The 144,179-nt window shown below is 33.8% G+C and overlaps 1 protein-coding gene across 1 annotated transcript; it reads right to left on the reverse strand.

Moving 5' to 3' along the window:
- Positions 1-21,284: 21,284 nt before the first annotated feature.
- LOC108908975 (leucine-rich repeat-containing protein 24-like) lies at positions 21,285-95,901 on the reverse strand. Its single transcript, XM_023454895.1, has 5 exons — positions 95,869-95,901; positions 37,913-39,283; positions 34,083-34,399; positions 28,166-28,394; positions 21,285-21,840 (listed from the first exon to the last, which is right to left on the reverse strand). The coding sequence occupies exons 2-5, from the start codon at positions 39,230-39,232 to the stop codon at positions 21,547-21,549; spliced, it is 2,160 nt and encodes a 719-aa protein (XP_023310663.1). The 5' UTR covers positions 39,233-39,283; positions 95,869-95,901; the 3' UTR covers positions 21,285-21,546.
- Positions 95,902-144,179: the final 48,278 nt, after the last annotated feature.

Consider the following 144,179-nt stretch of genomic DNA (forward strand, 5'->3'; position numbering starts at 1 on the left):
AACGAATTTGTTCCTATTCCCAAATCCGTAAACGCTCTGTATAAAACACATACTTTTTCCTCTTAAGGAGGTATATCGGGTTTACTCAAATGCACAGATGTACTTGAAATGTATATGGCGTATTAGCCAGTGCTCCCTCTGTGCGTCATATTTAAATTTTTTTTAATCTAGATTTTGAGATATTGTTGTTCAAAGTTGTTCATTTTGACATAGGTTTATATGGCGAAGATGGACGGTGCGGCTCTTTTTTTGCCCATAACTGAGAAAAAATGTAGAAATTGTGAAACTAAACTTTTCCATAGATTTCTTATTTTTGATGTAAAACTAATGTAAGTTTTGAACATAGTACAGCTGTATTAATTAGAAACAGAAACCAATAATTGCATTTCTGTCTAACTTGAGGATTAATGTGGCAACGTCGCAATCAGCTGACAGCAAGGAGGGAATACATTTTTCCTAAATCCCATGTACATTGTTATCAACAATAAACTATCCACAACACATGATTTTTTGTAATGTTTTTAAAATACTAGATTAATTAAAAAAGACTAGGAAGCTGTGATATATTTATTGGAATAAAAAATACAGTTGATAAATCCTTTTAATATATTTAATGGTTTATAAAAACATCGTAATCTATGCCCAGCAATATTTAGGGTTACATAAAGTTTTCTTTACTTGATTAATATAATTAGTAATACTTGAGATAAAAGCATTTGTACGGAATAACAAAGGAACATAAATATTTCTCAGCAAACTTTATATCTAAAAAATTAGTTATAGTTGCAAAATTTTGTAACATTACTCAAATAGAGATTAAAAACACGAACAGTGAGTAATAATGTAATTTCTATCACAGAACCTTCAAAATTGCATCCAACATTTTCTTTGACTTGGACGAGAGATGGGCGCGAGTGTCATTTCATTTCTTTAGAACTAAATTAACATAATTCTCGTTGTTTTACCAGTTCACATCATTTACGGATTTTAAATAAAGGATACAAATCTTCGCGAGGATAATACGATATATTTGCTATATATAATAATTATACTGTACATAGTTTACACACAATACATTTTTGAACGCGTACGCATCTTTACCCGAATTTGACGCGCAATATCTCCGATGTCCGAGGTCTGTAGGTTCGCAGTGTGTACAACTGCTAGTCAATTATTAGCGCTGTTGCCACATCTACATATCTGTATGCGTTAATTAAATATAATTTAAAACTACTTAAATATGATATTTTTATGTTGTTAATTAGTCAATATGTATGATATGTGCATATGAGTAGATTTGTTTGCTATATAGATAATGTTTATCGTAAATAATTTCAATAGAATTTAATTTTATCAAATTGGCAGCGGGTTTTAGTTCCATAAGAAAAGACCCCGATATAATTAGTTAATTGACTGACATGATAATCTTTTTACACAAAACCAAATTAAATAGTGGATCTTCTTATACGGTTCATGGAACTTGTCAGTTTCAATGCTAGACTTAACCTCTTACTACACTTAATTATAAGTAATTACTTTTGGTTAGTTTTACCTACAAAATTGCCTGAACGGTCGAAAAGGGCTTTAAATCCTCCGCTCCAACTAGCGTTACGGCAATAGTTGAATTTTTATATGGACCGTAAAACGTCCCGCTCGTTACTGTTTTACAACTATCACATTATCGCAGGAAGTCCCAGCGGCCAATTTAATGAGATACGGCTGGCTCCAGGAATTAGCGTCGCCATCGCGGAATTTAAATTCGGTCGCAAACCCTCGCCCATCATCCGGCACATCATACTGGCTGTAATTTATCTCTGTTCATCCATCAAATTACACTGCTGACGGTACTGATATAACGCGTTTAAGGTTTAATGAAAACGCTTAGCTAGGATGCCGGTGACCTTAGTAAATATGCACTACGAACCGTATGATGTTTGTGTTTAATAAACGTACCGCTTAATAAGTTTTTGGTGGGTAAATGTTTTTGGGAGCGATGGACATGTTCAGGTTAAATAGGGTCGCGTTGGCGGCCGGAATTGATATCGTACGTTTAAAACCTAAAATTAACTAAAAAAATGTTCTTTAAAAAAATTGTTTTATGCAGTAGAAGCAACAAATTAGATCTTGAATAGGACTTGCAAAAAATTGTAAAATATTTGTGGTCAAGGTGGACGTTCGATCGCCAGTCTAACGGCATCGCGTTGAAATCTGGGCGATCTTCGGTGCGTTGTCTACTCTCAGGAATCTAGCGCTGCCCTCAATCGTCGCGATCTGCCTCGGGAACATGAGATAAAATTTAATTTAAAAAGTAGGTATAGAACAATAATTCGCTGTTTACTGCTTTTTCTATCAGAAAAAAAGTAAGTTTTATCCATTGCGTTAAATTATATTTATAATAGTCCAGGAACCAAAGGTTTCCCCTCCGAATTCTTTCGGATAGAACCGACTGATGTGAAGCTTGGACTGTAGGTAAAAAATAGCTCATGGAACAAAAGCTATATAATGCCGATGAGCGCTTTTGCCCAAGGGGTGGAAGCCACCCCTTCTAGGGGGTGAAAATTAAAATATTGAAAATAACCCCAGGAATCGATAAAGCAATCAATTTTAAGCAAAAAGTATCGTATGAACATTTTTCGATAAGTCGATGTTTTCTGAGTGATTGGTGACATTTTTTATTAAAAAAAGACGTAGTTTTTCTTGAATAACTCGGAAATTAGACATTCTATGAAATAAAAACATCGCGAAGAAAATGAAAACGATTGAGTTTTTTTTTTTCATTTATGTAGGTGCAATAGGTGCTGAGATACGGCTGGTTGAAGATAATTTCATGACCGCCAGAAACTAAATTGGAAGCATTTAACGTAAAATAACTTTAAAAAATTCTATTTTCTATTCAAGTAAAATACACAGAACATTATTTATAGTACTTTAAAAAATCTGTTAAATCAACTTGACTCTAAATTATTAGCATAAAAATTAACAGAGTTATGATCAAACTGAAATTGTTAATTCGCTTTTTCGGAAAAAAGCAGTACAAAAACTGATGAATTTTTCAGGAGATTTGAAATTGAAGGTGTAATCCTTCTACAATTTACATTTTTTATGTGCTTATAACGACCGTTCAAATAAAAACGTGGTCGAAGTTGGCTCTGACACATTGGACGTAGGGAGTAGCTTATAGCAACCAACTTAACCTCATTTCTCAACGAGCTGTATAGCAGCTGTCAGTTTCAATAACGTTAATGACTATATAACTTTATTTTAAAGAATAATCGTGATAACAATAACAAACAATTAAAGGAGCTGCGGAAAGTGTCCCCCTCCTTGTTATAACAATAAATTAAAGCAGCTGCTGAAAGTGTCCCCCTCCTTGTTCCAAGCACTTTTCACACCTGTTCCTCAAAGAATTAAAGACATTTTCTAAGATGCTCGGGGTATTGTTAATTTCACGAATCTTGTCTATAAGTCGAGCCTGCAGATGGTTTAAATCAGGAATAGGCAGTTCAAAAATAGTGTTTTTAAGGTAAGGCCACAAAAAGAAATCACACGGCGTAATATCACATGACCTCGGTGGAAATTCATGTTCAGCATTGAGACTTATTAGTCGATTTTGGAAAACTTCCCTCAACATATTCATCGTCTCGCCTGCCGTATGTGCCCTTGCGCCATCTTGTTGAAAGTAAAAGTTTGTAATTTCGTTTTCTTCCAGCTGGTTAACAAAAGGAGCGATAATTTCTTCTCTATACCTTTGTGCAGTAAGAGTACCATTAAAAAAAATAGGTCCATAAATCCTCCTTCGATTGAGAGCACACTAAACTCCAATTTTTTGAGCGTGTAGAGGGCCCTCGACAAAAAAGTTATCTGTTTTTTTTCAAATATGTATTTCGAAAACTAATCATGTTAGCCTTGATTTTTTAGAGGCATAATGTTAGTCCCCTGATTACGCAACTTTGACCCTATTTAAGCTACTTCGTACCTCTTACAGTTTCCGAGATCCCTGTAGTGAGAAGCTAATTTGTAACAGCCTGTACATACATTTGAAAATTTGCAATTATGACTTTCTGCATAAAAAAACATAGAGAAATAATTATTTTAATAAATTAAAGTAAATCGCGCAAAAAAGTTATTACGAAAAAAAATTTATTTTGCATTGTTTATTGGATTATTGTCAAGTAATTTTTTTCAAATATCCCTCTTTAGAGGTAGCCATTTAATTGATCCTGTTTGTACTATCAACTCATTTCGAACTGTTAAAAACTATTTTTTCTTTTAATATTTTGTTATTGGGGGTAGTTTTTTAAGGATTGAAAAATTTTTTGCATAGGGGGTGGTTTTCATCCCCTAAAAATAAGAAGCGCATATCAAGCATATATAACTTTTCATCTGCAGGGTGAAATAAGCTTAATTCCAAATTTTCATAAAAATCGGATCTGTCCGAAAGAATTCGAAGGTTTTACTATTATTACTTTTACTATTTTTTTCTTCGTTCCCTGGACTATAACTTGAACAGCTACTGATAGACTTATAAATACAGTAAAAATAATTCAATTCCTTCATAATCCCCTCAAATACCACAATTTATTCCTTGCGATAATGAAATTCGAACCGCCCGACGAATTATTTATGCGAAATAAGTCGAACTCGTACATCGCAAAGCGCGGAATCTTTAACATACGTTGTATTAAAAGCTTGGCTAAACAGCAAGACAAATAGAGGGGATCCCACACATCCGGAAGTCAAATGGTGGTCATATTTAACTTTCTTACGGGAAGGGATAAAGAGATTTCCTGGAAATTAATTGTTGACTGGTTCCTCTGATTATCTCCTGCTTTGTTTTTTTACTCGTTTGTTTTTTACTCGCTTGTTTTTTACGTAATTCATTGGAAGTTGGAACTAGTTAATTGGTAACTGAAAAATCCCAGCGATATCACTGCCATCTAAGTAATGTTTGGTCGATGTGAATTCTAACCTGGATCGCTACTAATACATACAGCAGTAAAACAGTCTTATCTGGTCAATGTGGTCAAATTATTGTTATGATATTATAAGCCGATAACGGTACATAACTAAATAATATAACGAAATTTTTAAAATTGTGACATTCACATTAGAAAAATAGAGGACTCTGACAGCAGAGATGTGCGATACTTTATATAACGAGCGTTCAAATAAAAACGTGGTCAAGTTTGTTCTGAAAATTTGGACGTAGGGCGTAGCGTATAGCAAATGAACTTAAACGTCATCTGTCAAAGCGCTATATCGCCGCTATCAATTTGAATATTTTCGTTTTAAATAGTGTTTAAAATGGTGTTTTCTCAAGAACAAAAAGTGTTTATCATAGAGTCCTACTTTAGAAATGGACGCAAGGTTGATGGAATATGGAAGTATTCTATTGAGGAATGTTTCATAGAATTTCAAAATCAATTTCCCGGCGTTGTTGAGTACAAAATTTTTCAAAGTGCAGTTCAGCGTTGTGTTAATGTTTTTCGTGAAACGGGCAGTGTAACAAGAAAAGAAGGAAGCGGCCGACCTAAAAAGCGGAGTGAAGAATTAAAAGAAAATGTCCAACAAATAATGGAAAATGCGCCAAGAACTTCTGTACGTGTTTTATCACAAATGGTGGGAGTATCAGTCGGTACCTGCCACACAGTGTTAAAAAAAGATTTGCGTTTATTCTCCTATCGTTTAACTTGTCAGCAAGAACTTCATGAAGTTGATTGTCCGCGACGGGCTGTATTTTGTGAATGGTTTTTAAACAACTACGGTGAACTTACTAATATCACCTTTTTTTCTGATGAAGCCTGGTTTCATTTAAGTGGTTACGTAAACTCATAGAATATGAGAATGTGGTCTTCTGAAAAACCAGATAACTTTTTTGACGAGGGCCCTCTACACGCTCAAAAAATTGGAGTTTGGTGTGCCCTCAATCGAAGGAGGATTTATGGACCTATTTTTTTTAATGGTACTCTTACTGCGCAAAGGTATAGAGAAGAAATTATCGCTCCTTTTGTTAACCAGCTGGAAGAAAACGAAATTACAAACTTTTACTTTCAACAAGATGGCGCAAGGGCACATACGGCAGGCGAGACGATGAATATGTTGAGGGAAGATTTCCAAAATCGACTAATAAGTCTCAATGCTGAACATGAATTTCCACCATTACGCCGTGTGATTTCTTTTTGTGGCCTTACCTTAAAAACACTATTTTTGAACTGCCTATTCCTGATTTAAACCATCTGCAGGCTCGACTTATAGACAAGATTCGTGAAATTAATAATACCCCGAGCATCTTAGAAAATGTCTTTAATTCTTTGAGGAACAGGTGTGAAAAGTGCTTGGAACAAGGAGGGGGACACTTTCAGCAGCTGCTTTAATTTATTGTTATAACAAGGAGGGGGACACTTTGCGCAGCTCCTTTAATTGTTTGTTATTGTTATCACGATTATTCTTTAAAATAAAGTTATATAGTCATTAACGTTATTGAAACTGACAGCTGCTATACAGCTCGTTGAGAAATGAGGTTAAGTTGGTCGCTATAAGCTACTCCCTACGTCCAACGTGTCAGAGCCAACTTCGACCACGTTTTTATTTGAACGCTCGTTATATGAGAAAATGAAGGATTCAAATTAATAGAATAAGTTTTAGTACATAAAAAAGGCAAAATGATAATATCAATCTGTCAAAACAAACTAAACAATGCAAAATTTTGAATTAAATAGGCTGAAGAAAGCAATAATACATATAGTCTAGAAGCCAGATAGGGTTCCGTGGCCAATGAGAGTGCCACGGCTGCAAACAACTTATTCTTAAGTATTTTGACCTCCTGAATCCAAAAAACTTGGTCACAAAACCTGAAAGTGGTCAGTTTAATTATTATTATCAAATTAAGGTGAGACATACAAAAAATGTAGTAGAGGTTGTATGATACTATTTACAATTTAATTAAAAATACAATCTAGACAAAAAAACACACACACATCCAAAATTTATATTTTGATATTATAGTATATATTCATAAAAACTGTTTGTCAATTTCTGATAATACATTGAATCTTTCTTTATTATCGTTATGTTTACGGAATAGTCAGTTCCTGCGCGATGTCGCACAAATAAAACATCCGCGCCCCATTTATCCCAGATTGATATTTAAATAAAAAATCAGAAGACGGGAGGAGAAACGGCGGAGAAAGTGTCCCGCGTGCCCGGCCGGATTGAAATCCGGAGACGTAGACAAAAAACCATTAAAACCTTTTCCAATCGTTATGTAGATTGCAGCAGTCGACAAAGGAGATGTCGGATAGTGTTTATTCTTGTTTACTCGTTCCCCACAGTCGGCGGTGGACGAGTTCGTTGCTGTGGTTTCTTGGATCTGTTTTATCCCCAGGAAAAGGGCGGCCGTTTGCCACCCAGCGCGGGGCGTGAGACATTGGGGCCTGTGAAATAGTTGACCAGTCGACGGAGGCAGGAGAGCAATTTGGGTCCTGACCCTCGAGTCAGCGGCATGAGCTTAGGATGGGCGATAGGATCGCTGCCCGCATGTTATATTAAACGGGGTTCTTAATTCCATTAGGTAATGAACACCGTTTTGGCAGCGAATACGTTGTGCGGTACGGAACAATGACGCGTCGGATTTTCCCCTGAAATTTTTATATAATTAACTCACCGAAAAAAAAGTATGTGAAATATTTGCTGTAATCTATAATTTTTTCCAGAATTTATATTATTTGTAAATATATATAATTTAATTCAAATCTTTTATAGTTTTGACATTTATTATCTCGGACTTTAGCTACAATATCTCTTACAGTTCATCATAAACTGCAAACATATTAGTTCCAAAGCTACCAGTTCCTTATTTAAAATTTAGTATTAATGTCGGAATTATTCGAGACAAATGTAGCGTATTATAATCAAACTTGTGTTTCCTTGAAAGAAAATTGTAGGTCACAGAATGGTGTAGGTGGGAAGTAGCATGATAGATGGAGCCAGCACTTACGTTCTGTGTATACACATCTCCTTGTGGGTAACGACACTAAAGCAGCTGGATCGTTCTAACAGCCTAATGATGAGGACCAACAATAAGTCCCAAACCGACCTATGTCTGGTTGGTTAAACTTACGAACGATCCTAGCTGTTGTACTAGGTGTCGGTGAGTTTGAAACAAAATATTATCAATTTTTAAAAATATTATAATTGTCCTAATAAAGTAATTAAGAAAAATATGTACGTGTTAAACTAAGTTATTTTTTTTTTTCATCTACTAGTACCTTTTTTAGAATATATGCGCAAGCCACTGGGTCTCACACGTATTGATCTTAAACATAAAAAGGAATTATGAAGGAGAAAATCTCACGAAAATATAAATGTCGACCGCCTTGTTAAGACGTGACATACTAGATGCGTGTGTGTGTGTGTTCATAATACTGGCTATAACATACTTTAATTTTGTTTTTATACTTTCAACAAAATACGAAAGTATCTCGTTAAATTGTCAGACTAAAACAGAATATACTGACAATGTTAATTTTAGCAAAAGCTCATTGTTACTGTGAAAATTGTGCATTTTCTAGAATACATATTTCGGCAATGAATATTTTGTGAAGACAATGAAACTAAAGCGGAATTTTACACAAATCATCGTACTAATTATACAGGGCGTTTACAAACTTGGACAGGAAATTCAAAAAAGAAATGAATCGAATTTTTTGAAATAGATACATTTTATATCTAGATACTTGTCACAACAATATGAAGAAACATTTTTGAAACCACTGACTTCATCGATAGCTCGGTTGGCTAACTAACAGTTTTCATAAGCCACTCGGTATGTTACTACAATCTTTGTTGTTTGACAGTTAAAAGTGAAAATCCTAAAAAAATTATGACTTAATTTGATTACTAGTAGTTTTGTTTCAAACTTAAACCGTAAAACTAAAGCACTTTTTGTTTGCTATGAGAAAAATATCGAGCAAAAAAGTCGACTGGCGCGCTATCTACGACCACATATATTCATTTCTTTATGAAGATGACGATTCCAGAGATTGTCAATAAGTTTTAACAATTTTCTCAAGTCAAGTCCTCTTTTTCTAAACAACTTTTATTAGCAGTACTTTATAGAGACAAGTGATGTATGTATGCATTAAATATTTTGTTTTCCACGGCAACTTTGATAAAATCAGTGACGGACTCTATGAAACCAGTATTTTTCTCTATATTTATCATTTTATATCTTTTAAACAGGAAGAGATATAGAAAAACTTTTTTAATAAAAGATGTTAGAAGTAATGTTTGTGAAATTGAGAAAAAAATTATCCTGTACTTAAAATAGAATAATATATTTTTTCATTAGCTGTCATTTTCTAAATAAAGCTGAAAGAAACTAGATTGTAGGTAAATATTTTATAAATAAAATACTTTCAGTACTTTTAATATGATATAAATCCTAACTTAATGTAAAAATTCACCATCTGGCTTATTTTTTCTAAGGTTTTGAAGGTAAATATAACTTTCGTAGAAAAATTCTTAAAAATATATATTGTTATGATTTGCTTAATTATAATTTTTTTATAATTTAATTTTTATTTTTTTTATTGAATTTATTGTATTTCAATTGAATTTTAATTTTGTTGTTGTTATTTTTAATTTTATTTTGCCTGGTCGCCAACAAGAACTTAGTTACGAATTTGTATGGTGAGATTCTTAAATTGGCCAATTTTTTAAAAGTATGAAACTCACGTAAAGCATTTATTTATTGCTGGTTTCGGTGAGGCCTTCCAGGTGACGTAATCTTCGTGATGGTCGATGCTGGATTTCGGTGATCTAGGTCGTCAAACTGGTCCCATGTGCTTGATTTTCCAATGGTAAATAGGGTTTGCACTTCAACTGCCGTTGTATTTTCCCACTACACTTCACTAATTTTTATTTGATAATTAATACTTTGCACTTTTGGTTAAATAACATTGGGAACAGATGTTATTATTATATAAGCTTCCAGTAGGTATTTGGTTAGTTGAGAAAAATTTTAACTGATGGAAAATGACACTTTTTGACAGATGGCAGATTACTTCTGAATGTCGTTTGACGTTTCAAAACTGGTAACTAAGTTCACCATTTATTTCATATGTTAAAAATTTCATGTAAGTTTAATGCAGCGCATTTTTATTATACCTTGAAAAAACTAATATGTCTCACCCCTTTCTGAATATGACTCGGTATTATTTTATTAGCGTTATGCGACTGGGGAATGTAATAAAAAGTAATGCCGAAATAATAGTGATAAATTTTAATCCACCGTCTCGGAGTGGAAGAATAAAGCCCTACTATAAAATCTTGGTACGAAAGGAGGCACCATATTTCAAACATCACATTTTTATAGAGTTTAAGGTGTTATTCAATGATATTTTAGCCAAGCGGAATGTAAAGGAATCTCTGAATAATATATGGCCCGCATCATGCATGGGTAGCACATACGAGAAAAAGGGATATAAATTCTCAGATTGTCAAGAAAAATTTTCAACTCAGCAGTAAAATGTTTCCCCTCTATATCTGAATATAAAATAAATCTCTATTACGGCAAAAATACCATTTGTTTTATACGGTGACAAATGCCGTTCCTAAATGTTCGAAGATTCGCGGCCAATAAAAGTCTTTCATAGCACCAAGGCTTCCTCTCCGGTAAGTTATTCCGAATTCCGCTCTAAATGTTTTCTTTTAAATCGAACTTTTGTTTTCCGAATGTTATTAAAAGTACAGAGAATATATTCAGCTAAGGGGGAACTCAAATAACACGGATTATCCCGGCTCCTGCCACCACATTTGGTATGTATTAACAGAAAAAAGAAAAAAATTCAAATATTCTTTTCGAAAACAGAATAATATATTTTACCTGCTAAGTGGATTTTACCGCAGAAGTGGAAGTTGCATAGGAAAAAAAGCGATTTTGAGTTATAAATGCATATTTTATGAAGAAATAAATAGAAATATTTGATTTTATTAATTATTACGAATGAATAATAATATCTCTACTCCTCATTCTAACTACGAGAATTAGCCAAAGTCGAAGACTTGTGCGGGAGAGGAACCGGCATATTATTATTAGGCAGGCCGCATTTGCGCCCAGGAACGACTTATGTTGGTAGGCCTTAACCACCATGCAGTGCAGGAATGAGGGAAACCTGGAAAACCTCATTAATTAGCGGTGTGGTCAAATGTCAACCAGTGTCAATCTCTCACATTGACCTAAGCCAACATTCTTCCACCCTACCATGCCTCCACAGAAGGTGCCAATCCTCCGTACAAGCATAGCTAATCTTCGGTCTATCGGCCGCGGAAATCGAACCCGGGCAGAATTTGCACACGATTTAAGTACTGACGCCTTAAACCGTGCGGCTATCGACCGATAAATATTTATAGTAATTGTACACTTATTACATTTAGTAACATTTATAAAATCTGGATAATTATTCCCCTCGCGTTTACTAATAATTGTCACATTTTTCTCGAAATGATTTGACCGCTCCATTTCAGTCTCCGGTGGCTCAATATTATCTGACTGATCCATTAAAACAGCATGATGCAGCGTACTACTAGAACCTGGAGTTAAAGTGTAATTGTAAAGAATCCTGTTGGCTATTTCATTTTTATTACTGAAACTGCCAGCAACATAACTTTCTGCAGTTGTGCCTGATTTCCACCCACCATGTCCCTTGATTGCTAATATCAACTCCTATATTAGCTAGTAACGTTGCCGATGTTCTTCGGAATGAATATGTTTCAGGATGTTCTAGTTTCAAATACTGTGCAATTTTATTAGGAATCATAGAAAGGGTATTCTTGCCGACTGGTTAGTTGTAACATCTACTTGCTTGATAGCGCGTAAAAAAGCGTGAAATTTCAGTTTTAATTTCCAATCTAATCTTGATATGTTTCTTGAGAATTTCTAGGTGAGCAACATAACCCAGACAAGAAGTAATTGTAAACGTACGTGACATACCATTTTTAGAATTTGGAATTTTAACTATCATCGAAATTTTTGAAATTGACGTTGTCCAAAGTAAGTTCTTTGAAATTTCTATATGCTCGTCTGAAGTGCACTTTCGACTTCTCAGGCAAATAAAATTCGCAGGCAGCATTTGCATTTGAAAATCACTAATTTAGAAATAATAATTCAAAACCAGCAAAATTGTAACTTTTATGTAGCTTTGCTTATAATCACCTTAGAAACGACAAAATCCAAACAACCAAGACGATTTTGCAAGATTTCGAATAAGATGAATTGATTAAGAAATGTCAAAAAATAAAACCTAATCTTTGTTTCATGAACCATGAAGAACTGTGGGTGCAGATAAAATGTTATACACCACGCAGCAGTTAAGTATAATTTACCAGTATCGGGCTCTATTACTAGCCCTCGCTCCCTCGCTCCGCTCGGGCGCAAAATCGTCCTCAACTGGTAAATAATACTTTACCTCCTTTATGGTGTAAATAACTTGTAGCATAGGATTCGGATTTAGCGGGTCAAAATACTTGGCAATACGTAGGTATTCAGTGGCTGTTAAATCACACTTGGATCATAGAAGCTAATTTATTAATTTTGTGGAGTTTTAAGCTTTTTTAAGGTTAAGAAAAATTTGTGACCTTATGGGTCAAATCTGACTTCGGTATTGTGTTCAGTGGTATAAGATGCGTGGAAATATAAAGATCTGACCACCAGTTTCCGTCGTGGTGAATCATAATTAGATTTTAAATGCTGATTTCTCGATTTTGTCGGTTTTTAAATCAATTTTTCAGGTTAGAAAATTCTGGTGGTTTGCTTGGGCAATCCTGACATCTGATTCGAATACATCGGCTCCAAAATACACGGGAATAATGTATTCTAGTCATCTGCACAATACTTTTTTTTTATAGAACTGTGTTATTAAACTTAAAGGCATGGTTCAAATTCTGGGACACACAGTATAACCTTTCTAATTTCAGATTTTTATCGCTACCGATAGTAATAAAGCAAACGGAAACATTTTCTACAGCATATTGCATGTACGGCAGAGAAAGGCAATTTAAATTATTCCTCTGGGTAGTTTTTTTGTCCTATTCGGGCAGCTGTAGACTTCCGCTGTTGACTCGGTTGTTAAGCTGCATTGCACCACGAATTCGACGGGTTTAATCCAATAGCAATAAAGCCGCATCCAGGACTTAATGACGCCGGTTGCCGATGGAGGATTGCGCCCTTTTTTCTTGGGAACTTCGTCGTGTAGGTTGATAAATTCATCCCCAGGGCGTACTCACCATAACATAATAACGTAAAACAAGTAAACCAACAACAGGCATGCCCCGGATTTATGTTACGAATTATATTTGTCTCAAGATTACATTACCATTATCTCCGAACCCGCAGGAAGAGGAATGGCTGGATGAGAAAATGGAGTACACGTATAAGGACCTACTTGTTTAAATTATTCCAGCTTGAGTGTTTCCTGTGTATGGCTCGCCCCATTCCCGCTACACTCGTGGTGTCTGATGTGTGGAGTACTACGTGGCGTCATTTTTAACTCTCCATACATGCCATACATAATTTGCGGAGGTATGAAAATAAATAGATACTTGAGTAACTCCGGCCGCGTTGCTTCAAGAAATTCTAGATTTTCATAAAAATTTGGAATTAGGTTCTATTTACCCTCTACTTCAAAGTTGACTTTGTACCGGGTGTTGCTTTTACCTTGGGGGAGGATGTCACCCCTTCTCGGGGGTGAAAAATGTTTCATTGAAAATAACTCTGGGAATGGATATATAGACTAATTCTAAGCAACTTTTGTTCTATAAAGTTTTTTCTGAAAGTCAATACTTTTCGACTTATTCGTGAGTGAGTGTAATTTTTGTAACCAAAAAAAAACACCTTTTCAGACGGTTTTTCGCAAATAACTCAAAAAGTAAGTATTTTATCAAACAAATCACTATTATAAAAAATGTAGCTTATGAAAAAACAAAAAAAATGGTGTGTTTATGGTGTCTCTAGACCCAATACAAACGGAGTAAGAGCTTGTGGAAGGTTAGTTTTTATTCGTCAAACGCCAAAATTAAAAGTTTGAACGTGAAATAACCAAGAACCAATGCATTTTTCAGGGGATACTCATAGAAACTTTTTTAAAGTGCTTAAAAAACCTTTATTTTTATTATTTTATAAAAGTCCCTAGCATCAAACCTAAACGAGTTATGATGAAAATAATGTTGGTCCGTATTTTTTTCGGCGACAAGAAACGTGAAAATCACCCCCTAATTACCACCCCAATTGAAAATAATCGTTACCACTTTACCACTTGCTATATTTATGTACTTCTACTCTAGAAGTTTGACCGGTTTAAAGTGCTTAGTTTTGAAAAAAGTTGAGCTTGAAGTGAAAAGAGAATTTTTGTATTTTTGAAAAAAAAATTTTTCTGTAGGATAAAAATTAAGTAAAATGTCCGTTTAAAGTTTGCATATGTTCGTAAGTAGCAATTTGTTCAAGCCCTTTCAGCTCAAACCGTTACAAAAATAAGGGCTGAAAGAAAAGTTTATTATTATTTTTGATTATTTATATATCTACTATTTGCAATAAAAAAATTCTTATAAACAAAAAAATTAAAATCCGTATAAAAATAGAATTCTTATTTTCCCTATTTTGATTGCAAATTTTAATCAGTAGGGTTTTTTTAAGTTTTGATAAAATAAATATATTACATTTTAAATAATAAAAAGATTGTATTAAATGTATTTTAAACTAAAAAATTTTTTTAACTATAATTGTTCGATTTTTTTTGCAAGGGGTGGTTTTTATAAGGGTTGAAACTTATAAATAAATAATAAAAAATTAAAACAGTAAAGAAAACTTAATTTAATATCACTACCTATATGATAAAATTATTCCAAGTTGCTGAATAATATGTTTCAACATTATTTTTCAGAATTTTTTTACAAGACTTAAAACGTAAAACATTTATTTCGCAATAAACGAGATTGGCGATCTACAAATATTTTCCGTATAAAATATACAGCTCCGACAAGCAGCGCTTGCGGCTAAATTTATCGACAACGTCATTAAATAATGCAACGACTGAATTCTTACTGAATCAATACACATATATTCCCCATAAAATGCAGTCTAGTAAAGGATAAGGATACCGATAAAGTCATTACGAAATAATGCGGCTTGTGAACAGCATACTTTATCGATTTAAATATATACTTTTTGACTGCGGCTTTTGTTAGGGATTTCTTTCTTGTAAGCCAAATGCGCGTTTTATTCTCTACAACTAGACGATTCCCTCTTTTAACGAGATATTTGCGGGAAATATCTTTTACGTTAGTGAAATAGACTAGCCGACATTTTATTGCCAATTTAAATCACATTGTAATTTGGTTTTAGAGGTCTGGGATGCCTCAATACTTTGTTTTAGCAATTTGTATCATTTTAAACTTACTTTTGAAATGAATGTAATAAAACATTTATCTTTATCCACAGTGTTATGATGATTACAAGTACGGAGAGTATGTAGCTGAGATTGTGAATAAATTACGTAGAATTCCTGCGCTACTTTTGTGACACTTAAGACTTACCTTGGGACAATAACAAAACTGACCTTGAATTTTACTTTTAATTTGCATTTTTTACAAAATTATCTTTGAAGAATGTTTTTCACTAAATAAAAATATGAAAAATATCGCTGGACTTTTTCTCTCTTTTTTGTAGATTATGGGTAAAGCTTTTCATTATATTCTTATATTTATTATTGCATAAGAGGCTAAAGAAAAAGCTTGATTAACTATTTTTATTGCCATCAAGGGCGAATCATTTAAGATTTTAATAATTTGTTTCTATTACCCTCCCCAAAAACGTCCCACCCTCCAGCTGAGAACAATTAATTTTCGTGAAAGGGTCCCCATGTAAAAATAGATCAAGCCGATGACTGGATGGCTGTAATCACCTTCATTATACAGGAGAATTATTGAGCGAATTTGCTTATACGTTGGCTTCTCGCTATCTTCTGTCGAGAGCCCTCGGGAACCAATGAACGGCAAGACTGCTGGGACATGGTATCCCACCAGTAATTAAGGGATTAATTAAGGATAGGTATGGTTTGAGTCAGTTCTGTGTCAGCGACGTGTACTTTTAGTTGATGAGACCACAAAGTTGCTACTGAAATAGTGTATCGCTGTTTTCGTGATACTGAGGTTATTCGAATGTACGTTGGCGATTCTAAACCCAACCATTTTTGAGAAAATGATATCAAAATGTAATGTAAAATGTTGATTTATAAAATTCAACCTTGACATAATTTTCTGCACAGAATCCCATAAGGTGCAATATTTACAACTTCCTTGAATTTGTTTAATTTTAGGTTTAATACAAAAACTAGTTTTATTAATTAACAAAATTCGATAAAGCCGATACGGCAAATGTGGTATGTTGCTAGCAGAGTGATCAGGTATTATTTTGACTTTCATGCTTGTCGATTGTCGGAAATGTTTCTGCGTTTCATCATTTTCTCTTTTATTTTTTTTTAATAGCATATGTGAGTATCGCGATATAATATTATTAATTTATGGGAATGCTTGCTGCTATCGGTTTCCCCAATAGCAGCTGCCTAATAGAAGGACATACATTGATGATTCTTAACGTCTTCTTGATACTGGTAGTGTTGTTCCTGGTCCTGGAAATTATAGCTCAAACTGGCGGGTGGAAAAATATATATTCGATATTGTCGGTAATGGTCCAAGTCAGAGTGACTCACTGCTCCATCTACAGGACAGGACGAAAACGGCTGTTATATCTATCTACAGCGGTTTCAAGAATTGTAGCTGTAGGTTTCAACGAATGTGAGGAAAATGAATTCAAAGGTGTGGTGCATGTATTGAAATTGATGGTAGATATTTTGAACACATGTCATTTATTTTGTATTAAAAATCATTGTATTTTACTTTTCCATTAGTATCTTCATTATTACATGAATATTCGCGAGGTGAGTCTTAGATCAATTTTTTACAATTTTGTTTTATGTTTCAAAGTAATTACAAGTTAAACTTTTAAACAGTACCTTCGTACCAAGAAGTTAATTATATTTACTATTCATCTATTTATAAAAATAAAGCTGACTCTTTGGATTTTTTATCATTCGCTATAAAAAACCTAGCGCACGCTAATCAGCTGTCCTAAAATTATGTCAAATTATTGAACTTGCACTGTTGCCAAGTTGTGACAAAATTCCCTAATATCGATGCATTTTTAAAACTGTGAATATTACGCCCACGTAATATATAATTTCTTTATTTATTTTTCCTTAACCTTATGCTGATAAAAAAACATTATCAGGATAATTTCATTTTAAATTCTGAAATTACAGTAATAAATCCCAATTTGAAACCGCAGTGGTATTTACTCTATAAATTTTTATCTCAAAAGCTTAGTTTTGCAATTTTTTTAAATATTTTATCGCAACTTCTTTCAATTTCGATTTTTTTTTAATTTTGTACCCTTACAACTACACGTATCAAAAAAGTCGTTTGAAATTATGTAACTCAGTTAATATTGACTTTTCGATAAAGTTTCGATTGCTCATAATTACCGCACATCCTGTACAAAACACCTATTTACTTTTCCCTATTAATTAATTTCCCTTAAACGCAGTAAGCAGGGATTTCACTGTCCAAAAATATGTGGAACCTACAGACGAAGGAAGGTCTACGGCCAAGCTGTTAATAAAAACTAATGTCTAATACGGTTCGGTAAACAGAGATGCCCTTCACCCATTCCTCATCCGATGGAGTGCTGTCGAGGCCACGCCAAACTTGGTTGATTAGTGAAATACGTCTGGAAGTGAAATTAAGCCCGCGTTAAGTGTCACCTGACAAACCTAATAGAAATTTCGGGACCCGTTACTGCAGTTATAGTATTAACTCGACTGGATGGATCTCCCATTTCAAACGTCCCTAAATAAAAGTCCTGCTGTCGCAGTGTTGTACAGCGCGTTATAGGTCCATGGTTTTAAAAATTGTAATTAAACATTACGGACCCTTAAAATTATTCCATATAAGGTGTTAGTGAACTGATGTCAAAAATTTAAAGGGGTGGAAAAGGAGGAAAAACTGACTTAACTGATGTCACAAACTTGTATAAGAAGTTTAAGGTCGTAGAGAAAAAAACTAATTAAATATGTGTTTAAAACTGTTTTGGGACTGCTGAAATACATGTGTTTTATCGCGGCGAGTACTTACAAAAAATTCTGTAACACTTTTAACGAATTTGTAGGTTTCTTATGAAGTCGGACTACCGTCTTCGAAAGTCAGTTTGTAACGCATTGTTGTAGTGATTGCTGTGCTGTTTTTCGAGAGTATATTTAATAGTCATATTTCCAAGTTTCGCGAATATTATAATATGCTCATAATTTATGGCGAAGCAAACGAAGATGCCCACAGAGCTTGTCAAGTGTACCGTGCAAGATATCCTGAACGACGTGCCCCCGCACCAGAAATATCGCACAGCAAGTAAATATTTCGCATCCTGTTGTGGGAGACATTACGAGAAGTTCAATTCCAACAACAACTTATTTCGATTATCATCATACTCACTTTTCTACTTCTAACATTTTTTGCCGAGCAAAACTGTCCGAGTCTTCTCCTTGAACTGACACACCTTGGTGGGTTATTTAAAACTTCTGAATGTACAGGTGACTTTCTTTTTCTTTTCCTAGCAAAAAACTAGAAAAGTCGTCATAAATTTCTAATAGCTGGAATCCTCCGCCGTTCTCCTTTTTAACTTTGCCAGCACATGTCAGCTACAGGAGGATAAAGTTTTATAATTAAAAGTTAAAAACAAAACGGAGTCTGGCTGCAAAGCGAAAAAAAAGTCGCGGCTGTACGTCTGACTGGAAAACTTTAAAATGCCACCTCGACGGCGACATTATAAATTCGGTTACACTGTAAAAGTGTGTAAAATTGTTGCAAACAGTACTTAGTGACTTATTAGATAATATATAACCATTTGTAATTAAGTTATCAATTGCCGACTTTATAAACAGTGATTTATAAATTAAGAGAAGAGTTATTTGCTTCGCTACTGGTGATTCATGAGCTTACAGTGACTAATACGTCAAATGACTTCTAAGTGACTAGTAGCTGGTTCAGTTAAGAGGGCATAGCAAATAGGCAACCAGCAATACATTTTTATAGATTTTATTACACAGTTTGTCTAAATATGAATCAATGCACAAATAACAGACTTTCCTCCATTCTAACGCAGATTTTCTATAAAATGGAGTTAGTTTGATGCTCAAATTACATTTTAATGTAAAGAAATTTGTAATTTACGACGCCAAAAGCGGCAAATTACAAATTTCTTTACACCAAAATGTTATTTAAGTTTCAAACCAAGTCCATTTTATGGAAAATCCACGTTAAGATGGGGGAAAGTTTGTTAATAGTGCATTAATTCATATTTAAACAAACTGTGTAATAAAATCTATAAAAATGTATTGCTGGTTGCCTATTTGCTATAGAGCCCTCTTAAGTCAACAGTGACTTATAAGCTAGTGTCATCGTTTAGAGTAAATCATCCACAATGTTAGTGACCCATTTTAGTTTCTAGTGATATATATTTTTAAGATATACAGGGTGTTTCTGATATAAGTCCTTGAAAAGGGCGATAGAAGGTAAGAAAATGAGCAACCTTTATTAAGCAACCGATGGTCTAAATGTTTCTGTTTTCGAAAAAATTTTAATTAAGAAAATTAACCATAAATGTAATCCGACCCTGTGCATCTTGTGCATGTGCACGGCCAGAATGCTTTGGTCTTGCTACATGCGTGAAGCGTTTCTCTAATTGGCTGGTGTTCCACGTGAGTTCCACAATCAAGCAAATCTTGCATGTTCAGGGTGATCAGAAAATCGGTGAACATAAAAATCGTTCAAGAATAAACTGCCTTTTTGTTAACAATACAGAAATACCTTATTAAGAAAAGTTGCTTAGAACTGAAATTTATATTATAGTTTCAATTTGTGTATTAATCGGCCTACTTTGATAGAAACGGACATTAAAACATTTTTGTTGTTCATTTTACGAGAAAAAGGCATTCTTGGTAAATATTTTTGCTTTTTTTAAAATGCGGTTGGCAAGGAGAACTTTTATCTTGCATGTACAGAGAATAAACTGCTTTTTGCTTGCTCATCATTCAAATATAATTGGCATCAAGAACATTATTCGGTAATTTTTATTTATTGCCGTTGTTTTACTGTACATAAACCTGATTTTTTTCTTTTTTCTTTGGCAACTTCGTAGTAGTAATTTTTCTATCTCTACAAAATATTTTCCTTGGTGTTCATTTTATTTGGATGTCAATAATAATACAGGGTGTTCCGAAATTAATGCAACAAAATTTGGTCACAGATTTATTATTTTTGCCAAGTGGCCCCCTCTTTCGGAGTTACTGTCCCCTGAAATCCGCCCCTGATAATATTTTTTTTATATCTCAGAACCCTGTTGCACGAAAATCACTAAATTTGGTACATAGAAGTTTTATGACATGTGGAATCTGATGGTGCTACGCTTTTTCGCGGGGAACCCCCTTAAGACAATTTTTCGTGGGACCCCTTGTCTTTGGAGCCAAAAAAATTTGGTCGCATATATAAATTTTTAAAAAATTATTAGTCCGCTAGAAAGTCAATAAATCTAGAAACTTTTTTGCCTCTTCATGCTTTTTTCGTAAAACGCAATGTTTTCGAGAAAAATGTCAAAATGTGATCGAATGCATATTCCATTTTTCTCAAAAACATTGCGTTTTACTAAAAAAATATCGAGAGACAAAAAAGTTTCTAGATTCAATGGCATTCTAGGTAACTAATAATTATTAAGAAATTCAAATTTGCGACCAAATTTTTTTGCATCAAAGACAAGGGGGTCCGCGAAAAAGTGTCTTAAGGGGATTCTTCGCCAAAAAGCGTAGCACTATCAGATTCCACATGTCATAAAACCCCTGTGTACCAATTTTAGCGATTGCACAACAGGGTTCTGGGATATAAAAAAGACTATTCTTAGGGGCAGATTTCAGGGATTTGTAACTCCGAAAGAGGGGGCCACTTGGCAAAAATAAAAAATATGGGTCCCCTAAATTCGTCTCAAGAATCTATGACCAAATTTTGTTGCATTAATTTCCGGACACCCTATATAACCTGCTGTTAATGTTGTGGAATGAAAAGAATGCGGTTAAAAATTTTATTAAAAATCTATTAACATTTACACATGGGTATTGAACTACCAACAGTCTAACGATTCCCTAGTGATAAATATACTCAAAGTGGGTTGTACAAAGATAACAAATACGCCTACACGATCCGCTACCGCCTCTACGCCGTACGCACACAACGTTCCTATACCGAACCACCTAACACTGAACTCGGATATAAAACTTAACTCCCAAATATACGTAAAACTAATTTACCCTGTTGTTTGAAATGTAAGAAATCACGTTAGGATGAGGAAAGTTGAAAGATGGCAGCGCGCGAATTCGATCTCATCACTCCGAACTACACCACGGACGGCTCCCCCTCGTAGCCCTCATCGGGGCTCTCAGTCAACATCTCATTAGCGGCGTCGTCCTCCACATGCACCCCGGACTCACTCTTATCGGCCGTTAGAGTTTCGGGGTTCTCGGTATCACTTTCCGTGTCTGTCTGCGCACCTACACACCTTTTAGTTACACATTTCGGCTGGGCGTAGTTGACGCCTGGAGGCAGGCCTGAGTTTATTATGTGCAGATTTGCGGGTACGCACGTGGGCCACTGCACGGAGCAGCAAGGCAGCGATGCCGGGGCCGCGGGCTCTGGGAACTTCTCTACGGTTGGGGGGTGTTGCTCGGCGCCGCTCGGCAGCCTGGCGGGGTATCTGAAACAAGGCGGAAAGGGTTTTGTTTGAATGCTGAAACTGGCTTGATTAAAATCGAAATTGGAAACATCGGTAAAAAAATTAAATAATGTATCTGCATTCGATTAGGTCCATGCTAAGCTTTGAGTCATTGCAATAGACTCTTTTAGGGTGACGTCACATACAGGGTGTCTCACGGTGACGGTCCATTAGAATTATTTCAGAGACTACTTCGATTTGAATTTTGAAACTTTCAAAATCAATTTAGCGTAAATGTTTTTTGTCTAATTAAAGATAACCAAATTTCTTACCATATCTACGAAGAAAATTTAAATGACGACATATATCTCAATATTTTGAAAACGGGTGTGGCAGATTTTCTAAATGATGTAGCTTTAGAGCAACTAAGGAAGTGTTGGTATCAATTAGATGGGGCTCCACCTCACTGTCACAATCAAATCGATCAACAGCTCACTGAAATGTTTCAAGATAGATGGATGAGACGCCTAGAACCGTGGAATTGGCCAGTGAGGTCTCCCGACCTCAATCCATTAGATTTTTATGTTTGGGGAGTAATAAAATGTCTATTCTACACCCGTTGCTTCAAAATAGGATTTGATTGCTCGAATAGAAGAGCGTTCAATGAATTGCCTGCAGCTGAAATAGCCAAAGCGGTGACTGATGGTGTTATCTCTAGAATCCACTTCAGAGCACTTCAATTTTTACTCCTAAAATTTCGCTAGAAACGACCTTTTACAAAAACAACAAGACGTAAATAAAAATAAAAAGCAAGTAATGATAATTCAAGTAAAATTGAACTCTCAAATCAAACACTTGTTTTAGGCTAGACACGACAAGCTGCTGCTCACTAATTTTTTGAAGTAAAATCGACAGATGGTATTACTTTAGCTCTTTTGATCTTATACGACAAAGCTTAGTGAAACTTTTCCTTTACGAGATTATTTCATTTCTTACTTGGCCGAGTAAATGCACCCTCAATCAGAAAAATTATCGGAACAAAGTAAATTATATCCGCTGTCTTAAATCGAGTCCGGATTTTTGCTTCTTTTCCACTAATTCACAAAGTTCCCTTTAAAATATTCAGATAATTAATAGCGACTACATTGCAACCCATTAAGAAATGTTTATTGTATTGTTATTGCAAAAATAAAGTTCGATTCGTTTCTATAACCTCTGAAAGTGCAAGGAAATATGGAGACATAAAATATACCAATTTATATACGGCAATAATGTATTTATAACTTGGCGACCTTTGAACCTTAAGTGTATATTGCTGATCAATTATGCACTGCCGCGAAATCGGCCTCATACAATTTCAATTTAATTCATGAATATCTGAATATGGTACTCCGTAGTTCATATTTCCTTGGGGAACAGTTTAAAGACTTACTTAACCTCATTCTCAAATTAACTGTTTTCGGTAAAATACTTAAGAGGGCTCTATAGCAACCAGCAATACATTTTTATAGATTTTATTTCACAGTTTGTCTAAATATGAATTAATGCACAAATAATAGACTTTCCTCCATTTTAACGCAGATGTTCTATAGAATGGAGTTAGTTTGAAACTCAAATTACTTTTTGTTGTAAAGAAATTTGTAATTTGCCGCTTTTGGTGTCGTATATTACAAATTTCTTTACACCAAAACCTAACTTGAGTTTCAAACTAAGTGCATTTCATGGAAAATCTGCGTTGAAATGGGGGAAAGTTTGTTATTTGTGCATTAATTCATATTTAGACAAACTGTGTAATAAAATCTATAAAAATTGCTATTGAGCCCTTTTAACAACGCACTTGTCAGTTGTTTTTTTTAATAAATTCTGAACACCATTTTGAAAAAGGTTATTCAATTTTTTATATGCCTCTTCAGATGAAGGACAATTTTTATCTGTGATTACTATTACCTAGTGCCAGCAGTTATTTTGAGTATAAGAAATGGATAATAAGAACTTTAAAATATGGATATTTTAGGCGAAACTTCACGTGGGATAGTGAAAATGAACATAACGGATACGCTCATTTTTCAGAGCCCATTTTTTGCTACCCGGACATAGTTTGAGCGATTGATATATTATGCTGCCCTGGCCAAAGGCAAACAAACATAAATAATGCATTTAATCACATCCTTCCCCTGACTACTAGATAGTGTAATATTATTTTCACATTACTTCATTATTCAGAATCCGTAGCTACGAATAACTGCCCCTACAATTGATTTATTACCGCAACCCGACCAGCAATTTTGACTTATAAATATCATTTTGTTGCCTACAACATGCCTATATTCCTGGTATCGAATAATGTTATTTGACTGTTGTTAGACTAGTTGAGAATCATTGTATAAATATTTAATATTGTTTAATTCCTTTAGTGTACTGGAAAGAACACAGAATATAAATATTCTACCCACATTTCGCCCCAAACATTTTTAAATCGGTAACGCGAAAATTGCACGGCCTGCTGAACAGATCATGGAAATCAGATCCGGGTTTGGGATTCCTGTAGTGTATTATTCAAAGCGTTTTTAAAAGACGAACAAGTGTGATGGAAGCCTCATTAACTGGGCCCCTAAAAGATCAGCTTTGAAAACCTGAATATTTCATGATGAGGATCAAACCATCCGCAGAACATGACGAACGTGTCGGATCAGTTACAAAAATGTCCCTACTCAGAATATCAGCGTAAGACTAAATTTTGATACGCCGAACCGGATTAGACTCCCTGTTCTCCCCTTAAACTTTAACGAAGCTCAAGTGCAGTAATTTACGAAGGAAATAAAAACAACGCGCCTCCTCTCAAAAGTGGCTCACCAGTGCTAAGCGGTATGAAAAGCCGTCTTCTAAATGCGAAAAGCTAAACTTCTTTATATATCTCCACCTTTGTCGCCGAGTTCAGATTCCAAGTACGAATTAAGCTAATTAGAAACATAATGAATGGAAATGTTCTCGAGATGGAACAAAAATGTCGGAGTGAATCAGCAGATGAGAACGGCATTATTGCGTAATGTTCGATATTAACTGCTCAGAAATCTTAATGTCTCAGTAATTTGTAAAGGTATAGTTTGGTTATTGTTTCGTATACTACAAAGATATTGCGACAAATGTAATTACTTAATTTAATTCAGTAAGTGAATTAAAGCTCCTTCCAACTACAAGAATAAAATTGGGAAATATAATAATAACGTTTTACTAAAACTTTGAAGTCAATAAGTTCTTATTCATAAATACGTAGAATATAAATAAATAGGCTATTGATTATAGGATTTTAAAAGGAACTATGTCCTTCAAGATATTTTATTATATGAATCGTTCTAATGGTGGTTTTAGATGAAAATTAGAGGGTGGGAATTGGACATAGGGGTGAAAAATGCACCCCTTTTAGTTTTTTAATTGTAGCTCGAAAACGAAGCAAAATTTCGCCATAGTTCATAGGAAAAATTTTGTAGAAAATTGAATTTCACATCGAAATATGCAAAATTATGTAAAAAATCTAAAAAAGCAAAAAATAAGATTTTTTGATTTTTTTACTTTTTTGTAACTTTTTTGACTAATTTATGTTAAAAACGACGAAAATCTACAAACTATTTAAGTTTGACCGGTTATAATTCGGTAAATATTAGTCCAAAAACTTTTGAAAACGCATCATATTGAAGGAAATCTAGTTTTTTTCTACAGCAAATTTCTTTGTCTACTTCTACTAAAAAAAAAGTTAGTCAAAAACGTAAAAAAATTAAAATAATTTTTTTTTACTTTTTTAAAATTGTTTATTAACAATTTTTTGCATAAAATTTTTCTTTTACATTTTTTAAATAAGCCTTTTCAATGGGAAATTCAATTCTATACAAAATTTTTCCAATCAACTATACCGAAATTTTGCTTTGCTTTCGTGCTATATTTAAAAAACTGCAATGTGTATTTTCACCCCTGTCAATTTCAACTTTTTTTTCTAATATAATAGCATCCCGCGGTTTTTTTCATTTTTAATGACCCTTCGAACAAGTCATGTGATGAAAATCCTTGAAAGAATCCTTCCTTTTTTTTTGCAAAAAATGAGAATTAAAACGTATAACGAAAATCGAAAAATTGGCTATGGCAATGCCTACACCTATCTTTACTCAAAAAAAAAAAACTAGAGGCAAAAAAGTAAAAACTTTTGTTAAGAATTTATTATTCTTTCGTTACATAATATCATTATCTGTTTGCTATTGTTTTGTTTTTATTTTCAAGATTGTTATTGACTCACTCATTTGCGTGGGTTTAAGTAGGTTCTTTTATAAACGCATTTTCTTTTGGTAATTAAATGTCCTTTCGTTAGCGTCGTGTTCCTCAATTCATTATCATTATTTATTTTTTTTTTTTCACTAATTTGCGAATAACTTGATAACAAAAAAAAGATATCGAACCCTTTTTGACGTCAAAATGTAGCTATTTTTATGCTCTTCAAACTAACCCATAAAAAGATTTATCCTGCTATTTCATTTTTTTAAGAAAACGTGAAACTACCTAAACTTGGATAAATAGTGCCAATAAATAAACACTCATTAGAAATTTCAAACTTATACCATCATCTATAGAAAACTATAGTGTTGCATTTAAAATTTTTGAGAAAAATCCATAAAACGGCATTCTTTTGTACGTCTGTAGTGACCCAAAAAAAACGAATATTTTTGTTCGTGTCTTTCGTGAAAATATGTTAGTTTATCATTTTTTTTAGAGATCGCTCAAGATTTTTAAAAATTTCCAAAATCGTCAAAAATTGATTTTTTTTTTATTTTTTTCTCGTTATTTTATCATTTTCTAGGTTGAAAAAAATCTCGATTTTGAAAACTTCAAATCGATATTTTAATTTCTAAAATTCACTCATAATTATTTTAACTTTCAAAGTAGTATACCTATGTTTTCGAGCGACCTCTAAAAAATAAATATCAATGAACTAATATATTTTTTTTATTGAATTTGATGAACAAAAGAATAGAAATAAATCACGACACTTAAATTTTAAAAAATTAAAAAATTATAAATATTTGATTCAGTGCGGTAGTAAATTTTGTCTCAATAAATTTTTTAAGTGCCTCGTGATTTAATCCTATTCTTTTGTTCATCAAATTCAATAAACAAAATTATTGGTTCGTTGATATTTATTTTTAGAGGTCGCTCGAAAACATTTTAGGTACACTACTTTTAAAGTTAAAATAATTATGAGTGACCTATAGAAATTAAAATATCGATTTGAAATTTTCAGAATCGAGATTTTTTTCTAAAAAATTATAAAATAACGAGAAAAAAAAATAAAATTTTGACGATTTTGGAAATTTTTTAAACCTTGAGCGCCCTCTATAAATTTTTTTTTGAGCTGATTTTTTGAGAGGGCTCAAAACATGATACCACACATTCACAAGAGACGAAAAAAAAATATTCGTTTTTTTTTGGGCCACCCTATAGATGATTTGTTATTTCAAAAGAATGCCGTTTTATGGATTTTTCTCAAAAATTTTAAATGCAATACTGTAGTATAGATGAATATAGTATAAGTTTGAAATTTCTAATGGAAGTGTTGTTTATTTATTGGTGCTATTCATCCAAGATTAGGTTGTTTCACGTTTTCTTAAAAAAATGAAATAGCAGTATAAAACTTTTTATGGGTTAGTTTGAAGAGCATAAAAATAGCTACATTTTGACGCCAAAAAGGGGTCGATATCTTTTTTTGTTATCAAGTTATTCGCAAATAAGTGAGAAAAAAATATTCGTTTTTTTTGGGCCACCCTATATTATAAGGGTGTCCATGTTGAGGTAAATGACATTATGCATTCACCACCAGATAAAGCATGAAAAGACCTTTCCAACGAGGTATAACACTATGGGCTTTTGATGAGCCAATCATTAAAAAAATGCATTTTTCTGATTATACATTAGGGGCTTCCCCCACCCTTTCTGTCGGGAGATAGAACAAAATGTCAATAATAAAAGTTATGCGCAATGAATCCAGCTATCCATATTTGTACTATTTAATATACCTGAATAGGAAGCATTTAGGTATGAGAAAAATTCAACTCTATGTTTTGGTATGTAGATTGCGCCCTCTAGCGGCCGAGCTATCAACTTGAAAACTATTTCCAGTGATTTCTCTTGGTAGATTTATTAAACAAAATTTTTTTTTCTCTAACATCGTACCTCGCCGACCTTAGTGCGACACCCTGTATAGTTCATAGATTTATAAATATGCTTAATTATTTTCTACTAATATTAATAAATGAACAAGACATACCCGTCCGCAGTGTATCGGACATCCGTCTGGTAGTCGTACGGCGAGTCGACGCTCCTGGAGAGGAACTCTGCCTCTCTGGAATATCGCTTTAATGGATTTGCAGCGGAGTGCCGTTTCATTCGATTTGTAGGCAGCGTCCTGTAATAGCTGTCGCTGCATTGTGTCCGACAGGGTATTTTAGGTAGTCCGTAATCTATGGGGTAGCCATCGGGGTCGACGATGCATCTGGAAAAAGAAATGTGGTCGTGAGATTATATATAACGGGGCTGTAAATTTTAGAATGTGGGCAAGATAAACTCTAAGAGTAATGGGTTGGCCAAATGCTATTTAAAATGTGCCGAGTCCGCTTCGTCTATTTCAAGGATGGATTTAATTAGTTTCGGAGTTGGCCCGGGGCTGATAGCGATTTCTTTTTGTCGCTATTTAACGTTGGAATAGGTGTTGCAACTCCAATTACTCATCCCATAATTAATAGAAACTAAAACTAATTTTCTAAACCGGACATTTTCGATCGATTGTGATACAGCAAACTGTAACAAAAGCCGGGACGAGTAGTAATTTATTTATTAGTTCTCGGAACGGATGGGCCAAAAAGTAAAATAATTCAGTCAACACTAATTATCGAAAGTTGAGGGCTTTCAAGTAAGTAGCGTCGTCCTTCGGAGACATTTAGCAATTTTTTTAACAAGTTCACTTAAACTACAACATCTAGTATAAAGAGAAAAATCGATATTTCAAATAACGCGCGAAATGCATTCCAAAGAACGTAGGAATTTCAAGAATAAGTTGTTAGAATGTTGTGAGGAAAAGAAAGTAAATTAGCTGGTTTTTAGACGGATTTTCCAAGCTATTAAGAATATAGTAAATGAGATGGCTAATCCGTCCCGTATTGCTATGCGGAGTCACAAGAGGAAGGTATAGGGTTGTTTGTAAGTCCAGTCAATTAGGTAATTATTAACATAGCATAGTTATGCCAAAGCGTCCCGACATTCAGGGTTCCCGCCGGTAAGATAAGAACAGAAATGTTCTATTCTGGACCCAAGAAATGGGCGTGTCGAGGCGAAGTGTCGAATTCAGGAGAGATCTCGAAAGAAAGGAGTTCTTCCCTAGGTTCCACATTGAGCAGTCGACTTAGTTTTACAGTCTCGAGCTAATTAATTAAATTTAATAATGGATAAAGTTTTTTTCCAAATTTTGCTATGAATCTCGCATTCCCTGAATCTCGGTACGCTGTCGCGTGTAAAGAAAGTAATTAATAATGTTTTTCGAGCCGTTGTGTCGTTATTTTGTTTGTTTGTTTTGTGTATTGTTATTAAAATCCTTTCTGGAAGTTTTGGTGTTTCCTTTTGTTTCTTTCAACTTTAGTGTCACTGGACTACATTCTACGTAAGCAATGGATGGTAAGTGCTTAAAATTAATTCTCTGAACATACAACATTTCTAAGTTCCCACGTATTAATTAAGGTATAGTGATAATTATAAACTCCCTTTCGAGAATTAAATAGTAAACTCTTGTGAAATCCAGACTCGTTATGATACTGTCATAACGATATATAGATATATAAAGAAATAACTCCTCAGGTTACAAAACCTTCCAAAATCTATACGTTTTATTCCTACAACTTTGACATTTGTAAAATTAAAAACACTGTGCTTGTAACAACTAATGGAAGTGCAGATAAATTATTAACATAACAGTTCTTTTTCATGATCAATTTGCCAAAACTTTGACCAAAATTTGAATTCTGCTGTTCAAATAAAAAAAAATCCTAGAAAGTACGTCTAGAAACGTCTGTTTTTCAAGATAAAATCCACAATAATTAAATATAAAACATTTGCATCTAAACAACATATAAATATAAATCTCCTTCAGGTTTATTAGTCAAAATAATACATTTGTTTCTTGATTTATATCGCAGTGTAACTGCATAAACTGCTTTTGTGAATAGATTTTGTTGGGCTGGTGTTCTGTCAGTGTACGAGACATATTAAAAATCGAATACATATAGCCCAGTCGGGTTGTCAATTAACCGGGAAAAAATTAGGGACCATAATTTTGTTGTTCTAACCTTTAAGGGGGTCAATAGTAGTGTAAATTCAGAATCGCGATTGAATTCCACCCCTGCGTCAGCCGCCATCTTGAATTTAAGGAAAAATTGTTTTAATAATCATTTAATTTTAATTTCAATAATTATACTTTGGTTACTATTTTCCCCCTTAACTTGAAAAATATCGATCGCATGATAAAATTTGTAATAAAAGAAGTTGTAGGAAATCGCATTTTCAACAACTTAAGTTCTTACCATTTTTGTTGTAAAGTTGAAAATGGTCGAGATATTGAGCAAAAACAATTCCTTTGAAACCAACTCCCGCAAGGTCCTACGCTCGCGTCTTTAGCACAAGCGTATGACCTTAAATATTGGTATAGCGAAAAAATTAAAGAGATCAAAATTGTAGAAAATATAATTCTTTCCAACTTTGTTTATGTACATTTATATCGTATAGTCAATAACAAACGAGATAATTCAATAATTATACTTTGTCACTATTTTCCCCCTTAACTTGAAAAATATCGATCTCACGATAAAATTTGTAATAAAAAAAGTTGTAGGAAATCGCATTTGCAACAACTTAAGTCCTTATCAATTTTGTTGTAAAGTTGAAAATGGCCGAGATATTGAGCAAAAAACGATTTTTCCTTAAATTCAAGATGGCAGCTGACGCAGAGGTGGAATTCAGTCGCGATTCTGAATTTACACTACTATTGACCCCCCCTAAAGGTTAGAACAATAAAATTGTGGTCCCAATTTTTTCCCGGTTAAGCCCTTTTTTTGTCTAACCCGACTGGAGTAATAAAAGAAATCGACTCTTACAGCTGTCGTACTGGGTAATTTTATTATAAGATGTAATTTTTGTTCAGAGTGTGTTCCCATATATGTGACAGATAATGAACAGTTTTTCCGAAGCTAAGTGGAACCCGAAGACATTGATTCTGTCGCCCAGTATACTGCGTAAGAGAAGAACCTATGACCACAAGTTAGAAAATCAATGTAATTTTTGGAAAGTACTATTTACGATTTTACTTTTTAATTCTGAAATTCCAGCCCTATCTACGTTTGTATGTTTGAAAACATTAATGCTGACCGTATTTCGTTGGCAAGTCATCTTTCTTTCCAATCTTCCCCTGATTATATGGACCGTGAATAAGGCACGGGAGCCTGACAAGAAAATCAATCACTGTATAGGCCGTTATAATATTCATAAAGTAGGAACGTATACATTTTCATAAATTCCATGACAAATCGTCGCGATTTACATCGACGCGAAATTATAATTCTTCTCCCTGTGGCAATAAATATGGATATACAACGGAACCGAGTGTGTATGTCCGGGATAATTCTCTGATAAATCGCGGGCGGCGTACGGTTCGATCCGAAACGTCGGGTTGGAGAGGAAGCACGGCTTCTTTCATCGATTATCGTTAGCGAATTAGAACAAGCGAAGGAACAGGGATAATTTATAGGTTGAGCGTTCATTACATTTTCTTGAGTTAATTGAGAAATAGGGCCACTATAAATTTGAAAAACGCTATATGAAGTCTTTGCCGTCTAATCTAGGGCATACCGACTGGAGTTGATAATTGAAAATGAAGCGGAATCTATGATATACTAAGTGACACAATACCGAAGACACTGGGTCTTCAGTCATTTCAAGAATTTTATTCAGGAGCTTGTCTTAAGCAACCGATTAAAATTCCGAACCAATTTGAAATTAATCGTACGTTGGTGGGCTACTCATACATTAATGGATATATCTCATAACAAAGTGCTGCCAAAATCAGTCAAAGATCTGCAGATCTCAGTGGTTATAGCGAAAAACCCATTGCAATATGTTGAAAGTAAGTAGTTCAGTATTTCTTAAGGCATTGTCTTGCTAAAAAACTGGATTTGGAAGCGTTCTGAGCTAAAATACGACATAAATTTCCAGAATTTCTTGGATAAAATGCTGGATGGTCATGTCATTTCTAATTAAAACTAGAAGATAAGAAGTCTCACTATTGTCAGATCATGATGGCCTGATGAAGGTGAGAAAGCAGTGTGATATGTGACACACATTTTGCTCTGTTTTTATTAAAGGTAAAAGTACAGTTTTTCAGTGAGATATACTTTGACCAAACCCATCTTGTCTGCAAGATGTTCAGGTCAAGAAGGTGATCAGCAGTGGTAGTCGAAGAGACCAGGGACCTTAACAGTAGAGCAGATAATGCGCTCTGGTGCTAGTCTGCCACTGAACAGCTGAAACTTGAACACAAGTCAATTTAGTCAATCTGTAATGTCTGGCAAATGTGGCAGGACACTACCTTGGATTACCTTCAATATGTTGCAATCAATCAAGATTTTCAGACCGTGCAAATGCAAAGTCGAATTTAGCACATGTCTTTTGACATTTGACTTAGCCTCTGACGTATCTTTAATTCATATTCTTTTTATCAATAATCAGTGACTTACGGCAGACAGTAAAAACGACACAAGTTCAAGTTTCAGTTTCCTGTCACTTAATATATTCATATTAGTGGCTCTGTTGGGAATAGAAAAAGCGGACCTCTATTGAAATTACCACTAGTTAATTTAATATTTAGACTTAAAACTAATTTGCGTTTCACATCAGACATGTCAAAGAGCTAGTATAGGTGCCTAAATAAACGTAGCGTCGGAGGATAACCGATGTTTGTGTAAATGTAGGGCTTGAATTGCTGGAAAGCTAGACTTTCGTGTCATGTGATGAACGCACAACATGAACACAAAGGTAGCAAAATACAAATTAGTTTTAAGTTATTTCAAAGGCGACGTAAAATGCGGTCATTTGTGTAAAATGTGGTACTTGTTATTTCAAATTAAATCGTCATCATTTAAATACGGGTAATCATAATATAAAAAAGCAGTTGCAGCAAATGTCTAGTTAGGTTGGTTTGTAAAAAAGGCAAAACTTCTTTGTCAATAATTTCTGGAAATGCTGCAAGGTTACGTAAGGACAAATCTATAATATATTAAATGTGTATTCTATATAAGTTTTTATCAAACCAATAGTGGTAAGTTTCAATTAATACAATTTATTACTAGTCATCAGAAACTGTGGTGACAGTCAAATAACTAAACAGTATCTATGGTGAAGCCCGCTCTATGCTCAGGATACACAATGCCACTGACAGCCAAAGAAACATGTGCCATACACTGGACCAACCAAAACGTCAAATTCTTCGAAAAACCTGGATTGTTCATTTGCTCGCAAGGTCGACAGTGCAGGCATTAGGATACCTTATCGAATAAATTGATCGATGGGAAGCGTCACATCAGAGGCAGACATGTAGATGTTGAATAATGACGAGGATATAAAGAGTGCAGTTATAAGAAGGCAACGGTTGTGTCACTTTCTATTTCAATAAAATTACATAAAAGAGAACCTACAATCAACCCTGTAGTCACCCTAACATTTCCGATCTCTATTTATTACAAATGTAAATCACAAAGTGATAGGGCCAAATATAGATTAGCGATTAAAATTGCATTAGAAAGTTAATTTCGACCAAATAGAATCAAAATGAACAAACGATTGATTTTTACGATTGCAAATTCGAATACTATTTATTGGTAAATTGTAAATTATCAAAAGAAAACTCTACAAGTATTCTACATTCTAAACTGAAGGAAATCGTAAATTGTGAATTATGAAACGCGAATTATAAATTTCAGATACCTATTTCAAAAGCGTAACTCTTGCCGCACAAATCCGCTGGAAAATTATCGGCCGCCCGAACACGAGGCGGAACAAATAAATCGGCCCCGCAATTTATTTCGGTTTAGATTAAATCTAGCTAAAAGGCACAACCCATTAATTAATCCCGCAGCATACAGACCTAATATCGCTGTAGAACTCGGCGCTGCCTCTCAGACAGGCGATGGGGAAGGGCCCCGCCATCACCGAGCCGACATGCTCGCCCTGGAAGGCTTCCTGATTCCGCTCGTCCTCGCCGTCGCCTTCGCGCCTGCAGCCGATGCTCTCGGTGCCGTTAATGAGGTCGGGGTTCTGCTCCAGCTGATAACGCCTGAGCGACGCGGGACTCCTGGCCTGATTAGCGGTCCTGACCGGAGACACGGCGCTCAGCATCTCTTCGCAGGGGTGCACGCCGTACCCCATCATATCCTCTTCACAATTAGCTGATGGGGTGTTTATCTGCGGAAGGAGGGACTTCGTTTAGATACGGCTCGGGGAGACGACGGTATAAACGTAGAAAGGAAATATGAGTTCTTATTCATAAGCAACTTTTTCGCGCAAGCTGATGTATTTCTAAGTACAGGGTAGGAAAGTACCGATGGTCTATCTGAAGTTACGTGAGAGCGATAAAGTAAGCCATAGAAATCCATGCGATAGAGAAGGATGACTATAATGAAGGCGTCTCATAGACACCGCCCGTTTCGCCCTTTCACAAATAAGATCCACTTCTTATTTGTGGAAGGGCGAAATGGGCGTTGACTATTAGATGCCTTCATTATAGCCGTCCTTGTCTATCACATGGATTTCTATGGCTTACTTTATCGCTCTCACGTAACTTCTGATAGACCATCGGTACTTTCCTACACTGTATATTGTTTGTATGGAAAGGGAGATAGCGTTGTAAATGTTAATACATTGTGAATTGTGAATTTTACATTGTGTGTGTTAATTGTAAGTCCGAAGTTTCGAGTAACGAACTGTAAATTACATTCATTATGGCAAATTATAAATGTACAATAAATTGTGAATGTTAATTTGTAAATTGTAAATTTGCGTTGTCAATCCCAAGATGCGTAGTGTAAATTACCTTAACAACAGTAAATTGCAAATTAGAAAATGCAAATTTACAACAATTCAAATTGTAAAATGTAAATTTGGACTGTAAACTTCAAGTTGTAAATTAACTCAAAACTTGTTGATTACGAATTTTAGGATTAGCTGAAGGGGTGTTTGTCTCCGGAAGGTGAAATTTCGTTTATATAATACTTGGGGAATCGATAATGTAAATTCAGAAAGAAATATACGTTTTTAGGTAGTATTCAAGCAGCATTTTGTCATAAACTGACGTAATCTGGCGCGTTATCCATTGAGTAAAATTCCAAATCGTATATTGCAAATTTGGAGATAGCAACTTATATTTTATAACTTACAATTACAGAATTTTATAAGTTCACAATTTACAATTTTCGTTTATATAGTGGAATTATTTCCTACAGTTATTTAACTTTAACTTCAACTTTTTTAAGAAATTTAGATGGGTAATTTCAACTGGAATACCCTTTACATCTAATCAATATGCTTACAGTAAATTTAGTTTGTGTTCAAATTATTGATTTCACTTTTTGTGACATATATAAAAATTTACAGCTTTCTTAAAATTTTGTTTATATGAGAGGCACTCAATAAAATTTATTTAGCTTCTTTTAACATTGTTTTCTCTTAAAATTATACCCTAAAGGGAATTCAGATTGCGAATTCTCATTAACATAACAATTTTTGTTGAATATACTAGTAAAAATTTAGTGACTCAAATCTTAGGACGGACTTAATTGGTGCAGGTAGCTTGTTACAAAACGTTAATGTCCCGCTAGTCTGTTATTTTGCAATAATAATTTTATTTTGTTATACAGGGTGTTCCAGATAGACCTTCAATTAGACGTTTCTGGAAAACTACGCGTACTGGAATTATGAGAATTTATGTACGGGGGTTTCTCCTAATGTTCTATCGATTGAAAATATTGGCGTCGCCGTGGAACTTCCGGTTCTACCGGAAGTAGACGTCAACTCGCTTATTTCAAATGGAATGTACTATTTTTTATTTAATTTTTGGATTCTACATCGAATTTTAAGGTAAGTTTCATAACCTTACTTTATCCTTAAACTCAATAGTTTTTAAAATATTCAAAATTTTCAAAATTTTTGAAAAAATCATACCTACACTTAATCGGTTCTATCTCCTTCAATTTTTAAGATAGGAAGCTGAAATTTTAGATGGTCAATAACAAAACGTGTCCAAATATCTGGAATATTCGAAAGTTAGTGCATGTTACACAGGGCGTCTAAAAAACAGGGACCAATTGTGTCAAATTGAAAGTTTAATAACTCGCTTATTTTAAATAGGAAACCCTGTATTTTATATTGCCAGTAGATGCACCTGTTAATTCTCTTTCCATTGGTATAAACATTCCCCATACCTAAATCCCACCGATTTAAAGATATTTGAACATAAGTACAGAGACGAATATAATCCGACAGTTAGCTGTAGGTTGGCTGTGGAAAAACATTTAAATGCCACCAAGTGTCACTACTTATTTAGCAAATTTGCTGTCATAGCTGTAAAGCGAGTTTGTCGATTTTCCAAGTGTTTTCAATAATAATGGCACACTCTGGGTACACACACGACGACTACACGTCGGGGTAAATTGTCAGGTTGCAAATCGTGTATTAACATAAATGAAAATGGCTTCCATTTATGCTTCTTCAGAATTCTGTAAATAGTTCCTATTGACAGACGTGAATTTATTATGCATCTCTAATTGACGCCTGTGGATAAGCGGTGAAAAATGCCAATACATTTACTTCATTTTCTTCGTTGTTCATTGATGTCTTACTTTTATCATGTTTCGGGAGAAACTTTCCATTCTCAGAACAATAGACTAGACCAGCACGGTTTTATGAATAAGTGCTCCATTAATACGAACTTGATTTGTTTTGCTCAATATTTATCTAATATTATCTACCAGCAAGGGCAGGTAGATGTGGTGTACACTGATTTTTCGAAGGCATTCGCCATAGTTACGCAATAAGCTACTGTTGGTGAAGTTGGAGAGACATGGTTTTTCTGCGTCTTTGACTAAATTATTCGCTTCTTATTTGTCAAATCGCACTCAATATGTTACATTTAATTATTTCAAATCTAACACACGTGTCTACATCAGGAGTTGCACAAGGCTCCAACCTAGGCCCATTGCTTTTTTCTATTGTTATCAATGATTTGAGCTCACTCATTACATGTGATAAGTTATTTTTCGCTGACGATTTGAAAATATTTTCGTATATCGAATAAAAAGATGATTGTGATTGTTTGCAAATGAATTTGAAAAAATTAATTCATTGGTGCGTGTCAAATTACCTCAGTCTAAACAGCTCCAAGGGTTACAGCTCTACTGTTATATTCTCACGTAAATTCAATGTAATTATTTATGACTACTGAATTGACTCTGAAACTCTTATAAAAAATCGAATTAAATAACAGACTAATAGAACAGTAGACGTTATAGTAATGATGCCCTCGATTGATGTATACTGTCGTGAGAGTCTCAATGTTATCCATGTTATCCCTATTTATCCCCAACTATCCCCATTTTTATCCTCAAGTATCCCCAAAAACCTTTATTACCTTAATGCAATTAAAAATATATATTATCTTTACAGAATTTACTTCAGCCTTTAAAAAGAAGTAGTAACGAAAGCAATATTCTTGTGTTTCACAATGCAATTGGTTGCATTTACCTAAACTACTTCGATACAATTTTTTAATTTTGTCGTCGCAATTTAATCAGTAAAAAAGCCAAGTTTTTCCGTTTCATCCCCACAAACTGCTTGCGCGAACGCGGGCCATAAACCCGTAAACGTATACGGAATCCCTTCTACACCAGACTGCAACTCTAAATACAAAATAACGTGAATTACCTTTAGTGGATCCGGCAGGCATTCAACGTTCTCTCCGGGCTTATTTGCATTTTGCTGAAATTGCATTGCCACTTCTTTGGTGTGCTCCCGCTTCTGCTGCCTCCTATTTTTTCTGTGACATTTAACAATCAATACCGTAATGACTATCAGCGCGAGGATCCCTACGACGCAGATCCCGATCACGGCGAACAAGAAGTATTCCAAAGGAAATGAGACGATAATTACAATAGGGTCCTCCTTCAGGATTATTTTGATCGTGAAGTTCGATTGCGACGTTCCCGCAGCGTTGACGGCGTTGCAAATGAACGTACCGTTGTCGTCCGCATTGGTGTTATAAATGAACAGTTCGCTGCGCTTATTCTCGGCGCCCTCCTCGACGAAGTAAAGTAAGTGGACGCCCGGCGCCACCATCGTGTTGTTCTGCAGCATCTGCCCTTGGAACCACCAGGAGACCGTCGCCTCAGGCACGGCGTGCACGTGACACGACAGCGACACGTTCTTGCCCTCCCCCAACTCCAGATAGAAGGACGTAGGCGATATGTCCGGAAGACAGGCCAGCTCTGCGATCGGTATCGATTTGATGGCGCGGCCCGCCAAGCGAGGGGGGCCCTGGCACGCCGGGTCCTCCGAGAGGGGAATGTTAAAATCCCTGAGCCAAGCGGAAAGATCTTGGATGTGACAGTCGCATTCCCAGGCGTTTTTCTGGAGCTCCACACCTTTTACGCTCTCGGGAAGCGTGCGACGTCCGCGTATCGTCCTCAGCCGGTTGCCGTCCAAGTGTAGCCACTCCAGGCTGTGCAGCCCCTGGAAGGCCCCCTCCTCCACGTCGGCGATCTGGCAGTTGCTAAGCTCCAGAGTATTTAAATATGATAAATGGTTGAAGGCGAACTTTTTTAACGAATTTATGGGGTTCAAGTTCAAAGTTAACTTCATGAGAGAGGGACAATTCATGAAGGCGCCAGATGGAATGGTCTCCAGTAAATTATCCGACAAATCCAACTCCACTAAATTCGTTAACCCCTTGAACGTATCCCTGTGCACGGTTTTAATTCTACAGCTTGATATATAAACGCGCTGCAAGTTGATCAACTGCTTTTTGAGGAAAAGCTCCTTGGAAAGTTTGTTTAATTTATTCCCTGAGAACTCCAGGACCTGCGTCTCGGGGTCCATGCCGTCCGGGATCTCGCCCAGGTTCTTGTTGCCGCACTCGACTGTTTGTTTCCCATTTTTCCACTTGCATGCACAGAACACCGAACAGGCCGAGCTCTCCTTCACGGCGTGTAGTATCAGCATCGAGTACACCTGCCACAATATCTGCATCTCGCTCTCTCGGTTTTCTACTGACGCAATTCCATCTCACACGGCTGCCATCTGAAACAATACAGACCGGAATTGGTAATATTTCGTTAAATAATCAATTTTATTTGTTACATTGTTACGCTATCCGTTACGGTTAGGTTACTTGATGCATTAAAAATATATAAAGTGAAAAAAATATATTTTATCTGCTCCCACTAAAGTAAATACACTATTAATACATTGTTTTTAAGGAGGTAAGTGAGGGGGTAACGTTGCCGATGTTCTTCGGAATGAATGGCCTGTATAAGTTTCAGGATGTTTCAAAAACTGTGCAATCTTATTAGGGATCATAGAAAGGGTATTCTTGCCGACTGGTTGGTTGTAACATCTACCTGCTTGATAGCGCATAAAAAAGAGTGATATTTCAGTTTTAATTTCCAATCTAATGATCTAATATTTCTTGAGAATTTCTGGGTGAGAAACAGAACCCAGACGAGAAGTAATTGTAAACATATGTGGCATACCATTTTTTAGAATCTGGAATTGTAACTACAATAAAGGAACCGAAATTTTTGAAATTGACGTTTTTCAAAGTAAGTTTGCATAACTCATCAGAACGGCATTCTCCTGCAATGCCTAAGACCCTCACTACATCGTTTGACGTTTTAGGTGTATAGCCATCATTGTTATGTTTCAAAAATGTTCTCAGCTTGGGGCATTATTGTATATATCCACGTTCTCCTCTATGAAAATAGTTGACTTAATCATTGAGTATTCACTTTGACGTCTGTATTGAATATGCTAGCAGTTACATTTCAGAAACACCAGTATTTGTGTTCTGGTACCATTCTTTGAAATTTCCATATGCTCGTCCGTAGCCCACTTTCGACTTCTCTAGCAATAAAAATTCGCAGGCAGGCAGGCATGCATTTGCTGCACTTTCTATTTGAAAATCATTTAGAAATAATAATTTAAAAGCAGCAAAATTGCAAATTTTTAGTAGCTTTGTTTGTAGACATCTTAGAAACGACAAAATCCAAACAACCAAGGCGACATAGCCGTAGGATAAACATTTACCATCCTTTGTCGATAGGAATAAATAAAATTACGGTATTTGAGAATACGTAAAAAAGTAAAATGGTAAAATATTTAACAAAATATAACAATATTAAGTTCACAACAAGGTTTTCAACCAAATAAATTTTTTTTCGGATGCTACCGATTAATTGGAGGTGTCTATTTCCCCTTCAATTCATTCTAAGAACGATGGAACGCAAACAACCCGACAATCATAAACGCAAATCTATTCAAATCGGATGCACTAAAATATTAAACCCCCCCTGAGAGCAGAGGGAGATAAAATATCCCGCATTCGGCCGCGCAGAGAGAAACATTTCCAATTCAAAAGTTGTCTGCCCCAATGAATGGCCGAACAACAAAGAGTGATTGCGTTGGCCAACGTTTTTTACATTTTACATCCATTTCGGTTTGTTCTTTTTCCGAACTTTGCAAGCGAATTTATTTTCTCCTTCTGCAAACTTATCCCGGCATAAACAAATTGCCACGGCGGATTTTGTAAATGAGAGGGATTTAGAGGCGGTACGACATTAAAAGTGTTATAATACGGAGAATGGCTGATAATTTGAGGTTTAATAAACGCGAGCCGGGAATGTTTACCTTGCCGAATTAAAATCATACAGTCGATAAATCTACAAATTCCAATTTAGCTACGTTCCAATCTCGGAAAATTTCCAGGCCAATGTGACGCTAAATTATTCCACAAAAATGGAATATACACACTGGAAACATTTGATGTTATTAAAGTCTCTTAATGATGAAATCTCTTTATATACGGTGTTACTGTTATAAATTTTTTTCATCAAGCTATGTAATATGATCACAGAAAGAAATCCTATAGAAATTTATTTAAATTTTTAATTTTATTATGTAAGTATTGTATTAGTTGCAGAGTCCTACCAAGGCTGACGTTCGAACATACATTATGTGGGGTGCGCAGGGGTACTCTGGTGCTTTTCGTGTTGAATTGGAAACTGGTTCTCCTTGAAAACGCCGACTTTGAGATGGTGAGGTTATTGATAATTTTGATGTGTATGGCTTCAATCCAAATTTCGTAATATTTGGAAATGTTTTAATTTTCAAAAGTTCGGAACTGTGTAGAATTTTCGCGTATTTGCACGCTGTCAGCAGTAGCACAGCTACTTCTTCCAATGTACGTAGTCTGTGGTTACTTGTTTTGGCAGGATTTGTACTACGTGAATGGGCTGTGGAAGGTTTCTGAATTGAATTGGAAACTGTAGTGAATTTTGACTAAGACAAGGTATAGCTACAAGTAGATGTGAACGAAAGCATTGTACTTGAGAGTTACAGTAATTATTATAAAATTTGTATGCTGTCTTAAGAGGTTCTATACGCTTTGTTAGTTCTATATCGCTAGTACACTTCTACAAATTTAAAGGAATATAAAGACACTTACACAAGTAACCTGAAAACATCACAAATTGAGTGTATCAAATGAAGGAAAGCAGCGCAGAAAAACGGGAAATGTTTAAAAAGTATTTCCACTCTATCGAAATATATAGACCCAATCGAGGAAGCCAAACAAAAGGAAAACAAATAAAAATTGACTTACATTCAATTTATGACAGTTCTGGAGAACTAAAGCTATAAAATAAACATTATTTTTAATAAACTTTTGAACCCCTGGTCCACTTGACGCAAGTTCAATGTTAAAATGAAAACATAAATAACAGAGCTTTACCGTATGGCTATATAACAAATGTGTCGTACCCCGAAGTTATGTTCTGGAACATATGTCGTTGAGATAAAGAAGGAATAAGTAAACGCTGCCGAGATACGGAATTTTATAAATATAAGTGTAAGGGAGTAAAGAAACGTTTTGAAATATCCAGGGAGCTGTAAGAAAAGTAAGTAGCTAGCAGACATATATTGTTTTCGTATCGTGTGTCCCTGGAGGATTGGCATTGATTCTGAAAATCGTAATTTTCTGATAAATCCTTCGGAATACAAAAAATAACAGTGATTTTTTTATGAGAAGCTTTGTCGCAGATTTATGTCACTCCAAAACTGGACTTTAGGAAACGAAATTAAAAACAGTTGTTACTTTCTCTTTCTTTCATAAATGTCATTTTTTTAGCTTTGACAACAGTCTGAAAGAGGAGAGATGTAGCCCTATTGCTTATAAATTTGAATTTATAAAAAAATGTAAATTGATAATATTTTCCTTCTCCATTGTGTATATATTTTCCCGCCAAAGAGGAAGCGTAATCTCCGGTTATATTAGAATTTCATTTATTAACCACGTGAGATCTTGGGGAATTATCTCTGGCAATATCGTCTTTTTATGGTCAAATCCTGACCCTTTGCTCGTTCGGGAGGCAATAAACTTGATGGTTTTTTATTTTTTATTTGCAAAGGACACGCCACGAACGACTTTCCCTTTTCCACTGCGCATTTTCTGTAGGATTACTTCGCGGATAGTCTAGTACATTTTTTTTCGAACAAGAGAAAAAGTGCATCGGTTGAAGTTACAGCGGATTCTGACCTAGTTCAGCGGTAGGCTTCCATCGATTTCGCTTTTGGTGGATGTCGAAAAATTTACATTTGCGCATTAATGCTACGAATCCATTTGCATATTTGTTTTTCATATTGCCCATGCGGACTTCCTCATTATTACATTTGTTTCAACGTATCTCTCGATCGGAGGTACAACACAACTTTGGGAGTTATAATGACCTTTTTTGGTCACAATGGTTCCTATAACCAGCTGTTAAAAAACGTATCTCTATAACACTATGTACTTTCAATAAGGAGCCAAAATGTCACGAAAACTAACAAAAATCCCGCTTCATATACCACTAGAAGGCACCAGGGAAACAGCTGCCCTACGGAGTTCTGATAAAACTTCGCTACGGATCAATAAGCAAGATATAAGCCGTGAACGACATTAGGTTGTCGTTTTAAGGACCTTTTGTGATAATAATCAAATTAATCTTGAAATAATTTATATAAAGTACCGAATGTAGCCAAAAGAAAATACAAGAAATCAACGATACTTAGCTTAATGAAGATAAATGGGCAGGCTGAATCTAGATTTACCTTGAGATAAATAAATGGATACATCGTCTAAAGGAAAATGGCAATGATTTTTTTTGTAACCCCGTCAAGTTTTGTAATATGGACTACAAAGTAGGTATAATAAAGATGTAGGAACAAGATGGCTGAAACTATACATATTGAATTCTCGCAGCCGAGAGAGATGCACTCACCTTTGGATAGGACATAGCTATGCGAAACATCTCCCTACTGTTAAAAAGGTTGTCACCGCCGTTCTTGGTGGTGGAAATTCGAAATATTTGGAATTATTCAATTCTCGTGATTGAAAACATACATAGATATTGAATTTTCCAAACCGAGAGAGATGTACACATCGCCTTACTGTTAAAAATGTTATCACCGCCGTTACTGGTGGTGAAAATTTGGAATTATTGAATTTTCGTTGCGGAAAAGATACATACATATTGAATTTTCTCAATCGAGAGAGATGTATTGTCTTTTAATTTTTAAAAAAGTTGTAGTTAATTTTTTTGTTAAAAATGAATGTAAGATTGTTTACAAACTTGGAGATAATTTTTTAATAGTAGGTAGAATGCAAAGGGTGACGGAATTTGACGATACATATCTAAAAAAAGTAATAGTGGTTTGAAATAAAAAAGTTATAGTGGCGACTAGCCCCTAAGCAGGTGACCTTGTATGTAAAAGTTATTCTCTGCTGTTTTGTCTTAAACTTGGAAGAACGTCATTAAGAAACGACGAACTACCAGCATCTTGATAAATATGTCAAGTGATATTTTTAACGAAAAGAAGAAAAACCGTTGGAAAAAATGTAACGGATGTGCCGAGTAATATATTTAGGGGGAAACCCCGTTATATATGTCAAGAGTTTATAGCTTGAATAAAAATATAAGCTCCTCTATACGCATTTTATCTTTCTATCGCAAAAATAACCCTAACAGAATCTATAACAGCTACACAGAGAGGAACATCTTTCAAACAGAATCAATGATCCTCTTCCCGAGCGGATTGATAAATGACTTAACCTTTGCAGCTTTCGGTGATAAACTCAGCTTAATCACGATATTTCTCTGGCTTTACATTTCGCCTCCGGTTCCTTTTGGTGGGGCGATAAATATTTAATTGGGCATGTTTTATCTAAAGTTGAAAGCGCTTTTCCCGAGAAACAGCCCAAGTCTATTTCCATAATGTCCAAGGCGGTGTAGGTTTAAATGTATCCTCATATTATACCTTAGTTGCTTAACGAAAGGAGGAAAAGTACCTAAAACACTCAAACTGGAGCACTTCTAATTTAGTGAGGCACCGAGATACAGAGTGTTTAAATTTTAATTTTTTATTTATTTTTATTAATTATTTCAAAGAGTTTTAAAGATATTGACTCGAAATTTAAAAAACGCTTTTTGGGGATAAAGGTGCGTATTTTGGGTGATGCGAATATTTCTACCTGCACCAGTGGCGTTCTTGCAAGAATGACATAAAAAAATGATACTCCTCCAATGACTTTTCCCGTTTTGATATGTTTTAAGAAATCCTCCATTTTTACTGGACAATTTGCTTTTTTTAATTTTTGTAGGACAAAATTTGACAGTTATGACCGTTGGAAGCTCAAAACTAAGCTCGAAGACTGCCTTTCCTGAGCCCTTTCAGCTTACAAATCTAAAAAACAAAGGGCTCAAACAAACAGCAAATCACAGAACTTAAAGTGCTTTAAATTCCCTTTACCATAACTTTAAAATTACAAAAGTTATGGTAAAAAAATTAATCGCATTTTTTCGGTAAAATTTTCGGAGCGGGAGCTTTTTAAGGATTTTTAAGGGTTGAAAAATTAAATTTCATAAATTATATTAAAAAACATGTAAGGAACTTCATCCAACATATTTGAACATGAATTGAATCTTTAAAATACTTAAATCTGCGATTTTCGCATTTTTTTCGTACAAGGGTAGTTTTCACCCCAAAATAGAAAAAAGCACACATCTGGACAATATAACTTTTGAATTGGGGGGGGGTCAGATGAGCTTGTATGCAAATTTTCAGGAAAATCCATGCTATCCGAAAAAATTGGGAGCTTTTACCTTATTTTCGCTTTCAGTGACTGGACTATAACTTCGGCAACCACCCCCTAAAATATTTCCCACTTATTCACCCTGTATATTAGTGTCCAAATTCTCGCAACCCAATTCATGTTTATTCAGAATGAAAATTTCTATGTAGATAGAAGATGAGTCGTGAAGTTGTCGCTTTTCTTGGCGCCTCAGGCATGCCTTTTCACTTTTACAATAAAAAAATGATATAATTTATTTTTCATAACACAAATTGCTCTTCAGTATATTGAAAAAACAGTCTATAACGTTCTGCAAATACTTAACCTTTTTCTCAATTTTGGGAATTGCTTTTTCGTTTTAAAAGCTAGAAACATGAAATGGGCAAGTAAATATAGTTATATCCTCTTTAAATATAGGTATTGCATGCTTTTTGTATCTGCTTTAAGAGACATGTCAATTTCAACCAATGGTAAAATTGAAATCGTCTCAATTTTCAGGTTGTCGGACAATGTGTAGTTGTGAGGAATATAGCCATGTTAGTTGTTGCATCAATTAAAATTTATTACTGGTAAATGCCGAGTATCAGTGTAGAGTTAGATCCACATACAAGCCTTGGAAACGATGGCAGTTATGCACTTCTTTATCGTGATATGCTGATCAAAGATATTGAACAAGCAACTAGCATTGCGCGTATGCAAAGTAGAACGACAAAATGGATCGTTGGATTTACGATTCACTGTAGATCGTACTCATTTATACGTATAGCTAGAAACTCTATATCCTTTGAGTGTCATTTGATAAATGTACGTCTAGTTATTTCGCTGTACTATTTTATGAGGCCCCTAGCAGTAAATCCACGGCGAGATTTAAAAATAACACAAAACATGCGGTACCTCCATTGATTCCGAGTTATATTGTGGATTCGGAGCGAACTGAAAAGAAAATGCAATTTGGCCCCTCATATATTGAGTTAGTATATCCATGAATGTCTGTTCGTCTCCAGAGACCGGCCATCGTCTGGTCATACTGGAGCTGCGACATAAAGCCGGGCTTTATAATACTGTACTCGGCCCTTTCTACCTGCATTTACTTGAATGTTTGATCATGGTCCACGGCTCAGTTCCGGCTGGAGCATATGTTACGCCGGAAACTTCAATTCGTACTACCAGCTATAAAATTCGCAACATCTGTTCACACGACCTCCGGTTGAGAATTAATTTATTGTACATGTCGAGCACATTGTACTGTAAAACAATTGTGAAACATTAGTTTATTTTATTTTTATGCAAATCGAATATATCACATGCAGTATCGCTATCCCAAGATTGGCTGATTGCTCATAGTCATCATTATTATCATCATCATCATCAGTAGCAGCTGCTGCACCATAATCATCATGATTTGCATCATAGTTATCATTTCACTACACTTTAGTCACGTCTGTTGTTCCACTGGGTCATTGTCCGGGTTCCTTATGCTACTGTTGTTTCTCTTATTAATAAAAGACTTGTCTTCTGTAATATAACATACGCATCAGTTTGAATAATGTAGCATCATTTGGTTTCTATGTTATAATAATGGTAACACTAGCTTAAAGTAAGTTCAAAGATATTAGATATTTTTAAATTTCAGTACTGGTGCCGCCTATTTTGCAATTGGTTATGACCATATGCTTCTGAGTCAGAGTTATGAAGAGTCATTTACAGTAGGCATTAATTTTTTCTAATATATTACCACACAATCATCACCATCATGATCACAATATCACTCATTGCAGTTCAATAATTGGAACATAAGTTTGGCTTTTTTAGATTTTATCTTTTTATACTTTATAACAACTTATTACTTTTGTTAGGCAGTCTATAATTTTGTCCAGCACAACAAGAAAATTCTGAATATTTCCTTGATAAAATTATATCAGTTTCGGAGGAATCCACTGCACTTAGCTGTGTAAGAGGCAGACGTCATTACACCCAGCAAACCAACGGCAATTCTACCAATCTTGATAAAAGTATATGAAACCGTACGACACGAAGTAAACTTGATTGTATTGCAGCACACATTGTTGCGATGGAATCTTTCAACTCTAACGTCATTGCAATAAAATGTCTGTATTGTATTGTCCTGTATTTGTTAAAGGATCATGCGGGCTTTTTGAATGAAAAATGTCGGATACGAGTTTGGCATGAAGTCAAAGAGTGGAAGAGCATCATATTTATTTAAAAATATGTGTTCCCAATGCTTGTTTCTATGATTTATTAACATATCTGCATTGAGTTAGATTAATTATCTCCGAGAAATTGCTACAATACCCTTTTGACATTAAAACCGAAGGACTTAGCTCTGCCATTTCGTTCCAATGAACAAAAACATGTACTCGGTTACACCTTTATTTAAAATATTGAAAATTATCGGAAACTATAACAGCTATTTTAAAAAATTATGCGACTTTTTTGTATGTATAAATAACGAACAAGTAAGTAAGGCTTGCCCTCGTATTGATAAAAAAAGAGATGACCAAATGTTCATAACCCTCGGAAAACTATGAAGAGAGAAAGAACAGCCATCATACAAACGTATATCGGATAGAAATCAGCATATATAAGACATGTTAGATCTTTGAGCTTGAACCAGCAGTTGAGCTTTACAATTCCTCTCGTAAAATTCTGATCACGGTAGCAATTGAATCAATCTGTACAAGATTTTCTTTCACCTTAGGGGACGTGCTTTATAGGGAAAAATCCCCGGCGGAATCTCATTCGTCTCTCCTAGAGAGCGGCGCCCCTCCTCATAAAATAATTACTGTTTGCTTACTTTTAATATTTCATAACCCCGTGATGGAACGCCTCCGTAATCTGCTTTAAGAGTTGTCATTCCTAAAAATATAAATTATTCCGGAGCCGTTTTATACTCTGTCCCGAATATTTGGCGATGAGCGCCTTCGAGAAAATTAACATTGACGAATTTTCTCCTTTTTGGTTTACTTTTTAAAAAAGCCGGAAGTGTTGAATGGAAAAATTCAAACTACAAACTATTTCTTACGTTTGAAACGTGCTTTTTTGTTTTCGAATGACGTTTCATGCTTTTATTGAATATAATATTTTGTTACGTAATATAAACGGCAACAAACATGGCAAAATCTGTTTTAACAAAGCAACTAGGGCTGTTGTTATTCTGTAACATCCCTTTAGAACTGAATAATTTAGGATGTTGTATAAAATATGCACGTTCCATATTTTATTCTAAATTTGTAAAATTGTACGTTGTTATTGTTATGATTACTCGTCAATGTTTAATCCATTTGCAGCAAAATCACGGGCTAATAATATTTTAACCTCCTATATTTTTAATTAAAAATATAAAACATTGCATAAAACACAAAGACGATATTGGATTTTAGTAGTATTTGTATTAAATTTCATACAAACGAAAAACATAAATAATGTATCAAATTCGATTAACATGTCCGTGTTTAAAAAAGAGTTGTTACTTCTATCATATAAACTAATTTATGTATTTAATCAAATTCTACTGAAAAACAATAACTTATCTGACAACTTAGTAAAATAAACTAAACATTACTTTTATCATATTTCACAGAAGTGCATGTAGAATATTCAAACTACTCAAACTAAAACTAGAATCATAAAACAAGTCCAAAAACAGCCGGAACGACAGCACAACCACCCCGATTGGACTACCCCTGCGCCCAGGGGTACACGCCCCCGCCCCTTATACCCTTTTAGACCAAGGCGGATCTGTCAAAATATCCCACTCCTTGGATGTAAGAGGGAGCAAGCTAATTTTTGCTTTAATACCTTCGGTATAACTCATATAATAAAAGTGTAGATCCCTAAATCTGGGCGAGGTCCGAAACATTTTCAAAATTGCAAAAATGTTTAAAAAATTTAAAAAAGTACCTATTTTATAAAATTTTTTAAAAATGTTTTAACTGCTCCTAGGGCAAAAAAACTTTATAATATAATAAAACAACACATCAAATTTCATTAAAATCGGTTTGATAGTTTTCGCAAAATAATGTATTGCAAAAAAATTTTAAAAATTTTTTTCGAATTTTAGAAATTTTACACAACCTCAAATAAAGAATCTAGATAGTTGAAAATTTTTTCACAGAGAAAAGACCGTAGAAGTATCTAGATGCTTTATTTGAAGCTCTCCAATATTTTGAAAATTCGAAAAAATTTTTTCAAAATATTATTTTGTGAAAAGTATCGAACCGATTTTAATGAAACTTATAGTTTTGTTTTATTATACTATAAAGTTTTTTTTACCAAAATTAGAATGCCCTCGGAGCAATTAAAACCATTTTAAAAAATTATCCATAAAAATTTGATTTTTTTACCTTTTTTTCATCAATTATTGTTATTTTGCAACGACGACAAAATTCAATTCTAAAACTTTTTCCTCTTCAATATTCTTCCAAAACGCATAGGTTCCAAGATATAAGTAAAAAACTAAGATAAAACAGGTATTTTTTAAAATTTTTGCTATTTTGAAAATATTCCGGACCTCGCCCAGATCTAGGGATCTACACTTTTATTACGTGAGCTGTACTGAAGGTAATCCAGAAAAAATTGCTTGCCCCCTCTCACATCCACCTCAAAACAGATCCGCCCTGATCTATTTTAGATTCTACATATTTGATGTTACACTACCGATTCCTTAAACAATCCCTGTCAATATATTTACAAATATGTTTCTAGAAAAAGGGCACTATCCGGAAAAATGCGGAGTTATAGTTTCAATTCCAACGATTTCCAACATTTCAAATTGGATATTTCAATGAAGTCGGCTTTATTTTATAAATAGACAAATAACGATTCGCACTCGCAGCTGGAGAGTTCAAATTGGATTATAAAAATCTTTACATTTTTTTATTTTCCTATTTAAAAGTTTTAATAAAAGCGGATGGAGTTAACAGGGGATTAGAATATACTTCGATAATCAATAAGTTGAAATGGTACATCTGAAAAGGCCAGTTTAAAGAGATTAAGAAACTTCGTCCAATAAAACGGAAAACTGAACGAACTTTAAATGGAAATCGATGGCTATTTTATGAGATTAGCCCCTTAGAAAGGTGGAACTCTCTTCTAACCATTGCACCTAAAATTTTGTTGAGCGATTTGTTGCAGCAGATATAAGTTAGTGGGCAATAACATCTGCAGTTACTTTAAGATTTATTACTTTTGAATTGAAAATTTTGTAATAATATAAATTAAAATGAAGAATTTCATCGATAGAGGTTGCAATTAACATATTAATATTACTAACGTTCGTTATTATCTAAAATAAAGCTATGCAACTAACTTTGTTCAGCAAGTTGGAAGTAATTCAAAGTCTACAGCAAATGAGGTGGATTATTATAATTAACTTTGACAGTTTTCATCCCTTTTGTAGTAGAAACATGTTAAAATACTTATTAGAAATGTTTTGCGAGTCTTTGATACTTGCGTCAGATTTCGTCAAGTGTAAAATTATCTCGTATTCATCATAGCACCAACGTTTAAACACTTTTAAGTCTAAATTATCAACTTGACTGCAACAGACAAACTTCAACATGTTTTCTTATATCGACCTAATGAAGGGAATGAAAATATACAAGGTGTCCCGTGTTCTCTTTGAGAAATAGTGGGGGTAATTCATATAACGTTTCTCTCATTAACAATTTAAAAATATTAACATGAAAAATTGTATTCAGTTTAATTCGAAGACGAGGAATGTGAAATCTAAAAGATAGCGCTAAATGGTGATAAATGTGTTTCAATTAAAATATACGTACATGCTACTGTCACTCCAAATAGAAAACGTATTTAATAATGAGTGTGAAGTAGAGTGCAACTTGGCAGATCATAAATTTTATCCGTTTAAGTGACATTTCAATTATAATTAGTTTGAAACTAATTGTACTGAATAAATATTCCATTAAAACTTGCTTTGCCATCAACGTCAAAGCTCCCTTTCCAACGAAAGTTAAATCATATACTTTATTTAGTAATCCGATCAAAAATATATGCAGCGGATCCATCAGATATACGGCACGGTCCAGCTCATCGTTTGCATAATTTAATCCATTTTCAAGCGCAATTAAATAGTTTGAATTTCTGACCGATCCCCTCTGCGTGCAATGATTTGTGCCAATCTGACGTTCAGTTTACGCGGTAAATTTAACAAAATGCCAAAAAAATGTTATTTTATAACAGGCGTTAATGTTGATGAGAACCGACTTGTTTATTGACAACATAATAAGCGTCATAGTCTTCCATATGGTTTATATAAAGCTCTAAATATTCATATTGCAATTTGCTAAATAAATGCAGAATATACAGTGTGATGATAAAGTTTGGAACATTAATAACTTTTATACTGAGAGATTTATATTTTTCATATTCGGATAAAGCTTTCTCTTACTAATACAATGATGTAAGGTTTAAGTAAGGTTGGTGTAAGGTTTACAATGGTGTAAGGATGATGGGTCTATTTCAAATAACAAGCGAGATATGACATTTATTTCACAAAATTATTTCATTTTCCATAAAAGAAATTGTACTTGGAAGAGAAACAAATGCAAATAATTAAATAAAATTTAACGTAAATTTTCAAATTTTCCTTTACCAACAATCTGGCACTGGCCTGCGCGAGTGTAAACACTTTGCACACTATGCTAATAAGTTCTGGGCTGATTCTTTCCATTTCAGCACGAATTCTCAGTTCTCTGCTAAATTGTTCAGTCGATTGAAGTATACCCTAGATTTTAAATAACCCTAAAAGTATGTTCAAGATATAGTTATAGATATAGTTATAGATATAGTTATAGATATAGATATAGATATAGATATAGATATAGATATAGATATAGATATAGATATAGATATAGATATAGATGTAGATGTAGATATAGATATAGATATAGATACATATACAGATATAGACATAGACATAGACATAGATATAGATATAGATATAGATATAGATATAGATATAGATATGGTTTTCTTCAACAAGGCTATATTTTGGTACGCTTGTTCTTCATATATTTATCTAGAATATAGGTATATCAACTATCTAGATGGATTTAGGTTTGTTTTCCATCACCAGGCAAAATGTCCTGTAAACTTTGCAGGTTATATCTTTCCTACTATATAATAAACTATTTCTCTCGAAACATTTTGAGGAATGTATAAGAAAGTCTTTATCTTTATTACCGACCTTACTATTTAATCGACCAATTAAGTGGAAAACTGAAGAACAAAATTTATAGTGTTATTAGGATATAACAGTATCTTTTCCTAAAATTTTTAGAAATGCATCTTTATTATAAGAATCCAATTATTCTGGATCGGACGCTATATCAATATTTCCATCGATTTACTATAATTAGCCAGTTGCTAATTATTTTTGGCGGGCTGTTCGATATCAGAGTATCGTTTAGAGAATAACCGGAGGGTCATTAAATATTTCATTTAAATTGCTGGGAATTTATGAGTTCGTTAGGCTTCGCCCATGTTTAGCAGTCATATAAATATGTTGTATTATTCAGAAACATGGAGAACGGCCCTGGCGTAGAGCCAATACCGAAAGAATAACATTCAGGAGAGATCGATATGTGCACGTCCATAGGATAGAATTTTTTATACTTAATCATCTCGTCCTGATAAAAATGATGTATGTATAATTTTTTTTGGATAAAATGTAACATGGCCAGCTATTTTTTATCGACGTCTACCCATACTTGCGTCAAAATGAAGAAAAATAAGATAATATCGACGCTGACTAATGTATAATACGTACTTTTAAGCAGTTTATTAATCTCCATAAAACAGGCCTTTTAAACACATGAAATATCGGTTTTCTCTATACTTTCCAATATCCGAAACGGGATATTTCAGCTTCAAAAGCAGTAGTTGCTAAACATTTTTATTATCTACAAGTTTATAGTCGCATTTTCAATTTGAATTATTTAGAAAACCTCATTCTTCTGTTGTGTTGTAGATGTGATAGTGAATATTTTGGAATAGTTGCAAAAATAACGGATCAATACCTTTCTGGTTAATAAGCTGCTTCTAAAAACTTTGGGAATATTCATGACATTCATGCAAGCACGGACTTTGTCTGACGTGAATTTTATTATGTGGCGTACAATTTCGTCTCTCTTATATTTCAGCGGAAATTAAATTAAGGAATCGAAGCGGAATTTCTAGGAATAAAATTCTAGCAGCACTGGAAGCTTATTGACTTATCTGATGCAGAACTGTACTGAACATCCGAAGAAGCAGATGCAATAAAATTTTAATTAAGCAGTTTTTCTATTCAGTTTAACCCGGCTGGAATTCTGTAGCTTTCCTAAAATTTAAATTTTCCACGAACGGATAATGCGAAATGGGAAATATGTTTCTGCAAATGTTGAACTGGGAAGTTTATTTGATTCCACTATTTACACTATCTTTCACTTAACTTTTAGGCTACTGCAGAAATGTTTACTCGAGTGGTATCAGGTTGTGATCTAACTGATATGAAATCAATTAAATCTCTTAGAATCATCCAAGTTCGTGTAAATAATTCTTGACCAAATGCATATTTCTGATCCTGGTAAAATCAGTTGACTCTGATATTGGTGTATTCTGATTTGAGCTAACACCAGTATGTAAATGATGGTATTCAGTTTAGACAAGACTTGAAATATGGATTTTCCCTGTTTAATATTTTCTCGAGCACATCATTGTGGGATGCAAATTTTATTCTTGGTACATTTTCATCTGTTTTATATTGCAAATGGAAATTGAATTAAGGAAATGGCTGGAGCTGAAAGAGGAATTTCCAGAGATATAATTTTAATATCACAGAAAAGCTTATTGACTTATTCTAGCGGCTCAATGTTACAAGAAACAAATGTAGCTCTACAATACGTTCTTGAATAAATGCTGCTCGTGAGTTAATTAATACACCAAAATGAAATTTCTACGTTTGTTTTGAATTAATATTTATAGAGCAACTATCCCTTAATTTGAGTAAGCAGGAAAAAAATTAGATGGAACGTAAACTGAAGACTGTTTTACAGTTGAAATGATGTAAAGGGTACCTCATTAGTATAATACGTTTGCTCTATAAAATCAATTACGCTGATATTAGATTTGACGCGGTGTATTTTAATGAAGTTGGGAATCAGCAGTCAATGAAACTGAAGCTCTAAGCTTTAATACCCCGTCTAAAGGTATTGCTTTATAGATTTAGTCTTTACTATATACTGCTTCCCTTTGTACACACTGTAAGATGTTTCGTGCAATAATTTAATACATACAAATATCCAATTAGTAAACAGAACTAATCAGTTATTTAAGTTGAATTCATTTGAAATGGTCTTTAAAGTCTGTACTTGCTGTGATGTCATCATTTCTGAAAACGGCTTCTTTTCAGCACTGATTTTAATTTCGAAAATAAGAAAAAATCGGAAGGAGCCAGGTCTGGGGAGTTAGGAGGATGACAGGGGACAGTAAATTGATTTTTGGCCCGAAACCGACGGATTGAGGAAGCTGAGTGGGGTGTGGAGATTCTTTGCCAATCCATTGTGATGATTGAATTTTTGTCTCAGTGTCGTAGCCGTAAACACAGCCTTAGCCTTCCTTATGATTTTTTGAATGAATGTTTAATCGTCATTAGATTGTAAAAAGAGCTTCAAAAAGTTCGGTTATTTTCTGAACAAATTTTGTACTTTTAGTATATTAATATGAGGATGACAGCGACTGAATGAAGTAATGAACCATATTGCAAATACCACGACATTCAGTAATTGAAGATATCTAAAATAATGACAAAATGGTGAGAAGAAGAGTGTTATTTCTACTCATTAAAGTTTCTTAACAGAACTCTCGTGGTTAGTTAGCCCAATAAATAAATAACGTTTGAAATGTAATTCGGAAGATCAGTGAAATTTTTCGAAAGATTAGTGAAATTTTACAAACTATTTTTCGGAACAGGACGAAGAATGCTGTTGCCTGTCTGCTCAATACCGAGCTTATACGTCGTTCTATGCTAATTCACCTTCTTGAATACATTGGACGACACATCCTCAAGGCTATCGATATCAAATAAAAGTTACCGTATAGGCAATGCGATAAAAAATTCCCCCTTACTTCTCTCTAATAAATTATTTAAATTCAAACAGCCGTAATAAACGACGCAAGGGGGAACATCAACATATTTTTTCGTGGCCGTATTCGCGCCATATTTCGTGTTTGATCGCGTCTCGTCAACGGAGCCTCTAGAGCCCGTGCGGAGGAATTGGAATTGACGTGTCTTGAAATAAAGACGGACAGGACTGGGGTCTTGTTTGCATGCTCAAGTGGACTTGCAGATCCCAAGCGGTCTCCTGATTTACAAATGGAATAAAATTTGGAAAAAAGTTTCCGCAGCGGCGGAAACTTACGGTTGCTTTATATTCCAACAAAGGCCCTCATTTTTAATGGAGCCGGCGAGCAGCGCTAAAATTACTTTGTTAATGTGAAGGGTGGCCCGGGTTTAAATAGGACCCTTCGGACAACCCGAAAAAGTAAATACTCCGAATATATATTTGAAGGACTCCAAGGAAAGGCGTTTAATAAAAAATATAGCGGTGACGTACCATTTGAAGCGATTATACAGGGTGTAAGGAGTTTCACTGCCATTATTTCAGCATGAGATAGAAAATACAGCGATATTGGGAAGTTTCATCACAACGTGACAACAGCGCTTAACCTAATGCTATACAGCTGATGCACATCACGTGTGCATGCGGCAGACTTGTCCTACGGAATAACAAAAATGTAAATAACTATTATTGTGGAACATTTAGTAAACTTCAACGCACAAGTACAAAACGAACTACAACATATGCTCAAAATGTCCACCACCATTTTCGATGCACGCAGCATGACACCTTGGAATCCAGTTTTCGCGCACTCGTTGAAAAATTATCACGTATGGTAAACATTTTAAAAATGCAAGGAGAAACACCTCAAGGAAAGGAAATAGTGGTACGTAAAAAACACTCCATCACGGTCGAATTCCAGATACCAACTGAATTGCGTATTGCTGGTTGATGGACTGCATAGTACTTCGTGTTAACCGCTGCGCCCTTGTTACATTGCTCGATATGAATTTGATCGAATTTTAAAATTATTATAACATTATTTTTTAGAATTAAGCATAAAGAAGTTCAAAAAAGTGATAAACATTGTATTGTATGGTATTCTATGCACGTAGTTATGTAAATATTCCTTTTGTACATTAAGTTGGAGATTTTGATTTTTTTCTCGGAAATGGTTGAGTTCAGGACCCATGTCATATAAGGTTTTTTGTTTATTTTAATGTATTCTATCGTCTGTTAAAATTAAGGCAGTCAAACTTCAAACACCCTGCATATTGTGTTCCACCAAATGCAAAGGCTTTAAGGGGACATTTTTCAATAGTTAGAGAGATTTTACAGACTTAAACGGAAAGTAGACAGAATACATTGGTAGTAAATATTTTCAATAATCAAAATTGTTAAAACTAATTGAGGACCTCTGGATACGTCCCTGAGTTACGTACTGCACAAAAAGAGGGAAGTATTTGACCGCAAATGGCCTATCGTTCGTTTTTTTTTTGTATTAAATGAAAAATTGTTGTCATAATATACCGAAAACGAATATACATTTTTTCCCCTAGAAATTAGCGATAACGTAAACCCTTTATGAAGGCTACATAGTATGACTATCGCGGATTATCTCAGCAGAAAAGGCTCCCGCAAGCAACTAATTAGGCAGTCGATGAAGGCATTCCGCGGCTTGCTGTAGGTTTACAGCTCGCCTAAATGAACTGAAGTTTATACCACGTTGTAAAATATATATTTTATATTCGCGTATTCCTCCATATTCAGCAAGGGCATAAACGAAATCGTCTGTCTTTTGCGGTTTAAGTCTCGAAAGAAACACATTGTAGGATTATTTACAAAGTTGTAAGGGATTAAAGGATATTATCTGAGCCAGCAGAATTTGCCACACTTTCGAATGTATAAATATTTATGAATATACATTTTATGCATGCCTTTTTCAATAATTTACTACTGTATTAAACAAAAAAATCTGAAAGGATTCATGTTATTTTCGAAGAGTATCTATTCCTTTTAGAGCTCACGATCCTGTTTTATTCGGTGTTTGAACGTAAAAAGGTTGGATTTACATTTAGGTAAATTGCGATTCATTATTCTACATGTTTTCTATATTCAATCAATCCCTACAGTGAATAAAAAGTTACTTTACAAAGCTTACTCTATACACAGCGATCGAGCAAAAAATGTTCTAAATAGATTTTCGTTATTTGTCTGTTTCAATAAAACTAAAAAATAAAAGCGGAACACCTACAAACTACTAGCATCCATGCACACGCTTGGGCGCCGATGTTGTAAATAAAATATTTACGACTGCCGGTTTTTCCTCTACAGGGATGAATGAGGCAATTTAAAATTTTAAAGGGCAAAGGACACCTTCGACCATGAAAGTACATTTTCCTTGGATTCCTATTTGTTACTATGACCTATAAAAATCTCCACTATAAATTTCTAATCCGGTCTAACCCTCTGACCGATGATTTAACGTTAGGCAGGGTGGGATAAACCACGGCAGGGAGTGGTTAAATTTCTTAATTATTCATTGGAACCGTTCGAAATTGCGTGATAAAACGTGCGACTTACTTATTTATTTCTGTGAACATCGTTTTCTGAATATGCAGGACCTCCAGAAACTATGGGCAATATAAATGTATAAAATAATGTTATTTTGTTGTAGAAACAAAGGTCTAAGACCTTCACTGTGTGGGTGTTTAAAACTCCCAGTTAAGTGTGTACTTTTCGAATATTGGATATACGTGACGCGGAAGGAGGGAAACATGGGAAGCTGAATATTTATGATTGCGGAAACGCACCTAGCAACTTGGAGGAGAAAGAATAGCCACACAACAGGATAAACCGTATTTGAAATACATGTTGCCAGGGCTATAAACAGTCAGCGGAAACCATCGATCAATCAGCCATCCCGAACATTCCGGTAGCTACGTCATTCACTTGTCTGGTGCTTTTCACTGAACGTTCAGTATTTTCGGGTCAGAAGATTGAAATAAAACCTAGCTCATTTCATGAAGTGTATTTTTAGGAATTCTTCCGATAATGACGAATAGTCCGCTTAAGTCGATATGAAAAGTTTTGTAGAATTATTGGAAAGTTATAATTAAATCAGTACCAGAAACTTAAAGGAAGTTTTGGAACTGTAGTCGACTATAAAAAGCATAATAAAAAACAGAAAATAAGTGATGAGTATATTTTACAGTTAACAAATTAGTGAAAAATGACTCTAGGTATCTTAAATTGTAGGTAATTTAATTACCTACAATATAAAATATCTAATTTTCCGATAGGTCATCTAGATTTTCCTGGGCAGCAAAAAAGTGAAAAATAAACAGGTAAATTTGCTTCTTATTTGCAATTTGCCAACTTAGCCTCACTTCTTTCGAGTTACTTTTTTGATATTGTCATTCTACATATGTACCCTTCCCCGTCATAAAATGTAATAAAATGTCTACTAATAATTTTTTCAAGTTTTTAGGTTTTATGATTTAATTCGACTGGAGTAAAATAGAGAGGAGAGTACCTATTTTTCCTTTTCATATTTTCCTGCCGATACAAATTGTTCTTTTACTAAAAATATTTTTTCTCTTTCCTAAATTTTTTTTTAAAAAACTTATATTCTACTACCACACTGAAAAAAAAAGTATTTGAATCAAATAAGCAGATAGTTACTATATGTGATGTATTTGCTGTAATGTATAATTTTTATTAGATAATACATATATTATTTGTAAATATATATAATTTAATTCAAATGTTTTATAGTTTTGAAATTTATTATATTGAACTTTGTATACAATATCTCTTACAGTTGTTTCAAATCTACCAGTTCCTTAAAATATATATATGTATATTTAAAATTTAATATTAATGTGGGAATTACTCAAGACAAATGTAGCATATTATAATCAAACTTATGTTTTCTTGAAAGAAAATTGTAGCAGGTCACATAATAGCGTAGGTGGGAAGTAGTACAACAGGTGGAGCCACTTACGCTCTGTGTATACACAGGGCCATCAATAAGTCCCAAACCGACCTATGTCTGGTTGGTTAAACTTACAAACAATCCTAGCTGCTGTACTAGGTGTTGTAGAGTTTGAAACAAAATATTTTTTATTACTGAGAAGTATTTATATCCAAATATATTCTTAAAATAAGTATATACATGCAATCACTTGACCAAAACCAACTCAAAAAAAGTTATGAATTTTTGAAAAAAATAGCTCTTTTTTAAAAACCATAACTTTTTCAAAGATTGAGTTATCGGCAAAATTTTTGTTTTTAAATGTACTTTTTGAAAAAAATAGATCAAAATTATCTGGACCTATCCACTATTTTTTCGATTTTCGAAAAAAAAACGAAAATTTCTCAATTATTACCATTTTGAATTATTTTTTGTTATAAAACACTGACATTTTTTATAAATCCTCAAACTTTTTCAGTGGTGTTTTTTGGTTTTCTGTTATTTTTTTTATTGATTGAAAAATGTTTTTTCAAATTTAGCTTATTTCACATAACACCATTTTGAAAATTTGTGAATATGTATATAGAATACCAAAATTGAAAAAAAATTTCAATGCAGATTGAAGACAATTTCAAAAAGTCAAAAGAGGTTAGTTTCAAAATGATTTATTTGAATTCGAATGTGTTGCATGTCTTTTTTAAAGCCCACTGTTCGTCCAGAAATGGACCAAATAACAACTTTTTTTTTATTTTCATTGTTTTTGGATGTAGTTTTTGAAAAAAAAAATACAAAACAATTATTCAAAACATTCTATTTTTTTCTTAAAAAAAAAATCGAAATTTTTTTCGTGTTTAGCACTCAATTATTTTCAAAATGGTTATGTGACATAAGCTAAATTTGAAAAAAAAATATTTTTTCAATCAATAAAAAAAATTGAAAACGAAAAATTTGAGAATTTATATAAAATGTCAGTTTTTTATAAGAAAAAAAAAATTTCAAAAAGAGAAATTTTCGAATTTTTTCGAAAATTGAAAAAAAAAACAGTGAAGATGAGTCCAGATAATTTTTATCTATTTTTTTCAAAAAGTACATTTAGAAATAAAAATTTTGAAAACAAAACGTCCCGATATCTCAATTTTTGAGTCAGTTATTTTTTTAAAAAAAAGCTATTTTTTCAAAAATTCATAACTTTTTTTGAGTTGGGTGAAAAAATTTGAAAAAATTCTCATAGAGGTTTTCAATAGGGTAGAAAACAATAAAAAAGTTCGATTTAACGTGGGATGCCCCATATATACCTAAGCGTGCGATTCCTTAATATCAAATGTTCAAGCAAGAATTTTTTTGCCTAGTTTTCCTTTCCTATTTGTCCTCTACAAACTTACTAATACTCGCAAACGCAGTCTCAAAATCAATGGTTGCAATATTAGTATTACTTACCAAAAGCCACTTTGAGGGCACGGTGATATTGAAACTCGGCTTCAAAGGCCAGCTCCACAAAGAACGAACCGTGGACAGCGGCAATGTGTAAATATCTCCAATTAAGGGAATCGGAAAGGGCCGCAATAAATTACAGATCAACAGCAGGTAGAGTTTGGAAACTGAGTCAGTCTAAATTAAGGGATGGTCGATTAGACCCCGTATACAATAACCACTGGCCTGTGGAGACCGCGGACCAGCACAGAATAAATTAATCCGTTTGCAGTGTCAAGCAAACTGTTTGACGCTGAATGCCGCCGCCAACGATCATTCCGCACAATGGACGAAATTATCTGAGGCGTGGTCGCTTATCAGTTGTTAATGATTTATTACAACGGGTCTAGGGTATGAACTTCTGCACAACCGCCGCCCGCTGCAGCGCGGTTCATATTTCGTGTGAAACTTTTGATATCTGCATCGGTATCTGACAAACGCGGAATTTCTCGCATTCCTCTTCAACTTCCGTACCCGCCGTTTGAACAGTTTTCAAAATTTGGGTAATTTATGGAATAGTTCGCTTTATAGTCGAGGCCAATCTGGAACTAATTAATTATGGAGGACTTTGTATAGCTTGGTGAAGTTTTACAAAGTTTATTTTACGCCAACTTCAGCCTCTTTGTAGGAAAATCATAATCAAAACACTTCTATGGCGTACGATTACGATTAAGTGAGGAAGAACGAAATGAAAAGAAACGTTCTTCCAGGAGGAATAGAAAGATTTCAATGTCGCTTGCCGGAGTTATTGGAACACGCGCCATTAAATATTCTAAATGTTCAGCAAAATATGTGGTTACTGCATGACAGAGACCCCGCTCACTTTTTTCGGGGAGTGCGCGACTTTCTAAACATTACTTTTCCCCTATCGCTGAATAGGCTGCGGCAGCCTAGTTAGATGCCTCCCCCCCCGGACCTAACCTCTTTAGAATTCTTTTTGTGGGGATGTGTGAATTCGAGAAGACGTGGCAATGTTGCAACGGGCGAATTGGATACGTCGCGCTGAAGCTTGTGTGCAAGCAAATGGTGGGTAGATCGAACTACTTCTATGAGAATCAGCAGTTCTCAAAAGGTGGCTCCATTTTACTCAACTTAAATCTGTGTATTTACCTTATTTTGACGTAACAACATGTGGCAGAAATTCATTAACACGCTGTTTATTATTAAATGTCCGAAGGCTAATATATTTAAAGGTAAGGTTACTGTAACTTTCGGGATAGTTCTAATTGTTAATCTTTGATTGCTAATGAATTATGTTTGCGGCATTGTCGGTATCATTCACTAAATTTTGTTCAAGCTTAGTCGATTGAGCATATACCAAAACTCTTCCTCACACATTCTTCTTTCACAGTGTCATCAAACATGTTCGTACTTGCTAGTCACCAAAACAAATTTGTCTCTATGATCTTTTAACTATTATATTACGACTATTTTGAAATGGTTACACAGAGGCTACTGTTTGTAAGCTTATAACTTTCCAACTTAAATTTATGCGTACGCCTAAGAAATATTTCTTCTCTAGTTCGTTATAGGAATGTTATTCTTTCTATTTTCAGTTCTGTTGCTAAATAAGACGTTTTTCCTGTTTGGATTAATAGTTGTCTATGACATTAATAAATTAAATAGAATTGTGGTCGAACTACCGCGACCAATGTATTTTATACCATTTTGCTGAAACCAAGCGTCCTCCTGTTTGATTTAATACTAATTCGGTTTCACAAAATATTGTCGGTCCATTAAAAATTTTATAGATGTTAATTATAAATTGTAACCAAATTGCGGTTGCAGTTCACATTTTAACGAATTGCCGGCATTTAGGTCGGCTTTTCCATTACACGCCGAAACCGGTTCCAGTTAAACTACCCAGAATAAAGTCGATTAATTATTATTATCGCCGCCGTTGGCAAATGTTTATCATACACTAGTGTCTAATTCGCCGCCGTTCGTTGTTAATATATTTCGGTGAACTCATTACCAAGAATTTAAACTTAGTTTAATGGTTGGCATGGAAATTGATTCGACTCTGGCGCAGCGTCACCGTTGCCGTTACGGCTAACTCCACCGAAGGCACCAAAGTTCAGAAACTTGGCCTTGTCATAATACATCATTAGCGGGCGATAACTGCATGCGATTGATTTATTTGGTCTATTATGGCTGCATTGGAAAGGATGTTGGCCAAACAACAATCGGAACTTCCTATTATTCGGCCGGGTATTAATTATCCGCAGAAATTTCGTCTGTGGAAAACGCCCGGATCAACTATTCGCCCGATTTTATCAATACCGATACAAAAAGTCTCAAAACTATCTATTGTTTGAATCTAAACTACGATATCCTGTTCTCCTAGCCATTGAACCAATTATAAAGTCCATTTGGAATCCATATGGTGATTTAATGAAAAATTTATGAAATATCCACGGAACACACATTCTGCAGAATGATACGAACCAACAAGTGAATACTTAAATCTATCTACTGTGTAACAAAAGCCGGAACGCGTGACAGTTTATTTGTTAGTTCTCGGAACTCAGACAGTAAAATATCTTAGTCAACAATAATCATTGAAAAGTTAAGGGTTTTCAAGTAGGTTTAGCGTCGCTATAAAGTCGTCGGGAGACTAGTGCCTCTTGTCACCGGGAGTAATAAATTTGCGAAGCCGTCGGGGCCATGTGTTGGGCATGTGGGAGCAACGGTTTAGCCCTTGGTGAAGGGAAAAATCGATATTTCTAATAACGCGCAAAATACATTTGAAAAGGCGTAGGAATTTCAAGGTAGTAAAATAAATTGTTAGATTGTTGTGAGGAAAATAATAATGGATGAAATAGCTGGTTTTTAGGCGGATTTTCCAAGCTATAAGAATAGATTAAATGAGACTGACTAATCTGTCCCGTGTTGCTATACGGAGTCACTTGAGAAAGGGGTAGGGTTACTTGCAAGTTCAGGTAGTCACAGTAAATGCAGTCAATTAGGTATTAACATGGTATAGTTCTGTTAAGCCATTTCAATCCCCGATATTCAGGGAGCCGACAATAAGTAAGAACCGAAACTTCCGTATCCAAGAAATGGGCGTGTCGAAGAGAGGTGTCGAATTCAGGCCGAAATCTCCGAAAAAAGGCAGTTTCTCCTTGGATTCTTGCACTGGGCAGTTTTCTTAATTTTATAATCTCGGGTTAATGTAATCATGAATAAAGTCTTTACGATAGATAGAAATAAAGAAATAACTCCTCAAGTTACAACTGTAACTCTCGAGTCATGCCCTTGATCTCTAGACTGTCGCAGCTCCTATGCTGCGTTATAACATTTTAGAGTATAACACAATTGTTTTGATGGCCAGCTACTACTTATCTAATGCTTGGATGTAAAAAATGTAATGTTAACCTTTCTGTATTTACTACAAAACATTGAGCATTAGAATTAGCTTCCAACTAAAGTCATATATGGCTGGTTCCATCTAGTGCCCAGTGAATACATTCATTTCGAGTATTTGATTCAATTCCCAATATATTTTATCCCCTCAATCTAGATCTCGAATAAAGAACATCTTACATCTCCTGCAATTCTGAATAGAATGAATATATTATCACATAAGTAAACTAAACGGTAGACGGGAGATGGAGCTCTCAAACATTGTATATGGAGGTATTCGAAACACATAAATTCATTGTTTACCAGAGACAGCGTGTTTATACGTGTTCAAAATAGCAAACGGTGCAATATCTCTCATAAAACAGTTCAATTTTAGTTACAGAGGGCGCTTAAATTTAAAACTGAACTCTACCATGAGTTCCATATCTCTATGTCCGTTTGCATTTATGTTAATAAGTATTACTTAAAAATAAGAAGACTTCACGGTCCAATTAACATAGACAGTGACAAATACTTTGGTGCCTACTTTACTCAATAAATGTTCGCTGAATTTTATCTGTAAAAATTATAATTAATACCAAATCCGAATACCAAATTAACTTCAATCCGAGACGAACGCAATAAAAAACGTTTCTAACGTTTCAGTATTCCCAGAAACTTTCACAGACGTTGCAAATTCCCCGATAGAGAAAATTATAAACTTTTAATATCTCCAGGACTTAATACTACGTTTCTTTGCCGCTGAAAGTTTCGGCATTACTAGAAATTACTCGACAGAACGTTCTCTAATTCAATCATCAGCTGTGCTGCCATTAGCGAAGTTTTAAATTATGGAAGTTTTTCGTACCTTTACTTCTGAGTAATATATGCACCCAGTTGGAAGGGAGGGCGTAATTTTCTTTGTTCCGAAATAACTACTAGGAGTAGCCAGACAGACAACAATTGTAATAAAAGTGTTATTAGTCGGATAGAGTACTGCTAAAGTTTTTAATACAAAACCCCTGATCTTGCTAATTAAAATTTTCCAATCTTCTGAATAAACAAAAAGAAGATGTCCGAGTCATGAACCCCTCTTTATAAATTTAATTAATGTAATCCGCCGTTTGCTTTCCGCTAAGCGAAATTTAATTTCTTAGTTGTAAGAATGAAACGTCTGGATTTTCAACTTTAATCAGGAAATATGATAAGTTTTCTATGCCTCACGTAACGACTGTCCGGATTTGTTTTATTTCTCCTTTTCCCGCCATACTTTTATAACTTGGAGAAGTAATAAGCTTTATTTCGTGTAACGTATATCAACTTTAATGAACTTTCTTCATATACCATTATATTGTCTTTATATCAGGAAGAATTTGACAAAGAATTAGTAATTTTTCCTTCGTTCAATAAGAAACGTTATTTGGTATAGCGATTTACCCCAGCGATTTATCGCACGTAATAAATAGCACTAGGATTGTGTAACTTACTTTTATCAAATCCCAGACACCACCGGTAACTCTACATTTCAACAGACAGGCGACATTACAGTGCAAACATTTGCTAAACTTTTTCCGCGAGTGCTAATGAAACAATTAAAAATAGAGTTAAGCAAACTGCTTAGGCATAAATAAATGAAAAGCTTCAACAGCAGCGTTTACTCATTTAAAAAGCACTGACTGAAAGGATTTTTCAAACAAAACTTAAACCAATTAAAGCTAATTTAAAAATAGTGAGTTTTATCGCCATACAATTTTCCTGCATTCAGAGAGCTGAATACGTGGGATCAGGCGACTGTACGCAGGGAGTACATTATAATTAAACTCTTTTTCGAACGGCGAGAGTTGGTTAGAGAGCATTGGCCTTCGCCACAGCTGCCTCAGGGAGGTGATAACAACTCTCTGCTTCCTAATTGCTTCCACTCCATGCTGAATATAGGCTTGCTAGTGAGAAATGTAACAATGGCGTGTATGGGATGTAAAGTGGATCTGTTTTGGAGTGCTACTATTTGGAACTCGCTGGTAAGTTGCCAGATTTTCGGACCCCCCAAATATGTTAGTCGCTTTGAAAATTAAATCCTTCTTAGTGCTATTTCAAATAATTCATTTTTCAGAAGAACGAAACAGACGAAACGTCACCCATACCTATCTTAATATTTAATTTAAACTCAAATCCTACTGTTTTTTGCTTATTTGCACCCTCAGCCTGATTAATAGCGATGGTGGCGAAAAAGTGGACGGCAAGGCACGGTTGTGTTTCAAATTGCGCCGTACAATATTAGACCTGAAAAATGTTCCCATCAGGATCATGATTTATAGTTGGCTGAGCTATTAGTCATGTGAATTTTGCATTAGTCTGGTACCCGAGTACGGAATTGATACAACGAAATTATTAATAACGTTTTTATTTATGCAATTTGTCTTTGTTAGAGAAATATCGCCCGTACACTTTTGCTCAACAAGTCCCCCTATTCGAATGGAGCACTTTACAGGAACTTGAGTAAAATTAATGCTTGTTTATTCTGACGAAAAGGCGGCATGAGGTAAATATGATTTAATTGCATATTTCATCATTTACAGATGGCCTCCTTTCGTCTTATAGGTACTATTAATAAGAGCAAGATGAATAGAAATTCGAAAACGTTACTTCGGTAATAAATCTTGTTGAGTTTATTTCTTCTGTAGACGTTGGAAGATTATCGAAAAACTGTCTTTGGAGGGTATATCACGAGGGTACTATGCAGGTTAAAGTATAGTTATGGATGATATGAACACGGATAAGGAGCAAGGACTGGAATAATACATTGAGATATTGCTGTATGTTACACCTTTCTTTTTCTTGCAAGAATTTGGGCTACAACTATAATCAAAATAACTGTAACTCTAGACTAAAGGTCTGGCAGTACAACTGTATCTGGCGTTATGAGTATCTACGATAGTCATTGTGGTCCATTATCGTTACTTCTATGTATGTTTCTCGAACGAAGTGACAGACTGTCAATCTTGCATTCGATTAATATAAGGCAATGCTTCTGATTACCATATTTAGGGTTCCAGACTGAACTGTATATATCTGTAGATAATATTAATAATAGTGGGCTCAAAGTTGAACCCTGTGGAACACCAGATAATGCACTAAATTGTACCGACTTAAATCCTTGACAGTGAACAGATGGTTGCCTGTCACAAAGCTATGATTTAAATATTTGACATAATTTACTAGAAATAGGGAAGGAAAAAGCTATTCTTATGAAATCACTACATATCATGGCGAATGATATCGAAAAGATCGTTTACTAAGCTAAGCTTTACACTATGCTATTTTTGCGATGTCCCAGTGCACTTTAGATATTGGTAGTGTTATTCCTCGTCATGGAAGAAGACAACAGTAAATTTCCGTGTATGTAGATGAGCAGATATTGTTGACGATAACTGCATATTAAGTGGATTTTGGATGCAATGGCAAATTCTTTATTATAAATGTGCCTTCCTTTACATGTGACGAAATTTCAAATATTCGGAATACTCATTGATGGTCTGATGATAACAAGCATAAGGTTCTGTAGATTCGCTCCCAAAAAACCTTCTACTAAAAACACACCAGGAAGCTATCTAGAGAAAACTATTTGGACTTTTTATTACTATACTATGAATTCTGTTGGAAGATGTTGCTCTGAATATTTTATTCGAAGAAATGGGCCACATCATTGGGTCATATTTCAGGGAAAATAAACAACAGCAACTCCATCAGAAGGTAAGAAAGGTAGCGGAAGATTCCCAGATAATTGAATTCGTGAAGTGCCCTTCTAATGTGGCGATGGAACTTTTAAACACTTTTCATGGCTGTAATGATTAAGTACATCACAATATGTTTTTTGGTTTTATTTAATAGGATATATTTTTGTTAACATGATAAATGATACTTTTACAGCATCCTATTGCATATTGTGTACTTGTTGATATTCTATATAATTCATTGAAACGCCATCCTGTTATTTTAGTAAATCGTGCAAATTAATTTAATAGGAGGATTTTATTGAATTATTTTTTCGAATTCAATTTTATTCGATTTACTTACACGATTCAATTACATATGAACTAGCTTTCTGGACTCTACAAAGGGCAAACTAAATGTTTTTAACGCTTTAAAATTTCCCCAATCCATTTAACATAATTTAAATTTATTTCCGTTAAAACTAGAAACGACGAATCCTGTACAGCCATTCGGGAGGATTGCTCATTTGTGTTGGACTCGTTGCTCCTTTGTTCACTTGAAAGTGGTATTTTAGCCAGAGAACGTGACTTGCAACTGGAAGTCGTGTTCTTCAGATACGGAATTCTGTTCGCCAAGGTCGAATAAAGAACTGAATTTCCACGCCAGTCTCAAGGATTCAAGTGGTATAATGAATAGGGACCATATAAAATTTCTTAATAGCCTGTTCCTTTGAGTCCCACTTTTTTGCTGGCCATGAACTGTGAAGGAAATTATGGAAACAACTTGCTTGTCCTTATAATAATGTTCCTTTACGTCCTTTTCGTTTTAGGGATTAAAATACAATACTCGTACAACCTAAACTGAACCTCTTTCTAACCATTGGGATTTTTTCTGTTGTGTTTATTTGTTCTATATTGAATTCTGACGTCCGTTAGTTGTAACAAATTTCATACACAGACTGTATTCATTTATAATACAAATTTGTTGACTATTCCGCTATCAATTATTTGAGAAATGATGTAAAATAATATGAATAGCATGAGGGCAAGTTTACAATGATAATTGCGACGCGATATATTTTATGTTAATTCACGTTATTAATATGACATACTATTGTTCTAAATTAAAATATATTGCAATATAAAGCTACGTAGTACTGTACAATATTTATTACTATGGCAGTCATGTTCAAATATATAGCACCGACTTTATTAAATTAAACGCATGAGTAAACTAAAATTTGTTAATTAGACATGGTTAATTTTAATATTTAAAATAATAATTTACCAGCTTAAAACAAATACGTATAATTACATTAAATTACTGTGGTGCTGAATCAGCGTACTCTGTATATTCTTAACACCCTAGTTCCATCGATTCCATCCCAAACGGGACCTCCCCCCTCCTTCCTAATCAGGATCAAGGTCGATTAGAGGTCAAATTGAGAAAAAGCGGAGTAATCAAGTCCAACCACCTGTTATACAGGATTTTGGAGTCGCTGGGTAAGTCCGAGGTAAGTTTGTCTGAATCAGGTCATTTAAAGGTCGTCTCAAGGTTATTTCAAGGTCCAATTTAAAAACCCAAGCAATTAAGTCTAACTTATATAGGTTTTTGGGATAGCTGAATTTGCGGTCAGTTTGTCTGCATCAGGTCATTTGAGGGATATTTCAAGGTCATTTAAAGGTCAAAACTGAGAAATCGATTACCGTTTTAGAAGTCTCTGAATTTGAATCCAAGGTCCAATTATATGACGATTTAGTCTTCCACTACTTGATTTGTGTCGATCAGCTTAATGTAAACCGAAGGTAATGAAGATTGGTCAAGTTTTAGGTCAAGAGATCACTGATGTGGAGCCCATGCGAAATCCTACAACCTTTGTACAGGTCATTTTTGTGTCAAGTAAGTAGTTTTTGTGATAAAAGATCTGCTCATTTGCTCCTTCAGCTGAACTCGAACGATTTTAAAAACCTATTTTTAGTATCAACAGTTTTAGCTTTGGTCGAAAACAGAGGGGTCTGAAATCGTCTCTCACTGACCCTACCAGAAATATTTTTTCTCAAATTAACCTTGGAATAACCTTGAACCTCTGGTATTGGATGGACCTCGGATTGGGACTCAGCGACTATAAGAGCGGTAATTGATTTCAGAGTTTTTCCATAAATTAACTTTCAAATGACCTTGAAATGGCCTTCAAGTGACCTTGAAACAACCTTCAAATAAACTGATACAGACAAACTGACTTCGGATTCGAATTCAGTGACCCTAAAATTCTGTATAACAGGTGGCGGACTTGATTGCTCGACTTTTTCTCAATTTAACCTTGAAATGACATTGCAACAACCTTAAAATAGCCTGATACAGACAAACTATCCTGTGATTCGGACCCAAAAATCAAACGTTTGGGGTAGAATGGATTGGATTGGATAAAAATAATAATTTTGCCCAAAAAGGAATAAGGGGGGAAACCGACCTAATTGACCCTCCCCCTTTAACATGTGCCCTCTTCTGAAGCTTCTCCGTAATCATGCCTTGAATAATCTCCACGCTCGAAGAAACCGCATTAATATTATTCCAGCTTTTCTCATTTTAAAGAGATAGTATAAAATTAAATATGAAAATCTCAGATTAACACACAAGGAGCTTCTGAAGCCAGGTACTTAGTAATGTTAGCCTTAATTAAGCCCGAGCCAATTAAGAACAGAGATGTTCTTGTATTATGGCGCAAAATGAAACGGATGAGGCCAATGGAAGCGTTTGTAATCAACACTGGCAAATAAATTTAATGGCGTACTCCGCTGTCACTTTAAAACTCGTAACAATTCGAGCAAAATGGGTTGTTTGGAATTACAATTCATTTCTCCTTCCTGATTCATAAGTATCCACGGTTTTTCAGGTTACTTGTCTGATTTGGGTTGTTGGATGAAATATGATTATCTTTATTTTTGTCTATACTGAATTTCAGTCATCTTTCGAACCTTAAATAGAACAGAATAACGATTAAGGCTCACGGCAAAGTGCGGCACCGTTGCGGCAACGTAGTCGCATTGCAGAAATGAAAAACTCAAACTGTTTGTATTGTCGTTAGATAAGTTTTTACTGGAACCGAAATAGAATATCCCACTTCTTGGATATAAGAGGGGGCAAGCTAATTTTTGCTGGAATACCTTCAGTAAAACTCACACAATAAAAGTGTAAATCCCTAGCTATGGACGAGGTCCGGAACATTTTCAAAATTGCAAAAATGTTTAAAAAATAAAAATATACCTATTTTATCTGAGTTTTTGAAATATTGAAGAAGAAAAAAGTTTTAGAATTAAATTATGCGCAATATAACTATAAGTTGAAAACGTTATTTAAAAGACTTGTTTATTTTGCCCTTTTTTCATCAATTATTGCTATTTTGCAACATCGGTAATAATTTAAACATTTTTAACTTCTAGCATATTATGCAAATTTCAATTCTAAAACTTTTTTCCTCTTCAATGTTCTTCCAAAATGCATAGGTTCCAAGATATAAGTAAAAAACCCAGATAAAACAGGTATTTTTAAAAATTTTTTAAACATTTTTGCAATTTTGAAAATGTTTCGGACCTCGCCCAGATCTAGGGATCTACACTTATATTATGTGAGTTGTACTGAAGATATTCCAGCAAAAATTTGCTTGCCCCCCTCTCACATCCACCTCAAAACAGATCCACCCTGGTCTATACCTGGATAAGAAAGCGTTATATTAAATACGCTTCTTTTTTGTGAATATATTTGGATTACCATTGCTCGGATTCCTACACATCTGCCAACAATAAATCTGTTTCCTATAACCGCAAGATATCAATATTTGGTAAAATATATTTTAGCCCTGATTTCGTACCTTGGGCTCTAATACCGTTTACGCTACATTTGCTGAATGGAAATATGATGGCTTCCTTTTCTTTTTATGACCCGATTTTGAAATAAGACGCTTTCGTTCAGATCACAGTATTTATTGTGAGAGGAATCTTCAGATATTTTTCTTACATGAGGTTATATTTTCGTTAACAGTGGATTTTAATAATAAAGAGATAAAGGTAAATACGTACAAAATTTTTTAAACTATGTACACTTTGTAACATTTAAATTATTGCCCTGACGGGGAATAATAAAATTCTTGCGTAAATAGGTTGTAAATTTTGCGCTTTAATGGCACTCCTGAAATAGAATATTTAAGATTTCTGCGCAGCATGCAAATCTTTATAGGATATAAGTGAAGCAATAAATCTAGTATGATGAGAGGTAATAAAATGGAATAGAACGGGGTGAATTATTTCACAAAAATTCAAGTAAAGGTTATTCGTTTCAAGCATTGAATTCAGATGCAAACATTAAAAAGTAATTCAATAAAGTGTTTTCTATATACAAAGCATTTAAGCAGTTGGAAATTTAATCTAAATCATTTAATATATGTCCCTCTTGATTTCTGAATAAATTTTTTCAATGAGCTGCTCCAGACTCGCTGAGATGCATCGGGTGTCGCCCCACTGATAGTTTTATCAAATAAAAAAAGGAGAAACCGTAGAAATGCTTGGGTTTGAAAATGGATATTGAGTAGGAGACACGAAAGAGCGAGGGGAAAATTGTAAAAGAGGAAAGTTCATATGAAAACCGTATATGAACGTCTTTTGAATAAACCAAAAGGAGCTCTCCAAACTGTTTTATTGACTTCATTATTTTTTTGTCGCGTTTTTTGCGCCATGTTGAATCAAACAAATTGATTCAGAAATCTACCGGACAAGAAAAATACGAACGTTTGTTAGCTTTTACTAGGCCCCCCGAATTATGAATAAAAGATGAATTAGGTAAGTCTTGGTATCACGTACCCGGTATTATATGTCGAATGTATGTGCTTTAGGGTCTTATAATGCAGCGTTAGATAACTCTGTGGTATCTGTGTTAAAGCTGTAATATACCTTTTATCTACCAGAGCACTACCAAACTTGAGGCTTAAAGCACCCAAGTCTTACACAGCTATTACCCGGATAGGTATCCTAAGGGAATGTTTAGTTTTAATACATGATATGTAACAAACAGTGCAAGGTAATAATGCTGGAAAGCTACTAGGTTATAAACATTTCTGATAATGTAATATACACCATCGAGCATAGTCCACTAACATTATACGATTGATATCACTACATATTATAAAACAAAGTCCTCCGCCGCGCCTGTCTGTCTGTCTGTTCGCGATAAACTCAAAAACTACTGTACCGATTTTCATGCTGTTTTCACCAGTGGATAGAGTGGTTCTCGATTAAGGTTTTAGTATATAATTTGTTGAGTTTTTGTATACATTAACGATATTTGTTGGATGTGTCGGAAAAAAATAAGCCGTCTGGGAGTTTTCAACGAAAACGCTGCCTAAACCCTTTGAGATATAACAAAATAATGTATGGTGGAATTGTGTATCTTATATAGGTCTACAGAAAAGTCCGCGATGGTATATGTCTATCTCTTAAGGATAACATACTATATCCATTTTAATACTTTAAAAAATGGGCAATTATAAAGCGGTAATTGGAAAGCTATTTACACAAATACGGTATTAAGCCTTATCATTTTAAATAAGTTAGAGGCTTTAAGCATTTCATGCACATTATTTTACTCTTTTACACCATATAATTTAAATGAATATCTTAAGAGTAATCGCAAAAAATTACGGACGCGAGAATAAAATTCAAGCGTCTCGCTTCGCTTGATGCGATCGCCGGCAATCCCCCCGCACCGTCTTGTCTACTGTTTAGCTAATAAGCCGAACGATAACGCGCGCGTGATCCTTTAATAAACTAATTGAAGCGAATGGAGGTGACGACTGACGACTGTGTTTTCTTTCTGGGTGTTGTTGGAAAGTTATAATTGCGTTCGATATTTTAAGGTCACATTTTTATTTTGTATTTGTTGTCTTTAGGTTGTCGGAACATACATAGATACTTGCAAACATACTTTTATTTCATTGAGTTTTAATAACTTGTTTGTTTTTTTCTTATTGTGAATCGTTTAAAACTTCATTTTCGTTTCGTGTTTGTTTTCTTTAGGTAGTTAGATACCTAACCACTTATTAATTAAAATTGATAGTCCTGAACATAGGTACTTTAATTTAATTCGTTTTGTTTTCACATTGTTGGTAGTTACCTATATTGTTTTAAATTTAAAGGTTTTGCATTTTTAGTTTTGAGTTCGTTTGTTGTCTTTAGGTAGATCGAGAATTATTTTAAAATTAATATTAGGGTCGCATTAGATGAAAGATTGATTTTTGTTTGTTACGATTTAACTCAAAAACTACTCAACCAATTTTACCGAAAGCTACATCTCCTCGGGGTAACATAGGCTATTTTATATTTGCCCGTGCGAAGCCGGGGCGGGTTGCTAGTTATTAACTAAAAAACCCTAAACCTCGATGGAATGCTTTCAGCCTTATTAAAACGAGAAAACTATCGAACTTCACTTGTTCATAAACAAATTGCCAATTTTTACTACGAAAGCAAAGAGTACATTTTGTGAACAAATAATAATTTATTTCTTTTAATTTTATTATGAAGTAAAATAAACAGAGAAAGTTTTTTTTTTCTTAAAGAAAAAATGGCATTATAAAAAAGTTACAGTATGATTTACAAACCATTGCTCTAATAAAATTGCAATATAAAATAAATTCAGTCTTATAACTTATAAACTATATTACCATATTCCTCATATAAACATTACATATTACGTGAGAAATGCTGTCTTTATCACCTTGTTAACAATTTCAAAACTTACTGATGGGAAATCTCCCTTATAAGACATCCTAGTTTTGCCAGGATGTATCCGTATTATGCAGAATATAAATTTCAATATACTCCTTACGTAAATCATAGCGGGAAACGGTTCAATTTGGTTTTCTCTAGAAAATAGCACCCATATTTATTTAAATTTGGAACCTTTTACAATATTGTCTGAATTCGGAGAGACTGGATCTCTAGGAACTAAATATATTCGGATAGGGAAGAGCTTCCAAGATTTTCTTGCCTTATCACGAAACAAATAAACTTTGCGGATATTGAGATGATGCCAGACGTAAGTTTTCCTAGTTCATAGCAAGATATAAATAAATACATATTACCATTTAAATTGACTCATCTTATCAAACTGCAGCAATTTTTTATTACAGGTGCTCCACAACTTGAAGAAGCAATTTTCCATTTATTTTAAATAAAGAATAGCCAGATAACTGGTGGGAGTCTGTTATGTTTGCAACTCAAGAAAACTCTTATGAAAACCGCCATTACCAAACTGAAAATTACGTGGCACATTTTGAAGTGAAATCTAGGCCAAGATAAAAGTATATCATTCTTAAGTAGCTGCTTGGCAGCTGTAACAAGCAACGAGCGGCAGATCCATGTTTGCACATCTTTAAATCGTGACAGAAAATAACGGTTCTTCTTAGGAGAGGCAGGATTATGCCATGAATAATAGGCTCTTGCGAGAAGTTAGCGCTTTAATGCACTGTGCTCCAATGCACTATCCTGAAGTAGTAAAATAAATACTGTGAAGTGTAAGAACCCAATTGCAATTTGTAGAGCGACGATTCATTCAAATATATGACAGTTTTGGTATAATTATCGGTTAAAATGACATACAGGACATTTCTTTTTCTCTGATGCCTTATACGTATATGAACAATTTGGTATAAAATAAATTTCAGTTGTTTCTAAAGTACCTTGGGGCATTATTTACTGCAGCTCATCTCTATACCTACTTACGGTAAAACCGAAGTAGCTTTGTTAACTTCCCATGCATTATGAAATATTAATGATTGCTCGGCTTATTTTTCTTGCTGTACTGAGCGAGATAAGTTCATGCATGAATAAGTAATAAGTTAAACACAGGAGTAGCACTTAGAGCTTTGTTAAAGCTCTCTTCGAGAGGATACAGGACGGTTTTGCTTGAATTATGTTAAATAGAGACAAAAATAGATAATATAGCTAGGTTATGCTGAGTTCATCATTACTGTCGATAAATTGAGACAGTTATGACAGACAAAATAAGACAAGGCTAAGAAGTAAGGTATGATAATATGGAGATGGTGAACATGATGATGGTTGTTATAAATGCTGCTGATAATGAAGACTACTAAGAGGATGATGATGATAATGATGAAAATGACGATGATGATAATGATGAAGAAGACAATAACCGAGATGATGATTATAAATTTGTTCGAAATGAGTCTTTGAAATATAAAATATTAATCAAAATCTATTAAAGATATATGTACATTAGATTAGGACGTACATATAACATTACATTATATAGTCACTATAAAAATGTTGATGAAAAATATGAACAAGTCAGAGAAGACGAAGAAGATGACGTTGATGGCGATCATGATAATAAATGTGGTCAGAACTAAACATTAATAAGATATTTAAATTTTACTGGGATTAAAAAAACTAAACTATTTCTCTGACAAGTGCAAACAGCATTTCAACTGTTAACATTCCGTATGGTCTTCGAGCTACTGCACATCTAAATTCTAATACCACATCACTTAACGCAATAGACGCTCTGCATTACTGGTTTATGAGGGCATTTTAGTGGCGACTAATTCGAAATGCCAGGATGAACTAGGTTTTGCATTTACTGACACTTGTAAAGTTGAGTTGAGCTCAGGTTATAAACATAAAATGCTGCGTTTACTCGCAACAGTGGAATACCTTGCAACTGCATTTTCCTTAATGGAAAGACTTTTTCATTTTACATACAGCGAGATTCACAACTTATCCAAAAAATTTGGGAATAGATGCGGCATGAGAAATGGAGTCAATATCGTAAAAAAAATGTTTGTTCAATTCTTAGTTTCCAAGAAAAAAATTATTAAAGTTGTAGTACTTTCAACCATTACATAGACAACTGTTGTCTCTAGCGTCATTCGTAATACGCGTGGAGAGCCACGTGACCTTAGCGACTCCGAATACTGAAATCCGATTTTACAATCGTCGTTGCGATAGTGTTTACAATAGTTTTTTAGTAGTTAGTGTCAAAAGCTCTCATAGTTGATGAATATCGTTTAAATTCATGGTGAAACAAGGCAAACATCTGTGTCAGTTCGCAGAAACTGAGTAAAATGAACCCAAATGTGTTTACATGTCACCTGTACATCAAAATTTTTTTGGATAAGTTCTGAATCACTCTGTATAATAAATATAAAAGAAGACAAAGTGGTATTATTTAATCCGTCACTAAAGAAATTAGTTAACCCTTCATGTGCTCTTTTAATTTTTTTAATAGTGACTTTTTGTCTGGGAATAAGTGTATCGTCTAGTAATTCGTTTTTGCGGATAACCAGAAATGGTACTCTCCGCTGTATTTTACAAGAAACTTTTAGAGGTTTCGTATATGTCAGTCTCGCTTTGCCCACTTTATTCCGATAGCAATAAAAGGACCGTACCTAGGATAGAGAAAATGCACGTACGTACCTTTGGAAACATAAATCAGTATGATTGCATCGGCGGTGGGCTTAAATGCACCGGCTTTATCAAGAAATATTATGAGAGAACTACGATGTACAACATGAAAGCAGATATATGGGACGGCAAAAAGTAAAGGCTGATTCAGACAAAAGTTATTGCGGTAAGTGCAACTTTCTTCTCAAAGCCCTGAGCTGCTTTCAAACTCTATAAAAATATAAGTTTTGTAATATGCATATTCAAAGAAATATACCGGGTGAATTTTAAATGTGTACATATTGTTACGTTTTTTGTATTCATTATAATTTTTTTATAATATAATTTTTATTTATTGAATTTATTGATTTTATTTTATTTTTAACTGAGTTTTAATTTTGTTGTTGTAATTTTTTATTTTATTTTGCCTGGACACCAACAAGAACTTGTCTTGTACAATAACTTGGTTTAGAAATGATTCTTCCTCAGGTTTCACTAACTTATGTTGATATATTTTGAAGTATGATTTGTTTACAAAATGAAAAATTCAATTTACCATTTAACTTACAGATTGTACCTATTGCATATTCAAATATTTCGACAATTTAACAAATTTTATGTCTATAAGTACTACGTTAAATCTACTAGCTATTATACTTTTGCTCTAGAGGGTGAAAATTTAGAGATTATAGTCGACCTTGGTATATTTGAAAAAATTTACTTCAAAGTTATAAATTTGATCGTTATTTATGAATTCGTATGGTGAGATTTTTAAATTGGCCAATTTTTAAAAGTATGAAACTCATACATTTATGTATTGCTGGTATCGGAGATGCCTTCCAGGTGACGTAATCCTCAAATTGGTCGCATATGCTTGTTTTCAATGGTAAATAGGATTTACACTTCACCTGCCGTTATATTTTGCTACTGCACTTCACTAATTTTTATTTGACAATTTATACTTTGCACTTTTGGTTAAATATCATTTGTTCCCATTGTATAAGTTTTCAGTAGGTATTTGGTTAGTTGAGAAAAATTTTAACTGATGGAAAATTACACTTTTCGACAGATGGCAGATTACTTTTGAATGTCGTTTGACGTTTCAAAACTGGTAACTAAGTTCACCATTTATTTACTTTATTTTGACTTGCTTTTGTTTATTTTAGGCGTAAATTATGAAAGACTGACTACTACGAGCCCTGTTCTAGTTTTTATAAACTAAAGACAAAAGAACCTGTTGTTATGGATACATTATATTGACGTTTTATGAAATTTTTTAACTGGAAATTATGCTTTTATCTGTTTTTTTTGCAGCATGACTATTAAATATTCAGATTCTACATCATTTTCTGTAAATTTCAATACCTACATCTTTCTTCTACGTTCATTTTCAAACATTCTCCAATGTTTGCAAAATTTCACCAAACTGTGCTATTTAGCTTCATTCTATGTTCATAACACTGTTCCACGACATTGATATTTCCTTATTTTCACTATTCTGAACAGTCTTTTCCTATTTGAATTAACTAATAACTGAAATGTTTTCAGGTCCAACGTTTTTTGACAACTAATAATGTTTATACACAACTTGGAACGTAAATTGGGATTTGAATACAGTTTTATATGACTAGAAGGTTTTTTTAACACAACACAAATAATTTTACATCTTATAACTACTTTTTACACAACAAATTTCACACAATGTTGAATCATTGTTTTGACATTCCGAAAATCGCTATATGAAGTTATACAAAGAACTTTAATTTTGATTTCACTTATAAATATGGACTAAAGGTATGATAAATTTTAATTATAGCCTTAGTTTATTGCCTGAATTTTATTGATAAAGGTAACTCCTTTTCTCTTCGTCAATCTATATGTCAAAATCTTATTTTTTTTTCAAATTTCCTCAAACAAATTTATACTTTGTTATATTTTCTAACTTTCTACTATATATTGTTGTCTTTTACAGCCTATTTAATTCAAAATTTTACATTATTTAGTTTATTTTGACGGATTGATGTATTCATCTGACGATTCTTCCTTTTTATTAAACAAACTTATTCTATATGTAAATTTTATTCTTCATTTTCTCATGTCTCGTATTTCACATCCCTGTTGTCAGTTTTTCTCTACTTTTTCTGGCGTGAATATGTCTAAATTTTCAACATTACGTTATGCTATTTATTCATTTAACGTTTCAACTTAGAATATCATAACAATATATTTTAATTGTGGGTATTTATGTTAAATGTAAACGAATTCAAAGTTTTCTTCAAAAAATAGTAATTAGATAATCATTTATGCCTGCGCACTAACGTATTGTCAGTTTGTCAAGCAAAGTATTTAGAGTAAGACCTCAACGTTTTCTCTTCCATACTTCCAGACAAATCTGACTATAATACATCATGACGTAATCTAGTTAAAACAGCAACTGGTTGATTTAAATTTTGCAGCAGTCTTCAACCAAACCTTAGTTACAGAGCAAAAGAAACCCTCAACGATTAAAAAATAATTTTAGCAAATTAAACACTATTACAATATGTACTACTCACTTGTTACAATAATGACCCTAAGTTAGATTATTTTTGGTCATTTAATTTCATTAGTTTCCATTGACAGGAAAGCTCATTCACTCGGTTGAAACGTTGGATTGCGCTAACGAATTATATTTAATTTATCCTTAAGAGGGCTTCATTAAAATCTCACCGAGGATAAGCAAACAATATCCAATTGCTCAAACAATGAATTACCACTAGCGTTAAATTGGTAAGGCCGCGCCATTATTTGGTAAATATTTCAGCGATACACTTGGTGAGGTACTGTAAATGTGCAACTGAACTACCAGGGAAAATAAGGAAAAACCCATTAGTTGGATTACGCAAAGCGTTCCCATTTACGAGGAACTTATGCAGTTATTGGCTCGTTCCTCTTTCAGTTTAGATGTTTATTCTGATTCAAATACGGTTAAAATTTTCTCGCATTTTTCAGCAAATTCTTGATTCAATGTTTCTATTTCGCTTTCTTCTTCAGATAACATCTCCTCTTTCCTCATCGTCCGAAGTTATCTAATAAAAATAAAAATGTTGCCAAGTTCATGAAAATCATCAAAAGTCTCGCTGCAACAAATCAATCAAGTTTCTGTACAGTACAAATCCAATTCGAGTGCATTTGCAATACAACAGAAATCTCAATTAAAACAAGCCCTAAGAGGATCACTAAGAATTACGTCGCAAACAAAACGTTTACACTGACAGGTACAACAAACGAATAAGCTGTTCCAGAAATTATTTAGATGTTACTCGATCCAGAAGCGACCTTTCATTATTCATCAGATCATATTGTTTCTCGATCACAGCTTGCAATTTTAAAGCGGCAGAGCACAGCAGACTGCACAACTTCGCAACCAAGTTGAAATCTATTTTTGTCCCGTTTCCTCTTCACCTCTAACGATCCCATTCGCGCTGGAATCAGCGCGATCCGATACAATGAAGGCTTGACCCAGATACGGCATAATATAATGAGATATATTGTTTTAATGCAGAGGAGCATAAATACATAATGGCAGCCATATAAAAGCCATTGTGCCCATATGCTTTTCATTCCACGTAGGAATCAATAACGTCGGAGAAAATATATCCGTTATCATGAATCTGTAAAATGATTTTTTTATTGGTATATTTTGTGCCCGGTCGTATTGCGAATAATGAATGGAGATAAAAGTCCGCATATGTGTCCCGTTTTATGTGGCCAGTGCTTTCGGGTCTGCAGTTCATGTAATATTTCGCTAAAAGGCCATTAAATGCGTATCTCTTCGTTGAAGTCTCGCTAATTGAATTAGCTTTTTCATGAGAACAATTATTGAGAGAATAATGTACAGAAGAAACTGTTTGTTACGAAAAGTTTTTACAATTTTTTTTTCAGTTACTGGGCTGATAAACTTAATCCAGAATAAAATGAAATATAGAAAAGCTTAATAGGTCGAAAAGAAACAGGAACTAACGAAAAACTTGAAACACCAAGAGAAATTTGATGACAGTTTCGAATAGAAAACTGAAACATTTACAGTGGAAGAATAATTACGGAATTACATGAAAACTTTAGTTTTCCATATTACGTGTTAACGATTTTCATTTAATGTAAGTAACTGAAGTGCAATCAGTTTTTTACCAACAGGAAATAAATAGCAACCGACTGGAAATGATTTATTCAATTCAGTGATGATATTAAAAATTACATCACCATCAAGACTCATCTGAAAGGCACGAATTTAATTATTTATGCAGGTAATATAAATACTTGATGTTCTTGTTGTATTTGTAACCTGAGGGTTTATTGGTTAAATTATTATCTATCTACCGTTATGACCAGTATCATAACGAGTCTGGATTTCAAAAGAGTTTAGTATTTAATTCTCGAAAGGGAGTTTATAATTATCATTACCTTTTAATTAATAAGTGGGAACTTAGAAATGTTGTATGTTCAGAGAATGAATTTCAAGCACTTACCATCCATTGCTTACGTAGAATGTAATCTAGTGACTGGCTGTACAGGGCGACACTAAAGTTGAGAGATTTTAATAACAATAAATAAAACAAACACACAAAATAACGACACAACGGCTCGAACAACAATATTAATTAATTTATTTACATGTTCCTACGTTCTTTGGAATGTATTTCGCGCGTTATTTAAAAATATTGATTTTTTTCTCTTTATTTTGTCCCAGCATAGGGTGGCGCCTCCCGGACGCGACAGATGACATGGCCCCGATTCTAAGTGAACTTGTTCAAAAAATATTGCTAAATTTCTCCGAAGTACGAGAAGTTGAGGGCTCTTAGCTTTCGATAATTTGTAGCAATAAAACTTCACTAGTCTTTAGTGAGTTATGGCAGTTAATAAAAATTCAATTTGTCCCGTTGGTGTTGGTTTTAATCAAACGTAACGTCGTTATTATCATCCACTAGAGCGTCCAGAGAAATCGATTCGTATTCCTGCGACAAACACCATCATTATCAATGATCACTGAGCATTAACCGTTATTTCGTAACAAAATAGCTAATTTAACATAATTGCCAGTTTGCACTGCCATCAAGAAAATTTATGTTATCGCTTCCAATCCCGTATTATAATTCATTCTATTCTCAGGTTATAGCTTCGTTCTGCTCAATTGCTATCGGTAATGGCCCAATCCGTATTCATAACACTGCAAGAACATATCAATAGCGTTTAGGGATGCAATTTCTTATTTTTATCACAAGGCACGTTCCCAAATGTACTCCTCGCTGAACGTTATTATTTTATTCGGGATTGTCTCAAGTTTCTTCCGGTTTCCGACTAAAATATTATGGAGAGGATATGGGGTCGAACTCAACAGAATCTCAATATGTTCGTTTGATATTTGTACCTATATGTTTGGGATACTGTGATTTTCTCTTATATCAAGTCCTGCGACATTAAATTTTTTGCATACAAGCTGTATGATGTAAAATTGGGACTAATGAAGAATAAACGAAATGAGGTTCAAACCTATTGTGTCTAAATAAAAAGGTCAGTTTTTATCGTTCACTACAGATTAAAATCGCAATAAAGGCTAGGTTAATGACCGAATACGGTAGGTCAAGATTTACTCTCGATAAACCTTTTTATGTATTTTTTTCAGCGTAACTATGCATATAATTTTTTTTATCGCGTTTTCGTATTCTACTCATTTTTCCCTTAATATTAATTATATTGACTGAACTGAATCACCCTGTAGATCAGCATCTTGTATCTGAATTAAAAGATTATCTTGGAACTAAAATTTTCAGCATTTTTGAAGTGTATTAGATCTTGTGCAAAACCGTACTTACCTTATCAACTTCGACGTCACCTGTTACATGAGTGTTGTATAATAATGAAAAAGTAATATTAACGGTTGGTGGAAGGAAGCACAAAAAACAAGCGCTTAGGTATTGCATTCTGGAAGGAAGTCTAAATAGTTGAAGATAGTTAGTTGAAGTGAGAACAGTGTGCAGATAGGTAGTAAGACGATCGGCGGAGAGTGTGTCAAAGTAGTGAAAAGTTAATTGTTTAAAGTGTTATTAGTTAGCAGGTAATATTATTTAAGTGCTTTGTTGTTAATTGTTCCATATAATCTTATGATTGTGATGGTTATAGATGTTTCATGATAATAATTCTTTGTATGTTTAGCTTACATTATTTTATGCTCAGGGGCGTATATTTTCCTAACGTAAGATTGTTACAATTGTTATTAACGATTGCCCATTATTTATTACATGTTAAAATATATATGTGCATATATATATTGTCGTATAGATATAACGACTTCTTTGTTTCACATCTAACTTGTTTTTGTTATGATTACGTTGTTCGAAAAACATAGATGTTTCATGATAATAATTCTGTGTATGTTTAGCCTTCATTGTTTTATGCTCAGGGGCGTATATTTTTCTAACGTAAAATTGTTACAATTATTATTATAGATGATTGCTCATTATTTATTACATGTTAAAATATGTATATTGTCGTGACCGCCCGGATATTGCAATAACGACTTCTTTATTTCACATTTAACTTGTTTTACCATGATTAAGTAGTTCCTTGATTTCTTGTGCTCACTTTATGTCATACGTCTATACGAGCCTTGTTGAATTTACTAACATTTTCGCCCGTGCGGAACGAAGCTCGATTGCCTCCCGTATGGGACTGCAGTGTTATGAAGGATCTTCCGAAATCTCAACTATAGCTGGATTGCCTCCCGTGTGGGACTCCAGTACCTTCCGGCTCTGCCGGCTAACTAACACCAAACCTCTTCAGTTTTACTTGGAAGTGTGTATGACTAATATGAGGTAACAGATGACATTTAGTGACACATTAAATGAGACAGGACTTGTTTATCATTAGCAAAGGTACTTAATGTATGCCTTTGGTTAGCGGTTGTTTTGTATTTATATTTGGGTGGTAAGAGCAACGATCGTGGGTTTCTCTGCCATGCTCTTTCCCCGCAGGAGCTCTAGGTGAGCCTGGCACTCTCATTCTATGTTAAATGTTTTTGTTGTTCTTTGTATTTGTCACACGTTTAATTTGAATTGTATGTAAATAAAGGTTAGGTGTATTTACTCTGCTTTTGTTTTATATAAGTAAACCATACATCCCCTCTACAAAGTTAGTAGCCAGTGCCTTCCGGTCAATAAAAAATAAATACACATGACGTAGGTATTCCTTATGACGATCACATATTTTTGGCCACAACTACGTTTACTTGTTTTTTGTCGAACCAGGGGTTGTTATATTACAATCTAGTTCGAATATTTAAGATACAAATTGGCTGTTGGTGTGACGAGGTCGATTAAAGTGATAATATCTACAGTATATGCAGAGAATACCAAGTCCCTAGCTCGGTTTTTGATCTCTCGGTTTATACTTCGTAATTGGAGATACTGCATTCGTGATCTATTCCACTTCCAGCAGCATTTAAAGATTATCTCCAACGATTCTCCATCTGGCCTTATAAACTCCGAGCACATATATGCAGTGCATGTCCTGCATGCACACCGAAGCCCTTCTACTAGATTTATGGGAGATATCTGGTCGGAATTGCGCGCGAGTCGTAGGTACACGGATGAAGTAAGTAATCGACTACAGGGTAAGTTTACAGGAATTGTCACAACTTGGGTGAGCTTTGCTGATTCACGAAACTTTCTAATTTTTGGTGAGTAGGACCAAAACGGTCCATAGGTACAAACAATAACGAATTTGAGCATATAATTTCAAAAAAATTCAACATACGAAAGATACTTGTACAAATATTTTGGTTTTAAACCTAAGTGAAAAATTTGATTGGGTTTGAGCAGAGAGAAAGGTTTCACCAAGATATTAAAGAAGGAAGAAATTTGGGTGGCAATGAAACTATTACTGATATTGCTAGTGATACTAGTGATGACGAATATATTCAATATCACGTTGTGAGAATGGAGCAGAGTTCCTAATATCATGGCTAAAAAAAATATTAAGCAAGCCGGAAAAGTGAAAGTTTTTTACTATCAGTACAGAAATAAGGAATATTTTTCTAACGACGAAGAATTTTCTTTAGTTTGCTACAATGATATTGTTGGATGAATCACTTCAAACATGGATGTTATAAACCTAACGCACATTGAAACAAGAGTGCCGTAATTTGAGGATAGTCTTACATAGGATCAAATAAAAACAACATAAATGACTTTACATTATTTTGACCTTGAACTGAACTTAAACCAGATTTGATCGAGTCAAACGGACACCGGATTCGGATTCGGCGACCCGAAAAACGTATAGATACATAGGTTTAGTTTGTTGACAATTGATTTTCTACATTTAACCTTGAACTGACCTTTAACCAGAGTTAATCGTGTCAAACGGACACAGGATTCGGATTCGGCGACCCCAAAAACAAATACATAGATTTAGTTTGTTGGCAATTGATTTTCTACATTTGACCTTGAACTGACCTTAAACCAGAGCTAATGGTGTCAAACAGACACCGGATTCGGATTCAGCGACCCCAAAAACGTAAAGATACATAGGTTTAGTTTGTTAGCAATTGATTTTCTATATTTGACCTTGAACTGACCTTAAACCAGAGCTAATCGCGTCAAACGGACACAGGATTCGGATTCGGCGACCCCAAAAACGTATAGATACATAGGTTTAGTTTGTTGGCAATTGATTTTCTACATTTGACCTTGAACTGACCTTAAACCAGAGCTAATGGAGTCAAACAGACACCGGATTCGGATTCAGCGACCCCAAAACCATATGGATACCATGGTCTTGTCTTTCGGACCTGCCACTTTTTTTTTGTAGAGCTGTGTAATTTTAAATTATATAATTTTTATTTTTTAAATTATTTTGGGACAGTAAAACTACGTTCTCGTAGAAAAAATTGGGCGAGAATAAATTTGAATATATTATGAATTTTGGATATTCTTGGTGATTATATTGATAGAATAATAATTATTGTCGATGATGTATAATATTAATTTGTTACATTGAATGAAAAAAATTTGTCCACAACGAAAAAAAAAAAATTTAATTTTTACTTCAACTTCAATCGTGAATAACTTTTGGAGGAGTAAATTTATGCAAAAATGTTAAGAGGCTTTTTTTGTAGAGCATTAAATTTCCTTTGAAAATCTGTACTGTTCTATTTCAAATATTAATTTGTTCGTTATTTACAAAATTCCAAAGTTAAAAAGTCAAATCGAAAAAACATCTATTTTTAAGGCTTGATTACATGGAAACGGCACGTCTGACGGAAATTTTCAATCAGATCTTTTTTGTAGGGCATTCAATTTCCTTCAAAAATATATGTAGATAAATTTTTTTACCTCGACAGTTTGGCAGTTTTGGCGCAAAAATGGGATCAGGAATAAAAAATCGAAACTAGCGATGATAGATCTCTTAAAACTAATATTAAGGGCTCAAACTCTCACGATTTTTTTTTTCGTCACAATAATTTCACTCAATAGATTCACTCCGAATCTTTAATGCTTTAACTCACACCGATTTTTTTACAGTGTAGTTAAATTTGATTCTACCTAGACGTTCCGAGAAAACCAAACCAAGTACCAAACCCAGTTTAATTTTTCGAAAATAAGGAACTGATTTAAGTTTATTGTAACACAATAAATTATTTTCAGTTATGTACGAACTGTTTATACGGACCAACTAATTATTTACGGAAGCCTTAGTTGGAACTAATAAACGTAATGGCGTATCGAATCCAGTCCGGCCCTGAAAGCAATTCAGGAACCTTAGGAGGATCAGGACCCCGGCGACCGGAACACAGCCCGGAATTTATTGTTTGTTCCAAACCGGCAACCTGGCTGTCATTCGTGCGCTTAAATCAGAACTGTAATAACCAGCTTGTCACAGGCATGTGCTCTTGTGAAGTCGACCTACAAGATTAGCGAAATACATAACTATGACGGAAGTACCCAAAGTCCATTAAAAACTCTTTTATTTCTCGTTTGTTATTGACATGCCATTACATTAAATATATTTGCCGGACACTGAGTTCCGTTGTGACTGTAACAGAGATTTTTATTTGACCATTGTTTGTGCGGCGTGTCTGTCCCGTCGATTTATGGATGTATGCGAGAGAATTGAGCCTGTCCGTCAAGTGGTAAAAACAATGAAACTTATTTGGGAATAATCGTTCACCAAATTGGATGTCATGCATAAGTTTATTGAAAACGACACTTGATTCTTGTTACTGTTAGTTTACTCAACAAATGCCCTCTATACAAAATTCCTGAGCGCAATCAACTTTTGTTTAACAACAAAATTAATATTTAAACAGATTCTGTTTGAGCGGGATTCAATCTAGCTAGAACGGAACGAATCCAATTTTCGTTTAGTTCGCTCTGCAGCTTTAGACAGTAAAATTAATATGAACAGATTGCAAATTTACACGGTTTACGTGCAAAAATAAATGCCCCCGGTCCAAAGAGTAATTGTAATTTATTCCGAACGGAACTGGTTGAAGTATTATAGTGGCCCTCTGAGAAATCAGAGCTTGAGTTCGAAACTTCCAATTCCACATTGACCTGTTTGAGCGCAATGCATATTTTCACGTGAGGAACATAAGCACTGTTCGGAAAACAGTTATTTCAAATTCAACCACGTCCGCAGTTTCATCACGAAGTAATACTAATAACAATAATTCAGCTCTTTGTAACCGCGAAAATCAACCCAGCAATATATTGTTTATGTGGAAGAGGAACGGGTTACTATTATTGTGTATTATCATATCAATCCTTTAGATAAGTTCAGAAAATAGCTTGATCCAAAAAAACACATTTATCACCTTAACGTTTCGAGAGACATATGACTTTCTTCTTCAGAAGTAAATATAGAATGAACCATGTGCATTGTTTGGCCTGAGGAGCTCTGGTTATTGATCGAAACCCTCATCGTGACCAAAATGTTTTCTCTCTCAATATAATACTGATATTATTTTTGTCTTCTAAGTGCTCTGTATCTGTCATGTGCTCCCTCTTCGTTCAATGCTGTATAAGTCGTTCTTGGAGCTGATCTTAAGTTACCTTTCTATACAGGATAGACAGTTGCTGCCAAATATTCCCCTTTCTTTGTTCTTATATCCTTCTGATGGTTTGTTTCCTATTTCTTTGTTTTCTCTGAAAGCTGATCGAGATGTTCCAGCTCGCGATGAAACTCAGCATTCAGATACCCATAGGTTAACTCTCTGTAAACGCTGTGCTAGGATGACATCTGATTTCTTTTTGACGAGGGCATATATGATCAGAAGGATGTTGGTTCCTTCCAACTCTATGGTGAAGTTCCATATTACCATTGTTTGTTGGTTAAGGTGTCACTATACATCAGAACAAAAACTTTGAAGTTGCTGACTCCACGACCTTGTTTTTGAAGGCTTCAAAAGAAAATGGTCCATCTGGTGCAGAAGTTAGCCAAGTCTACTAAATTCCCTCGTCTTCTGCGGTAAGCCTTCGTTCTAAAGCTTCTGTAATACGGTAATACTCACCAACGTCTTCAAGCTGGTGTTCAATCTTTAATTTTTCTACTTCTACTTCATCTAGACTCTCTTGGTCGGAGTGAATCTTTGAAAGGCAATAAAGTTGGGATGTTCTTAAATCAAATAGAATGAGATCTCTGCAAAGTTCCTTGGAAAAGTCGGAGGATTGAATTTCAAACGCCTCCTCAACTCATTCCGTGATTTCAGTTATCATATATTTTTTGTTTCCTTTACACCGAAGCCATTCATTTAGACGCTAATTCGTCATGTAAAAGGTCGTGTTTCTTTAAACAGCACAAAAATGTTTTAACGAATTATGAACTTAAAGCTTATTTTCAAACGAAGTCCTTGTAACTTATTAATTAAAATGCCCTCGAATTTGAAAGAAAAATAAATGTATAAATTTAATTAATTATTATTAATCCCACGTTTCACATTACTAAACCTGATTAACTTTTTTAATTAGTGCGGATTAATATTCTAAAATTATTTTATAAATTGGGGGTAATATTTATATTGCTTCATCAACTTTTACTTCCGATTACTTTAGTAAAGCTGAGTAAAAGTTCATAATTGGAAAGGAGTTTTTAAATACTTCACAATTTGGATTTCTAGAGTGTCATCTATGAATTAAGATGATAGAGCTTCAATAGAGTTCACTTTTTTGTTGGGCATTTTTTTCAACAAAAACTTTTTATACAGGGTGTGTCATGTAATACTGGTTCATAACAACTTTCTTATTTTAAACGCAACACCCTGTATATTATTCAATTTTTGAATTTTTTAGAAAATTCTAGACATATTTCGTGTCCTATACCTATCTTCAACTGTTTCGGAAATATTAAGTGTTTTCAGATTTATTGCAAAAATTAACATTAAAAAAAATTATTTGATTACCGAAATTCGCTACAACACACTCAATACTTATTTCCCATTTAGCTTTTGACAATGAGAAAGTAAGTAAAAATCATTTCAGTGTTCCTTTTTACTGATATGAAATAAAAAAGAAAACCATAAATAACTCAGATGTTGAGTAACGTTAGAAGAAATTTCTGTTTAAGATTAGGCATTTTGAACATCTTCTACATTGACATTAATGTTTTTTTGCTTTTTTACATTATCAATAAATAAACAGTTACTTATTAGTTCTTGAGCGTGTTGTAGCGAATTTTTGATATCAAATAATTTTATTTTTTTTAATGTTAATTTTTGCAGTAAATCTGAAGACCGAAACAGTTGAAGATAGGTATAGGACATTGTACATGAAATATGTCTAGAATTTTCTGAAGAATCCAAGAATTGTTGCATTTTAAGTTGGTATTGATCACTGTTACATGACACACCCTGTTTAAAAAAATTTTGTTGAAGAAAATGCGCAACTAAAAATACCAATCGACGTGTCCGAGCGTTTTTACGAACACGCCCCCATTTATTTATTATTAAATTTATTCCATTTGGCTGATACACACTGTATATCGGTGTTTTGAAAACTTTGTGGTACTTACTTAAGCCCTTGGAAGGTCATTTGTTTTGTTAAACTCATTTTTCTCTGAGCAAGATACAACTCTGGAGGGAAATATTTGAAGCAGCATTTGTAGGATTTTGAATGACAAAGATGGCGACTTTATATTTGACCTTCACAACAGGTTGTAAGGTCAAACTAAGGATAACTTAATATCAAATAGAATACGCTATTTCTAATGACAGCAACCAAACGTTATATTTCGATAGACGCCGGTCTAGGATCAAAGAATGCTTCCAGGATATCTTCGAAGATCATTTGAAGTTAAATTTTGCTTGAAATTTTCCTCTACAATTCGACTTTGTCGATTTTATGAAAGCAGGGGAGTAGAGTTCATACTAAAATTACTTCATCTCAGTCCAGTTGAAACCAACACACTTTTATTCCCTTTTTGGAAGATGATAAGTAATTTAATTCTAAATACTTTCAATTAATAATTCTGCAAGAAACCCGACGAACTTTACCTCTTTGTCGCCGGGGTACGCTTTTTCCTTTTAGCAGAGACAAAATTCCCACCGTTTTGGTTAAAATCCAGCTACAATCTATAGAGAACTAAGTTAGTCACATTTTTAATTTGCACCCAAACTCCTCTATCCCGCCTTATGGTATTCAACTAACTAATTAAATTTCACTTTCCTAATTCTGTCATAATAATTGATTAATAATCCACTGCGACATTCAGTCCCTGCCAAGCGGGCGTTCATTGAGACGAATTTCTAAAGATTTTCGAGCAGCAGGGGATGGCAGCAGGGTGAGCAACTCGAGGGTAAAACCTCCACCATTAGACACAATATATAAGATTTAAGTGCTTAAACAAACAAACAACAACCATAAATTTTTGCATACAATTCCCGGACGCATCGGAATCGTTTGGAGGGTTTCGTCACGAAATTGGATAATTCTCGCATATTTTGAACCACAAGAATCAAATCAGCAAGAAGGCTATTTAGGTTCAGGCTAATTCTAATTGTCGTGGCATATAAAATCGTTGTTTGTAGGGCCCTGAAGATGATGTAATAAATGATGTCTATTCATATAATAAATTTTTTATTCCGCTTTATTCGTGGTAACAATTATTCATACATATAATTTATAGTTTGACTTGCAGTGTTTGCAAACCGTTAATTTAATATTAATTAAATATACAGAACATTAATCAGCAGAAATGTATTATAAGCGTTATCCAAATTTTAATATTCCATTTTATTTACCTTGCTAACTCTAGTAATCCAGAACATGTGTATATTGCTGTGAATGAATGAATTGGTTGGGCGCCAAAAAATATTGTGATTTTATTTTAAAATTTTGAGAAATATTTCTTTTACAATATAAAGTAATTCAATATTTATACTCAATTTTGTTTGTACAATGCACATTTCTCTTATAAGTTCCTTGTTACTGTTTTGATTCATTACAATATCTATATTCGTATTACAACTATCTTGAACGGGTACTTTCCTGATTTTCAAAGTAATAAATTTGGCCGTCGAGTACTGATAAAGTGTGGCTTACGTAACTTACTCTAGAAAGTAGACAGGCAAAAAGCTTCATAACCGAATAAACTTTAATAAAACTTCTCGAGAAACAAAGCCTTAAGTCAATTTAAAATTATAATTAACACTGCCCGGGAAATAAAACTTTCTTCTCTATATCTAATTTAAAATGTGCCAACGGAGTCTAACGAACTGAAAGATTCTTCACACATAAAAGAAAAATTCCGCTAAACTTCCCCGCCGAAAACATGGAGCTTTCATATTTAACACAATTAAACTGCATGGCAAGGAAAACAGTATTTTTCAAACATAATTTCATTTCTAACAGAGAGTGTAAATATACGGAGTTCCAAGAAAAATATTACCGTGATGGCCCCGAGGGAAAGAAATTTTAACAGAGCGGACTGCGGGGGAGGATAAGTAAATTATCGGGCTTTTGTTAACAGTGAACACAAACATCAAGTTACCTGCTCGTCACGTCTAGTTATCTGTTAATTTTATTAGTATCTCATAATAAACACAGCCAAAAAGAGAATTTTATATTTGGCTTGACTTGTTCATGTTGCGAGAGCAGGAAATATTCCACCATCTCTGATTCACATCGCGTATTGATACGTACATGGTACAATTCTTTTATTGCTCCTTATTGCTGCTGTAAGCAAGTAGAATTATGAATAAACGTATTATGTTTTATATTTGTATGTTCTCATTTTATGATTCTTATTAACAGTACGTTGATACGTGATAGTCAAGTTGATACGTGATAATTTAATACGTGATATCCAATAACCAATTATAATTATTATAAGATGTGAAAATTGATATACATATACTTCTTAGTTTTGCCTTTTATGTTGTTCTCAATTTATAATACTCATTCATCATTGATACGTGATACTTTAAAAATAACAAATCAAGTACGAATGAAACCTTTAGCTCCTCTAAACAAAAAGATATGATGAGGCATTCATGTTCAACATATTTTCTTAGCTCTGATCTTCAAACTGTTCTCAATTTATAATTTGGTCACGACACATACTTGATACCTTGAATGGCTTTTATTATTTTCTAATCACGTAGGTATTATGAATGGATATTGAAGACAAATAGTCCAATCATTTCGTGAGTCACATATCAATATACGTGATTAGTCAATAGTAACAAACCAGGATCAATTTCTTGCTTACTGGTTATTATTCATTTAAAATTGAACATATTTTTTGGTTTTGATTTATAAGATGTTCTAATTTTATAATATTTATCGCATCACGTATTGATATGTGGTTAGTCAATAATAACACATTTTATACAATTCTTTAATTGTTCGTTACTGTTTCTGTGAGAATGTATAATTATAAATATGATTATGATTTTAAGTCACTGTAGAGTCAATTATATTGATACGTGATTAGTCTAGGTACAATACTTAAGCAAGTAGATAGGTATTATACTAACAGAATCACGTATCAATATGTCAGTGAAGTTAATAGTAACAATAGTAAAAATATAATACGCTGCCTCCTTTCAGATAAATCATAAATAAAAATATCATAATATCATATTGTTACATTTACATCAGCTTTTGGCTGCCATTGTCAACGAAATTCATCAGCGCTGTTTCACGTACCATTTACTTTTGAAACTATTTGAATTACGGTGGAATTTGGTTTATTTGCAGCGAGAATAATTTATATAAACCAATTCGAATAACACTCGATCTAGATATTTATCGGACACAGGAGTGTAGATTAGGCTATTTTGTGTCGGAATGGGAATTGATTTATAAGCACTGCTCATACTACTCGAACAAGCAGGTTATTTGTTAACAAAATTAGTCCACCATTAGGATGTCTTTGGGTTAATTTATTTGCCCATAAATAATGGCTTGTAATTAATTAGTTTGTTCCGTGTTATTGAAAACGTTGAAATCTGTTTTGGAATGTAATTGAAGGACAAAACAAGCGCTTTCGTAAACTTTTTTTACGAACTTAGTACTTTTACTAAATGAGGCAGGCTTTAAATCATTTTGAAGACATAAATGGGGATTTCTCTGGTTTTAAAGCAAAATCAAACTCGATGAAAAAGTCAGGGCAAACTTGAATGATTCTGAGCGAGTCAGATTTTAAATTTATTGGAATCGGTGTGTTTTCTCATAATATCTAGAAGTAATTGCTTATGGAAACAAATTTTACGTACATAATGCTGTATTATAAACGTTTTCAAACATTTTAATGAGGTATGTGATGCCGAAGACAGTTTTTATATAGTAAACGTCTAAACATTTCCTAATCACGGCGACAATCATCATATCCAACAGGCATTTATATCAAGTTCGCACGTCGCATAAAAAAAGAATTTGTGAAAGCTAGGGGAGTCACAGAGTGCTGTGTGCTGTGTCACCAGTATATCGATTCGCAGTGGCAAGAGGTTCATGTCAGACGCCTAAGAATCCCTTACATACGAAAATAGAGCGGTACAGAAATATTGACGATTTAGGAAAAAGGGACATTACGTTTTCATAAGTAAAAAAATCTTCCACTAATATGGAGAAGGGGATGGCGTATTATTATTCTATATGTCGGACAAGAAAGTGTCAGTGTTAGAACGTGAACAAACTGTGCTTAACTTATTTTATAAGGCTGCAACTGTTCTATACCTTGTCGTTATTATTTTACAGGTCAACTACTGGCTTCATCACGGCGAGAACATGGATTTAGTCAATTACCGATGTGAGTTGGTGCCGTGCCATCAATTTCGAGACGTGAAATTACCTTCTGCTTCTATTAGCCTGACCGAATAGACTTCAATCGTATCTCGATGCTGTGCTACAGCTCTGATATAAATTCTTAAACAAAGAGTGTGTTAGCAAAATACTTTTAGATACTACATATACTAATATAACTTTTTGATCAATTTATTGATTAAAATGGCATATATAAAACAGATTTTTCTTGTTGGCAATCATAATACTGCGTTATTATCAACACAGTTACTTCGAGTGTCGTATACTTTCCCATCTGTCATGTCAGTGACGTCAGTTATGATAAATTTGTCCGTCATCGATGAAAACTTCAAGCTCTAAAGGGGGTCAAGTGACACTTTGTTTGACCATTGTCCTCAAATGGCCATCACAAACATCAGTTGCAGAGATCTGCGGTATCGTGGTAATGGGTAATTATGCTCAAACAAATCAGCAACTGAATTTACCGGAATTTTCACTGTCTGTTTCTTCTTATATTTAAAGAACACGTAGTTGTTTTTACATTTTTACATACTTACATACACAGTGTGTTTATTTCGTAGTAATTTTTTTACTGGTGATATGAGTTCTGCTTATACGGGATGTTTTGAAGAAGGATCTTTTACCGATGGAGCATCGGCTTGTTGTCTTATGTTTCCTAGATACGGTCGTCAAAGATGATTGACTTAAAACTTGGTTAATTTGGTGTGATAAATGTTGTTACTTTCTAATTATTTTGTGGAGATTGTCAACTACTGCTTTTTCTCAACTATATTTGACAAATTGACAATAACAAATTTGTATAAAAAACAAATGGCAATAGGCTACGACCAATGGGAAAAAATAGTCTAAATTTTTGATGTCATATAAGGCTCTCAATTTGTAGCATCCTGTAAAGCTTTACGTTATTGTAAGGGCGATATTTGCTCTATGCAAGGAAACAGTCTCATATATTTTCCGCAGATATACAAGCATTGTTTGTTAAGACCATTCATTTAGAAAATATATTTCAGCGGCGTATTCATCGGACGTTTTATTGAAAACATCCACGGGCTCAGTAAACAGCATTCTAAATTGTTGTTTGCATAAAGAAAACGTGGAAATACTTACACTTCGCTGAAATCCTTATCCCTGTATCGGCACCTGAAAATATAAAAAGAAAATAAATTAGTCCGATGTAAATCCGCTTGGAGGAAATTTGATTAATCCCGTGAAAGTGCCTCTAATTGTGTATTGTCGAACGTTCAAAATTCCCATTCAAAAGAAAAATGTCTGATTGTCTACAATGATCTTGGAACCCACCGGAGGGTAAATAATTTTTTATCGAAACGAATCCTCATTTTTTTTTCTCTAATAAAAATTAAATTCCTGTGAACTCGCGAAGAGTTTACGGTTCACGGGAGAGAAAATAATTACTTGATCAGGAAATCTACTCGGCATTGTAAGAAATGGAACATACAGCTTGTCCCCAGATGGGTGAAATAAGGTATAAGAAAAAAAAGTTCAGCTTTGTTTGTTTATGTAAAATTGTAATTTGTAATCTATTATTCACAACTAAAGTGCCATTTTTTAAAATAAAGTTGCTCCCTACTGTAATAAAATTTAAATTCCTGCGTATCTCGCGGCGAATTTACGGTTCACGAGAGAGAAAATAATTACTTGATCGGAAAATCGATTCGCTATTACAACAGTAAATCAGACACATGTATTCGTTTGGTAGGAAGTGAAACGATAACCATCTTATTGGAGAACAGGAGGAAGGAGAAGTGGGTTGGCAGGTTCAGGTTTTAGCAGATTAATGAGGAAAAATACTAATCCCTTTGTTGCGGGCGAACGAGGTTCTGATTGAGATGTTTTGTTATTTTATGTTACAACAGGCCCAAAAATTCCTGACCAGGGATTAATCAATGGGACCAATAGCTTAATTTTAGGAAGGGAGAAGTGTCGTTTTGGCGACGTTCAAAGTTAGATAACAGGTCCGCGTTCTGGAAAGACTAGCAGTTTTTGCAGAAAGAAATTTCTAGTAAGAAATCACTATGTATTTTATTGACATCCTCTATTTTGTGCCAAAGACTGTCATAATTGTAAACATGTATTAAAACTAAGCTCGCAAATCGATAAACACTGGTTCATTATTACTGGTTTTCAAAAACAAATGTGTCGAATTCTTCACAATGCTTTTTATTATTAGATATCTGACTACTAGTTGCGATGCTATGGTATTTGAATAGAACCTAACGACAGGGATAACAAGAAGAAGAAGACTGAAACAAAACTTTACAGAACAAAGCAAAATACAGAATTTCTAAATTCATAGTAAAAATAAATTTAAACAGTCATATAATTTGACACATTTGAGAATAATAATGACTCCGTCGTAATATTTCTTGCTCTGAGCGAACTTTATGCAGAAAATGGTCTAATTTTCCTGCGAGTGTTATAAATAAATCTTCGCTAGAGAAATGATATGAATATAATGAAACTTAGGGAACTTCATAAAATTTATACCTTTAATTTCCTGTAGGATGTAATTACAAAACGCTCTTAAAAGTTTCCTGATAAAACTGTCGCGTTACTTCTGCAAAATTCTAATTTCAGTAAATTTTCGGATTGGCCACTCAACTCTTCTAGAAGCCCCGTGATTCCGCCGTGCATAAAAAAAACCTCAATTGCGCTTAATTTAAATAATAGCGCCGTAAATTTCAAAAAATAATTGAGCCAGTAAAACCGCTGGATAAACTTTTATACAGTAGAGAGTACTAAATTTACAAGAGCGCATAAAGGAGAAATATGTGCCGGTTTCTTGGTGCAACAACTCAAAGGGATGGCTGATATTTTTGTTTACAGTGGCTTTATTGCGGGTGAAATAAACCAAAACTGGCTGCAACAAGTTGCATTTGTGAAAAAACGACCCCGGTGTTGTATGAGTCGACATTTTCATTAGTTTCCTGTGAGTTATATCACCAGAAAGGTAAGGTTGAAGTAAACTGTCCTGGATTGTACAGGATGATTTATGATGAAGTGCCCAACACCTCAGTTTTTAATTTTTAAGTTAGGTTTACGAACCTGGAAATTTATTTTTAATGAGAAGTAAGTCCTGACAAAAGTAACCGATTGCTAAAAAAATGCCTGTAATAGCAGAAAAAAAAATTAGTATGATTTGTTTGCTTGATAACTTAAAACGTACCAAAAAGGGGGACCAAATATAAAATTCTTGAAATAAATAAAGGGGATAGCAACCCTCACCCAGAAGTTAAGTCTGCTGTATATTAGTAACAATCAATTGCAAGTGCAAATTTTAAACAAATATAAACATTTGTATCAATAAAGGTGCCCATAATAATATATTTATCTCAATAATGTCAAAGTAGCGGTGATTTTTCTTATTTTCTGTTTGTGGCTTTTATAAAAAGGCTTTTGTTTCACAATTTCAGTTAAAAGATCTATTAGCAAGAACATCAGTATTTTATTTCGAAACACACCAATAGTTAAAACATTTGTAATGCATATTTATGTTTTTGTAACTTTGCAGGTATTAAAGTTAACGTCGCTAGCTGTGCGAGATCTGAAACTTCTGATGGTATTTTGACAGAGATATCAATCAGTACTTGTTTAACTTTCTTCGTAGGCATTATTTCACATACATAACACTAGCAGACCGCTCCTTTTCCCATACAAGAAACTTAAATTTTCTTAAACCAAATTACATTCGTCAAGATTTGTATTGCTTTCAACAATGAAAGAGTAACAAGTAAAATAAAACAAAGAAATTCGTAAACGTGATTGATTGATTCCCTGTAAAATATGTCTGTTCGTTCAATGTTTACTAAGTTTACCTACCAACTTTGCACAGACTGAAATCAAACTTGAATTAAAACCACAGCAGTCGCTAAACATATTCATTTAGTGCGAACAGTTTATCTTGGACACTTTCATCTAGATGCACATAAATTGGACCTGGTTCTCATTCCGCAATTATGTTGATACTAACATGCAGTTGCTGCAGTCGTCCTGACAGTTATCTTCATCCACCGATAGTGTTTACGAAGTAAATATTGCCCCAGATCTGGATTCATCTAAATTCTAGCATCCAGTTAAACTCGAGATTATATTGTTGTTGGAATAATACTACAATCTAAACTTTGATATGTAAAATTTACACAATATATTCGTAAGTTAACAAAGTGTTTATTAAGCACAGTCGCATCGACCTTAATGACAAAATAGAAGAAAAAAGAATGGATTTACTTGTAGTTGGATTTATGACACCAAAGTATGTCATACAGGGTGATTCTTTAAGAATAACATAATGTGGGATTCTGAAGTCAAAATTTGATGAATTTGTTCTTCCATTAAACTGTGTTACTTTCTTGCAGATGGTTATTATTTTTATTATTAATACACCTTTCCATAAAAAAATGTAATATTTCTGAACAAACATCAACTGTAGCCGCTACAGAAGTCAATGGACATATAAATATTTAGATTTTCTGATTATGACTGAATTATGGCTATGAATTAAAAAAACAACAACGAATTTTTGTCACAATTATTTCGAGATACTTACAATGCATTAAAATATTTCACAAATAAACGAATTATTATTTTTGTATTACTTTTCTAGAACAATAACTGAACAAATACAGCAGCGCAAAGTCTATGATAAGTACAGTCTGAAATATGTTCCGCATCTCATTTCTAAAAATGAAAACAAACAAGAGCCCTGTGTTATTCCATACCTAGAGAATGAAAATGTTATTGAATGATACATTTTTTGCTGTACGTATACTTGTAGTTGATTTAAATAATGAAATAAAAATAAAAAAGAGTTTGAAATGTTTACATTCTCCGAGTGAATTGCGTTTTATGAGGAAAACCCGAAGCGGTTTTAAAATTCAATGAAGTAATAAATAAACCAAAAGCAGCTGAACGTTCAGGACTACCTGAAAATTGCTGAAGAACTTTAAAAGTATAATATACAAGGCTTTACTTCAGGCGTTCGGCGTGAAGTCTGGAACGGAATTTTTCCATCTCTGCGTTATTCTTCCAAACGAATTCACCAAAAAAGAAGACAAGTACACTCGTCTAACAAATATAAAATAAATGATTTATTATCTTCATAACTGTATTTTTTTACTGAGGACATGTTTAATTCTTCATGAAAAGTTTAAATGTTTCATATTCTGACGTTTCTTTGCATATTAACATTCTTTGCATTCTCTTTAAAACGCTGTAAGGTGTTGTTGCTTGTTCCTAATTTCATAATAAGGAAATGAACGCATGTGGATCTTTTTCATTCTTAAAACATTGAGAATTATATTTGAAGTAAGACGAATAGAATCTTGCCACAAATATTTGCATAATCCAGGCATTCAACAAAAGATCTTTTTTTCAACGCGCTGGGTACTGTTGTCCAATACCTATATCTATATTTGCAAAGGCCGCAAGAGCTTCCTTCAGCTGTCCCTATACAAACATAATCAGTTTGGTTCTTCAAGAATATCTCGAAGTAAAATTTCACATTAACCCTTATTAACGCAAATGTCTTGCTACTTTCTTACTCATAAGGAAAGCTACTGTAGAAAATAATTAACAGGTCACAGATGCATATCTAAAATAGTGGAAATTTTTAATATATGCTACTTTTACCAAAGGTGGCATGGCACCAACTACTTCACGTTTTAGTAATCCAACAATTCGCGTCATTGTACAATAACATGTACATGTCTGCCTTTGATCTGAAGGTTCGCATCGATCAATGTATTCGATATGATCTAGCGGCACCCTAATGCCTGCCCTGTCGGACTGGTGAGTATATGATACCAGTAGCGTTGTGTATTGTGATTTACACTGTTTCTGCTACTACAACGCTTATTTATTTGATTGGCGCCACAAAGTTTCCAATGTCTAATTATAAATGGAGTTTTGCTATACTGTTCTGAATAATGGTGAGTAATACAAAAATATGTACCTCGTATTATGTCAGCGTAGTAATCGATATAAGTACGTATTTCACGTCTGCATGCTGTTTGTATCTTCTCAGAAACTAATAAACGAGGTATTACGTTTCAGTGAATAGCAGGGCCCGGACAAAGCTAAAAAGACTAATTTATGCTATTAGATGTTTTCCGATAAACACGATGACAAAAAGCATATCGTTAAAGGGAAGCAAAACGGCCTGCGGCAAATTGACGCTTGTTGCGAAAGTTTTACACGTTAATTTGGAAGGATGTATAAAGCCCACAAAGCCAGGGGAAATATGAAATGTTTGAAGGCTCTATTTAAATGACGCCTACTTTCAAGTACAGTTGAGCATAACGTATAGATTTTTTATTGACACTCAGTCCTAAATTCACAATTTTAATTGGAATCTTAGGTTATGTATACGTTTTTTTTTTGACACGTCAACAGAAATATACTCACTTGCAATTGCTTCTAACAAATCTCAGTTAATTTCAATTATGTGTCATCTGAATTTGAAATCATCTAAATTCTTTGCTTATCGTATACAAAAGCAGAAACAACAAACGCTGTATAGTTTAATTTCTCTGTGTATCAGTTTGCAGCTTAGGCGCTTTCTTTCGTGTCATATGCGTGCGTACAAGTAAATATGTGATGTTAAAGGTACAAAGTTGCATAAAAAAAAAAACAAGTACATGTACATACAAAGTAGGTCATCTTTGCTACGATAACGCGATGTTTGTAAATTTGTAAAGATAATCCAATTTTCACCAAAATCGACATATACGTTATATGTTTCATAATGTCTCTAAAATGATACGCCGCTAATCACACTCTTGTTGACTTTAGCGTAGCTTCAAAAGTTTTATGATTATGGAACAACAGAAGATTAACACTCTGATTTCACAAAAGAACTAACCCAATTACGGAATCAATTTTAACCTTTTCCATCGCAAATGGAAACTATATGGTTTCATTTAGGTGAAAGCGGGATACATGTACGTGGTTCTCTCACATAAATATACATGTAGGCTTTCAGCTTTACAGTCTATATATGAAAACAGTTTTAATTTCAGTAGAGAACTCGCTCTGCCTTTTCATAGACGCTTTCATCAAGTCCGCATGGTTTTTTTCGAAGCTAAGGCTTCTCTCTGCGTGAACAAAATGTTTGTACAATATGTATATACTTTCATAAAGGTGTATACAGTTCCAAACACGTATTACTGTTTACGACAGTATAATATGCTCGGCATATTCTCAAAGCGAAAACATTGTAAATTAGTAACTGAATCCGCGATTGACAGAATGTATTAAAATATGATGATACAGAAAAACGTACTCAGGTAAAGGTTTTTCACGTGAAATTCTGAGGAGTCCGAATTCATTAATTCTACTATTTTTTTTTCTACCTTCGAATACTTCATGTTATGCTTTTGTTGAACTCCATAGTATTCAAGTGAAAGATTGAAACAGTTGTTTTATAATTAGTTTAAATCGATGTCTTGGCTAGCAAGTACGAATGTAATAAGTAGGACATACAAAAGTGTGACAATGGTAACTTGTACTCCTCAAGAAGATTGTGATGTGATAATTATAATTATATCCAACGTTGTAGAGGAAAATTTATATAAAATCAAGGAGTAGTTTTACAAACCGTTTAAAGATTTCTTAATACATTAATAATAAGCACACTCAGTAATCAAAATTGCTAAAACCTTTTGAGAACCCCTGGAATCGTCTCCGACTTACATACTACATAAAAAGAGGTGAATAGTGGTGGTCGTAAATTGCGTGTTTCCTGCACTTCTTTGTTTTATTTATTTTTAATTTTTCAATTAAGTATGTCAGTTAATCGGTCCTGGCTTTGTCTTCGGTGACAAAGGGTCGCATCGACCTCTCGTCCTTTTTCATAAAACTTAGCTGGGATGTCAGTGTAGCGGCTGTAAAATAAAACAAAATGTATAAAATTAAACTTTTCTCTTCCATTGGAAATTTTAATAACAAAACTTCTGGGGTCCATTTGAGAAGAGCAATTTTTAACAATTCCAGTTCGCCGTTCTAAATAAGTCTTTTGAGGCGTATTAAGACGGCAAGCGCTGAGGACGATTTTATTAAATAAAATGATGGGGAATATTTTAAGTACTTGTTATATAGGGCATAATACAAGCTCCTCGACAACCGTAAAAATAAATTAAATTTCCTTGTAGGCCTTTGTTTGTCTTGCTTAAGGAGAGAAATATGAACACGCAGTCGGGTGCACAGCGGTCTGGAGTAATAAGATTCAGAAAATGGATTTCCATTAATTTTGTAATTACACATTGCAAACAAAAGTCTAATTTTGAAAAAAAAATATTTGAGGGTCCACACGGCGTTTAATTACAGTTTAGTGACATTAAATCTCTTGCTGGAAAAAAAACCGGAGAATGCAAAATTAACAAATTTGCCGCCGTTAGATAAGAATTTTTTTTAATTTGATTGTAAGTTCACAGCAACTTATTTCATTCAGTAAAATCATTTCTATTTTCTAGGCAATTAATCCACTAAGCTACTAATGACTTTTTGAATATACTAGGTGTTCGGGAAAATGTGGGAAATCTCTCGGGTGCAGATAGAATATGAAAAAATAAGATGACAAGTTCCTATAAAATTTTTTCGTTATCAGTAAAGTTATCTTCGCTGTACATTTCAAATCCGTTGGGGAAAACTTAATGTACTGCAACATATCTTTGTATATACAAGCCATGTTAGCTTTGTTTGTATTTTATTTAATGGGATAATGGGTTCTAATGTCAATATTGAAGTTCGAATTAACTTCAGTCAGAAATCTCATTTGTCGGATATTGAAGGCACTCGAGAATATTTGACTTTTATTTATTTGATAATGCTGTTTATCCTCCTACTGTTGCTGTCATATTCCTTAATTTCAAGTATTTCGGAGAGATTTTTTTTACGTATAACAAACAATTTAAACACAACAAACAGATTAATTCATTTATGTTTTAACAATTAGATGCAATCTAATTGGCTATACCTACCTATAAATTTATAAAATTTTTCCCACACTTTTGTTGTGTAAGGTACAAGTGCTTATAGGAAACGAACTACAGATGTCGTACTTGGTATTTTTATGACCTAATTTTCATGTTCAACAATTTTGATTAATTTGGTTAATCTCTACCTAAGTGGCCAATACACCAAAAAAAAAAAAAAATAATAAAACTGTAGATAAAACTGCAGACAGTAGAAACAATAGAATTTACTTGCAACAAAATGAGACGATGGAAAGTTCTTTTTAAATGTTTTAACATAGTGGAACTAATTTTAAATATCTTAAAGACACTATTCACTTGCACCACCACTGCAAACCTAGATCTACGGCAACAAGAATACTACTTTGACTCTATATCCCAGTACTTATGAACATCCTGTACATTTTTTAATATAAATAAAACTGTACCCATAGGTGTCATGTCAGGTATATTTTCGCATACATTTCAATATTTTTGTATGAAATACGGCGAAACTTTTTTGAAATTAAAAGACTCCTCCAAATATTAATTCAGCCAATGTCATGAAAGTTGAGCTGGTGTTTGATAATTTCGATATTAATTTTTAGAGGATCCCGTCGATTGATGAGAAAATCTGTAGGTGGTTCCACCTACATCTAAATGTGTAGGGAATATCATTACATCACATCTAAGTAAGATTTCTGCAAGCGGAACTGCGCAAATTATGTCTGAAATCTTTACCATATTGGGAAAATGAGTGTGTGAAATTGTGACTGACAATTTTATTTCCCAATTTCCAAAACCATTAAGTGTTAATTGGGACTTCGATTTTGGTATTAGGTTTTGAGCCTCTGTCTGTTCTCCAGTTCTGTACACCTTGTCGTTCATGAAATCCAAGTAGCAAGCAGCAAAATTCAATAAAAAAATGTTCTTTATTAAAAACCCTTATTAAATTCTCGTCTCATTTATCCTTTGCACTTTGTGAAGGCAGGGAATTTCAAGTTTCTAGAAGGCGCAAATTGTACATAACGAGAGAGAAAATCTTAGACACTGCTGGATTATAACTCGCCCCACCTTTATGGATGATAAATCGGAAAACCGAATGAACCCTGGATCCATTTCGTTTACCTGAAATTCATAAAACAACTTTTTGATGGGTTTTCCTTTTACCTTACTCCAGGTACTGAATACATTAAAATTTAACTGACTTTGCTCAAGGGCTAATAGAGGGCCTACACCAGCGTCTATGAAAGTACATCAAACCCTTGCGGAATGCTTAAACAGAACGTTATTTTAAATATTTATATGCAAACGAGATTTTTAATAGTTGATTCCTCCAAAATAACCGCTTTCCAATGCGTTCTCATTACATTAGACTTTATTTGGAACCTAAATAGTTATTTTATGCAAATACAAATGTTTATAATGGAATATTGATATACCACCCTCTTTCCACATGTTTAACCACAGAATTCCTGTAATTAATAATGGATGAGCACTTCACAAACAACCCAATTCTACACGATATAAAATGGTATACCCGACGTACTCTTAAAAATTGGAACAAAGGGACGTCTAATGTTTCCAGTAACGTGTTGTGGTTATTCTGCGGGAATATAAGAACAAATGACTGACATTAACTGATATAGAGCTGGAAGGGAGTTAATAAATCTTCACTTTGCTGATGAATTCCGTGTTATGATAGAAGTATACGAAAAAGATTTTAGGAAACTTGAGCCCACCAGCGAGAATGTTGCGTGTAGGCTAATATTGGGAAATGGATCGCAGTGTATTAATCCTCCTACGTATTTTTCTGACGTTATAAAAAAAACAACAGCTGGATACCGGTAATTCAAAGAAGTAATATGTTTAAGTGAGGAGTACCCGTCAGTTATTTTATATTTACTTTGCATGGCACGAGTAAAAAACTTTCAGAGACAGGTTTCTCTTTTTCATTTTCATAAAACTGGTCCCATAGCGTCAAATAAGTTTAGCAGGTTTAACGGTGACTCTAGAAGAATTGTTTGAGCAATAAGCGTAATTTTTTTAAATATTCTTGAAGTCCCTGATAAACTTTAAAAGCTTTTAAGGCAGTAGTGGCAATTGTTTGTGGTAGCTAATGCGCTTACCAGGAGCACAAAACATATAAAATCTTTACAACATGTGCAATTACATATTACAACCATGTATTTGGCGATGAATAGATACTTCATAAGTTTTCTCCCGAAGCGATGTTCGGCGTGTTGTAATGTTCAAAACTCACAGTCTGCAGCGTGTTTTGTCTGCGAGTTTATTCGGTCGGCATCGAATATCTAGTTTCAGGGCCTAGTAAACTGTGTAGGCGAGATACTCTGCATTTATTAAAGTTTATGGTGAATTCTGCGACCTCGACAGTTCTCTCCCGGGCTGTCCAGAAATGCAGAATCGATCTACTTTTCTGCAAGTATAATGTGAGGCGGCCTTTCCGTCAGTAGCACGTGTGCCAGGCAAGGTGGATTTGGGAAACCAGGCCGGCAAAAAATACTTCGTGTAATAACTTTGGCGTTAACTTTTCAATGGACAGCTTTAAAGTCTGTAGGCCGTTTTGGTTAATTTTGAAAGAAATTGCGGAATATGTTTTAGTTTAGTCTACTATTTTAGTGATGTATAAAGTTAAAAATTATGAAATTGTTAATTAGTATTAAAAGGTAAAATGCACGCGTAGGTCCGCTGATATATATTTTATATTTTCTTTATTACAAATAGCAATTAGATATATGTTGAACATTTGATTCGTTTTAATAGCTGTTAAATATTTATTATTTATAAACTAATAAATCAAGTAATAATTACTTTTCACTAATATAACGAGCGTTCAAATAAAAACGTGGTCGAAGTTGGCTCTGACACATTGGACGTAGGGAGTAGCTTATAGCGACCAACTTAACCTCATTTCTCAACGAGCTGTATAGCAGCTGTCAGTTTCAATAACGTTAATGACTATATAACTATATTTTAAAGAATAATCGTGATAACAATAACAAACAATTAAAGGAGCTGCGGAAAGTGTCCCCCTCCTTGTTATAACAATAAATTAAAGCAGCTGCAGGAAGTGTCCCCCTCCTTGTTCCAAGCACTTTTCACACCTGTTCCTCAAAGAATTAGACATTTTCTAAGATGCTCGGGGTATTGTCAATTTCACGAATTTTGTCTATAAGTCGAGCCTGCAGATGGTTTAAATCAGGAATATGCAGTTCAAAAATAGTGTTGTTAAGGTAAGGCCACAAAAAGAAATCACACGGCGTAATATCACATGACCTCGGTGGAAATTCATGTTCAGTATTGAGACTTATTAGTCGATTTTGGAAAACTTCCCTCAACATATTCATCGTCTCGCCTGCCGTATGTGCCCTTGCGCCATCTTGTTGAGAGTAAAAGTTTGTAATTTCGTTTTCTTCCAGCTGGTTAACAAAAGGAGCGATAATTTCTTCTCTATACCTTTGCGCAGTAAGAGTACCATTAAAAAAAATAGGTCCATAAATCCTCCTTCGATTGAGAGCACACCAAACTCCAATTTTTTGAGCGTGTAGAGGGCCCTCGACAAAAAAGTTATCTGGTTTTTCAGAAGACCACATTCTCATATTCTGTGAGTTTACGTAACCACTTAAATGAAACCAGGCTTCATCAGAAAAAAAGGTGATATTATGAAGTTCACCGTAGTTGTTTAAAAACCATTCACAAAATACAGCCCGTCGCAGAAAATCAACTTCATGAAGTTCTTGCTGACAAGTTAAAAGATAGGAGAACAAACGCAAATCTTTTTTTAACACTGTGTGGCAGGTACCGACTGATACTCCCACCATTTGTGATAAAACACGTACAGAAGTTCTTGGCGCATTTTCCATTATTTGTTGGACATTTTCTTTTAATTCTTCAGTCCGCTTTTTAGGCCGGCCGCTTCCTTCTTTTCTTGTTACATTGCCCGTTTCAAGAAAAACATTAACACAACGCTGAACTGCACTTTGAAAAATTTTGTACTCAACGCCGGGAAATTGATTTTGAAATTCTATGAAACATCCCTCAATAGAATACTTCCATATTCCATCAATCTTGCGTCCATTTCTAAAGTAGGACTCTATGATAAACACTTTTTGTTCTTGAGAAAACACCATTTTAAACGCTTTTTAAAACAAAAATATTCAAATTGATAGCGGCGATATAGCGCTTTGACAAATGACGTTTAAGTTCATTTGCTATACGCTACGCCCTACGTCCAAATTTTCAGAACCAACTTGACCACCTTTTTATTTGAACGCTCGTTATATGACTAAAAAGGAAAGCAAGTCCGCTGAGGCGGACTTGACTTTCTTTTACCTGTAGAGATAAAAAAGAAGTAATCTCTTTGTTATATATAGCAATTGTATATATAATTTAACATTTAAATAGTTTTTAAATATGAATTATGTTTGCGTTTTAATATGTAATATTATATGCTTCATATTAATATTTATATCAGTAGAAAGGTACGCAAGTCCGCTGAGGCGGACTCAACATTTTTTCACCAATATGACTGACCTATGTTGATAGCGATACATTTTTGCATTTAATTTATTATATACAACAACTGGATGTACAATATTCGATTAGTTTTTTAAATTATTAAATATTAATTATTTATAGGGTTTAATATGTAATATCTGCTCCGATTGCTATAACTAAATATATGAATGTAGGAATTAAATGTAATTTATTATGTTAATAATTAATTCGATTTTCCTGTTCATAGTTAATATATGACTAATTTATTAAATTTCATTAATTTTCATAGTATAAATTATAATTATACCTATGTACAATAAAAACTTTTCCAATTTATCGTTTATTAGCGATTGGTTTGCTTATTTTAATTAATAACGAATAGTCTTCATAAAAAAATCTGTTATATTTTTTTTCTCAAAGTTAATAGTTCAGTTTTTCAGTTTTCATTATTTTAAAAAACAGGTGGTCGGAAAATCGTCAAAAGAAACTTTCTAAATAATCATAAATTATTTTTTTTTCCTGATCAGGTTTAGTTTTACTTCCTTTTCCGCTGTCTAATGCACACCCCGTATACAAAGCTATCCAGTGAGCGTTAACCCATATAAACAGAGGCACTTATCGAACGCAAACGATGGAGAACTTCCAAATTACATATCCAAATCGCCTCCCCGAACTGCATCTATCGATTTTCAAATTTAACTGGATTTAAAATGGAGAGGGTGATAATGATACATACCGCGGTCGGATGTGGTTACAGTCCCCCCGAGCGTCATATCGGCCCCCATTATATCACAGCGTTGACGATCCTGTGTGAGCGCTGCTTTCTAACCTCTGGTTGCAAACAATGCCTGATTTGGACGGTGCAGATTCTGGTGGTCTGGCTATAAAACGGTCGGCAAAGCCGGGCTACTTTGTGATCAGGTCCGTATAAATTAGGGGTTCGTTGGAAATTTTAATGTGGCCGACAAAGTGCAGGATGTGCTTTATCTCGGATGATAATATTGACATTCAAGTGCAAAGTGGAAATAAAGTTTTAGTTTGAACTTCTATGTTCCGTTTTCAATCAAAACCTGTTTACAGGAAGGGACATGCCCTGTAGTTGTACATTTCTGAATTCTAAGTCGTACGGCAAGAGATCGAAACAAGTACTGTATTATTATTAATAAATAAGAGCAAAAAAGTCATAATCTTGACAAAAATACTAACAGCATACCACATGTGTCATCATTTAAAAGACAGTCCGTAGATATACTCTGGTTTGTTTTCGACACGCAACTCTCAGGAATACAGGAAATGTGTGAACGAGGACCTAGTATCAAGGTGAAATAAGCTTTCCTCATAACATTTTCTCATTAACAAACTTCAGATGTTATTAATTATGAACAGTTTTAAACAAGGTATTTTTCTAGCACTTCTCAGAGCTAGCTGTTCTAATAAGAATCAGAAATCATTAAAACTTTAGGATGTGCTCAATACTTGACGTGGAAGATAATAAACTTCAAAACCAAGCAACGAAGTTCAACGGCGGTTAGGTTAATAAAAAAAAATTAAGACCAACGTTCGTGGCCAGACAGTCCCTTGTCTGATCTGTGAAAGATGTCCCAACTTTTCTACTAGACAGAAACAGATAATGGAAACGAGTTTTATATTCTAAGTTGGACGTGATGAATGGTAGTCATATAATATATCTCTGTTGCGATTATTATCAAGTTCTTGAATTGATTTATGCCGTACGAGATGTATCACGCAAATTGTTCAATAAGAGTCGAGCAGTTAGTTTACTTCTCTCCAATGAAGAACCTCAAAGAATTGTAAACGAACAAAATTCTCAACAATAACAAACTTCAGTTCCTTCGGAAGCAAATGACTTTTATTTACGAATATCCCGTTTTTGCTGAGTGACAAATGTTCATTACCTCCCCAATTTTATTGTTAGATTAGTCTTTTGAGGCAGACTATAAATTTTAAACAAAATTACACGAACACTCAAATTAATTGCGGTGTAATGAAAGAACACTTTCAATTTTACTAAAATATTCAACTCTTCTAACGCTTTGTAGCCGACAGCGTGGGTTGACTTTTGCATCGAGTTAAATTATAACCTTCAGATAAAGCCTGCCTTCAAATTCTGGGAATGAATTATCCACAGTTGTAATTAGCGACGTGCGAAACAAAGTTAAATTACACTAATATGTTACAGAGACTAACTAGCATAATTAATTTATAAATGAAGTGATAATAGAACACAGTAAACTAAAGCAAATTGCAAATGAATTCAAAGAACATGTTCCATGTTTTCGAAATCAGTAACAATAACGAAATATAATACAGGGTGTCCGGAAAGGTCATGTTAAAATGAAGGGATATACAGGGTAGGTCAAAATAGTTGTAGTACTGCATAAAAAAGAATATAAATCTTGATAAACATATTCCATACCTGTACAAATCTTTGCTACATCCATATATATATGCAAATAATAAAAAACTGATATAATTACCGCTTCTGTCATGTTAATTACAGATTGATAGTATTGCTACTGGGTTGCAACTGATGGTAAAACAGCGTTATTAATTGCCCATAGAATTGCTGAGAAACTATTCCTTCTCCGATTTCCTCGGGTCTCGTTCCTCTCATTGTTTTGAGTGATGCGTGCACTTACATCCGTTTTGAGAGGTACGTATTCCCTGTATTACGTATAATTAGATATTTAGTTAGTTAGCATCAATCGTATAAATCCAATTACTACATCTAGAACGCGGTTAAAATGATTTTAATCCCGTTTGATCCCCCACTCAGTTTAATCCAATGAGACCAGAATTAAATATCTGTGCGCAGCAAATTCAGTCGGAGACTCGGGAGGGAAGGATTCGCCAGAATAGTTTCGTACAAGAAGAAATTAGGTAGTAGGTCGCACTAAATCGGAATATTTGTATGTAAGTGCTCGTATACTGGAATAATGATTAAAGTTTGTGGAAACGTATGCACGTGCTCTGATTTCGTATTATTTTATTATATTGGAAGAGGAACTGGTATCTTAGAAGTAATGTAAATGGAATATGGGATTTGGATGTATCGGTTGTTAATATCTCTTCAAACTGTTGAAAAAAATAATCACACGTTATATCTAGAGGTGTCTTATGCTGCATGGGCATAGACATTTCAATAAACGGACGTTTTTAATGAAAACACTTTAGAATTGAAATCAATTTCAATTACAGCATAGGGATTATCACAAAAATGTCTGATTACACGTGAAGTGTTTCTCTCCTGTGTATTTTTTCTTAAATAAACAATAAGATATGGAAATGTTACTTTACTACCCTGATAAATTAATTTTAAAATATTCCTTCATCTTCGGGACTTAATCAGGTTACTTTACACACAAGTATTACATTATTTGGGCTATTATGGTATCGATTTCATCCGATATGACTTTAGCGTAATCTGATACAGGTTTAATTAGATTCCTGCATTAAACAGCTTACATCAAAGGTCTTATCGTCCTGTAGGAGTAGCAAGAGTATTTACTGGGAGTCAAAGGTTAAGTTGCAAATTGACGTCATTTAATCTTGTTGCATATATATTTATAAATAAAATAAATATTTCTGTGCTCAAAATTTATTCTAACGATGAAGTTAAGACGATTTAATTTCAAATCAATTATTTTCCTATAATTTCGGTGCTTTTTTTCAAGTAAATCTTTGATTTTTCTTGTAACACTCCTTTTCCTTAAGCTTCGGGAACAATGCCAGATATTTACTTGGTAGATTAAATTTTTTAACCTTAAATTGTAGTATTTCCTGAACAGGCCTTAGATAACTTCAACGACAGACTTTAAAATTTAAAACTTCAATTCGCAGCAAGAGGCCAAGCATTTATATAAGTGCGCCGGGTGTATTGACTCTGGTACTTCTTAAATTTTTAAAAGGATAAGTGATAAACTCATCTGACTCCGGCACTTTACTATTTGAAGCCATATAAAATCGATACCGAATTCGAGCTTTAAAGCCGTATTCTAGTCTTGAAGGCCTTGGTCGTGCATTAAATCTGCACGTGGATTTTTGCCAGTATTGCTTACATGCAATGCTATACTTTATTAAACATGTAATAACGTGTTACGTATAACATGTTCTGCCCATTGCTTGCCCCTTCATGAAATAAAAATGTAATACAATCTTCCGAGAATTTAGGTACTTGCACAGAGATGAAGCCTAATAATTTCATATTTTATCAAAAAGCCACTATATATAAAATGGAAGGTACTCCTCTTTGTGACTAATCTGCATGCTATAATTAATTTCTCTTAAATTTTATTCAGACATTTAGAGTAAGAAAACAAAAATACTAATTTTCTATATTATGGCGAATGCTCTAATGTAAATCGGTAAAAAATGTAGTGAAAAATCTACGCGTTTTTTTTACTAGTTTAGGTTATGCTTTAGAGGAAACCAATTTTAAAACTGCTTCTGCTTTTTGATGCTATGGACTGACTACAAACGGTATACAGGGTGTATTTAAATGAAGGGGCACAAATATGATAAGTACAACAAATTCCTTAGGTGAAAACTTGATTTAATCTAAATACCTATATCCTAAGTCGCATAATAAGAAAAATACAGGGTGTCAAAGTGAAAAATAAAAAATGGATTTTCCAAATAGTTTGCAAAGTTTTAATCAAACTTGTTTGAAATTTTCTAGCGAAAGATTTTTCAGGGTGGGAAAAATAATATAATAATCATTTTTGGCTGTCGCGTGCGAGGCGCCCAACACTGTATTATTTTCAGAGGGCGTGTGCCAAAATCAAATATCTCGACTTAGAGTTGGGTAGAAAAATGAACCAGGAGTCGGGATTAGATGATCTACTAAATATTATTACCTATCCCCTTCGCCTCACCCATGACACGCCTCTGGTTGTCACTCAGATCTGATACTCACAGCCAACGCACTAAATCCATTAAGCGCCATCAGAACCAACCCGATCAACTTAACCAATCCTAATTTATCTTAACCTGACCTAACTTAACCGAATTATTAAAGGTGTATCATCCCCTTTATTGAAAGCTACCTATACAGAATATCAACACGCGTTTTAATCGGTGATGAGCTGTTACCAGGAAAATACATTTTTAGACTCATATTCGCGATATAGCTGCAATCGATAGCCTTAATTGACATTTTAATGTTTTATCATTTGCTAAATGTTTTGATATTGCCTTGCAATAAGTCACAACTGCCACCACTTAACCACAAATTAAATATGTGGCATCGATTGTTACATTTATTACTTTTACTGTTTTGTGGCGCTTTTACCTTGTTACAGTTTTTCTCTTCAAAAACAAATATTCAATTATGACATGTATTTTTCCTTATTTGGAATAAAAATTAATTAAACAAATCGATACATCAAAAAGGAGTTAAGGGTTATTTTCTCACACTACAAAAAGCAGACAAGAATCATTAATAAATACAAAATACTAATAATATGCTTATACAAGATCGTAATCCTTAACCTTAAAATTATCCCAGATTACTTAAGCAACGCCCTGTATATACTTTTTCACGAGTAAATAAAATATCCAAATACGCAGGGAAAAATTTTGTTGGTTTTGTGTAATTCCAAACAGTTCGATGTATCTACTAAACAATTTGCTGTTTTGTCAGTGGAGAACTGGTACACTGAAAAAAGGATTTATTTGGACTAAATAAATATCGTTTGCCATAAACTAATCCTAGTTTTGGATATTGCCTAGCATATATAGTGTGAAAAGTAACTAATAATAAGTTCATAGTTTTGTAATAAATCTTATTTGAATGTTAATTTATTTTTAATGTAATATTACATTTTGCCTCTTTATTATTAATCTACATATTTTAAGATGTAGATGACATAAGATTATTAGAAATATATTTTAGCTTAATGTGAACTAACAGTTTTTCAGTAAAAATAGGTTATTTTAATATTAATAAATCAATGGTTTATAAAAAGTGAATTGTTTTTTACACTAATATTGGATGTATTTCTTTCTTGATTAGTCTCAAAATGTACTTTCTCAAATTTGATTAAACTGATAATTAGATAACTTATCTAACTATAAGTTTATAATTAAATTTGAAAAGGTACATAGTGTTGAGATATACTAATAGAGAAGCACATACTAGTATATAGGTACGATACTTTTATTCGAACATTTCATTTTTGCTAAAAATTAATTTTAAGACCTAAATATATCGTTCAAAACTACTACAGCAACACTATGTCCTTATCTAAAACTGAGTTTTAGATAAGGACATTAGGACGATTATTACTTGTTTGGCCCTAACTTCCACAGTGTCTGCATCCATTTTAACTAGGAGCAAACGGAACACAGCACTCTGTAACTATATGCACATGTTATATTATGAATATGATCTAAGAACAACAAGAAACACTACCTTTTGATATAGTTCATACCTACTAGCCTACTGAACTACACAATACACACAGCCACCTTCCATACATAGCCGCCATGATGGCACAGATACGACTGTCAGGGGAGAACACAACTTGGTAATATTTTTTAATATTGAACTGATAATAGTTTTAAACTATATAAAAATTTAACTTTTATAACCAGCTGGTTCACATTTAAGAAATTATATATTTGGAATAATTTTCCTTTAAAGTTTAATTGTAACGTTTGTTAGGCTAATATAAAATAATATTTATTAAATAAAAACGCATATAAATTTGTGTTAAAAATTTATTCTTTTAATTCGCTTAACAAATATTCTAAAATCATAAATGGTTATATTAAATCTAATTTGTTAATTATAGACAAACCTGTCGTAAACTGTTTATTTTTTTAATTCAAACACATCAAATCACTTGTATTAAATGTAAGTGGTTTATTTTAATGTAACTAGCATAAATGTAAACTGACTGCATTCAAAACAACCGATTGCTTTAATAGAAAGTAATTGTTTTTTCAGTGTAGAACATCACAAAACTAACTGCATTCCATGTTTGAACAAAAGTACTTGCACTAATATATTTAAACAAAGCTCAAAGTGCAATCCACACGTCGTTAGTTAAATCAGAATTGTACAGCGAACGCCAAATGAAACAAACACAGGTAATGAACGTTCACTTCGTTGTTAACGTGCTTTAATAACTTCAAAAGTGAAAGGCAAACGCGCTGGCAAATAATGATTAGACTGCGTCGCAGCGACTGCCTTTCATTGGTTGTAAAACAAGAGTTTGGGCTGTGATTGACTTGACATACTTTTTTTGTTTCTTTTATGTTCCGATACGTTTTCCTGTAGAAAAAAAATCATATTGCTGTACATCTAATCGTAGCTGGAGAGTGAAAAATATCTCATTAATTTAACATTTTCAGAAAAACGTATTGCCAGACTCCTGAACTTTGTAGCCCTTTGCATGTTGGGTAAGTGACAAAGTGGCTGAGGGATTTGTCGAGGATTCTCTTCAACAGAAAATCAAGACTGAGAAGATTTTGAGTGACAACAATGCTGAGCTTCCTTTACTATTACTTGTATTACGGTTACTGCCGACATTACGTCTTCTACTGCTGTTAGGTATTAATAAAATGATGTCTCGTAAAGAAAATGAGCCGGTTGAGTTAGTTTTGATTGTGGGTCCAATTGTACAATGAAAAACCTCATCAGCAGTTCTTAAAGATATTGTTAACATCTATGCTCAAATACAATAAGAAAATAATTCAGGTAGTTTGAGATTAGCATCTACCATTAATTTAAAACAAGGTGTAATAACTACGTTTTTAATGTTTATAATAAATAGTTCTTTTAATAAAATTTCAAGAATTAGGTATGTATTTTTTCCCATTATAGTATTAACGAACTAATTCGCAAACCAAATGAAAACTGAAAAACGTTTTTCTTGTTCAAGTTCAGTTCAGTTTTTCGATCTTTATGTCGATATTCAGTCATTATCTTCTGAAAAGTTGAAATTCACCACCGTGGCATGATCCTGGGTACTTATAAAAATAATCACCCTGACTTAGTGCACGCCCCAGATAGGGAGAGAACTATTTTTGTGGGTTAAGTGGCGAGAAGTGTAGTAAACGACCTCATATCAGGGCTGGTATTGGAGAAGTTTGTGGAAGTCCTTAACGTACATCGGCCAACTCCTCGGGTATCCTTGAAGCTTCCCGCATATTCGGCAAACAAAACAATTTCCACTTTACTATATTAGTGGATTACCATATAGATTGAGTCGTTACGTAAGAGGAGAAGTTTTTTATGTTCCGGCGAGCCATAATTAAGTTTTTTTTTGTTTTATCACTGCCTGATAACTCTCGAAGTGCACCTTCATAATGGAGATCTTCCAGCTTGCAAATCGGGTTTACTTAACTCGCTCTTGGTAAATATACGGAGTGATGAATATTTAAAACTATTTAAAGTTTTTCTAGTATTTATTACGGTCATAACCGAATACGATTCTATATATTTGCGATTTTAGAAGGGCAGAGGTGGAATATTATTATTTCGAAAAAAATTGTTTTCAAGATCATTGGACGTCGATGTAGCTTTATTGGTTTGGGTTGTTTTGTTAAACATGCAGTTTTCTAAACAGGAATGCGCATTATATTTGTGTATGGCTTTAAAGCATGGAACAGCTAACAGCTACGAAAGTTTAGAATTGGTAATAATGGTATTGGTGGTAGTGGAAATCATGATATCCAAATTGAGAGGTGATAGATCATGCTTGTAAATCCAAGAACTAGTACTAGATGAATTGCTGGCTTTGGTGTGCTTGATTTTTTTACAAAACGGTGTTAGAATTGCTGGAAGATTTTTCTCTTGGTTTACATTCGTGTGAGGTATCAGTATAACGGGGTACCGTCACAAATTGGACTTACTGTTTTCACTTGGTTAAAGTGCTATGACCTACGAGATTACCTGACTTGAGTTCTTCTGGATTATTTTATATGGGGGCACTGGTTTGCGTAGTGAAACCATAAGTCAACCACGAGCAATTATGACAAAGCGGATTTCGTTCAAAACTTACAATTTACTTGAAAATCCTTCTTAGTGTTTTGTTTATCATTTATTTCACAGATTGCTATTATTTATTACAGTTAAACATTGATGACATGCAGAAACTATGAAGAAAAATTTTGTTTTCCATTTTTTAACCAGACTGTCGCCCAGTCTTAATATATCCATTTTGGGTCTAAAAATATCAAATCCTTTAATTAGTACTTTAAACAGTAAACGCTTCGATGATTGTCGCAGCAGTTATACTGTAACAGTGCGTAAATTCCAGACATAATTTTTCTTCATTACTTCTGACAACTATAAAGTTTAAAGTCGGCGTGATTAAAGCAATTAGCTTTGCATTTCAGTTCTCCGAGGTACATTTAATGCAATAAACTGGAAAGATTATATGAAACACTCAGAATCAACTCCTAGGTTTAAGTTTTGCAGTAATTGTAATGACTTTATTCCAGTTCGGTATTATTCGATTTTAGTTAGAAAAGTTAGTGGCTAATACGACCTGTAATAACACAAATTGCGACTGTATGAACTCCCGAACAAGGCGATATTAAAACATAATTAGAGAGCAAATTGAGAGTACCTACTCACAAATAAGTATTTAAAAATCGAAGAGCAAGCTCGAATTATCACGATATCGAAATGTAAAATAAAACAAGAAATAAAAAATAATCAAATGTAGCCTGATCATCCTCAATTGTTACGAAATTTACTAAACATCCTAAACCATATTAACGATAAGACGAATGTATATGAAAGAAACAGAAAGTTAGGTTAAATATTATAATCCCATTGCTATTTGACAGTCAAATATTGCGCAGGACCTTATCGACCAAGGCAATTCCACAAAATTAAGCTAAACTTGTTAATATGTTATTGTCGAAATTCATCAGATATAAAATAAAGATGTCACAAATTTTCTTTGGATAGATTCATGTTATTAATGTAAAAAGAGTAATATGTTACCTCTGGACATTGAGACTGAATTAAATTATAATCCTTTTAAAACTAAACTTAAAAGTTATCTAGTTAGGAAATGTTTTTATAATATACATGCGTTTGTTATTTAAAAAAATATATTTTACTCACATTTTTTTACTTTTTTCTGTTTTATGTGCTGTAGTTTTGTAAATGACTTTTATTGACCTGTCCGATGTCATGTTTTATGGATAAAAAAAAAACAAACAAAAAGAGTAATATGGATCTAAAATCAAAGAAAAGGATTCAGGCTTGGATCTAACAAAAGCAGGATATGATATTTTAAAGTATTAGGGTTCTTCAATGATTTATTATTTCTAATTAGAAATTAAAGGCTTTGAAACTGCTTTGACAATATAATCAATATTGTACGAAAAGCTTAAAGTACTATAAAAATAACCCTCAAAATTTTAGATTAACTGTGTTGAATGATTATTTGGTAATTAACATGGTAAAATTATAGGATATAATTAGATTTTCAAGCATAAGCGATTGCTTTCCATTTATTCATAATTAGGTTAAGTTTGTAGCTAATGCACCAAACTATAACTTTATTGGGTTTTTGAAAACTGTGGACTTAACTGACTGAAAAGACGCAAACGTAGATTTTAACGTTATCAGTACAGTTTGAGTGAAAGCAATAAAGGTTTGGAGTGAATCCAAATAATTTCTCTTTAGTACATTTTCACTCAATATTGGGCATTTTGATTTTACTCATTTGTGATTATCTTTAAACTAAAACTGAGTACTTCCACTCAAATACAAGTACTCTTTAAATAAATTCTTCACGTAAACTCGTATTTGGTGCACTTGTACCTAAATCAGAGTAAATGTCCCTATTACTGAGTGAGTTTAAATGTATATTAATTTCAAGTACTTTAAATGGCTCCGTGAAGATGGCACCACTTACATATTGTTTCTGTAATCTCAACCAAAGTTGACAGAGGCCCGTTAGATGCTCCAGAAAAGCGTGATCGCCGGGAGAACAAGACTTAGCCGACGGCGGCGCGCGGCGGGTCTCAGCCAGGACAGGAAGAGGCCCCGCGAAGTGAATTAATTTCAGCACTGTATATGTATGAAATTTGAGTGATTTTTTTTACAATGTACTGTCAAGGTCGTTAACGAATAGACGAAAGCGTTGTGGACCAAAGTTTGATCCCTGAAGCACCACCGATGTATCTTCATAGATTTTGAATTTGAAATCGGTAAATGCAACGTGTTGTTATTCTATTATGAAAATAGAAATTAAGAAAAAACGTTAGTAATTCGTCATTAAAACAAAATATGCACACCATATCCATTAGGCTATGGTTATAAACAATTTTTCATGAAAAATAGCCGACTAGTTCCCTGCCTCTATCATTACCCGTATCAAAATATGAAAGTAATAAGGAAAAAACTCGTATACGAGTATACCATACAATTCCCCCATGGATACCGGTTTTTTCATCTTCGCCGCATCCAGAAAAAAGTCGACGCGAACCTCTGCATCCGACTCATAAAAACTTGATGAGGTTATTTAAATTCCAAAAGCCCTTGTGCGTTCGGCTAATAGTGTCTGGAAGCGTGCAGCGACAAACAACGCGATGAGTGGCTTCGTATGTTTTCAATTTCGCCTTCAATTTATTTCCAATCCGTACTCCTCTACATTACCGACCTGTCACTTATCGTTAATTTTGTATCCATTAACATTTCTCAGAGGTCGTATCTAGTGCTCCGATTTGTCATTCGGGAGCCTAGTGTGTGGCTGCGAGAAATCAACCTGAGTGCGAATTACGTCAATATTTGTCTTCCCTGTTACTTTAATGACGGCACCGGATGGATGATGAAATGATAGCATTGGGTGTAAACACTTTACGTCTTGTAGATTCGGGTCTCTAAATATAGATCACGTGTCTTAATATACAGAGCTTTTATAAGTGACCATCGAACATAGGCAACCAACATTACATAATTGGCAGGATCAACTAAAAATTCCTAAATCTTGCTCTTACTGTTTTAATAATTTTAATAGTAATAAGAATGAAACTATATCCCGACAATAACACAGGCAGGGCAAACATTTGTGGCTAAGGCTTTAAATATCAGGCCGAGCAAAGCCTTAAAACTGCTCTAGGTATCTTAGAGAATTAGACATAAACAGTCAGAAACATAAACAGGCGGAAAAATAAAGGGACATCTATGTTTCTCGTCACGGTAATATAATATGGCGAAAAAAGTTACTTTTTTAATGTAATTTTATATTTTAGCGTATGTTTTTTGTATTTTATTTTGTTGCGTTAATACTAAAAAGGTTTCTAGTTAGTTACTGAGATTGTTTTTAGCTTTCTCTCATAATTTCTTTCTCCTTGTTTCACAGCAGTTCTAGTCAAGGAAATAACAATTTACTTCCCCTTCTCCCACACAAACTTATGATGTTTCCACTTGCTCTTTTCAATAACGGTCTTGTAGAAGTTGCTATTAATAGGGTGTTCAATTAAGGTTTTCGAAACTGTAAATGCAACATAATAGAATCCTCACATTTATTGCTTACCACTCCACTCTTTGTAAATCTGCAGTGTCACCAAAACTAGAACACGCTATTGTTTAATGAACGCAGAGTTTGACATCATTTACTAGAATAATGACCTATATAATGTGAAGGCTGTATATAACGACCCCTAGATAATGCGACATAAAGTGTGGTGGTTATACAGTTTTAATAATGTGAGAGTATAAATTCGACAACAAACTATTATGTATTACATACTAAAGTCTAACTTACTTTCTCATTTTGAAGCTTGATTTTCTGAATAAATCATATTACTACGTTTCCTCATCAACAATGTAACTCAGGAGTACCTTTAGTATAAGAAGTCCTTCACAAGAGTAATTAAAATTAAAGTAAATAGATACCTGCTCATTATGAAAATGTTTTTCAGCAGGATATCAGTTAAAAGCTAGAAGTACTCTAGTAAAAATTCATTTCCATAGGATCTGCACTCTAGGAAACTCGCTTACAGTGGCGTCGTTATTGATGTCAACAAGGGTTGAATTTTAATCTTTTCTGATAGTCCAGTGATACAACAAAATATTCATAAACTCTCTCCAAAAGGTCAGAAGAATACAAGAAGTAATAAAGAAATTAGCGAAGATTTTTATATTATAATTATTGATACACTATAAACAGGAGAAAATAAAGAAAATAGAGACAGGACATACTGTGTAAGGTGTGAAGTAAGAACTTAAACTTTACACAAATAATGAAAAATGAAACTGAAGAACTGTAACGACCAGCATGGATAATGGCAATCTATTTGTCCGATCAATTAACCAATTTTGTTAATAGAGCAGACACTGTAAAAAAATTCACTCAAATTTCACTCAATATTACTCAATAATGTATCAATTTCTGTTCACACACACGATTGAGTGAAATTTTCACTCTATTAGTATGAGTACAACTGAGTGAAACTATTGCATCAGAAATTAGTGAATTTTACTCAAATCAGAGTTACTGCTAATTATCAATTGAGTGACTTTTGACTCTATTCCGAGTTTGTAAAACCAATTTAGAGTTGACTTTTTCTCTAATATGATTTAAATTTAACTATTATCGAGTCATTTCTTGCTCAGACTTAGTTTTTAATTATATTAGGAAATGTATTAGTTTTTAAAGCCAAATTGAAAATACGTAAAAAAGGTTTTTTAATATGTTGAAGTTACAGCAGAGTAATACGTTTTAGTTCGACTTTCCCCCGTTGCCATAAATTAGGACGAGACTGTCTAGATTTACAGCAACCTAAAACCGCAGCGAAGCCAAAAGTAGCAAATGAAAAATAAACTTTTGCATTTACAATTCAACACTCCACGTCGGAATGTGTTTGCTTTGCTTGGCTTCGCGCGGCTTCGTCGCCCGCTCCTGCTCAAAAATCCTCCTACCAGTTCGGCGCATAGCTGAATTACCTCAAATACACATGTCCACAGGAATTTATCATTTTAATTAATAGGACTGCGCGACAGAAACAATTTTAAGCCGGGGAATATGACAAGGAATTTAAACGTTTTAATTTTCTAGTTTTAAACGAAGCCAAGATAAATTAGTTTGCGCACCGTGATGAATTTCACAGACGGGGAAATTGTGAAGGTACACCAGAATGCATGTTACGCTTAAATTGGCGTTTTCGTTCGACGGCTACCCTAATTGACTAAATCTAATTAAAGGTAAATTGTTTTATTGAAGCAAATTTTCAGAATTAAAAAAACATATTAAACCTATTTCAGAGTGATTTTTGAGACCCGCAGCAGTCTCATGAAGAAGAGAAATCTCTTTAGATAAATGTTTTGCCCCAACAATGCATTAAAGCATTATTAACTGTTTTACTTTTTTAAACTATTCCAAATAGGTCCATCTACTTCCCACAAGGAGATAAACAGATTTTTACTTAAAGTTGTTCTTGGTTGGAGAAAGATACAGACGCAGTTTGGCAAAAGTGTCAACCAGATGAACATTCTCTGGCGTAGTTGTATGTTCGTAGGTGACTCAGATGTTCTTATATGTATTTTAGCTTTGTTTGCAAGCATTAATACTCTTGGAACCTCTTTCCTTCTCTTTTGTGGCTTTACTGCTGTCTGGTGAATCTTCAGATGTTCGACCAGCTAGCAGTATACCTTCTCGTAGGCAGAAAGTTTTATTCCACCGTGACAGACAGATGTATCCTGGTACATATTAGATTCCAGCAAGTGTTTGTTTGCACTCTGATAGAGAAAGGAATATTCTTCAGTCTCTTTGTTTAGTTTACCATGTTTAATAGTCACTTTGTTACTGGAAAATTGGCAGACCAACACAGAGAAACGACTCTGAAAGTAGTTAGTTGTATGGGCTAGCTACTCTTTGTCAGAGGAAATGGAGATAATAATAACATGGGATATACCGCCAATAGACATCTTCGAACAAGAAATATGTGAAATATATCTACTTATCTAAACTACCTATAGAAAGATGTACTGTTGAGAAAATACTATAATAATATTGTCTACAGCTCTTTAAGGAAGATGGGATTTACTTTTTTCCAAGATGTCCTGGAGAAGAGAGCGGTATTATCTCTGGAAACAGAAATAGTTTAATTTGTGATGCCTTGTTTCAATACAAATAGTGAAAACAGTGCGATAGGACTTAAAAAACGTAAAAATGTAACAGGGAATTACTAACGTGATACAATCTCTCGAGCCATTAATTTCAGTTGAACTAAAAGATATTTTATCCCACCCTGCTCTTAGAGTTTAATTACAGATAAAAGATTAAATAACAGATCTCAGAAGAACATAGCTTACCTCAAAGGACATACATTTTTTATCACTACTGGTGTCTCTAATTGTACCAAATCGTCGCTTTAACTGACTTCTAACCTGTTCATACCCAAGATGAGCTCAATTTGAAGGGATATTTAGTGGTAAGCCAATATTATACTTATGCCATTAAATGATTTTGGAATTTTTAATAACTAACTTCGTGAATTATTGAAAAGATAATGAATATTCATTTCAGGACTTAAGACTACAATAAAATAACCTTAGTTTTGAATTTAATAGGCGTAGGGGTAGAGAACGAGTATAAAATTAGGAAAGGAAGGTAAATGTGACCTTAGCCCTTGTTATTTCAGAAGTAACCCACCGTGTACCATTGTTGTAGTTTAAATAGACCAATTTATTGGGTCGATTCGATCTTAGATCAAGTCACCAGGGACTCAAATAAGACCTTTAAGTGGATCACTTTCGTCCAGTTCAATTTCACAGTCCTATCATTTAATCCACTCATTGGACACTTCCCGACCTTCTTATACATTTCGAGAGCATAACATCGTGAGGGACCATAAACCGGGCGAAATTGTCTGGAAAAGTTTTATTTTTACATTTACTCTGTCCGCTTGATTGAATTTATTTGCTGTACAGGGCGATTTTACAAATTTTCCGAACTATATTCTCTCTCACACTGTTTCAAACAATATATTTTGTGGAATACTGGACGAAAGTGGAAAATGCACGAAGTCTAGAAGACCAAAAGTAATATCTAGGTAGGTTTAGTAACGAAAACGAAAAAACATCCTCCCGCTTTCCCACTCTTCATCTTGCTTTTGCCACGAGTAAAATTATAAGCCATCTCTTCACCTTTAGACAATAAATCAGAATATTTTACACGTAGACTACAATCTATTTAGTCGGTCTCGTCCCATTTATGCGGAGTAACATCCCCCTTTCGTTTGCTTAAATGTTACCGTTAGCATCAGCCTGACAATGGAATAACCCGTTAAATAAACTGAGATCCCGTCTCTCTCACTCCTTGACACACGGCAGGTTCAGAAATTGAGTCCTGTTAAGGAGCGCTTAAGATGTATTGTTGTAGAAATAATTCCGAAGCGGTAGAACCTCGTGGAGATTCTCGCAAATAAGGTAACTTTTATTTCGGAGTAATAATAGAGTTAAGTCGCACCATGAGACCCTGCAATGAATAAGTAATTCTCGAATTCATAGTGAGAAAATGGTAATAGAATTTCCACAAACCGGGGGGGAAACTTTCGAATGCGTAGGCTCGGAATTTTTTGCCAAGTTTCTGTTTGCCCGGGGCGTGTTTTTGTAAACTCAACTTTGAATTACGTATATTTTCCATATTAAACTCTTTGAGGACTCGAAGTGGATCTAAGTCGAAAACGAATTTGTTTATTGCGAGTATCATTTGTCTCTCCTTACAAGATTACTTTGTAGTTACTACAAAACGCTTCAAAGTTTTGTTTTGGTTTTGCTTTACCTCTTAAAAATAAAAATAAAAACAAAAAAAGTTTCTTTTCGCATTCATTTCAGCTTGACCAAATCGCGCAGAGCAAGAAGAGAGTGATGGTATATCGCACGTTAAAGGGAAATGACATTATAAGAACATGGGAATTTGCTATATCATTTATTTACGTTCTTAAATGTAGATTTTTATTTGTCTTCTTCCAGAGGGGAAATATAACTATTATTTTTGTCGATTCGTTGCTTGCAAAACAACAGTTTGAGTTTGCTAATATTTTATTAATAATTGTTCTCACATCGAACTGATACCTGACAGCATGCCGATATTTGTTAGTTTACTAGAAAATTGCTTGTTCAGTTGCTGTACACATGCGGTTTTGTTTAACGACAGCATATGGAAAGCTGATTTACTTAACGGGCATTCATGGAAATTTAAAACGACAACTAGGTGAAAGTTTTGAGGTACGAAATTATTTTCAGAGAGTGCATCGATAATTTGAAACGATACATCATTTAACTTGTATTTTTTTATATGTTGGGTCTCACTGGTCATCACTTGAACCATACAATACAATAGAAACATATTTTCGAAAAAATTAAACAGCATCGGCAGCCCAGAAGACTTTTCAGGAACTTACATACTCATTCATTGTGACATGTAATAAGCCAGTTTGGAAATAATATATCATTTCGTTGAAGATATATATTTTCATTAAAAACTTTCGCTTTTGGAATCATTTGTCTGTAGATCCTAATGATACTTTAACGACTTCCCAACTTAAAACCAGGAAAGTCAACGTATCAGAATGAAAGGTTTGGTCGAGAGCGACTAGTTAAAAAGATGTATTCGAATGCTGAGTATCAATGCACAAATTTAATTAAATTTAATTATGAAAGAGTTTATCCAGTTTATTTTTGCAGAGAATAACATTCACTGTATGATATAGAAAATACACTAAATAAAAGTTTCGGTATAACTAGGTTAACTCAACGGTTCTGCTAATGATGCACACATATTTTACGAGCAAGAAAAACACAAAGTTCCGTTAAACTTAAAGTATTACATAAATTGTCTAGAAAGATCGCATTTCAAAACCTCCAGAGCGATACAGCGCCGAAACTTTTCAATTTTCTTTTATGGGCAAAGTAAAAGCTTTCCACTGTTATACAGTGTATTTAACGTCAAAGAAGAAAATCATTAAATTTTTATCTGGAAACTTGGGCAATCCGTGCGAGGTGTGGAGACTTTTCTACTAGATTTTCATAGAATTTCACCGACTATATGAAGAACTGTAACTAAATGGTGGAAAACTGTCGTCGTGCGTTATGGAATCGACTTTCCACGCCTAAACAGAGATGTGAGAAACAATAGTTTGCTTTGTTGTCACCCGACGCGAGGTATAAGACGATGATTCGATGTAGCAGACAATGGAAGTAACATTTCCAAGAAAAATGCGTCTGGTGAGGTCGGAAACTTTAAGAACGAAGTTCGGCTTACTTGTTTTGAGACGGCGAAAGGCGAAAGTTTGTAATATGCATTGTGAAAGTTCTTAAACTTAAGTTGGCTTGCAATGATTAGTATATTGATTTATAGTTGCAAATACTGGATGTACCTGTCATTTAGAAGATGTAACACCTCGAAGATTCTTTCACGAAACGAATTAATGTCACTCAAAAGTACAAGACAATTTAATACAGTGGCGGCTCGTGACATTGTGAACACGTGAGGCCCTTGGCTTTTTACTAGGTGGGCAAGAATGAAAAAAAATTTTTCAAGGGCAGACGACTAAATATTTCTGGCAATTTTTAGTTGTATTTACAAAATAATAGAAAAACTGATGTCCACGAGCAGGATTTTCATTCAGATTTTTATAAAAAATGATACGCAACTATTTGGACATTTTATTAATCCGCTCTTAAATAATAAATAGGAATACATTTCCACGGAATTTTTTTTATGGAGATCTTCGCCAATAGCGCTACTATAAACGTAAATTAAAAAATTATATTGTTAGTCATAATATCAGAACTTTAAAATTGTATTTACAATAAAACTATCAGAAAAAAAAACAAAGTAATGTATTTACTTAAAAGGTAACAAAATTGTTCCTACTTGGTTTATGAATATTAAAAAATATGAAAAAATTTCTTATCTGTTACATATAAAACAATGCCGCCAGCTTTTCGTTTGCCTCCACTTTTAACTAAATATTTTTAAAACATAGTTAATGTTTTTATAAAACAGATTTATTCGTCCGTCTTTTAAATTTGCAAATTTACTTCTAATGTTTTCAAAAAATTGAGGATCGGCGCTAAGACTTTGCAATAGTTCTTTTTCTATCGTCATCACTAATAAGTTGTTTAAGTGCTCTTGTGTCATCGTATTTCTAAGTCTTAATGCGCTTAAGGCACAAAAATTTCTTTCTACCGAGACACTTGATGCATGAATTGTTAAAACTGCGCAAAACATGCTGTATGTTTCCGAAGATACCATTTTAAATTCCTTGTATAGCTTTTTGAACTTTTAAATTACGAAATTGTTGGTACAAAATATTAAGTTCGTTTTTCAGCCTATCTATTTCAAAAACGTTTATATACATTTGTAATAAACATTCAAACGATTTTTCGGGAAATTTGTTTGCATATTCGGGTAATTTTGAGAAGCAAAAACATTTAAATCATGTAAATTCCCAAAACGAGTAGATACTTAATTAGGAAGAAGCATATTTCAAAATTATCTCTAATTCATCGCAATTTTTGTTTAGTTGGTAGTCCAGTAATATTTTTCGCACAAATAAAAATATTTTTAAATTTCTCTTCGTTTCTAAATTCAGAAATTCTTTGACTAATGATTTTAATTTGTTTAGAGCAGTACTTTTCGTTAATACGTTAATAATTCAAGAGATAAAACAATATTGTGAGATAGTTTTATTATTAGCTACCTATGTAGTAGGGTGGCCCAAAAAAAAACGATATTTTTTTTCGTGTCTCTTATGAAAATATGTTAATTTATCATCTTTTAAGAGCCCTTTCAAAAAAATCAGCTTTTTTAGAGGTCGGCTTAAGAAAAAATTTCCAAAATCGTCAAAAATTGAATTTTTTTTAATTCTTTTTCTCGTTATTTTATCATTTTTTAGGTTGAAGAAAATCTCGATTCTGAAAATTTCAAATCGATATTTTAATTTCTAAAGGTCACTCATAATTATTTTAATTGTCAAAGTAGTGTACCTGTTTTCGAGCGACCTCTAAAAAATAAATATCAACGAACTAATAATTTTTTTAATTGAATTTAATGAACAAAAGAATATACATAAATTACGAGACACTTAAATTTAAAAAAAATTAAAAATTATAAATATTTGATACTCACAGTGTGGTAGTGTCTCGTGATTTATTTCTATTCTTTTGTTCATCAAATTCAATAAAAAAAATTATTAGTTTGTTGATATTTAAGTTAAAATAATTATGAGTCACCTTTAGAAAGTAAAATATCGATTTGAAATTTTCAGAATCGAGATTTTTTTCAACCTAGAAAATGATAAAATAATGAGAAAAAAAATTAAATCAAAATTTTTATTTTTGAAGATTTTGAAAATTTTTCAAAATCTTGAGCGACATCTAAAAAATTTTTTTTGAGCTGATTTTATGAGGGGGCTCTTAAAACATGATAATAATCGTTTTGGGCCACTATGTAGGTAGGTATTTAGTCTTACTTCGTTTTGTTCTAAGGAAGTTGTCTTTTATTTAACAAAAAAATAGATATAATGGGCGCAAAGCTTTTAGAGTAAAAAAATAGAAGAACCCGTCTTAATCAGATACCCTGTATGTAGATATTTTCGTTCCAAATATAGCAAAATTAATTTAATAACAGCAGTTAAATGTACAAGCGTTGATTCAGAAATAATTCAGCCCTCCATGACAATAGCACAATGCTCCGATATAATAGGATCGTATTAATATTTGAAATGCGTAACTACTCGAGGTCGTATGTTAGTGACTTAACAGTGCGTGTATAATTACATACCAGACAGGACGTCTTAGCAGAATAGATCCTACAGTTTATCAATAAGACAATGCGATCTGCCTCATTTGGGTGTAGGTTTATTGATAGATAAAGGCTGGGGAAAGTAGAAGAACAAAGCTCCTCTGTCGAAGATGAGCTACAATTTTTTACCGTCACTTTTATGATTTTATCACAAGAATTTTTGTCCCGAAGTGCACTCGAGCAACCCCTCATTCCGTCTTTCGCCTGCAGGACGGTATTAGCATATAAATAAGAAGAGATCGGCTCGAGAAAACATCAACGGCATCATTCCGTCGAGGATTAAAATTTGGTCATGCCTATTACCCTTCACGTCTGCCTAAGATTAAAACATCCCCCGCTGATTTGTGCGGTTCGCGACACACCGCCGAGAGACTCCCAACTGGATAAACAACCCTTATTCCCTTAAATGGAAGTTTGTTGCCAGAGCAGGCTTATTTTTCTCCTTTAGCGAGTTAGGTACGTGTTTTAGCGGTGTGTCCAAATGTTTTTAATACGTTGTGGGAACAAAGAAAGCTTTATTGTCACTAAAAATAATTAAAATACAGCGCTGAAAGTGTTCAAAAACTCAAAGAGTGTGACTCAGAAGCAACACAGAGAACTAACACACTGGAACACTGTTTCTATAGTTCCTTGTAAACCCAAACAGCATACGGATTAGGTACACTTGATATAAAAAAACCGAGAACTATGCTACAAACAATATTAATAATTCAAGCAGCGATGTAATATGTTTTGAACTAGTTTAATCATGTGAGGAACAGAAATGGGTAGTTTTAGTTAAGTGGTTATGTCAAATTACTTGAAAATTCAGTAGCGCGGGGATCCCAGCCAGAAACCTATACCAGGTTTTGCGATCTAGTTATTGTTCTCATACCCTCCTTGTCCGCTGTAATCGTTTAAATTATGTATGAAAATCCCCACTTCCACAAGTTCATAAATTCTATATGGAACTTAACACTCAAACTTGTCTAACATCTATGCGTTTCTGGGAAAGGGGTGAATCTGCGCCCTTCTTATATCGAAACAGGAGGAATTATGGTTTTAAAAACATTAATATTCATTTTACAAGCTCACTGATAATGTAGCATATAGATCGAAAGTAAAATAATTTATTTTATCTGCTCCCATTATAGTAAATAGACTATTATTATTTTGAACAAGTTCACTTAGGGCCGGGGCCATGTGACAGTCATCTGTTGCGTCTGGGAGGCGCCAGCGTAGAAACCCATATTTTTAATAACGCGCGAAATCACGAGAAGAGCGTAGAGGTTCCAAAGTATAATTAAATCAAATTGTTAAATTGTTAGTAATTGGAAAATAAATTAACAGATCAAGTAGCTGGTTTTTTGACGGATTTTCCAAGCTATAAGAGTAGATTAAATGAGATCGACCAATCCGTCCCGTATTTGCTACACGGAGTCGCTAGAGGAAGGCTAGGGTTACTTGTAAGTCACATAATTATTTATATAAATGTAAATTCAGTCCATTAGACAATTATTAACATGGCATAGTTATACCAAAGCATCCCGACATTCAGGGTTCCCGACAATAAGATAAGAACAGAAACTTCTGGACCCAAGAAATGGGCGTGTCGAAGCGAGGTGTCGAATTCAGGAAGGATCTCGAAAAGGCTGTACTTCCTTATGTTCCACATTGAGAAGTCGACTTAGTTTTAGAGTCTCGGGCAAGTTAATTAAATTTAATAATGGACAAAGTTTTTCCAAATTTTGCTATATGTCAATAAATTAATTAATAATGTTGTTCGAGCCGTTGTGTTATTAATTTGTTTGTTTGTTTTGTTTATTGTTATTAAAAAAACCTTCCTGGAAGTTTTGGTGTTTCTTTCTGTGTCTTCCAACTTCATTGTCACCCTGTATAGCCAGTCACAGGATTACATTCTACGTAAGCAATAGAGGGTAAGTGCCTGAAATTCAGTCTCTGAACATATAACATTTCTAAGTTCCCACGTATTAATTAAAGTATAATGATAATTATAAACTCCCTTTCGAGAATTAAATAGTAACTGTTGTGAAATCCAGTCTCGTTATGATACTGGTCAAAACGATAGATAGATGATAAAGAAATAACCCCTCAGGTTATACATTGCTTTTAAGGAAGTACCTAAGTGGATTTTACCATAGAAGTGAAAGTTGTTAAGGACAACCGAAGGTAAGTGAGGTAACTTACCTTCCTAGGGAAAAAGCGAAAGTTATAAATGCATATTTTATGAACACATAAATAAAAATATTTAATGGTACACTTTAAATATTATAGTAATTGAAAAGTATTTTTCACAATTTCCTTGACATCTTAATTTTATGTTTAATTCGTTGTATAAACACATCAGTATAAAATGCCAGTTTACGATGCAATTTGTTCAAAAGAGTACTTAAATCAAATTAAGAGACACGATGCTAAACGATTAATCCATGCGGGCCAACTGGGCTAATGAAGGTAATTCCTGTGTACATATTTGCAAAAAAATGGAATAAAGCTGTTTAGCGGGTTTATGCAGTTATCCAAACAAAAGCCGTTCTCCTACCCACCGTGATTGAGTAAACAAAAAAGGGTAACAAATAGACTACAAAAAATGAAAAAAGCAAATTATCCTCCCGGTTTCCGATTTATTTCGGCTAACTGGCTAGTGATTCCCATAAACAAAACCAATCACTTCATCAGCGAGACTAATTCGAGTAATTGACCTAAACAACAAAAACTGCATTGGGAGATTAACGCTGGACAGCCCTTGAATTTATACTGTTGACTTTGTTGACGGTTTTATTCTGGCTTCCAATGGAATTGAAGTTAATTCCATTATGACCAAATAATTTAATAGATTCGCATTTTGCATTCGGGTATTCGAATTTCACACCAATATATCTGCCGTGCTGGAATATTAAAATTTGGTATAGCTGGAATAATAATGATATTAAAATTTGTATCCAGAAATAAAGAAATACAGAAGCGGCTGATTAGTTTGTTCTCTCTGTTCATGTTTGTCATATCAAATTGTCGTATTAGCGCCATAAAGTAGGTACATATTTTAAAATTGTTTCAATTTATCTCCATTAGACAAGTGTATACAGAAAATATCCTACGAATCCTATCCTGTGAATACACTTTTTTAATAGAGGTCAAAACATTTGTTTATATCGACTAATAGACCAGGGCGGATCTGTCGAAATATCCCCCTTCTTGGATGTAAGGGGGCAAGCCAATTTTTGCTGGAATACCTTCAGTACAACTCACATAATTAAAGTGTAGATCCTTAGATCTGGGCGAGGTCCGGAATATTTTCAGAATTGCAAAAATGTTTAAAAAATTTAAAAAAATACCGATTTTATCTGAGTTTTTTACTTATGTCTTGTAACCTATGCATTTTGGAAGAATATTGAAGAGGAAAACGGTTTTAGAATTGAATTTTGCACAATATATTGCAAGTTAAACATTTTAAAATTTATTACTGATGTTGCAAAATAGCAATAATTGATGAAAAGAAAGCAAAATAATCAAGTTTTTTGGATAATAATAAAACAACACACCAAATTTCATTAAAATCGATTATATAGTTTTCGCAAAATAATTTTTTGAAAGAAATTTTTCGAATTTTCAAAATGTTGTACAGCCTCAAATAAAGCATCTAAATACTTGAAAATTTTTTCACATAGAAAAGACCGCTCAACGTTTCAAATGGTTTTAGAAAAATTGAAATCGGTTGATTGGGACGGCCACAATAAATTTTTAAAATTAACACTCTTTTTTTTATTTTTAAACAATTAGATTACATTTATCAATTTGCAATTTAGTTTTTTTCAAAAATTATAATTTTGAAGTACTCGGAAACACGCTTCTTTAAAGAAAAAAATGTAAAATGCCCTTTTATTGGTTCTCGAGATATAAGCGGTCAAAGTTTATCGATATTTACGGTTAATTTATAAACAATTTAGCAATAATTTTTGATCCAGTCCATTCATCCAATAATCCAAAAGATTATTTTGCGAAAACTATCGAACCGACTTTAATGAAATTTGGTGTGTTGTTTTATTATACTATAAAGTTTTTTTACCAAAATTAGAATGCTCTCGGAGTAATTAAAACATTTAAAAACAATTATCCAAAAAACTTTGCCTTTTTTTCATCAATTATTCTTATTTTGCAACATCGGTAATAATTTTAAACATTTTTAACACAGTAAATTGTGCAAAATTCAATTCTAAAACTTATTTTCCTCTTCAATATTCTTCCAAAATGCATAGATTCTAAGACATAAGTAAAAAACTCCGATAAAATAAGTATATTTAAAAATTTTTTAAACATTTTTGCAATTTTGAAAATGTTCCGGACCTCGCCCAGATCTAGGGATCTACACTTTTATTATGTGGGTTGTACTGAAGGTAATCCAGAAAAAATTTGCTTACCCTTTCTCATATCCATCTATTAATAACTCCGCCGTTTTCTACATTTACTTGAAAATTTACACATACTTTTATCTTATGCCGCTATTTTGATCAAAAGAATCGTTGTTCGAAAGCAGGAAAATGTGTAGCAGCATATTCTGACCCTCCTCAACTTTTCCTGAGTAATTTTGATTGGGGGTTTGTTTTGCGAGATTTCGTAACTTTTGTAAACGTTTTCAATTGTTTGCACTTTCAGATTATAAATCAGAAAATTTAACAGAACTCGCAAAATTCCGTTTAAAGTTTAAATTTTTCATCGATAACTTCAAAACTAAGAAAAGTTTTCTTCGGCAAGTTATCCATCATCGAATTCCCCGACTCATATCTTTTAAGATAACCGAGATCTTAATGGTACGGCTAGGAACTTCATTCGCACCCTATATACTGAAATTGTACGAAATAACAAACTACTATGGATTCAATGTGCTTTTTCATATGCCTACTACAAAACACATCGACATGCAAGCATACAGAAAAATGTACCCTTACAAAAAACTCGTTTTTCTCCACACTGGAACCCTTCAAGGAAACAAATGGAAGGGGAGAGACGCACGCGAGCACAGTTGGTACACTTTTCGATATTTCATTTCAATCCCATATCGTTTGAAAAATCGATCCTAAATACACGGACTGTTCTATCTTCTCTAATCTCCCTTCATTTATCGCCTGACAGAATGGTTTGTTTCGCCCGTTTTTTATCCGTTGGCAAACATGTTGACCTCAATAATCTCTGTTTGTTTTTCTTCATTTTGTCTTGTCTGGTGTGTGCTGTGTGTTTAGTTAGAAGGGGGTCTTGGTGGAGATAAAACAATTTTGTGTTAGGGGCGATTTTTAATAATTTAATAAAATGTTATATTTCTATTTTTAAGAAACAATCATCTTGTTTTAATTTGCTGACAACAGTGGTTCCCAAAATGTGGGTCGCTACTAACTGGGGAGTCATGGAAGACGACACAGGGGGTCGTTAAAGGTTTTACAATGTATGTTAACACAAATCTATTTTCACTATGGACGCAACTTTGACAACAGTTTGGGAACCACTAGTCTACAATTCACTATTACCCTTTAAAGATATGTCTATGTTTGTCAGTATGGCGCTTCTTTGTCGCTGTTAAATTTTCATCAATGTCGAACTGAATATCCCGATAGACAGGTCAGCGATGGAGAGGATATGCTCGGAGATAGTAGGCTTTCATGTTTTCGTGTACGCTGTCAAACAGTTAATTCCACTAGTGCAAAAGCCTGTTGATGCTTTCGTTAAGCGCTCAAATTCTTTTTTTATCATGATTGCGAATTTTCAGTCTAGCAACAAACTCGAGACCATTAGCAGATTATCGCTGAAGCCAAACGGTATTAATTTTTCTTTGATATCTCGCTACAAAGTGAAATGAAACTGATAAACACTTGAGTCTATTTTATAAAAGTTGAGGACGATTCGAGTCATTATTAATATTAATTACTTTAATTAATACTTTTCTTCCCATCTTATGCCCTTCAATTATTAGATTAGGTTTTGCTAAAACGGAGAAGTAAAGCATCAGAAGACAATAGTCAGTTTTATGCTACTTTACTTCCAACTTTTCTAAAAAATATATCTAATTACTCGCTTCCGAAGTTTCATATCTCCGCGAAACAGGAGCATAACATGAACTTCATAATTTACTTCCTGTTTTTAATTTACATTTGAAGCAAAACGTATAAAACGTACACCTGAGGCCGGTTGTACCTAATTAATTGGATAAGTTTGAACAAATTACAGACTCCTGATTTTTCAGCTCAAAATCGATATTTCATACAACCCTCAGAAACTCTTTAATAGCATATAATTGCAACTGGTACATTTTTACTTAGTTTTCCTCAAAGTTTCAATCTACCTCACTATTAGTGACCAGTAACTCACCATTTACAGACTTGATGCTGATATTTTTAGATTTAAAGCCAATTTTAAGATAAATCAACAATTTTCATTTAATACCGAATTCTGAAAATATCTGGATAAGTCATTGATAGTCATTTACATAGCGTACATCTATTTAAGAACTGTTAGAATTTTCCAGCTGAGGAAATATACAGGGTGGCTAAATGAAAACGAAACAGAGCCATTTTCAGGAACTGCGACAAGATTGTAGAAAAACGCTCAGACCCGTCGATTTTAGATTAAAGGGGGACATTCTTTGCTGGTATTTCTGATACCGCCACTTTCACCCCCAAGCATGGGTAAGCGTCACCCCAAAATATTTAAATGGCATTAGGGGTTGAGTTATATTTCTTTTGAATTCCGCCCAATACTTATTTAGAATTTTTATTTTAATGTTGAAACTTATATACAAACAATTTGTAACGGTAAAAATGTCAGTCATTCGAGTTAAGTACGCCAATGGTATAAATTTAGTATTTCTTGCGTTACATTGGTTTTTGGCAATTTGTTATCACTTTCGTAAAAAAAAAACATTATTATAAAAAAACAGAAATGAACGTAAAATTAGTGGATTCCAAATTATTTTCTAGTATTATTTGGAAGCGTTGGTTGGTAGTTTATTTAATTGTGTTTTTGAAAATTAAACACTATGGTTTATTCCATTGTGGAAAGGGTAGATATAATTTCGCTTTACTTTATGAACAATAAATGTGCGAATAGAACAGCTCAGCTATTTAATGAACAACATCAAGATCGACCTGTCAGGAGGAAGTATGTTCTAGAGTTAGTAAACAAATTTCAAGAGACAGGGAACGTAGCCAATAAAAAACGAGAAATTGAAAAACCTATAGTTTCATTAACTATAGGTATAGCTAGTGAAGTTTGCAGTTTTGGGACAAGTTCATCTTGATCCTACATTAAGTACGAGGCAGCTGGCATCTGTGTCTGGGATCAATCGAACTAGCATACAAACCATTTTGAAGGAGAATAAATTCCATCCATACAAAATACATTTAGTCCAGGAACTTCATGAGGATGATTATGATCGCCGTTTGCAATTTTGCGAAATAATGAGTGAGCGAGCAGGGAACGATCCACAGTTCCTTTTTAACATCTGTTTTCTGATTAATGCAGTTTTTTCTTGAACGGGACGGTAAATCGTCACAATTGCCACTATTGGTCCGATTCAAACCCAAGAGTTTTTCACGAGGTGCATACACAGTAACCGGAAAAATTAATTGTGACCGGTTGGTGGGTCCTCTTTATAATGTAATGTATTTGTAATTACTGGAAGACGCTATTGACCCTGCCTTGACTGATATTATTGAAAATGTTCCAAAGTATGATGAAGATCAGTTGATTTTTTCAACCGCATTATGCGTTTATTGTCCGTCAGTATTTGGGACCAACGTTTTTTACGGAATTGGATTGGGGGAAGAGGCAGCATTGAGTGACCTCAACGATCACCGGATTTATCGCCCCTTGATTTCTTTTTGTGGAGATACCCAAAAAGTAAAATCTATAAAACACAAAACAAAGCAAATATGACCAACAGTCACCGTTACACCTTGCATACCTTTTTGTTTTAAATAATATGCTATACATGCAAAGAAATTATCACGAAGTGCATTTTTCATTCTGAATGTAATATTTGCACTTCTCTCTGCATCTAACATGGAGAAGGAATTATGGGAAAGGCGATAAAATTGTTTCCAAGTGCCTCTGAGGATATATTTTAGCAAAATTACGGTATTACACAATTTCCATTCAAGTGCCCATTTTTCTACTTTAAAATGCAAAGCACTACAAAACAAAATAAAACCGAGCCGAGAGTAGAAACGGGGCCCTGTAATCTCTATACGCTCGTTGAGATACCTAACAAATGTCACACTTGATGTAGAATGGTGATTTGTATGGCACATGACATAAATTCAGATACACATTAAAGTGATATATTTGCGACCGAGAATATGTGATTTTTTAACTTTCCAACACTATTCCAGTGACATTTCAGAGCGCGCACTACATCATAAAGGCTTTCAGGCGACCAGTGTTCAATCAAACGGATAGCTCGGAATAGAAAAGTCACGTTAAACTGGCTTTTATTTTGTACCTGCATTTCCCAACTAATAGAACTTTTTATTCATTCGTTTGTTAATCAAGATGTACGAGATGACATTGTTTATGTTATCAAGTAAAATACACTGCCTGATTTAATTCCGGCAATGACAAAATATTATTAGCATCATTCACTTATTCAGACGCTATTCAGCATTCTAAAGACTTAGTACCCTTGTTCCAATATCTATGAGAAGCGATTTTGGTCAAAACACAGGGCTGTAGCACTTTTAACCTTGTGTCTATCTATAGATGTTATATACCACTTGTGAATTCTTACCAAGTCGTATTTCACTTGTTTCTTTTTACCGTTCTTGCAGAAATACCAACATTACTTTATGACATTGATCCAGTAAATTAGTAACTACTCACTATTCTCCATCTTCCACGTATCCAATTGGTCCGGTATCGTATTTCAATTATTAACCACTTCGCATGTTATGTAACACATTGTCTGTTGTTTGCTGTTAAAGCACGATCAGTAACGATTGGCGTGTCCCACATTATTGTTACATAATTGATATGTTTCGAAATTAACCATTGAAAATTAAGCTGCAATTTTGTCAGCTAGTTGATGTTAATATTCCGATTGACTAATTGTTACGTGATTTACATGTTACCTGCTACTATATTTTCAAAGGTACTGAAGTTTCTTAAGTCAAAAGTATAAGTTTGCTCGATGTTTTCGAGATTCATACCCCAGTGGCGGCTCGTCACAAGAAGCGACTGAGTCCCCATGCCTCTCTGTAAAATTTAGCTCTCTCACCATATATTTTAATACCTACTATTCTACTATTAACCTAAATAAACGGTTAGGTAGACTAATTTCCAATTACCTATTACATTTATCAAAATATACTGTTATTTTTCATTAGTCCCCATCACAGTGAGGCTAGAAATTATTTGCTTGTGGACGTGACACACTTGCCTACAATATGCTATGGGTAGTGTATAATAAATAAATCTATAAATAAATAAGTATTTAATACTATGGCTAACGATACTATACAATAAAAGATATTTTCACATATATGTGTTACTGGAACAGGTCTTTATTAGTTCAATACCGATATCGCTTTATTGTTTGTTAGGTTGTCGAATTTCGTCAAAAAAGTAGGTATTTAATTGTGTTCTTAAGATCACAGAATTTGGACCACTTTGAAACCTGTACGGTAACTTCCAATATAAGAATTTAATTTAAAAAAGAATTCTTTAGGAACAAATACAAGCCAATATCGAGGTCAAGCTTAGCTGATATCCCCCGTTTGTTTTTCCAGTAGCCCGAATTTCTTTGAAGGGAAGTATTCCTTGCGTCCCATATTTATATTCGATAAACTGAATTTGTTTGAATAAACGACAAGGTTGTGTTATTATTGTTACTTGATTTGATGAATAACATTAAATTTGGTAACAATTCTTTTGTGATAGACTTTAATATACTGAAAGGAACGCAGTTGTATATTTTTCATTACTTTTCAATGCGAGAAGACAGGTTCAGTGTATTATTTGATTAACGAAAACTACAATAAAAAACTCGCCTGGTTGTTTGACGTTTAAGGTCTAGCTACTATAAGGGGGGAGAGGAAGGGGTTTTATAAAAATTACGATAAAAAAGTTACAAAAGAAATCCATTTTACAATATGTGTTTCTAAAGATTATTCGGGATATGATGCAAACTAGGTACCTACAAAAATGGAGGATCGTTCCCATCACTTTTGGAAGTCGTAACGTCTGGGAGTGACAGATTTCATTATACAGCTGCGACAACGTATAGAAATTTACTTCTCACTTCAGAAGTTTAATATATAGAGATTTACTGGATCTTAATTTATTTTTAAAAAATTCAGAAGACGTTTTCTTTGACAGAAATGTATTAAAGTAACGTCTTTAAGAAACAGTATCTCATTTATATGAATAAGTATTAGATACAATTCATGAATATTTCCGTTAATGTTTGTTCAAAGCAAGTTCACATAATCACAAAATTTCCTTCTGCTTTTTTACGTACCTTTTAAATATTTTAAACTAAATTTTGTGATACTGATAATAAAAGTGACCATCCTGTATACGTTATGTTAACAAAAACGCAATTCTTTTCTAATGAATCGATTAACTGGATCAAACGTTTTTGTTATTTCCGTTATTTTCGATACAAAACAAGAAGTTTAGCAGTGCTGATACTTTGGCAAGTAGTGTCTACTTGCTCTGCCGCTCTAGATGCATGTCCGTATTGCGAGGTCAACTTACCGCATTCACAGCGATGTTGACATATATTGCTGCATGTAAAAGGCGAGTCGGGAAAGCTACATATTGTAGAGAGAAAACTGCAAAAGTAGGGTCGACGAGTTGGCTCAACACCAATGTCAACTTTAAGACCGATTATTCTTACGGTTGCAAGCAAGTTTATTTTGTATCGCAACAAGGCAACAACTAAATATAGGCTTTAAATTCAAGAACAATGTCCACAATATACCTAATATCTAAAATAACAACAAAAGTAATGCATGTTAAGCTACAATGTTAGTTCTTCTTAAAGTTTCCTTAATTGTATCGAATGACGAGTGTAAAATATCTGTTTGACTAAAATGCGAATGGTAATTTTGCACATATCCTGTTTAATGGGAGTATTCACCAGAATAAGTATGGGAGTAAGACTTGTGCAATAATAATTAATTTTAAGGTTTAAATACCTCAAAAATCTCTTCTGTGCGGATTCAAGCCGAACCTTATACATATACAGGGTGATTAATTAACAATGGGAAAATCGAAAGCTGAAGATACTACACGTGAAATGGTAACCATTGGCGCAAACATGCCTTATCCGAAAGTTGATAGTGTCGGAAATACAGGGTGTTGAAAGATAAAATTTTAAATCGTTTTTTGCGATTATTCTGAAAATATGTAGGTTAGGAACTTGAAAATTTGTGAAACTGTATTTTTTTAAGCAACAAATAATGCAACAAATGCGTGTTGCAATTTCAGTGCGCCAATTTTACCGAAAATTTAGTTTATAACTGTTTACCCTGTATGTCTAACATGAAACTTGGTTCAAAACCTGAAAGAGCAATCATTTTTCCATTAATCCATGTTGTTTCATTTTGGTATCTCGCTCCGTTTTCGAGAAAAATCGATTTAACGAACACTATGTTTTGATAATACAAGAAATTAAAAGCGAAACAAACTAACTGTTTCATCATGTTATTACAACAATTAACAATAAAACAAATGAAATATGCAATAATGATTTAAAGTAATTGTTCGAAGAATCCACCGTTGACATTGATACACTTTACACAACGTTTTCTGAGAGATCTTCGAGTTTGAAACAACATATTGGGATTGCGTCTGACTTCGATAGTAGCGATTTGTATTCTTTGCCACAATTCTTCATGCGAACCAATAGATTCTTTGTAAACTGTATCTTTCATTCGAGATCAAATAGAAAAATCAAGAGGATTGAAGTCTGGATTTCTAGGTGGCCAAGCAAAAATTATTCCACGGCTTGAAGAAGTTCTACTTTATTTAAGAAGAGACATATGTGGTTCATGCACGACGCATTTTTCCCGGCCAGTGCAGTTTTTCCAAATCGCTGGATTGGCCATGTAAGCGTTTTTGCTTAGCCACCCAGAAGTCCGGACTTCAGTCCTCTTGATTTTTCTTTTTGGTCTCGAATGAAAGATATAGTTCACAAAGAATCTATTGGTTCGCATGAAGATATGTTGTTTCAAACTCGAAGATCTTTCAGAAAACGCTGTGTAAAGTGTATCAGTGTCAATGGTAGATTCTTCGAACAACTACTTTAAATCATTATTACGTATATTGTTTGTTTTATGGTTAATAATTGTTGTAATAACATGATGAAACACTTAGTTTGTTTCGCTTTTAATTTCTCATATTATCAAAACATAGTGTTCGTTAAATCGATTTTTCTCGGAAACGGATCGAGATACCGAAATGAAACAAGAGTTCATAATTAACGGAAAAATAATTGCTCTTTCAGGTTTTGAACCAAATTTCATGTTAGACATACAGGGTAAAAAGTTATTAACCAAATATTCGGTAAAATTGGTCGTAATACTGAAATTGCAACACGCATCTTATTTGTTGCTTAAAAAATATAGTTTCACAAATTTTCAAGTTCCTAACCTACATATTTTCAGAATAATCGCAAAAAACGATTTAAAATTTCTTTCTTTCAACACCCTGTATTTCCGAAACTATCAACTTTCGGATAAGGCATGTTTGCGCCAATGGTTACAATTTCTCGTGTAGTATCTTCAGCTTTCGATTTTCCCATTGTTAATGAATCACCCTGTATACAGGCTGTCTACTATAAGAGAACCATTCCTATTTGTTGCATTTTTTGAGGCATTTATGCTCATAAAAACAAATTTGAGATCCGTGGCCAACTTTATGAGAAATCATAAAAAAAACCGGAAAAGTACCGAGAGTTTAGGGCCGTCTAACTTTTTTATTTTATTTAAAATATTGTATATTGTAGTGTATATGTAGTTAGCAGAGTTCTCAGTGGAAAATAGTTGCCCCACTGAAACTATATATGTCTCTCCAGTAATGTTAGCATTGTTTTTTTAAAGTGCTTGTTACACGCCGAATTTCACATTGTCCTGTAAGACCAACTTTTGTAATCCTTCTGTGCCGCAGTATATATAAAAGCACATTTCTGCCCCTAAACTCTCGTATTATTAATTAATTACAATACAAAATGTACAAAAGCGGAGTGCGAACTAAAGCGACGACCGGGCTTTCCGTAATCCTGGTCATTAAAACCATAAATCTACAAGTTGGCAGTCATCTGAAAGTTTAATCATAAGGGATATACGTTTTCCCGCAAAACCCATATATCACGATTCCCGAAGTTGCGTGCGTATAAGAAAATTTTCAAACTTACGTTTTTTAATTTCAAGTTTCTTTATTCGCTCGAGCCGTCGGATGTCTTACGGGTTTGAAAGTTTAAGCTTAGTTACGCAGGTATTAGAAAGGTAAGTAAATTTATCGGAGGCACCGTTTACACACTTGAAATTTTGCTATTAAAGCAAAGTAGCTTTTAATACGTTATTTGGGTTTTCAATGACGTCAGTTGTAGTTAAATGTCACTTTTTAGAAATAAATGCGTGAACTGAAACAAGCATATTAAAACAATGTATCCAACCCATACAAATCGAGGATTAAATAAAGCAGCACCTAATTTACTGGATTTTATCCGCCTCATGCGTTATGGAACTACTGAAATTATTCAGCGTAAATTTTCAGTTGCCGCTAATAACATCTAGAACGGAAGATTTCAGCGTTACAGGGTTCGCGTTGAATATAAGCTCATTCGCAGTTTTATATCAGAAACCAGATAAGAGAGAAATTGCATTTTAGACAAAGGAAATGAAAATCCTGCAAACGGGATTGAGAGACGCCTAATATAACATTTATGGCGTTGAATATTACAGGAATTGTTTTAGGCGTGAAATTATACCCGAGTAAAATCTGAGTGATTGCTCCGATTTTCTACTTTTGGGCGCAGGATTACCACAGCAAATTTAATTTGTAGGTACATCAGGTTTATAATTTAAGAGCAATTTATATGTAAGGATGTACCTTTTTGAACTATAATTATTTTTCCTGCAAATGAAATTATATAATACGACAGTTCTGAAGAGCTTTAGCCAAAAATTGCGAAAGTAGACGTTTATTATGATTTCGTCATTCTATTAATAAAGTACCGATTTTTTTTAAATGTCTTCCTTTCGCTCCTTTCTTCTTTAATTCCCTCTATTTTACTTTTAACATTCAAACATCCTTTTGCAGGATTCTATACAGTTCATTATTTCAATGACAAGCATGAAGCATCCAAATCGACATGTATTTCATAGATATTAGTTTCTGTTACTTTCTTTAAATAAACAAACCTTTTTTAAATAAAGGTAAAGTGAACTCATCCAATAAATCAAAAGTTCTAAACAAAAAAATGTTGCAGACCAAATCTGAAAGTGATATAAGATGCTTTAGAGGATATAAGAGATATATAAAGAGATTTACAAAACCAAAAATGTAATAAGATGCAACATAGGTATATCTGAAAGTGTCACTGAGGATAAAACCTATTAGCAATATCACGTGTTTTATGATTTACATATAAATATTCCAAAAGAGTTAAACAGACAACTGATAAATGCAAAGACTGTTGCAAGAGATGTTGTCCAACTTTTTTAAAATACTGTAATGAAATCCGAAATATTCAATATTATTATAAGAGGTTTTGTTGAACCAATGAGGCCAGATTCTCAAATACTTTGAAAACTGCTCAAGTATTTTCTTTATTCAAAAAAAGAGATGTATAAAATTGTTAACTGTCGACCGATTTCTTTGTCATGCAAGTTATTTAAAATTCTGGCTAGAGCGGTCTTTGGTAAAATTGTTGTTTCTTTTAAAGCATGATATAATGTAACCGAGCCAGTTTGGTTTTCGAAAACGTAAATCGATTAAATTATAACTTTTTGGTATGTCTGTATAATAACTTGATTGGAAAAAATCAAATGTGTTCATATTTTTCTAGAAATTTGAGTAATAGTTCAGGCAGTAGAGCATCGAGGCGTTTGTATTTGAAGTCATCTATTTTGTTGTA

This window comes from Anoplophora glabripennis, unplaced genomic scaffold, assembly GCF_000390285.2.
Source record: "Anoplophora glabripennis isolate ALB-LARVAE unplaced genomic scaffold, Agla_2.0 scaffold72, whole genome shotgun sequence".
Taxonomy (NCBI): Eukaryota; Metazoa; Arthropoda; class Insecta; order Coleoptera; family Cerambycidae; genus Anoplophora; species Anoplophora glabripennis.

Excerpts from the sequence above, each read along its gene's own strand:
- LOC108908975 (XM_023454895.1), bottom strand. The coding sequence starts at position 39,232 with ATGCAGATATTGTGGCAGGTGTACTCGATGCTGATACTACACGCCGTG. Across the intron at positions 34,400-37,912 it reads GCCTGCCGGATCCACTAAAG|ATAAACACCCCATCAGCTAA; the intron begins GTAATTCACGTT and ends CTCCTTCCGCAG. Across the intron at positions 21,841-28,165 it reads GATACACTGCGGACGGGTAT|CCCGCGGCCCCGGCATCGCT; the intron begins GTCTTGTTCATT and ends AAGTTCCCAGAG.